The 144,179-nt window shown below is 42.3% G+C and overlaps 2 protein-coding genes and 1 long non-coding RNA gene across 18 annotated transcripts in view; all 3 read right to left on the bottom strand.

Annotated features, from left to right (window-relative positions):
• Positions 1–44,954, bottom strand: part of LOC135981698 (uncharacterized) — a 52,758-nt gene extending 7,804 nt beyond the window's left edge. The window contains exons 1-5 of the long non-coding RNA XR_010598833.1: positions 44,479–44,954; positions 43,500–43,603; positions 29,245–29,357; positions 5,933–6,011; positions 1–1,919 (exon numbers count right to left, since the gene is read on the bottom strand). The exon at positions 1–1,919 is cut by the window's left edge and continues 7,804 nt beyond it. This is a non-coding gene — a long non-coding RNA (uncharacterized LOC135981698). The remainder of the gene's footprint in view (positions 1,920–5,932; positions 6,012–29,244; positions 29,358–43,499; positions 43,604–44,478) is intronic.
• A 23,201-nt stretch (positions 44,955–68,155) lies between these two features.
• On the bottom strand, positions 68,156–80,073 carry HRH4 (histamine receptor H4). The gene is made up of 3 exons (XM_005282789.4): positions 78,485–80,073; positions 71,896–72,062; positions 68,156–69,705 (listed from the first exon to the last, which is right to left on the bottom strand). The coding sequence occupies exons 1-3, from the start codon at positions 78,720–78,722 to the stop codon at positions 68,917–68,919; spliced, it is 1,194 nt and encodes a 397-aa protein (XP_005282846.3). The 5' UTR covers positions 78,723–80,073; the 3' UTR covers positions 68,156–68,916.
• Positions 80,074–90,465: 10,392 nt separating this feature from the next.
• On the bottom strand, positions 90,466–136,179 carry IMPACT (impact RWD domain protein). 16 transcript variants are annotated; one of them, XM_065585371.1, is made up of 13 exons: positions 135,782–136,039; positions 132,671–132,799; positions 131,721–131,773; positions 131,042–131,104; positions 123,987–124,072; positions 121,317–121,448; positions 120,882–120,976; positions 116,460–116,491; positions 108,505–108,565; positions 106,739–106,812; positions 100,472–100,562; positions 96,195–96,329; positions 90,466–91,240 (listed from the first exon to the last, which is right to left on the bottom strand). In XM_065585371.1, exons 1-13 carry the CDS (start codon positions 135,815–135,817, stop codon positions 91,172–91,174), a joined length of 1,056 nt encoding a protein of 351 aa, XP_065441443.1. In that variant the 5' UTR covers positions 135,818–136,039; the 3' UTR covers positions 90,466–91,171. The 16 variants fall into 16 exon arrangements, with proteins under 16 accessions (XP_065441443.1, XP_065441444.1, XP_065441441.1 ...); XM_065585372.1 differs by having other exon boundaries at positions 121,317–121,445; positions 135,782–135,965; XM_065585369.1 differs by lacking the exon at positions 135,782–136,039 and adding an exon at positions 135,382–135,538.
• Positions 136,180–144,179: the final 8,000 nt, after the last annotated feature.

The raw sequence follows: 144,179 nt of genomic DNA, 5'->3' as shown, positions 1-144,179 counted from the left end.
GTGGCATTATGATTTTTTTGTCTTATTATCTATTCCTTTCCTAATTGTTCCTCAGACTGTGTTAGCTTTTTTGACTGCTGCTGCACATTGAGCAGATGTTTGCAGAGAACTATCTACGAAGACTCCAAGATCTCTTTCTTGAGTGGTAACAGTTAATTTAGACTCCATCATTTTGTACGTATAGCTGGGATTATGTTTTCCAATGTGCACTGCTTTGCATTTATTACCATTGAATGTAACCTGCCATTTTGTTACCCAATCACCCAGTTTTGTTACTTTGTAACTCTTTGCAGTCTCCTTTGGACTTAACTAACTTGTGCAAAGTTCGCTAATGATAAAAAATTACTCATCATAGTTTACCCCATTTTCCAGATCATTTATAAATATGTTGAACAGTACTGGTTCCAGTACAGATCCCTGGCAGACACCTCTATTTACCTCTCTCCATTCTGAAAACTGACCATTTATTCCCACTCTTTGTTTTCTGCCTTTTAACCAGTTACTGATTTACGAGAGGACTTTCCCTCTTATCCCATGACTGCTTACTTTGCTTAAGGGACCTCGTCAAAAGCTTTTTGACAGTCCAAGTACACTATGTCCACAGGATTACCCTTGTCCACATTTGTTGACCGCTTCAGAGAATCCTAATAGATTGGGGAGGCATCATTTCCCTTTACGAAAGCCATGTTGGCTCTTCCCCCAACAAATCCTGTTCATCTGTGTGTCTGAATATTCTGGTCTTAACTATAGTTTCAATCAATTTGTCAGGTACTGAAGTTAGACTTACTGGCCAGTAATTGCCAGGATGACCTCTGGAGCTTTTTTAAAAAAAATGGGCATTACCTTAGCTATCCTCCAGTCACCTGGTAGAGAAGCTGATTTAAGCAATGGGTTTAAGTGGTAGGTTTATTCTGAATGTTTTGCCCAGTTCTGCTCAATGTAGGGTCACACAAACTGAAGAGAGAAAAGCATTTTTTAATATAATTTTTCCATTTACAATATTGCAGCCTCAGAAAAAAAGAGTAAGCATGTGACTGCAAACTGGGGCTGAGCAAAAGCCAAACAGTACAGCAACAGGCAAGAATGTCTGTTTAGCATGGGAGAATCTTCATAAATAGATATCAAAACAAGGTAACATAATAAGCAAAAAGAGTAAAAAGCATACTTCTCTGACCTGGGGAATCCACCCTCAGAGCCAGGGTAAGGGAACCTTGCTTTTTCCTGAAAATTCTCCTCTGCCTGTCTCTGCTGAACCCATTCTATATCCCTTCCTCTTCTTTTTCTGAGGATTTATGGTCTGTTATGCCTTAATTATGATGTCTTCCAGGATTCTCCATCTTTCTTCCACACTAGTAAATTTTAACATTCCCACCATCTCATCTCATCTCACTCACTCACTAGATTTCTTAATTCCCCAAACTACGCCTTCCTGAAATCTATTATCCTTGCACTGCTGTCTCCTGTGAACTTATTCTTTACTATGCTAAATTCAAAAGGCTCATGGTCACTGGTACCCTATTACCTTTCTCACATGGGTGCTGTGAAGCTGAATGCATTAATGCTTGCCAAGAGATTGGAGAGGCTCTGATGGAAAGCACTACAGAAGTGCAAATATTACTGTGTTCTTAATCAGTGCCTCCTTATGGGTAAGTAGAAGATCCAGGATGGCTTCCCCACTGGTTGAATTCTTTATTGTCAAGATCACAAAGGGGTTGTCATCTTTATAATTTAGGAACCTTTTCGATGCGTATTTAGTGTTATCTGTTAACCAGTAGATTAGTAGATGCACTAAAATCCCTGAAGAAAATGGTGTCCTGTGGTTTCAAGTACCTCCAGGGGTAGTGCAGGTGAATTAATTTTTGTTCTCTCTCCTCCAGTGCTGTTGCTGCCATGGCAATAGAAGTAAAGGATCAACTGGCCTATAAATGGAAAAGATTGTTAAAAGAAGCTTATGGTCTCATGGTCTCAGCTAACAGCATCACAATTACCCACCTGCCTTTGATCATAATTGAGCTTCCTTTTCCTTTCCCACCTCTTCTGTCTTGTCTGTGTTTGGTCAGGGAAATTTACTTGACAAAACTAACAGCTGCAGGCAAGACTTCACAATTTGCCTTAAGAGGCAACACATAATAGCTGCATTGCCCCAGGAGATGACCAGAGAGGAAATTGTGGGGTATGTCTACTGGAGCAGGAGGTGTAATTCCCAACTTGAGTTGACATACCCATACTAGCTCTGATTGAGCTTGAATACTAAAAATAGGTACATAGTCATGGGCAGTGCAATGGGATGGGCTAACTGCCTGAGTAGGTACATAGTTTTCTGACAGGATTGTACTCAGGTAAGTAGTCCATCCTGCTGCTCATCCTAGGGTGCCTGCACTTCTATTTTCAGCACGCTGGCTCAATCAGAGCTAGCATGGGTATGTCTATCTGAGTGGAAACTACACCTCTAGTTCCAGTGTAGACATCCCCTGAATCACAGTTCTCTCCCTAATTGCCCCCGTGTTCTGGGGATGAAGCCATTGGCTACTGGTCTATATTGGGAGCAATTAACTTTCCCCTCTATGCCAGTTCCACATACTGGGGAGGAGGGTAAAGTCAAGGCTCACCCACTCCCCACCCACCTGCATGGGAGCAGTAGCAGCAGTCCCATGGAGGCTGCTTCCCCCCATTCCATTCTGGAATTTGCCATGCATGTGAGGCAGGGCCAATCTTGCCCTTAGTATGTAGGCTGAAAATACTTAGTTGCAATCAGTTAATATTTCCAATCACTTATAAAATTTCATGTTCCTCACCATCATCCTCATTGTTGAATCCCTGGCAATATTAACTCTTTGGACACAGAAGACCACTCCACTTTCTCTTCCATCTGTCCAGTTACAAGAATTATCCCACCAAGTTTCAACAAGGCTCAGTAGTCATCATTTCCATGAATTACTAACACTTCTTGTGCTTCTCATTTGCTTCCCATAAACCTTGCCCTTGTAAACACACACACACACACACACACACACACACACACACACACGCATCAAAACACTTCTCAGGCCTCATCCTCCCTGAATCACTTTTATCAGTGTAAATCCGGGATTGCTCCACTGAAACCAATGGAGTTTCACCAGTGTGAAACTGGTGTAAGTAAAATCAGAGTTGGACCTCCCACCCTTCTGCTGTGTCATAACAATGCCACCTTCATACATAGAGCCGCTCCTGCACCTTCCACTTTATTTTATACGTTAAACACACATGCCATATAATCTGAATAAAGTAAAAGGTAGCCCCTTCTCTTCCTTCCTATTTTATCTACGTAGTTAGTACCTATCACTGTAGTATCTAATGCAAAGCCTGCCTAACAAGCCATGTAAGTTTTGAAGAAAATCAAATGGCTCCCGTCCACTTCAGTAGATTCTGTCTAACCCAAACAGTTCTCTCTCTTTGCAGAAAGCAACCCAACATTCCTTAAAATCCAAGTTCTCCTTCTGTACCAATGCACTAGGGGTGGGATCCCCAAAGATACTTCAGTGCCTAAGTCTGAGGTTGTGGTGATGCCTGAATCCCAGTGTTGACCTCACTGCGATTCACAAAAAATCCCAGCAAACCTGTAGGCACCTAAACTCACTTGGCCCCTATGTTTTTGCAGTAAAAGGTCCCTAGGCACCTATGTTTCTGACTCCGGGCACGTGCACCGCTGCTCCACACTGTGTCCAGATGCCTATCTCCACCTTTGCACCTGTGTGATTCATGAACCAGTGGAAGACAGGCATTTGGCTGCCTACGTTGCATGTGGGGTCCAATCCAGGAGGCATGCTCGGAGGCTGCCTACCAGATCGGGTCCCATTCAAAATCCAGCAGGAGATGGTGGTGCTACCCCTTATAACTTTTAGACTGGCAGTTAAGAGCACTCACCTGTGGTGTGGGAGACCCAGGTTCAATTCCCCACTCTCTGGCAGATAGAGAAAGAATTTTAACAGGGGTCTCCGACCTCTCAGGTGAATGCTTTAACCACTGGGCTTTCAGATATTCTGATGCTAGGCTCCCTCAGTCTCTTCTGTCCAAGTTGTTGTACAGTGGTTCAGTGGCACCTGTGGCCATATACATTGGTAGTGGCTAGGAGCAGCAGCTCAGGTTTGGCCCTGCTGTCTGTCTGTCATGACAAGTGGGTGGCAGGTCCAAATTTGAGTGATTGACATTGTAATCCCCTTGCATGGGGGTCAAAGTGCAGCTCAGGTCACAACAGGGGGGCTGTGGAGCCAAACCTGAGTGGGCAGGGAGCAGCCAGCATTGCTCCTCCTTGGTGCTGCCATGGGGGCTGGCTTCTGTGCCAGGGCTCCCCAAAGGAGCCTGCTTGGCCTTGCCCCACTTCCAACAGCCTGTGTCCCCTCTCGGGGATGGAGAATGACCAGGGTTTAAATTCAGCCAGAGGTGTCTGGAGCGGAGCTCTGGTAAATATGTTTCAAACCCACAGGGCAGAAGCCCCGAGCCCCAAATGGGAGCCTGGGAATGACACTGCATCTGGGCAGGACGGAAAGGAAGGTGGAGGCTGCGCAGTTGGCAAGGCTCTGGGGCCAGCAGCATGACTCCACAGGGGTTGATGGTGCATAATAACATGTCAAAAATTTCTGGAGGCACCTATGCTCTGCATAAATAGTGAAAGAGTGGTTGAAGCAGGGGAACTGGACCCTCAATCTCCCATGTGGGTGCCCTACCCACTGGGCTACAGTCTTTCTCTCTGTCCTAATCACTGATGCACTGTGGATATATACTTAGTCATTGGGTCAGAGACAGAGAGCAAGAATAATTCTGTAATCCAAAGGTTAGGGCACTCAGTAGGAAGGAGGGAACTGCACTGCACTGCAACGTCCAAGTTCCTTTGTAGATCCCACCTTAGATCTCCAATATTATTGTTCCTTAACTCATGCTTGGCACTAGAAGGATTAGCACTGCTCCCACCTTCAGCTCACTTCCCAAGTCTCTTAAAGGGAAAATGCAGAAGAAAAAAAATGGGGTAATTACTTTTTTTCCTTGTTATTCTTTTTGTACCAAGAAAGCCCAATTGGATTGGGGGGTTTGTTTTTGTTTGGGCAGGGGGCATGTTTTTAACATCAGAAATTTCAGAAATGTGGAGAACTCAAAAATTGAAGAACTAACGAAATGATGTATCACAAAAGCCAAGGAAAGCTGAACAGTTTAGGGAAAGGGATTTCTAAGCACATTGTTTTTAGTTATTGTATTGTATCGTATTTAACTACAATTTCTAATTAACATTTTGGAGAAAGTAGTATTTGTTAAAGAGTCAATTAAGGTGGAAGAGCTAACAACATAAATCCTCTGAGACACCCAACAAGTCCTCCAGCAAAACCAGAAAAATGAGAGAGGTAAGCAAAACTTCAAACTTCTTTTATACCACAAAGGAACAAAAAAGGTCACACACCCACTGTTTAAAAAAGTTCTTTGCAGTATACCTTGAAGTGATTATTATATATCAAAACTGCCTTCATGGCTTTCATTTGTTCTTACATGAACTACAGCCTACAGGAAATCCCTAGCATTCTTCAGGATATCTGTTAGCCTCTTTGGGGCTTCTGAGAAGTACCATATATACCTGATTTGGTTTTTCATTGGGCCCCAGGTGTCTAGGACAATATTTTTCATTATAGTCATTAATCAGGATGACTTCCCTCTTCTTTCTTTCTCTTTGCTTCCTTTCAGTGCTTGCTTCTTTGTCACTGGTTCAACTGCTGTTCTTCCAGCAAACTGCTTCCTGAGTCTCATCCTTCTATTTTATCAAGGATGGAATACCTATCATGCATTCCAAAATTAAATAGCTCTATAGACACTTCCACCTCTGTAATGCTTCCTTGGTGTCACATGCCTCCATCTTCCCTCATATTCCACCTCTCTCTCTGAGGACCCCATTCAGCAAGATACTTACACAAGTGAGTGATTCCACTGAAGTCGGTGGGACTGCTCCTGTTCTTAAACTTCTGCAGGTACTTCCGTACCTTGCTGAACTGGGGGTTAAACCAATAAGTGAGCACTCAACAATCAGAAGCAAAGGGCACTGGTAGAGAAATCGTGTGTGTGATTATCTGAGTGCTGGAGAGGCACAAGGTTAGGAAAGAAGTACGAAGACCTGCATAAAGGTATTCATCCATTATAAATTAAACCTAATCAGTCAACAGGCCCAGACTGATAGGGTGGCAATAGATGACTGAAGGCTATCCAACCCAAAGCATTGCACATATCCCTAACACTTTATTTTTAGCTCCTATATTTACATAGCAATCTGACATCAGGACCCTTCTCTGATTTATAAAAGCAATACAGTTAATGCTGAATTTAGTACTTTAGATGTTAAACACCTTTCAGATATTAATTAATAGCAAACCACCTGTCTCCTGGTACAGAACCCAGAGAGGAAGAAGAGCACCTGACCTATATATTGTGACCTGCTTAGTCTCCATTAGCTTAAGTACTAACTGAGTTGCCTTTAGAAAGCAGAAAGCACAGCAAGTATTTTTAGAAATTATTTTTGAACGCATAAACATTCAGAATGCTTTCAGCTGACACTTCGTCATGTAGTGTCTTAATAGATTTTCTTTGGCTTCCTTTACTATTTATCCACTAGATGGTACCCTATCCTTATGTTTTCCACTTTACTAGTTGCACCAGGGCACTGTCTATTATGATCAATGATCCATTTCAAGAATCCTCTAGCTCACTTTCTTATTGTCGAATTCTACTGTCAGAGATATATTTACACTTAATTTACAACATTCAGTGGATGTCAGCATTTAAGCGGGGAGGTGCAACTTCTAAAAATTCCTCCCTATCTAAAACTTGTATGCCTCCTTCTCAGATCCACCTTTGGAAAAGGTTAATAGATCCTTCAGAAATATACAGCCAGTGTAACCAATATGGATCCCTGCTTCTGGGGCTACATAAAAGCATGTTCTGCTTGTTCATGATTCCTTGTTCTGGAGGCAAAATACAAAACAGCTTCTTCAGTCATATTGGTACTTAAATTAAGATCCTTCTAATTTGGCACAGCATTTTCTGTATCGTGTTTAGCCTTTAACTGAAAGGCCAGATACCCAGTAGAAAATCTAACACAGCCCTGGACAATATTTTCCAAATATATAATCAAAAGTAGGACAAATATTATGTAATTCATTCATTGGGCTCTCCTGTGACTCTTCTAAAAGGGATCAGGATGACCATGAACTTGAGCACCTTTTGAGTAAATCCATTTCCTTGACCTAGCTTTCCTACAAATACACAGAAAAGAAAAAGAAAGAAATATATATTTTATATACACATCATAATCTTGGTAGGCGCTCAAGTACCATAGTGATGGGAACCATATACCAATATAGATAAATACCATCCCCAAGATTTTAGAAAGTAGGAAACATTAATGACTGCAATATTTTGTGGTGTATGGCATGCACTTAGTTGAAGTAAAAGCATGTCACACCTCTGCTTTTTATTTTTCTGTGTGCTCCAATCTCTGCCCTAGCACTGCCACCTGGCAGGAGGGCACAGACAGCAGCAGGTGACTGTCAGACCTTTCACTTTAATGATATGCACTTGATGTACCACAAATGCTGCAGCTCTCTCCAACTAGCTTCATAAGCATTTTCTATTTTTATATCTAACCCTTTCCATAAAATCCACTCCAAGAAGATCCACCAATCCCTGCTAGGGACTGCGGATGTCTCCCCAAAAGCCTCATGATCAAGAGACTTAAAGGCAGCTCACAGATTTCAGATTCTGAAGACGAAGGAACTCAGGCACCACACTGATAGGCATAGTATAAAAACCTAGATAGATAAGATCTCAGAGAGTCAGCATGGACAACTGATTTTCACCCTGCATCAAGAGGAGATCTTCAACAATGCAGCTAGCACAGTTAGCTATACTGAGGCTTGAAACCAGATTGAATGGGGTCAAGGATATTTCCAGAGCTGTCTCACCACAAACTTCTCACCCTATTTTCCTAGAAAAAAGGAGATTGAACAGAAACCTAACTGGAAAGATTCTTTGTGTGGATCTGATAGTACTTGTACACTTTAGATTATTTTTACACAGCAACTGAAAATGCTTTCATAGTGTCTGCATCCCTTTTGTGTGATACACAGTTGTTAAGAGAACACTTAGAGTTATTACAGTGCACATTCCATACTGTCTTTGCCATTTTTATATTATACGACGGGGAATGAAGCTCACTTATGCAACACAAAAGCCCTTCAGAGTTCTAACTAGTGTATTTTTCCTTGGCTCGTGTAATATGATTTCATAGAATGTGCTTTGAGTGAATAATATGTATAATATATGTAAAATAAATTCATAATAGAATTTAAACTTGTGATTGGGTCAATTGCATAGATCTAGGCCAGATAGAAAGGAAATGTATTGGAAGGTTATGTACGTCTTTCTGCATTCACCAGCAGCAAAGCATGGCTAAATATTGCAGACTTATGCTAATAGTGTTTAAGTGCTATCTAGATTTGTATCACACCGAATTAAACTCTAACTATGACTTTTCTGTGCTTAGGGAAACTGATGCTTGTAGTTACATCTGCTAGCCTTTAAAGGATCCCTAGCTGCTTTTCGGCTTATGTTTCCCTGACCCATTCAGTCCTTGTTGCTACCCTGGGCTAAATCACAAGCACTGTCCCGCTGCATTCCTACATGCTGTCATGATGACTAGGATGAGAGGGGGAATTGCAATCAGTTACAAAAAGCCTTCATCAATTGTCAAAATTCAAATACTAACATGTATCAACAGAGAATGCATGATGTTGTGGTGTGGTGTACCTTTTTTATTGAGATGGCTGTATTATTCACAAGTGTCGAAGCAACGAGGAGTCCTTGTGGCACCTTAGAGGTTAACAAATTTATTTGGGCATAAGCTTTTGTGGGCTAGAACCAACTTCATTGGATGCAACTGTAACTACTTAGGAAAAATATCCAGGCATTATTGCTGAACAGTCAGTGCAAACCTCTGCTCAGTGTCTAGTGACAGTCAAACACCTCCCTCCCTCCCACCCCCCCCCCCAAAAAAAAAACCTCTTAGGGTTTTTAAAGAATGGAATAGAAAATACTGATCATGTAATGCCATTATAGAAATCAATGATATGTTACATAAGAACGGCCGTACTGGGTCAGACCAAAGGTCCATCTAGCCCAGTATCCTGTCTACCGACAGTGGCCAATGCCAGGTGCCCCAGAGGGAGTGAAACTAACAGGTAATGATCAAGTGATCTCTCTCCTGCCATCCATCTCCACCCTCTGACAAACAGAGTCTAGGGACACCATTCCTTACCCATCGTGGCTAATAGCCATTAATGGACTTAACCTCCATGAATTTATCCAGTTCTCTTTTAAACACTGTTATAGTCCTAGCCTTCACAACCTCCTCAGGTAAGGAGTTCCACAAGTTGACTGTGTGCTGTGTGAAGAAGAACTTCCTTTTATTTGTTTTAAACCTGCTGTCTATTAATTTCATTTGGTGACCCCTAGTTCTTGTAATATGGGAATAAGTAAATAACTTTTCCTTATCTACTTTCTCTACATCACTCATAATTTTATATACCTTTATCATATCCCCCCTTAGTCTCCTCTTTTCCAAGCTGAAAAATCCTAGCCTCTTTAATCTCTCCTCATATGGGGCCCTCTCCAAACCCCTAATCATTTTAGTTGCCCTTCTCTGAACCTTTTCTAGTGCCAGTATATCTTTTTCGAGATGAGGGGACCACATCTGTACGCAGTATTCACGTGGAGTACTGTGTTCAGTTCAAAAAGGATATAGCAGAGGCTATATGAGAAGCATGAGCGGAGGTATGAGAGGGAATCAAAAGATGGTTTGGAACCAAAAGGAAATGAAGACTGGACGTGATAGGTGTATTAAAATAATATAATAATATAAAATAATGTAATATAATTGGGTGCTCATATTTATCCTTTGTGATAAAACAAGAACAAGAGATCATTCAATCATTTTTAAAGGCAATACATTTAATACTGATATGAGGAAATACTTTTTTTAAAAGATATCATGTAATTAACCTTATGGTAACAAAATATCTTTATTAATATTCTGGATGACGGGATGGATTGCACCCTCAGCAAGTTTGTAGATGACACTAAACTGGGAGGAGTGGTAGATACACTGGAGGGTAGGGATAGGGTCCAGAATGACCTAGACAAATTGGAGGATTGGGCCAAAAGAAATCTGATGAGGTTCAACAAGGACAAGTGCAGAGTCCTGCATTTAGGAAGGAAGAATCCCATGCACCACTAAAGGCTGGGGACCAACTGGCTAAGCAGCAGTTCTGCAGAAAAGGACCTGGGGATTACAGTGGTCGAGAAGCTGGATAAGAGTCAGCAGTGTGCCCTTGTTGCCAAGAAGGCCAACGGCATATTGGGCTGTATTAGTAGGAGCATTGCCAGCAGATCTAGGGAAGTGATTATTCCCCTCTATTTGGCACTGGTGAGGCCACACCTGGAGTATTGCGTCCAGTTTTGGTTCCCCCCACTACAGAAGGGATGTGGACAAATTGGAAAGAGTCCAGCGGAGGTAACGAAAATTATTAGGGGACTGGGGCACATGACAAGGAGAAGCTGAGGGAACTGGGGTTATTTAGTCTGCAGAAGAGAAGAGTGGGGGGGATTTGATAGCAGCCTTCAACTACCTGAAGGGGGGGTCCAAAGAGGATGGATCTAGGCTGTTCTCAGTGGTGGCAGATGACAGAACAAGAAGCAATGGTCTCAAGTTGCAGTGAGGGAGGTCTAGGTTGGATATTAGAGGGTGGTGAAGCACTGGAATGGGTTACCTAAGGAGGTGGTGGAATCTCCATCCTTAGAGGTTTTTAAGGCCCAGCTTGACAAATGATTTAGTTGGTGTTGGTCCTGCTTTGAGCAGGGGATTGGACTAGATGACTTCCTGAGGTCTCTTCCAACCCTAATATTCTATGATTCTATATAATTGAAACTAAATTCTTAGTAAAATTCAAAAGAGGATATTTTAGAGTGTTTAGATTCTAAATCTGGATCTAAATCTTGTAGTTTCAGCTTCATATATCTACCATATCTATATCTGACAATCTAGTAGGCTAGTTGAAAATGGCTTTAACATAGTAAAAAGATTACTATGTTAACATCATTTTCAACTAGTCCATTAAATTGTGAATAACCTGGATTTGATGTAATATCTTTGAAATTATATGTTATGGCAAATTTTTTAAACTCTTGATGGTGAAATTGAGGTCCATCATCACTCGTGACTGTATTGGGAATGCCATGCCTTGCAAACATTAATTTACTTTTATTAATGACTTGTTTGGCACATGTGTTTTCTAGTATGGATATTTCAGGAATGATGCAAAAAATAATCAAGAACTATAACATATCTAATCTACCAAAGTCTTCCATTTTAAAAACAGATATTTATTACATGGAAAATTGCCCTCTCTTTATTATGTGTTAATAATTGTTTCATCCACTTTGTTGTATTGTGCACCAGGCACATGATTAAAAATTACACACCTAATGTGTTGTCACATAATAGCTAAGTCTGAGAAAACAGTGGCTTTTAAAAAAAAAACTGACACACAGGGCAGCAACAGCTGTTAAGGGTCAAGGGCTCATCTATGCATAGAGTTATTCAGGAATAGCTGTTCTAGTTTAAATTCACACCCTACCTTAATCCTAATTAACTTTGCAGTGTAGACAAGCCCTAAGAGCTAGTCCACACTGGGGATTTTACACCAGTGTAGTAGCTACACTGATGTGACTCCACTAGCCCAACCCCTATTATAGATGTGCTGTAGCAGTGTAAAAAGTGACTCACGCTGGCACAATGTATCAACACTAGTAGGTTACATCAGTATAGCTATAGTGGGGCAAAACTCCTTATTTAAGACAAGCCCAACATGAGTTCTGTGAGGCAATTTAAATATTCCAGGATATTTTATTGTCAAGGCAGGTCAATCACATTGTAATTTATTCTAATTAGCACTGTTAAATTCTTCCCATGCAGCCAGCTGCTAGATTCTTCCCCTGCAGCAGTGTTATATTAAAAATAAGTATAAAAATCTTTTCTGCTTTATGAAAATTTAAAATAAAATTATTTCTAAACTGGTCTTTACAGTCAGAAGCTCCAGTCACTGATCATTAGAATGAAGGACAAACAGTCTAGCACAGTGGTAGGCACCCTGCGGCCCATCAGGGTAATCCACTGGCGGGCCACAAGACAGTTTGTTTACATTGACCGTCCGCAAGCATGGCCGCCCGCAGTTCCTAGTGGCCACGGTTCACCGTTCCTGGCCAATGGGAGCTGCAGGAAATGGCGCAGGCCACAGGGACGTGCTGGCCACTGCTTCCCACAGCTCCCATTGACCGGGAATGGCAAACCACAGCCGTTGGGAGCTGCGGACAGTCGTGCCTGCGGATGGTCAACATGAACAAACTGTCTCGTGGCCCATCAGAGGATTACCCTGATGGGCCACGTGTGGCCTGCGGGCTGCAGGTTGTCCACCACTGCTCTAGCATCTACAGCAGCTGGATTTTGGAAAGTAAAATCTGATCCCTGGAACCTAAGATAATTAAATAAAGCCAACTCCCATTGCAGTGAATAATCGCCCTGCAACCAGACTGCAGCAATGTTCACATCACACCATGATGTGACTATTGGATTCTTTGCCGTCTGAGTGCTCTTCCACTCATTTTAGGTACTGTGGCAAACCCAGGACAAACAGCTACAAAGGGGGGGTGTAGTAATTAGTCCCAGGGGGTTAAAAGGCCTCTCCCAATCCACTGAGGAGAGATAACCATGGGGAAATAAGGTGCAGCTGGAAAAGGGGTTACCAGGGAACTAATTAGGTTCAGCTGGCTCCAACTGCTTGAGACCCGCCCCCCTGGGGGGGGGGGGGGGAAGAGAGTGAGAGAAGTAGGGAAGCTGCCAGTAAGCTAGGTGCAGCAAGGAAGGCCGCACTCTGTCCCCAGAAGGGAAGAAAAACAAGCACAAGGGACTGACTGAGGGAAGGAATAGCCAGACCCTGTGCTACCTACAAGGATTTGCTTTGCCCAAGCCTGTCTCTCCAAGGCTAAAAAGGACTGAGCCTGCTGAGGAGAAGAAGGTACTTTGCCACAGTACTTACATGCCACCACCCTCCCACCAGATTATCTGAGCACCTCACAGTATTTCATATATTTTCCCTCACAACACCTCCCAGGTGGTAGGAAGTCTTGTTATCCTCATTTCACAGATGGGTGGAATGAAGCACTGAGGCGCAGATCCTCAATCTCTGGAAGTTAGGAGCTTAAATACCTTTGAGGATCTGACCCAGAGTGACTAAGGGACTTAGGCCAGGTCTACACTAAAAAGTTAGGTTGACCCAGCTATGTAATTAAGTCAACCTAACCCCGGGTGTAGACCTAGCTACCTCCTCTCTAGGAGGGGGATTAACTACAGCGACAGAAGAACTCTTCCCATCACTGTAGCGAGAGTCTACACTGAAACACTACAGCAGCACAGCTAGGCACTTTTAGCCTAGTGATGTGAGCTCTCAGTTGGGATGTGGAAGACCCACTCTGCTTGATATGGAGAAGGGATTTGAACTTGGGTTTCCTCCCAGAGGAGGGCCTGAACCACTGGACTATAGACTCATTCTTGCTCTCTCTTTGGCCCAGTGCATTTTTGATTATTTATATACAATAGAATAGCTTCAACAGGAAAGCTTTAGAGAAATCCACACCAGACTAGCCCCTAGTCCAGTGATAATGGCACCCAGGTCTCCCACGTTTAAGGAGTGCCCTGACCTCTGGGCTAAAGGTTATAAGGGAGACCTCACTCCAGCCATTATGTGCAAGTCCAAAGGTGAGATAGGTGGGGGAACACCTAGTTTGAGCATCCCACTGGGGATTTAAGCCTGAAACAGACACTTAGGCACCTAGACTGAGGTAGCTGTGCACATGCTCACTAGCAGAAACTTGGATGCCTAGGGAACATTAATGGTAAAATCTCAGTGCCTAAAGATGTTAGGCGGCTCCAGCTTGGCAGCAGCTGAGGGGGGATTTTAAGGATCTCAATGGCACCTAAATTGGCAGTCAGGTGCTGACATCCTTTTGCGAATGTAGCCCTAAATGACTTTCCCAAAGTCACATAGGAAGTCTGTGGTACAACAGGAATTTGAACCTGGATCTCCCAAGTCCCAGACTAACACCCTAATCCTTCCTTGCCACTCACTATTGGGGACTCAAGAGGGAATTGATAATATTCCAAATCAAGTACTTAGTACTGGGCCAGCTTCCAAACTTTCATAGATTTGGTTCTGATCCCACTGTTCGCAGGTTAACATGAATCAAATTTCTGAAGCTATTGAGTAGAGCTGGTTGAAATTTTGCCATCAAAACTTTAAAAAAAAAAACCTAAAAATGGCCTTTTTATCAAAATGAAAAATGCACCCTGAAAATGTTTGGGGTTTTTTAATTGAAATTTTCCAATTTTGGGACAAAACCCCCAAAACTGGAAAAGGAGTTTTCATTTTGGGGGAGTTATTTTACATGGGTCAGGTAAAAGGATATAGTCATGCCAAGGATGCCATGTCAATTCTGCACTGTACTGGGTAAAGGAGTTCTAGCTCCAGGGCTTTAAATCTGGATCATTTCACAAGTACTGAATTTAAAATACATAAATAATTTTCCCGTACACCTCCAAACTTTGGTATCATTAACTGAACCTAACCAGCAGATTTCAATCACTATTGCATCTCCTAGGGCTGGAGGAAGAGGAAGAGAGAGGTATTATGAGGAGGAAGAGAGGTGTGGGAATGGTTGGAAAGGTCTCCTTTACACTTGTGATACTAGTTCTTGCTGTGACTGGCCCCAAGAGAGTTTCTATGCGGTACCAGCATGGCATGAAATGTTGGCACTTCAAAGGTGACACACCTGCTACTTCGTGCAGCCCTGGAGAGCTGCATCCGAGAGACATACATAGAGCTCTCCCTCCAGAGCTTCTGCAAGACCATCGCCTGCATCCTGCAAGAGCTCTCTGAGAAGCCCCTGGAGACAAGGAGATCCCTGAGGACCCCTGTGGCTGCAGGTGAGGCCAGGGCTGCTGGACAAGCTGAGGGGGAGCAACAAGATGCCCTATGAGGATATTTTGCCCATTGAGCATGGACCAGCAGGGAAGCAATTAACTGATCAGGTCCTGAAGCTTAAAGGAAGGGGTTCACAATCCAGATCAGTTCAGAAAAAGAGAGGAGGTTCAAACTTACTTTTATGCTATAAGAGCTACTTTGTCCCTTTCACTATTTACTAATCATCAGCTACATAGTGACTTGCTAACTCTCCTTTGGGATAACAGCCATATAGATTTTTCTGACAAAACAACGAAATGAAACAAATATTGATTTGACAGGAACTCCAAGATATCAAATCCAGATACAGATGCAAAATTTTGCTGGCAAAAACCACAGTTTGACAGAAACTCAGACAACTCCATCAATAGTGAGTGACATGATTGTACATCCAGAGGGAGCGTACAAAGTAATAAACAGCTTTTGGGGGGTTTTGAGGGAGTGCCCCATGAGAAACACAGGTGATAAAATTGTACTGGATTTTCAAACTAGACTCTAAACTTGAATGTGCATGGAAATCAATTAATTGTGAATCTGACCGTTTTATTTGCAAGCACAAATATTTGCTTGTCTGTTCAAATGAGTGTGCATGCAAAATTTGCTTGTGGAAATTTGCAAGCCAGGTTGAAAATGTGGCATAATGGCAATAAGGATTTCCATGTAATTTATGAATAAATAGTTGATCTTTCTGGATTGTGATTGGATGAAGTCCTTATCTTGTTGAAAACTTGTAAAACATGTACATGATAGATCCATTATTATTAATAATAGTATTGTTATAGTTTACTGTTTACCCTGTTAGGGGCAATAAAATCCCCCCCTTCATCTCCTGTGTGGGCTATCTGCATCACTAGTCAACACTGGGAAGGGAGAGCAGCCTCCATTGGGTCATGATTCTCCATCCTGAGCAGGAGCTCCATCCCACCAACACTCCAGTCAGTGCAACTGAGCTAGAGCATAGGGACATATGATGTGAGTCAGGTGTAAGGTTTAGATTATTTCCCTCTTGGAACAAGCAGGGAACCAAGGGCCAGTTTTGAGCTCTGTGTCCTAATCTGTTCCAGGCTACTCCTGGGGCAGTGCCATTATGTGCCGTTAGCATAGAACACAGATGGGGAAGGGTGGCAGCCATAGGCACACAAGATTACCTATATCTGGGAAGTATAGGCATTGTATTTTTATTTTATTTTTAAATATCTTAGGTGAACAAGACATTAATGAATCACTGACAGACCACTTGTCTAGCAATTAATATTGCTAGAGGTTAACAGGTCAGAAATCTGCCTTTCAAAAATGGTCCCTAAATATGGATTTAACACAAGCCTCTAACAATTCTAACATAGCTATAACTACTGGGAAAACAAATATATATTTGCAAAATTGCCTGACTGTTTACACAGTTGTCTGTAGTGGCTTGAAAGTGGAGATTCTTCAAATAAGATGATGCTGGTTATGGGTTACTCATGATGAAGATATGACATAGAGTCGACAGAGTAGAAAATCATACTGGAACAATGCTGATTTTGTTGTACCAAATAAATGGTTTTCACAGCTAAAACATTTTTTGTGTACAAAAATGAATATCTATTTTAAAATGTATTATCATTAATAAGCATTTATAAACCCCAGTATATTATTATGTACCTGGCACTTTACTAAAAAGAGAGCAAGTCATGGCCGCCACTCCAGAGAGCTCAAAATCTAGCACTTACAAGAGACAGCATGGAACAACGACTCCATAAGGGAGGGTGTGGAGAGATCACTGGGGAGGAAACCAATATAGTGCCCTGGTTTCTGAGCATCTGAGGTTAGACTTCTGGAATGGGCTAAATCCTCACTGAGAGAGAAATGTGTGGACTTGAACCCAGCATCTTGTATTCTAATTCATTAATAAGCTTTTAGGCCCACATGCTCAAAGAGGTTTAGGTGCTTAACTCCCATTGTTTTCAATGGACGTTGGGCACCCAAATGCCATTGAGGATCTGGGACTTAGAACCCGGTTCTGCAAAGCACTTCAGCATATAGTTACGTGCCATTGACTTCAATGGAACTTCACGTCATTCCTTGATGGTCTGCCTAACATATAATATAGTGCGTAAACAGCTGAATCTCCAGACTTCTTTTGATCTGGTGTTTGTTGCAAACCTGTCTTCTTTGGGTAATGTGTTTGTTCAACAGAAGTTTTGAGCACAGGCAACTATTAATTGTTATTTCAGTTTCTCTCCACAGAAGTTTGGTAGAATTCATGGTAGATGAAGTTTTTTACCTGCTTCAATACCCTAAAATGTAGGGGGATCAAAAGAGTTCTAATAAAATGCTATTTTTTATTTTATGTTTAGGAGGGAGCAGTGGGCTGGTGGATAGGGCCCTAAACTAGGAATCAGGATACCAGAGTTGTGTTCCCAGCTTGGCCACAGACTTACTATGTGATCTTAGGCAAGTTATGCTGCCTATCTTTCCCCTCCCATATTTTGTCTGACTTGTTTATTTAGACGGTAAGTGTTTGGGGCTGGGACTCGTTCTCCCTATGTGTTTGTACTCTGGCTAGCACCTGATTTTTGGTTGGGGCCCCCAGAGGGCTAAAGTAACACAAAGCAACTAGAAAACTAAACAACAGATTATATGCAAATAGATCAGAAATAGAGTATGTAGTAGGTAATTAAAGTAAACTAGAGGTAAAATTGTGTACAAGATCACTCGTAATAGGAATACTCCTGACCTCGGTATTTTCCTAGACTTAGGGTTAAAATGTGTCATTTAGTGTCAGCCTGTGCTGGGGGGTGACCCCATGCGCACTTTCACAATTCCTCCCCAGTGGGAAGGGGAATACCCTGTCTTCCCCGTTCCTTAGCAATGTACAACACGCCCCCCTCCCCAGTGTGGCCAACCCACTGGCTTTTTTTTTTTTTTTTTTTAAGAGAAAAAGGTGAGTAGGATGCTGAAAAATAGTTTAATCTATAGAATTCCCTCCCAACAATTTTCTGAATTAATAGATGTCAATCATGGTCCTTGGGTCTAGCCAGTAACAAATGAATCTGAACGGTGTCATTAGATTGATGGCAACAAGCAAATAAACGCCTTTATATGTTGAACATTTTCCTATTGCTACTGTTGTGCAGTGTAACATTTATATATAGTAAATGAAAGATTAGCAATTGAGTGTTGTTCTCTACCTTGGAGAGTGGGAAAACGACAATTCCTGAAGCATGCAGATGGCTTTTCATCTGTAGGGAAAAATCAAGCAACTCTCTTTGCACCAGCCTCTGATGCTGCTAATGCTCATAATTACTATATGTTTTCATAACAACATATTAAGTTTTTGCCCATTTGAGTGTTTCCATTAGCTTTTGTTTACATCCTAAAAAAAAACCCTTAGTCCTTGGCCACACTTCCTGAAGTTTCCTTTACATTTTTAGTTACAACTGGACTGACTGATTTTAAAGCTAAATGTATTTCTTCTACTGAATAGCATCTAATTGCTGCACAACCAGAGGACTCAACTCTTTAAATTTATACACCAGGTGTAGTGCTTACTGTGATCAGACTGCAATAGGACACCTGACAAAAGAAAGCATGTCTCCGCCCTGGTAGTAAGTGGGCTCAAAGGTTGCAGCAGTGGGCCCAAAGATTGTGTTTGTATGAAAAAGCCTTTGTTCTCCGAACTTCCACTTGTTGGTGTCTAGGCTAGTTTGTTTAGAAAAAGAAATTAAAAATTGAAAATCATTTCTCCTTTTTGGGGACTTCCAAACAGAGGATGAATTCAAGTCCTTTTCCTTAGATTATCAAGAAACAGCCAATAGAAAAACAGACTTACTGTACGCACAAATAAGCAAAGTCTCAAGAGAAATGCAGACCCAGGAGCTTACATATGAAAGTGGCAGGAATGCACAGAAAGACAATGTTTCAACCCATCAGTCTTGATAAAGGCCCAGATGTGTAGAAATGTCAGCTTTATGTGTGTTCCAGCCACTCTCAATCAATCTACTTTCCTATGTAGGTTACTTGAGTGCGTCTTCCCCAAAGCCTTTAAGGCTCTAAATCTTGTGCCCAGAGTGATGCCATTATTTTCATGATAGAATTGATCCAGGCAGCCATCAACATTCATTTTCATGGTACCAGACTGGTGGGATTGTACTTTTCAGCTCAGTGGTTCTGGAAATACTCATTGTAGTTGAGCTGTATTAAATAGTGCAGTGCGCTTGATTCTCTTTTACTTGATATCACCAAATCTATATTACTAGGTTGTCGTAGGGTTTTTACACATTATTCGCTTGATATAATTTATGGCTCAAAAGCAGAAGACAACATATAACTATAAATATAACTAATTATAAGTCTCAAATAGGTTTTTTACGATGATGTGGATTGGGCAGACAGACTATATTGATCATTACATACATTTAGTTATTAAAAGTGATGTAGCTCTTGGGCAAGGTTCACTGCTGTGCTACTTCAATTTTGCATCAGCATAACACTGAAGTTATTCACAGTGGTGAACCAGGTCCCCTTTCTAAAGGCCATGGGATGCCTTAACATCCAGATCCAAACCCAAACTTTCCCAGAGTTCATAGGAGTTCAGATCTGGGCCCATCACTAGTTAAAATGAAATTTCTTTTTCCAGCATTTTCTCAGTCAGCAATATGCTAGATGGCACTTTAACATTATGGTATTATTTGATTGGGAAGCCACCATTTTAGATGGCAGGGAAGTATCATCAGGTGTCTACTTCAAACACCTGTTGGTATTCAAGATGATTTTCAGACCGTACTGTATTTGAGATAAGTGGTATAGAATGGGACAGGAAGATACTAGTAAGAGTAAAAGGGAAAGTCTACAATGCATCCAGATATGCTCAAAGTAACACCCATAAACAAAAAAAATGAGAGTGCAGACTCAGATGGCTTTGGTATGTAAAGTGCAGTCCTGAGACCTATGAGGGTAAGAGAGTCCAACAGATTTAGATTGAAGGGAAAAGACAGAGAAACCGACCAAAGAAGAAATGGAGGGACGTCATAAAGGAAGACATTTTACCATTTGTTGTGATAGAGGATAAGGCATTGAACAGAGTGCTGTGGAGAGAAAGGACCCATCTGATGGGATTACACCAGGGAAAAAGATGGTATTGGAGAGCCCAAAATCTTAAGTACTGTATACAGTAGATTTATTAATAAGGAAACTGCATGTTCCAACTATAGATGAATCTATAAGTTTAGATCAAATTAAAATTTGTTCTAACTTTTCTATGACTCACCCTGAACTTAATCATGGAGGCCTCAATTCAGAAGAGCACTTAAGCACGTACTTAACTCCCATTTAAGTTAGTGGGACTTCAGCATATGCTTAAGTGTTAGGCTCACTCTCGGCATTAGTTACCTAGTGTTCATTTTTCCCACCTCTCTGTTTTGGTTGAGAAGAGAAAAGCTGCCTGAATACTCTGAAGATAACTGGTTCTGGAGGTATTTCTGCCTAACCAGAAACAGGAAATATTAGAGATCTCATGAAAGAACCTGTTCTCGTAAAGGCCTTGATCTCGTAAAGGCCTTGCTTTTTAAACAGCTCACCTCTTACTACTGAATAAAAGGATCCAATTAGAAGATAGTGATTAGAACAGCAAATTCTGACTATCAAAAGAGAGAATTATCTAGCTGGGGGGAGGGATAGCTCAGTGGTTTGAGCATTGGCCTGCTAAACCAAGGGTTGTGAGTTCAATCCTTGAGGGGGCCACTTAGGGATCTGGGGCAAAATCAGTACTTGGTCCTGCTAGTGAAGGCAGGGGGCTGGACTTGATGACCTTTCAAGGTCCCTTCCAGTTCTAGGAGATGGGATATCTCCATTAATTTAATTTAAAAGCCTGCTGAAGTAAGTGGAGGGACTCACATTGACTTGAATGTGCTTTTAGACCAGATCCAAGAAGTACAGTTCAATTTTGCAGACACAGGAGATTCAGATCCAGCAGTTCTCAAACTGTGGGTCGGGACCCCAAAGTGGGGCTTAGACTTTCTGGGGCCTGAAGCCAAAGCCCAAGCCCCACTGCCCAGGGCCAAAGCCTGAGGGTTCAGCCCTGGGTGGTGGGGCTTAGGTTACAGGCCTTCCACCTGGGGCTGAAGGCTTTGGCTTTGCTCTCCCTCTCCCTCCTGGGACAGGGAGTTTGTCTTTGGCCCCACCACACCTGGGGTGGTGGGGCTCAGGTGGGCTCAGGCTTTGCTCCACCTTCCTGGGGGTCATGTAGTAATTTTTGTTGTCAGAAGGGGCTCAAGGTGCAACAAAGTTTGAGGACCCCTGAGGTAATTTAAAGTAAGAATTTGAAGATTTGTGGGGAAGGAAAGTGGGACCTAATGCAAATTGAACAAAACCGTTTGAAGGTGACTATCACTACATCCAGCCCTGTACCAGTGGCATTTACCAGTAGTGTCAGATTTCCCAAAGTACCCTTTTTCTCTGCATAAAAATGTAAAGAAGCAAATACTGAATCAGCTTGTTGTATAATGAAGGGGGGTGGGGGAATGTGCAGCTTTTACCACTGTGACTAGATATTCCTTTATTTCCTTTCAATTTAACATTCAGAGAGGATGGTTTTCAAACAGAAAGCCGTTTTCTTAAGGGATAGCAACACTGCAGGGTCTGGAATTATACAACTGTGTAAGAATATTGAAAAGGCTGCATATGTTTCTCAGTCAAATAGTCTTTCAAGTAACCATAATGGATAAATCAACACAGTCCCCTAACCCAACTTGAAGTGAATGTAGTATTCAGAAAGCACTATTGTCTGCAGCACTGTTGCAATAACAACATTTATTTATAAAGATTTAACATTTTCTCCATAACACTCTCAAATTCTGACTTCACTCTGTGTATCAGTAGGGCATCATTTTAACACAGATGAAGTACAGAAGCATGCTACCCTTTTAAATACTAGCAAAAAATGGTTGGTTGCACCACTTCATCTGTTACCCTTCAAAATGCTATGAAGTATATCTTAGGAATCAAACCACATTTCCTCAATTTTTCCCTTAAAGGTCCAGGGTTTGAATTGGGTCAGTATGTGCTGACATTTCCCCTCAACCAGAGCCACTGCCCGGCAGTGTGAGAGTACTGTTTAAGATGCTCCTAGGTCTGCTAAGGAAGTGATCTGATTGGTGCTTTGTTCAGTTTACCAAGGTCTATCTGAAACAGGATTTACAGTACGGTTCTCTGCTAGATCAGGCACTGAGGAAACAGGCATGGTGGCAGGGGAGAGCATGAGATAAAGATTCCAGGAACATACATGCCAAGACATCCTTCAGCATGCACGCCAACACCTGAAACCACAAACGCAGGCTAGAGAGAGCCACAAGGAAGATGTGAGGAGGGGGAAAAAACAGCAAGAGAGGAGGTGTTCCTCCCCCTTGAAAACGTAAACTCACTCTTTCAACCCAGCACCTGAGAGGGAATGAAGTATCCTAGTTGTGCTGGTTACAAGGTGAGCACCATCTTCCTTCTTGTCTCCAGGTATTGCGGGGACAAATCTCAAGGTGTTGAATAATGTTAAGAAACTTGGGGTCACTTGCCATTCCAAATAAAAACGTATGTTGGAGGAAAGGTTTTGCTCCATTTACACAGTCTGTGCTCTTTATTCTGCGCTGACTTTGCACAAGCAACATGCACGGGGCTCAGTTATTGTAATTCCCTTTTCTCAGGCCTCAAAGCGTGACTTCTCCATTGCTCACTGTTTATTCAAAATGCAACAGTGCACGTACTCACTGGCTTGAGCTTCCACAATCATATTAAGCCCACTCTGTGTTCTCTGCATTGCCTGCGTATAGAGTGGCAGACTGCTTTTGTTATTAAACTATTATTTCTTATATTGTGCTAGCACATAAGGTCTAGTGGAAATCAGGGCCCCACTGTGATAGGCACTGTTATTGTTCAAAGCCCTGCATGGTAAAACAGGTCAAGAAACAATAACTTTTTCTAACAAAACATTCCACCTGCTTTTCCGAAGAAGTGGGCTGTAGTCCACGAAAGCTTATGCTCTAATAAATTTGTTAGTCTCTAAGGTGCCACAAGTACTCTTGTTCTTCTTTTTGTTAGTGGAGTTGGTCCTGGATGCATTCAAACTCTCCTCCTGAAGTTCATGCTAAGGACTACTTGAGTTCTGACACTGCCCAGCATTTACAGGTTTCACCCTGAGCCTCAGGTTATCTGGCAATCATGCCCTTGTTCTAGTGGGACCTAAAGTGTGGAACTTACTCTCCCCTTAATATCTATCACAGCCCATTCTTCCCCACCTTCGAAGAATACTACAGGTGGGATTTTCCAAAGCCCACAGCACTGCCCTATCTCTGCTCCCCACTGAAGTCAGTAGCAGTTTTGGTGACAGCAGAGATAGGTTCAGTGTCAGCCTATCATTTTGCTTACTCATGCTCTGTTGCAAATCTTTTCTTCTCCTGCTATATCGCCACTGTGGTCTCCATATTTATTAACTTCCCTTATTTCTTTTTTCTCTTCATTTTCATGAGAGATTTTTATTATAGTCATATTTTATGTTGTTCAGCACCTTGACTGCCTCAGCAGGAGAGTGGGGGATACTGTGCACTTTATAAATTCATTATTATTAAATGTGGTTCTTAGATGGCTTTATTAATACAAATATAGTTAAAGTCCACATAGTCTCTGGGGTATGTCTGCGGTATGATTACAGACCTCATGCTTATACAAAGCTATTGATTTTTCTTATGTCCTCTACTCTCAAGTAGCTTAATCTGTTGCACATAGGTGCTATCTTAACATGTTCCTCTTCATTATGCTCAAGTTTTGAATAACATTTTATCGAGGGGGAGAAGAATCCTGCATATTTTCTCAATCATCAATAGAAACTTATTTCCTGGAAAATCCTCATCCTTTTGGAAATCAGTAAAATGACACTTACACTTGGTTTTTGTTACGTGCTCTCCATTGCCATTTCACTTCCACCCAAGCTGATGATGACAAAAATGAATCTTGCAAGCAAGGAAGAGATTTTCATCCCTAGATGAATTCATAAGAACGCATTTGAGGATCGGAGTATTTCTCCTAGAATAATGGGTTCAAGCAACTATGAACAAATCACTTCCCTTTTTCTGCTGCACGGGGCTTGAACCTCAAAAGGTTCTACTGCATCAAGATAATTCACACCCACAGTCTTCAAAGAGGTTTTGGAATTCCTCAAATCCATGTTCATAGTGAGTAACACTATTAAAGGAAGGGTTAACTAAGGCTTGGTCTACACTACCCCCCTAATTCGAACTAAGGTACGCAACTTCAGCTACGTGAATAACGTAGCTGAAGTCGAAGTACCTTAGTTCGAACTTACCTTGGTCCACACTCGGCAGGCAGGCTCCCCCGTCGACTCCGCGGTACTCCTCTCGCCGAGCTGGAGTACCGCAGTCGACGGCGAGCACTTCCGGGTTCGACTTATCGCATCCAGACTAGATAAGTCGAACCCAGAAATTCGATTGCCAGCCGCTGAACTAGCGGGTAAGTGTAGCCAAGGCCTAAGACCCAAAAGGGGCCTGGTGTAGCGAACTACCCTGCAAAATACAGGCGGAATAGTGGCCAGCCCACCCCTTGTGAACTTTTACACTGGATTATGTGAAGCTGGCATGGAAACACTTTCCACAGTTCATAAGGGGCATAGGGTCCCTGTGCAGCTGCTCTGCTTGCAGAGTCTCAGCACAACTCACATACTGTGGAGAAACTACTGTAGTGGTTCTCTGCACTATGGGTTGATTTCACCATATCACCAATTTTGGTTTCAAATGTTTTCCCACTCAGATGGTTTGCTGCGTCTCAGATGGTGGTGGAAGAACCACTTGTGGTTCAGCGGATTAATTTGGTGGAGCAATTCACACAAACAAGTTTATCCAAACCTTATTGCTCCACTTATAATTTAAACTTGGTTTTACAATCCAAAACTACATTAGACTGTATAGACACTGAAGAGAGGGATGTTTTGATTTGTAGATTCACAACTGTAGAAATACATTAGAAAAGCCAAAGATTGGCACTGATTCCTTTGAAAAATAATCCAACATGATAAGATTCTGTCCTTGGATGTTCTCCTTATACAAGGGCATGAGTGCCATTAACCTCACTGACAATTATGTGTGCACTTTGAAAGGAGAATTCATCAGATCATCTCTATTTCCTCGGAAAGCCTGGAGAGCTCTAAGGTTGGCTAAACAAAATAGTGACCCCATTTACCATTTGTAACACATCTTGTGATTCTCAGTGTATTTTAGGACTTATCTTACGTGAGCTGATCTTTCTCTCAATTTGCTGCTGGCTGGCAATTATCACTGACTGAATATGACCTGCCAATTGTGGGGAATGTGTCAGCCCTGTTAGTGTCAGACAAAGAAATTATAATAAATATTTGCTCAGTGATTTTATCTTTTCTAGGTAGTCCGTTTTGATTGTTTAGCTCACTACCTCTGACCCAATGTTGTGGCTGTACAGTAAAGCAAATGCCATTGATTCAAATGGGTTTTGATCATTATTTCAAAAGAAATCTTGCAGCTTATCACACTCCGTTATCTTTGTGTTTGGACTGAGGATTATATTATGAAGCATGGTCTAGCAAGGCTAATATTGTACACTATGCTCTCACCTTCACATATGCTCCGAATACCTTCAAACTCCAATGCAAATTCATGTCTGAATTGTCCTAATCACCAGCGCGCAGGCCGTATAGCTGAACATACTTTTACTTTGAACCGTACAAAATCTAATATTGTCACTTGAGGCTATATCTGCTTTCCTTGTCATACTGCAGTACATAGTTTTCTTTGTCTGCTCTACAACCACACTGAGACAAAAATAACACGCTACTGTTTGGTGTCTCACTGGGCCAGAAAGGCTAAATGTTGCTGAGCATCAGCCAGTGTTGAAATGTGAGTGTAGTAGATCTTCACTTCTCTTTAAAAAAGGAGTCACCTGGTACCAGGAGCCTTCATATCTTAGAGATCCTGCTTTTTGGTGGGGAGAGGGGAGTGGTAAATGGGGGGAAGCCTGATAATTCACAGTTTAGGCACCACAGACAAAGAAAACAAAGCCATAGATAGGTGATAATGTCTTCTGAGTAAGTGTTCCAGAGTCCAGGCCTGGACCACAGGGCCACAGTCAAACCCCCCAAATTCCTTACAAGCAGTGGAAGATCAAGCATAGATCCATTCCTGACACCTGCTGGCAGGAAACCTAGGGCCGAAGAGAATTTAGATCGACAGATCAATCTGAGGAGGGGGTCGATTGCTGGCGAAGAGTCGACCCAGGAGAAGCAGAAATTGGAGAGTTGGGGGTTGGCTGGCTGCTCTCTGTTGTCTCTTGTGTTTGAATTTAGTACACCACCATGTTATGCATTACGAGGTACGATCTGAGAAACCCCATAATGCAGTATGTAGGAACAGGCTAAAGCCAATCACAAGGGGCAGCCAATGGGAAGAGGGTACTGAAATAGCTGGGTCCACCAGAGAATCATCACAAGAAGTGACCGCAGCAGTGTTTCTAGTGCCCTTATCTGAGGGAGGAAAGACCATCCCCATCCCACTGAATTCAGCTCTCTGAGTAGTGAGTAAGCACAGCATGAGCCACCGCAGCACAGACCATTCTGTCCTAGCATACCTTTTCTTCCCCGTCCAACTCTGCTGCAGTGCCTATTTATCAGCCAAGCAGCAGAATGGATCATGAGGAATTGCAGCTGAACTCCCTTGCAGCGCAGGAGCAGGGGAAACTCCTGACTTGCAATGACCACCTCTGCTACATTTTCATGAACTGCTGCAGTAAATGATAAGTAGCTGGTTGTAAAGTGGGGATGTTCGGAGGCTCAAACTTTAAGTTCAGTCCCTAAAATGAATTGGAAGCATCTGGCTGTTTTGCTGTCAGTGGGTAATGATGCAGCCGTGTCACAAACCCAGATGTGATTCTACATTTCTGCAGCTGTTCTGATGGGAGTTCCAACACCCGAAACATCTGCTATTGGGAATCAGAGACACAATATTCACACAGTGGTTTAGGGCTGTTGTTATTGTTTTCTTTGGGTTTTTTCCCTTACATTATAGAGACAAAACACATTTTCTATCTTCCTATTTTTTACTAGAAGTGTTAATATCCTTAACAAGAGGTTCTCTCTCTTGCACTCACACACACACACACACAAAACTCCTATGTTTCGGTAGCAGACGACACAAAGGTCAGGAAATTCAGAGTGAAGGCTGCATGTGTGTCACAAATGAGGTTTATGGGGATTGACATGATAGAACATTATGGTCTGTCATGTAAATATATATATCGGGAGCTGTTAAAATGAAGCCATTATTGTCTGTTGCATAAATATGTATTTACACCATTTTAATAATGCAGAGATTGCAGATTTAGAACATGGGTGGAAAAAGCTTTTTGAGTCATTGCATAAGGGCCTTTTGTGGGAAAAAAAATTCAGATGATCTAATTTATCAAAACAAAAGTGATTTGACAATCATACCACAAACTCACCAACCAAATCTGAGGATAGTTCAGGTGGGATGAAAGTGTCTTGAAAATCAGCAAGCCTCGGGAAGTGGGGGCGGATGGTATATGATCTTATAATGCTCACATTGATTTATTAAAATATGGGGTGGGGATTGCACTCTGGCTGAGACTTTTGAATGCCAAATTTAATCCTGAAGTGAAGTTTATGATTGCATTGTATCAACTCATTAAACCCAGAATTTCTTATGGAAATGCTGATTTAGCACAGTAGCATGAGCAGAAAATGTTATAATTCTTTGATTTCCTGTCACTGTGGACAGTTAATAAACTCAAAGTAAATAGGACATGGAAAAGCAATATGAGGGACTGTATTATTCCAGCTGCTACCATGCTGTTAATTACACTTTATATTTTATTGAGCAATTCAGCACAGACTTTCTGGTGTCCTGGAGGCCATCTCCTGCTTTGGAAAGTTAATCTCATATTTTAGCAGCAGCAAAGGACATGCTATCCCACTAAGGTTTCTGCATGCTGATCGACTCCCAGACATGCACCACATTGATACTAATTGTGTCTCAGCTGTGACTTTTATCTCCCGTTATCATAGACACAGAAGGTGCTGTGAGATAGTGGTGGCTGGCATGGCTGGGAAGGGAGGGTCAGTCAATATGAAGGGTGTGAATCGTAGGAACATGAAAGCGTGCTCTCTGCTGTTGCCTCTCAGGCTGAGAGGGTTACTGAAATGAGTGAGCGGTATCAAGGAGAAGGGAGAGAAGAAAGACAATGAGAATGAAGAGATACAAGGTGGTAGCAGGGATTGAACAGAGAAAGTTCGGAAGATGTGAGAGAAACAGCAGGAAGAGGAGGATAAACAAGACAATATGGAGAGGGAAGAGAGAAAAGTTTGAAGGAAGGAAAAGGAAATGGAAGACAGGAAACTGAGATGAGAGAAGGGGGGCAGGAAAAGAAAGAGGAGAAAGGCAGAAGAATTTCTTCCCCTGGGAACAGTACCTCGACTCATCTACTAAGAGCTTATGCTGCCTTGAGAAGAGTCATTTCAAGCTCTGGTGAGACTCACAGGAGGAATTGGGGAGCCCTGAGTTAACCATAAAAAAGCAAAGGAGGAAATGGAATTCAAGGGCAAATATAAGCGAGGGGGGAAAAAAGGGAAAATGGAGAGAAATGGGAGATATCGTTCTCTTTATGAGAAGACAGGATGTCCCAGTTTAACTTTACAATGTATTTTGGACTGTTTTCAGGACAGGAGCCCCACTTCCATGCTAGATTTCAGGTGAAGCTCTAGCAAAGCAAACTCAGCTCCTTGCTTTGGCATCTCAGTCAGCAGTAATTTATATTGCTGTTCCTCCTTAATAAAATCCATCGTGCACTCCAAAAGAGTAACTAGGACACTTAGTTTTTATTCCACATGCATCTCATTTGTCTTCAGCAGGTTCTTCCATAATCTCATCATTATTGCTATCACCCTCTGAGGACAGCTGACTTGCATTAATCAGCTAGGCCTCTCTCATCCCTCACTAGATTCTTTACAGTTTTACTGTGCCCTTGGGCATCCTAACTTTACTTGAAAAATTAATAAACCTCCCCTCTCTTATCTTACCTTATTAATGTCTGTCTTTGTAACCCATTATCCGTGCATCTCATCAGTGACCATTTGAGGATGTGGTGAGCACCAAAGGATTGCACCCTGGTGATGTAGCACACAAGAGTGCCCTACATAAATACAAAAAAAAAAAAAAGTTCAAAGACCAGCATAGTTGTTTACTAGTTTGGATGGCTGATGGAATGAAGACATGGGAATTGTTAGGAACCAAATAAAGGCCATTAAGGCCCATCAAATAGTTCCCTCTTGCCTTATCCCTCTTCCCATTTAGTCCCCCTGCCCCTCCAATCCTCTTCCTGCACCCCTTTCTCTCTTGTACACTGTTAAATCTGACTCGTTAGTTTTAAATGTTTTGAAATACTGGTACATTAATCACTTGTGTTTGCACACTGTTTATGTGGGTTGTTGGTCATGGTCTGTAGTTATACTGGCTGTCTCCCTTGCTTACTTAAAAGTACAATCCAATTGAAAATAAAGATTTTGCAGGTTTGCTCATTTCACACAGTGATAGCAGCTGGTAAGTGTCTTTTGCAATTCATCAGAGGCCTCCCAGACCACCTGCTCTTGGCATCCTGCAAACAGCTGGCTCTGTGTAAGTACCATAAGCTATTATCTTACTCAATAAATAATGAAATAAAGAAAGCAGGACAAAGCCATTTCTTTGTAAATAAAATAAGTCCATTGCCATCCATCCCTCCTCTTCCAGCAAAGAAGCCTTCAAGTTAAGATAATTTGCTGTCTAAGCAACACCGCACATCAAAATATTGAGATAAATCAACACCAAAATCTAATGCACTTTATTTTCTTTATAAAAAATCTGCTGCATTTCTGAAAAGGCCATAGGGAGCTTTTGTGGAATTTCAGCTAATGTCACCAGATGTCCCACTTTTCAGAGGTGACTCTGTTTTCTAAGGACTGCCCCTCTTAACTTTTTAACTATGAACTTTTGTCCTCTATTTGTAGTCCCAGCAGTAGACTCCAGGTCACTTCCCCCTCCTGGTGCTGTGCTATACTGCAGCAGTATCTTCTAGCAGCATGGGGGTGTGCTGCTGATCCACCAGAGAGGAGATGGGCCACAGACTGCCACTGGGAGCAGAAGAGTCAGGGGCAGCTTGAGCTCAGAACTGGTAATGGATTGCTATGATTGGATAGAAATCCCAGAGCTATGAAGGAGAACTAGACAGCAATGTCCCAAAATCTTCCCAAGGATGTGTCTAGAATTTAACAAGAAAATACTGCATTTTGGAACAAAACCCATGTCTAAGAGAGGCTTTTTTAAATCTGGGAATTCCACAAGGTGCATCTAACACTTTTATTCATAGTACAAAAATCTAACAAATAAATGCAATCTGTTGCATGAATGATTTATACCACCCCATTTTAAGTTTAGGGACTATTTTGTTAATGGCCTCCTGTTTTGTGCTTGCTATAGCTTGAGGTTGCAAGTGACGGCGGTTAGCTATCTAACGACCTGAATTGGGAGGACAACTAGGAAGTTCAGTGTCTTGCCATGGTTTGCAAACACAGGGCCACCCTTCCTCATACACAGGGAGACCTGATGCTGCAAGCAGTCCCTTTTTCTTTAATAAAAACAACGAGGAGTACTTGTGGCACCTTAGAGACTAACAAATTTATTTGGGCATAAGATTTCGTGGGCTATAACCCACTTCATCAGATTTTAGCCCACGAAAGCTTATGCCCAAATAAATTTGTTAGTCTCTAAGGTGCCACACGTACTCATTGCTTTTGCTGATACAGACTAACACGGCTACCACTCTGAAACTTTTGCTTTAATGGCAGTGTTCATGGAGTATGATACTACTCAGTGTCAGCAAGACTGACAGAATTTGACTCAAATTCAAAAATTTCAAAAAATACTCCAGTTCTGATTTCCGTAACATTTTGTTTACACCATGACAGCATCCATGGGGTGAGTTGTTAATAATATTTAACACAGACCGGCTCAGGGGTGCTGGAACAATTTGTACAGTGGGGGTGCTGAGAGCCATTGAACCAAACTGTAAACCCCGTGTATGATGGAATCCACTTCAAACCAGGGGGTGCTGCAGCACCTCTAGTTCCAGCACCTGTGTACTGGCTTGACTGACTAGAACTACCCCCTGCACAGGCTACCTGGACACGGAGCCATACACCAGCCCCATTAGTAGGTAGCTGTGGGCTGAGATGGATGGGATGGGGGATGGGTGGAGCCTGGGCTTTGACCAGTGCACCAGCCTGCACAGCTGGACTGAGGTAGAGTGCTGTATTTGCTTCTGGTATAGGTCACACCCTCCCCACTACCCAAGCAAGGGGGAGGCAGGAGCATATTGTGCCTGCTGGGGCTATTTTTGGGGTGGTGCTGCTGCTTATGCACTGTCCCTTACTCAGAGCAGGGTCAAAAAGCACAAGCTACCCCATATCGTTTTATAGACAAAAAATTAGTTTTTCTCACAACCCTTACTGAAGATGGGGAAACAGAGGTTAGAGAGGCTGAGTGACTTGTCAAGATCACAGAGAAAGTCAATGGCAAAAAGCTGGGATCACAATTCAAGAGTTGCTCCCAGTTCCCCACCCTGTGCTCTGAATTCTAGCGCATTCCTAGAATGGGTCTGTTTGCTGTAAGAGCAAGGACCATTCATAAGAGGAACTAGAGAGGGAATGGGGGAAGAGAATGACCATTGAGGTAATCCACTTAGATGCTCCCATTCTTCCGCCCCTCCCCCAATGTATTGCCCCTTGCTCTCTAGGCTTCCTCAGGCAAAGTCTGGCTGGATGCATTTTCCTTTAGCGTTTTTAATTGCCATGTAAATGTAAGCTCAGTGCACTTCACTCTATGCCTCTCCTGTTCTGCTGTCTTGGACAGGAGGTGCTCAATGTGATGGAGGAGCTGGATGTGGAGCACTGAGCTGCAGGTCAGGAACAGCAGCTCTCCATCAGCCTGGGTCATGAAAGAGCACTATGGTGGCATCCCATCCCCTTACGTATTAGGGGAGCTTGAAGAGAGACAGAAGGGGAAGGAGAGGAATGAGTGAGGGGCAGAGACACCTCTCTGAGGAGAGGAAGAGAGATAAGGGGATAGCAAAGGGAAGAGAGGAGAATCAGAGGGACAGGCAGAAGAAATTCAGAGAGATCAGGGAGACATGGGCAAGCTCAGGAGAGGAGAAATGACGCCCTCCCCCCCCATAAGACACCAGAGCGGGATGGTCCTGTCATTGCCTCCCCCAAAGTATCTTCTGATGATATGGTAGCAAAGAGGTAAGTGTATGGATAAGCATCGAACAGCTCAGGTGCCTCTGTGAACCCACATAGGCCCCACAACCACCCCAGAGAGACCCTGCCTCCCCAGGAAACAAAAAAGCAGAGGAGAGCCAGGGTCTCTTTGGGGTTGCTGTGGGGCCTCTTTAGGTTCATAGAAGCAGATGAGCTGTTTGATCCTTACGCAAGCCAATCACAAATACCAAACACTTTGAGGTTCCCCAGTCATGGTATTTTATGGGTAATTTTGCCATTAGGGCGATGAGCATTGCGAATTGGTTACTATGTATTTTGGCAGTGTCACTGGGCCTGAACCAGAACCCCAGTCCCAAGTGTCCCTCTGCTTTGGGTATCAGCTTCCCCCACCTCTCTTTAATTTTCACCTTTTTCTCTTTTTGCCACTTAGCATTTTCTGAAGCGCATGGCTGGAAGCTATGGTTTTATGATATTTTTAATATGCTGCATGCTTATTAAAAGAGCACCTTATAAACCTTCAATCTTCAGTGAGCCCCCTATAAACTGGTTCTGTTTTACATCAACAGGCTTCACATTTTTCCTGGCCATCATCCCCACCCCTTTTAATAAAACAAGGCAATCTCCCGTAAGGATTTCTCTTGTGTATGCTGGTGCAGCCTACTCAAAATTCAAGACAGAATGCCTTTATTTTATTATTTCACCGAGACTAAAATCCTCAAGATACTATTTTCAGTTTTAAGAGCAGCCCGGGTAAACAGTGAAGTTGGAATTAAGAATGTCACTCTTGACTCAAAGAAACTTGAATAAAATGAACTTGGGACGTAGTATAACCTAGCCAGGAGCACAGAAAATAAGCTAATAAAAGCAAGGATTTCATTACCAGCAGGCCTCAACTAAAACTCTGGCTCCATACACTCAAAAACTGTGACAAAGTTCAAATCTGAATTTTGTTCTGCCCTTATCCATATAATGGGTTGAACCAAAGCTTTGGATCTAAATATTGAGGAGTATGGATTTACATCAAACCTTTGACTCACTCTCATAAGTAGTGAAGGATGACCCTCAAAGGATTGGAACGTTTGGTTTAAACCATCCTCCAACAGTCTGGATGCCTCTCTGAAACATAACTGAACTGCCCAAAGCTCTTTGGTCTGCAAAACTGGGCTGGAATTATTATAACTGGCTTTTTGTGAGATTTCCAGTCCTTCCTACTTCCAGTCAGGCCAGAAATACTATAGGAGCACCCTTTCTTGCATTATTTCAGCCCTTCTGTTTCTGGCTGGATACTATAATATCACATATGTACATTATGGTAGTGCCCAAAAACGCTAACCAAGATTGGAACCCCATTGTGCCAGGCACTACACACACACAGTAAGAGAGTCTTTGCCTTGAAGAACTTACCTTCAATGTCCCCTAATCAGCAAGGTTTGTAGGCATGTGACCATTCCCATTGACTCAATGGGACTACTCACCTGCTTAGAGTTAAGCAGGTGCTTGCTAAACCAGGGCCCAAATAGACAAGGCAGACAAAGGATATAAGAAAGGAAGTATTATCTCCTACAATTATTGTTGATGTTATTTTTATTTTTATTATTATTATAATTACTAAGATGTTAAGTATCATTCTCACTTGTGTAGGCCTTTTAAAGTATCTCCTGAGCTCTATATTCCATGTGAGGGGCTACAGTACTTATCTCCCTTTTCTCGAGTGTTATCATTAACAAGGAAATGTGGCATAGCTGTCTGCAAAAGCAGTTGAAGCCCACATACTTTAGTTAAAAACTGAAAGTAAATGGAAGCTCTGGAATATCAATGGGAGGTAGCACTCCAGCTGCTGGTGCAGCACTGTTAATTACACAATACTTTTTATTGAGCAATTCAGTGGTAATTCTTACTGCTACTCCTCCTTAATAAGATCCATTGTGCACCATAAAATAGTAACTAGGACACAGTTTGTATTCCACATGCATCTCATATCTCTTTAGCAGGTTCTTCCATATCCATAATCTCATCATTATTACTATTACCCTCAGAAGACAGCTGACTTGCATTAATCAGACAGGCTGCCATTCCCTTGCCAGATTTTCTGCAGTTTTATTGTGCTTTTGGACATTTTAATTAACTTGGAAAATTAATTAAAAATCTTACCTTATTAATACCCCCTTCTTGCCACCCCCGTTTTGTAACCTATTATCCCTGTTTATCACTGACCATTTATTCTAGGGTCACCAAAAATGGTGCTGAAATGGGTGACCACACAGGAATGCCTAAGTTAATGGTAAAATGACAAGCTGGTTTGCGAAATGCTAAAAAGGGTTTCTTAGTATTGATTTAAATTATATCAGACCAGGAGAGAAGTTGAAGACACGACTATAGATCATTAAAGTTTATTCTAGTTCTCGCTCACTAACTCTACTGCTATATCCTCGGGTCTTTACTGGAGTTTGCCTGAGTAAGGACTGAGCAAACTGAAGGCCAATTTACTCAGCATGAGTAAGAGAGGAGAGGACTAGGCTACATCCACACTTGGAGCTGGGGGTGTGATTCCCAGCTCACATAGACACACTTGCCCTAGCTCTCCTTGAGCTAGCATGCTAAAAATGGTAGTGTAGCAGGCATAGCATGGGCAGTAGCACAGACTAGGCATGCCAAGTACGTACCCAGGAGGTTGAGGCGGTTAGCCCGTGCCCTGGCTACCCCAATTACACTGCTATTTTTAGTGCGCTAGCTCAATGCGAGCGAGCGCTAGTACATTTAGACTCACAGCCCCAGCTCCAAGTCTCGACATACTCAAAAGCAGGCCCTGAGACTTGGCTATCAGTAACATAAATTAGAGTTTTATGACTTTCCTTATGGAAAAGAAAAATGAAAGAGGGAGTCTATAGAAATGACTCTATAAAACCCTACAGTTAAGTTTAATATAGTGCGATCCTTCCTATGGAATTTTTAAATCTGCAGAATTTAATCAAGAATGCTACACAATTCAATAGGGTCGTTTAAAAATGCTAAAGAAGCGATAGTCTCTATAATATGTACAGCACTATTCCATAACTGAGTTTTTCATGCCTGTCTGCATTGCCTGCCACATTTTTATTAGAAACTCACACTATTCTTATGAGATAGTCAGATTATACTACCCTTACATGGGTTGAACAGTATCACTCTCCAAGAGCAGTTCCATTGAAAGCAATAGGATTGCTTTCAGAGTAAGGTACTACTCACCATGAGTAAGGGTGGATCAATCTTGTCCTTATGATTTACATTATGATAGCGGTCAGATGCACCAATCAGGATCTGGGCTACTGTACATAGACATATGAAGACATAGTGCTTGGTTTGCAATCAAAGGGCCAGATTTAGTGTTAAAACATGGTTGTATTGAGTCATTTTTTAAACATCCTGCAGATTCTATGGCACAGTGGCACCCAGTTCAATGATAAACCTTCCTAGCTGAAATACTTACTAACGGCTAAATGTCGGCCTGTTAAGCACGAGTAGGGGACACATAAACCAGCTCCTCCACTTGTAACAGGTCCACCACTGCTCATTAAAAGGGCAGAAAGGCATAAAGCTGCTCAAAGGGGTGAGGAGCTTATTCGCTCTCCTTGCAGCCTGCAGAGAGAGCACTAGGGACTGTAGTAACCTCTATGGGGTTTTCCATAAGGAAAGTGAGAGGGGCAAGAGGAGAGCAGATCCCTTAACAGCCCCCTTCAATCATACTTAGTATCTTCTGGGAGGCGGAGGAGGCAGATGGAGTTAGGAGGGTCAGGGAATTCTTTATCCTCCCCATTCTTGACTGCCTAGGGCAGTAGTTCTCAATCAGGGATATGTGTACCCCTGAGGGGGTGCGCAGAGGTCTTACAGGGGATACATCAACTCATCTGGAAATTTGCCTAGTTTTACAACAGGCTACATAAAAAGCACTAGTGAAGTCAGTACAAACTAACATTTCATAAAGAAAATGACTTGTTTATACTGCTCTATATACTATACACTGAAAGGTAAGTACAATATTTATATTCCAATTGATTTATTTTATAATTATAAAATGAAGAAAGTCAGCAATGTTTCAGTAATAGTGTGGCTGTGACACTTTTGTATTTTTATGTCTGATTTTGTAAGCAAGTAGTTTTTAAAGTGAGGTGAAACTTGGGGTACTAAGGCAAATCAGATTCCTGAAAGAGGTACAGTAGTTCTGGAAAGCTTGAGAGCCACTGGCTTATGCATAGGGTATGTCTACACAGCAAAGAAAAACCCGCAGCTGGCCCGTACCAACTGACTTGGGCTCATGGGGATCAGGCTGTGGGGCTATTTCATTGCTGTATAGGCTTCCGGGTTCAGGAACTCTAGGACCCTGCGTTCCCAAAGCTCGGGCTCCAGCCCAAGTCCAGAAGTCTAGATAGCAATGAAACAGCCCCACAGCCCAAGCACCACAAGCCCGTGTCAGCGGACATGGGCCAGCTGCAGGTGTTTAATTACAGGGTGGACATATCCTCTGCCTCAGTTTCCCATCAGTAAAACGAAGACACTAGCACATTCTGACCTCACCAGGGTGAAGAGAGGAAAAAGATATTAGACTGTGAGGTGCTCAGATATTATGCTAAAGGAGGTCTTATAACTACCTTAGATAGAACTGTCAGGGCTGCACAGGGAAGAGGGCCAGGAGTCAGTGCAAAGTGATTTAATATTAAACCTAAAAGACGAAGACAAAGGCTACCCAGAAAACAAAACATATTTACTAAAGTAGCCACAAAATAATTCTAACTCCAGTCACACAATGGAAGATTCACAGAACTCCCAGTAAATGGAAGAACATGGGTGAGAGACATCAAAATAGCCTGTATTTTTAAATCATTTTAATAGGAGAGACTTGCATTTTTATAGACGTTGGCATTTCATGCATCAGAGTCCCCGCCCACCTTTAGATAATGTTAAACAGCCAGATTTCCAGAAGACAGAGTCACAAGAGTGACCATCTTAGCTTCATAAGGAACAAAAAGCTCTTTGAGGTAGTTAAAAGCTATACATCCTATCACAGCCAAGAGAGAAGGTACTGAATTATTTAGTAATCTCAGACCACTCCAAAGGAGAAGAAACTCATTGCAGGGCTCCATGGGACTTGGATGAAGTTATGTGGGTAGGAGTATTATATATTTATTCACCATGGACTTTGATAAATTATTTACCTGTTCAACTGCCACTGACAAGATCTCTGAATGGTGAGGTCTCTGCAGTAACCAAATATAAACATTCCTTTCATTATTTACGCAGGTGAGATCCTAACCTTTTAATATAGAAATCTAGTGCTATGTTCCCTAAAGTCACCTGAATAATGAGATAGCCTCATGTTATATGGACATAACTTAATCTGTTTTCTAGCCACCTTTCTGGGCCTAATCCTACTTGCCTTACATTAAAATAATGGGATTAATCATGTAGCATGGGCTGCAGGATCTGACCCGCTCTTTGTGTAATTCAGCTAGACCTTTCACAGGGCTATGAGAGATGTGGGGCAAATGTATAGTTTCTGTAGTGCTGTGTTTTTGAATTATTTCACTTTCAACTGTGAGTACAAAAAGCAACAGTGCTACCCACTAGCCAGCGGCGTTAACTGCATGGAAGCAGAAGTTGTGTGCATCCCTAAACAGTGTATTCTTCTCATTCTGTTTAAATGAGAGGGCCAGATGCCATCTCTAAACCTTTTATAAGATTCTTCTTTTGTAAAACTCCCTCCCTGCTATAGTCTTCCCGTTGTATTGTACATTATCAAGCAATAGTGACCTCAAGTGGCCTATGTAGTTGCTCACTGGTATCTTTTCCACTGTGTATTCCCAGAGGAAGTTCTCCATTGTCACCAATCCATTTTGTAAACAGAAAGCTGAAATAAATCCAATATTGATTATTTGTCCAGTTAGGTCATATCTAATCAGTGTCTCCATGTCATGATTTAGATTATGTTTATAGATTATAATCGGATTGCCAGTAGATCCTCTAATTTTTCACTGTATGGTAGTTTTAAAGTTCTCTAGCAAAAATGTGCCTGCATAATCCTATTGTCTGGAACACTTGAGGGCCCTATACTCCCATCCAATCTGTAACACAGGGAAGAGCAAAAGAGTCAAGTATTATTTATTATTTGTATTGTGGTAGTGCCGAGCAGCTCCAACTAGGGATCAGGGCCCCATTGTGCCAGACACAGCAAACACATCACAAAGAGATTGTTCATGCCTCAAAGAGCTTGCAGTCTAAATATAAAATGAAAACCAACAGGTAGATATAACAAACACATGGAATAGCAGCAGGTAACAATGGGATGATAACAGCATGATAAGTAGTGATCATAGCCCACCAGCTGCCCAAATGGTAAGTGGGTATAAGCCCCTAAATAATAAAGGCACATAACCCCTAAATCTGTGGAATGCAGTCACACTGACAGTACAAAACATTCTTGGTCAAGGGCATTTGGCTGCACAGTGGATTTCCTGAAGACGGATTTGATGTATCCAGATTCTGACCATCATTAGGAAATTCTGAAAAACCTTCTTCTTTGCCTTTCCACCATAAAAAATATGCTCCCGACACTGACACTTCTTTTACCGCTAAACCCTACCAGCTAAATAAATCTTCAAAAAAAAATGTCAAAACAAAAAATCCTACTTCAAGCAAAGTTTTGACTCCAAGAAGGGAGGGGTATTAGTAGGGTTACCATATTTTGTGCCTCCCAAAGGAGGACACTCCACGGGCCCCCGCCCCAACTCCGCCCCCTCCCCAAAGTCTCCGCCCCCTCCCCTGCTTCCCGCGAACATTTGAGTCGCGGGAAGCCTGAAGCAGGTAAGGGGGAGTGTGGGGGGAGGAGGCGCGGCCTAGGCTGGCCCCGGCCGGCCCCGGCCCTGGGGTGCCGGCCCCAGGCCCGGCCCCCGGCCGACCACCCCCGGCCCGCCCAGCACTGCGGTGCCCGGCCCGGCCCCCAGGCCCCCGGCACCGCACCGCCGGTCCCCAGCCCGGCCCCCGGTCCCCAGCCCGGCCTGGCACTGCCGGAGCCCCCGAGCCCCCGCCGGAGCCCCCGAGCCCAGCCCCGCCGGAGCCCCCGAGCCCCCCGGCCCGGCCCTGGAGCCCCCGGCCAGGCACCGCACCGCCGGCCGGCCCCGGAGCCCCCGGCCCAGCCCCGGAGCCCCAGGCCCGGTCCGGCCCTGCTCCGCCGGCCCGGCCCGGCCTGGCCCCCGGCCCGGCCCCCCGATTTTCCCGGACATGTCTGGCTTTTTGGGCTTTCCCCCCGGACGGGGATTTGGAGCCCAAAAAGCCGGACATGTCCGGGAAAATCCGGATGTATGGTAACCCTAGATTAGAGACTCCATGAAACTTACTAAGGACTTTACTGTTGCGATTGATGGTATGTGGAAGGCACTCAGATACTATGGTAATGGGCAGCGGTATAAGGCCCAGGAGAAAATACAGCAAGTTTCCTTTTTCTGAGCATGCTAATTCCACAAAGGAAGGGCCTAGAAAGATTTCAGGGAAGTTTATGGTAGAGCTAGTTGAGAAATACAAAATTTGGCTTGTGGATATTTTCACAAATCAACATGGTGTGTTCGTTCCCCTGTTACATGTCATGTGATTTGTTGCCCACAAGTACTTGCACAACTGGTATGTTCATTTATGCAAATGTTTGTGAACCCTAAAAGTTTGAGATTTTAGCATGAGCCAGCCACGGGTTTTTAATTGTAGTATACACATACCCTCAGCATATGTTATTTCAATACTACCATCTTCTGGAAAGTTAGAAAAAAGCAGAAAAAAAGCTGGAGCAGTTTGTCTAATGGAAGACACTCAGATACTACGGGAATGGGCAGTAATATAACACCCTAGGCAGAAACAATGGGGACGAAAACCTATTTGTTGGAATGTTAGCAAACAGGAATAAAAAAGGGACACAAACATAGCTGACCTGGACAGTTATTTGGCATTCACATAAATGTCCATGAACCCTATTTTTACTGTATTTAACTAGCTCCAGTGCAGAGGATCTAATTGACACATTGTTGTTGAAACCTGACTGCATTCATGAAAGAGCTGCAAAGTCCTCCAGTTTGTGTACTGTAAACATTAGTGATTGATGAACAAGTCAGACCTGAAGCAGTTTTCACTAAAAAACATCTATACACATTGGGCAGTGCTGACAGATGCCAAAAAAAAAAAAAAATTCTGGTAGCACTGGAATGGGTTACCCAGGGAGGTGGTGGAATCTCCATCCTTAGAGGTTTTTAAGGCCTGGCTTGACAAATCCCTGGCTGGGATGATTTAGTTGGTGTTGGTCCTGCTTTGAGCAGGGGATTGGACTAAATGACCTCCTGAGGTCTCTTCCAATCCTAATATTCTATGCCCTAAATTGTGCTCCTCACACACCTGTACAAAACCCCTATCTCCAAGGGATGGAGCATATGTTAATATGGCAAAGAGATCAGGTATTCTGTGATTATTTTTTTGACATAAGCATGCATATAGAGAGGCTGCTCACTGCCCCCTTTGATCCCCATCATTTAAAACTGGTCAAATTACTCATGGAGAACAAGTAATCTCACTAATGTAGCCCTTTTTTGTCTATTTGTGAATTGTTAGTCAACTCGTTCTGATTCCTACCAATGTACTGGTTATTCATAAGGATTTGCCAAATAGCTCATGTGCAAAAATACCAGTGTATGTGCTGCTCAACTGTTCACTTGGACTACTAGGTATTTGTTATTCATGTTGTGTGACTGGTCACCTAAGTCACATGGTATTATTTCTGCTTCCTGATTGGATGACTGAAACTTTTTAAATGGAAAAATAAGAAGCTGGATTGACTTCTGACAAACAATGATTAACACTTCCAGAATTAATTTTTTTATGAATAGTCATTTGTGCTGACAGCATATATTAGCAGGAAGCAAAGTGAAAAAGTAGAACCAAGACCCAGATATAAAGGGATTCATAATATCAGGCTTCAGAGGGAACAGTGTTCTTTCCAGCAGTGTGTATCTTAAGAAGAATGGGTGGGCCATGCAAGATGAATGGCGATGCCCATGCAGATACCATCTGTGATGTTGGTTTATCAGGTTCTGACATATATTCTGGCTCTCCCATGTTAGGTTGTCATGTTTTGTTGAATTCAGTCTTCTAACTAAACTCAGAGATGGCATGATCTGAATGGTGATGTAGCTAACAACAAAGATCCCATAGGCCAAACATGACCATTTGTAAAGTTTTGGATATTGATATAGCACCTCCTCCCCTCTAGCACACACCCCCATGCCTGGACTGGCATTGCAGGGAGCTTTACCTCTTGCACCCCCTACTGACTATGTCCTTGCCCCTGCAATGGCCTGTCTCTGTCTGAGCCTTTGCTAGCCTGGCCCTCCAGACAGGTCACCTCTTCAGTTTAGCCCCCTTCCAGGTCTAACTAGAAGTCAAAAATAAACACTCCGATTAATTATTCTTCTGCCCCCTCAGGCTCCACTCAAGTTATCACTCCCTTCTCCTGACCCCTGCAAAGCTGCTCTTACACTGCTTCCAACCAACAGTGTCTCCCCTCCTCAGGGACTCTGGCAGCTTCCATGCTCTTTGGATGGCCTATCTCTGCCCCCGCTCCTCTTCATCTTCCAGGCCCTTCCTATGAAATACCTCCAACCCCCCCGTGTCTTTTCCATTAAGTCCACCACTCTGTTTATATGGTCTTTCCCTGACCCTTTCACAGCTGGGGTCAGTAATTATTATGGTTGCCATCAGATAGGGACTAGCTAGTAGGTTACAGACAAAGCTGAGCCCACCTTGCCTTAAAGGTCCAGCCAGCCTGTGACAGATATATTTTCAGTTCTTTTGATATTATAACAACAATTAGGCCAGCCATGTGTATGAGGAATATGCATGAGTAGACATGATGGAAGTTAAGAAAATGTCTCCAAAAGGTATAGGGACCTGCTTAGAAACCTCATGGGTGAGACCTCCAGAATGATCAGAATCTAAAACTGTTGGGTTGTATCACAGGGCACTGGGAGCCTTCAGTTAATATGCAGAAACTCCAGTTTAAGGTAAAGAACTATAGCTGCAGTTTTATTAATAGCAATAATAATGCAAAGCTCACATCAACTTTACCATACGGATCCCAAAGTGCTTTACAAACAATTTTTTAGACAGGGGTCATGTGATCCATACCTGTAACATTTTGAGGGGAGAATTATATGGTCCATTTAATTTCTCAACAGAAGTAGTAGTAGGTGGACCTGGGATGTTGAAAACTTTTCTGCCTCCCAATCATTTGTGTTTAATACCAGTTCAATCAAGCTCAACACTTGGCTCATTTTATTTTATTTTATTTTGCTTTTGCACAGGAGCCACAATTAGCGCTGCAGATAAAGAGAAAATCCCAGGCTTGTGTTTAAAAAATTCCAGATTTAAAGCAAAAATGATGAATATACTTTTCTACAAAGTAGTAAAATAAAAACCCATCTGATGTTCTTCCTTGCAATTTGCCCCAGGCAAAGAGCATTCCACTTTAAAAAAAATACTTTTGGTCAGAAAAAATTTAATGTTCCCATGGAGGAATAGCTAGAGATCAAAGGTCAATTCACTTTGCTGGCACATGTGTTTCCAATCTGTTTGACCCCTGTGATCAGCAAGATGTGGACATGCAAAAGGAAAGAGGATAAAAAGGGATTGGGAAGAATAAAAAAATCAAAAGAAATACTTAAGAGATCTGCAAAATACAGGTATACATTTCCTTTATGGGGGCAGGGAGGTGGAAAGTATTGAAGAAGTTTTCTGTTTTTCCTTTTTTGGAAGAAAAAGGAGGAGGATGTGGGCTGTGACAGAGAACAGGGGTTTTCTCAACAGAAGAGAGTGGGAAGAATTAGCCTAGAGCTGCTGTGACAGGGATTTGTTTTTGATGTAATGCCTGATGATGTGTATACCTAAAAAGAATCAGTGAGGAGGGGATCAGCACAATGACAAATAAAAATAATGAGAAAAAACCTTTTTCCACTAACCTGCTGAGTCTGCATGCTCCTTGTCCTACTTTGCTCGGTGAGCATATTCCAGCTAGCTGCCTTTAAACCAGGCTCTTCAGACGTGTCCTCTCTTCAGGGAAGTCCTAGGGGTGGAGTCTACAATTAGAAGCTGCCTCGTGCCATAAATGAGGATGTATTGCCTCCTTCCACAGTAAGTATCTATGGCAGGAGTTTTCAACCTTTTTCTTTCTGAGCTTCCACCCCCCATGCTATAAAAACTCCACGGCCCACCTGTGCCACAATAATGGCTTTTCTTCACATAAAAGCCAAGGCCGGTATTAGGTAGGGTTACCATATTTCAGCGAGCAAAAAAGAGGACGGGAGGAGCCCCGCCCTAGCCCCGCCCCTGCCCCTCCCACTTCCCGCCCCCCCCTGACCTCCCAACCCTCCCCCCGTTCCTTGTCCCCTGACTACCCCCTCCTGGGACCCCTGCCCCTAACTGCCCCCCAGGACTATCTAAGCCTCCCTGCCTCTTGTCCCCTGACTGCCCCAACCTTTATCCACACCCCCACCCCCAGACAGACCCCTGGGACTCCCACGCCCCATCCAACCACTCCCCACCCACTGACAGCCCCCCCCCAGAACTCCCAACCCATCTAAACCCCTCTGCTCCCTGTCCCCTGACTGCTCCGATCCCTCTCCGCACTCCTGCCCCCTGACAGCCCCCCCCAGAACTCCCAACCCATCTAAACCCCTCTGCTCCCTGTCCCCTGACTGCTCCGATCCCTCTCTCCACTCCTGCCCCCTGACAGCTCCCCCCCAGAACTCCCAGCCCCCTACCCCCCCCCGCTCCTTGTCCCCTAACTGCCCCCTCCTAAGACCCCCCCCCAACTGCCCCCCAGGACCCTACCCCCTACCTGTACCCTGACTGCCCAAAACTTTCTCCACTCCCCCCAAAAAGCCCCCCCCGTTTCTTGACCTCCACCTCCAGAACCTTCCTGCCCCCTGACCTCCTTACCCTGCTGCTCAGAACAGGGTGTTGGGCTCTGTGCAGCCGAGCCGGACACATGGCTGAGCTCCCCTGCACAACAAAACCCGGTCTGGCCCTGCACAACAAAACCCGGTCTGGCCCTGCACAGTGTTGCTGGACTGGACTGCAAGGGAGCTGCTGGCTCAGAATGCAGGGCGGATCCGGCTCCTCTACAGCTGCTCCTGAGTCCAGCCCGGGACTTCCCTGCAGCCCTCCCAGCCACTCTCTGCTAATCCCGGACATTGTGAGTGATTTACAAATTCCCCCCGGACGCTATTTTTAGCACACAAAAGGAGGACATGTCCGGGGAAATCCGGACGTATGGTAACCCTAGTATTAGGGGGCAGAAGGCAGGGTAGTTACCTGGGGCCCCATGTCACAGAGGCCTCTACAAAGCTACTTTGCTCAGGGCCCCGGGCTTCAGCCACATGCAGTGGGGCTTCAACTTTCTACCCTGGGCCTCAGCAAGTCTAATGCTGGCCCTGCCTGGCAGCCCCCCTGAAACCTGCTCATGGTCCCCCCAGGGGGCCCCGGGCCCCTGGTTGAGAACCACTGATCTATGGGACTACAGAGCCTTCTATTGCAAGACTCCATTAGTCTTTTGTAGTTCCTGCTACCGTTCCCAATTTCTGTGCTCTGAAAGTCCAGGACAGACTTACTAAAGAGTCATTCCTTCTCCTATTACCTCTACACTGTGTATTCTCTCAGCAGTCAATTGCCCTTTGCAGTCCAGTTTTCCTTCTGAGCTAACCAGGTTAACATTAATGGATTCCAGTTTAAACGAGTTATAACGATTGTTGCATGAATACGGTATAAATGCCTGGATGTCATGGACAAATGGATATGTTTTGTTTCTGTTTCAAAGCTGATCAGTTTACCATGAGATAACAAAGTCATCCCCTAGCCTCATACTTCAGCCATATTATTGTCATGAATGATTGAACCGGCTGAGGGGAAAATATGAATGCTGCTGTAATCCTTTTTGTTCCAGGTTGTTGCAGAATGACCCATCTGATGACTCTTTCTGCATTTTGTGTTCCTGGCTGCACACTCCTCCTCCCTGTGAAGTCATAACTGTTGTTTGTGAATAACCTGCTCTTCTAGGCACTCCTTGGGTTTGGCTATATGTGTTTGATTTGTCTGTGTTTTATGGGCTGGGGATACTTGAGTGGAACTTTCCTGACTGCTTTGCAGCCCTGACTGCTTATACGACCTCTAATAATGTCTGAGTGGTGTGCAATTGTGCCTGAATGCTTCAGGGTCAGATCTGATTTTGCAGGCAGTGTCTCTGCTAAAACCTTACCAGAAATAACAATTATAAATGTGTCTCGAATGTTCACTCCTACTACTCCTGAAGTCACCGAGAGTCATATCCTCAGCTGGTCTAAATTAGAATAGCTCTATGGATTTCAATGGCACTATATGGATTTACACAAGCTGAGAATCCAGGCCCCAGTGTTCTGCCAATACAGGCTTCCAACAAGTGTTTCAATTACAACTGGACCCAAACAAAAACCCTTGCCCCTAACACACCCACGCTGCGAGACAGTTTAGAAATTGGCTCCTCTTGCTAATAGGATTGACTCAACCCTTAGATCTGAACAGCCTTGAATTTTTGGGGAAGTTTGCATCAGGAGGGAAGTCAGACTAAAGTCATTCATGAGGGGTAATGAGATTTACCCTACAAACATATCCAATTAGAGAGTAGCTCTTCCCTTTCCAAAGAGTAATTCAAAGTGGAGGGGTGGGTAGAGGTTGTACTAAAAGCAATGGAAGTTACACTTCCTTGTTTGTAGCTTGCCATTCTTAAACCAAATGTATGTTCCAGAAGCTCTGTGGCTTCATCGATTATAACAGGGTCTCAGTAATAAACCTGGGAAGAGATTTCAGAAAACAGGAGCAAATACAGCAAAAGTGTGTGGAGGGGATACACAAACAGGAGTGTCTACATGGAATCCAGAAACCTATTTTGCTAGTATCTGCTTCATTTACTTGGGATTTACACCACTGTTACTTGCCTGAAGTGACTGGATTTACACCAGTATCTCTGAGGGAGAGGGAGCCTTTGTCACACCCTTAAAAGATACAGTCCTCTCTGTAATTAGATGTTGTGATCAGAATCCGTTTTACATGCCTCTAGAGTTCTCCTTTCAGCGCAATGTCGAGAGTTTGCTCGTTATATTTTTGCATGCGAGATTGAGGATTGATGAGCCCATTCATTTCTCTTTTATCTGTCTGTAAGCTATATCACTAAAGTCTCTGCTTTGCTTGTCTCCTATTCAGTGTGCAGTGCAACTCATCTGCAAGCACAAATTACCTTGCTCAAGTATTCTTCAGAGAAATAATTAGCCACAAGCACCTCCTCTGCAGGCTCTTGCATGTGCCTCAGGGGACTAGGGCGCTTGACATAAATCATTTAGTCCTGAGCCCTAGCGCGTACCTTTCCCAATGGACTCCATAATTGGCAAAGCAGTTGCCAACTGGGTTTAAAGTGATTTGAAATTGTTTTCCATACAGCCTTGCTGACAGCAAAAGGTTTTCCCTTTACCTCAAGCTTGAGTTACAGTAACATGATTGAATGTAACCAGTTATTCAGTTCAAGCTGTGATTCTGATACAGTATAGACAATATAAATTCCCCGGAGCTCTGTGAGGCCACCTCAATGGTCCATTTAAGTCCAATTCAATTAGGCTCACTATAGTTCTTAGGATTTCTTAGGTATGTTTGCAGCAGCCTTGGGGTTTGAATGTGAGAACAGTATTCATCCAGGACTTTTAAATTAGGTCTCAGGTGTCATCATTCTAAATGAATTATTACAGTGGTGTGTTCATGCACTACAGTTAAGGTTATGTTAGCATCTGCACTCAGCCATTTTAATGCACTGAGGGCTGAGGTTTGGCATGGAAGGTCCTTGCCTAACAGTGACTATTTTAACCCAATTTTTAAGTAATTGGGCTGTCAGGTAAATACGAGATGTATATTTTTACATGTAAATAAGTTTTTTGTACTTTTGGATTTGCAGTGGTATGAATTAAGGAAAGCATATTGTGCACCTGGCACTAACATTGTGCTACTGTGAACATCTACACAGACAGGAAGAAGACAAGGTCCCTGTCCCAAATAACGTGCAATCAAAATACACCATGAATAGAGGAGGGTGGGGGGACATGACCAACAGGATACAAGAAAATGCAAAGTTACTGAGCCTGTGGCTTGCAGGGGCCGTGATTTTTTTGTTCAGACATATTGACTTTTAAAAAAGGGGAGGGCAGAGCTGAGGGGATAAGATCAGCCTTTATTTTGCATTTCTTCACACTTGCTAATTAGTGTCTCAATTTAATCTTGACAGTATTTAGGGTTAAATTTTCAAAGTACTCTCAATTGGGGCTCTTAACCATGCCTGCCCAATTCTGCAGGTCCAAGATTTTTGGTGAAAAAAAAATCATAGGTTCTGCACTCGAATGTCACTTGCACAATCCAGTTAGGTATTACAAATGTCACATGTGTGGTTAAATCTGAGTTTTTGTGGATTTAAAAAGGTGCACAATTTTGAGCATGTAAATTTGGAGACTGTTTTGAACATATGGCCCTTAGACTTGTATTTAAAGAGAGAGTAAATTTTTCTAGCCTTTCATTGTTTGTTTTTATTATTACAGTCCCATCTAGAGGCTCCAACCAAGAATAGGGACCCCAGTGGACTAATCACTGTAAAGCAGAGTAAGACACATTCCCAAAGAGTTTACATTCTAAATAGACAAGGGAGAGGAAAACTTTATATGTGGGGAAATGAGACCCAGAGCCACAAAGATATTTAGGCACCTGAATCTCAAGTTTAAGCACCTAAGTCCCAGTTTTGGCTCCACTGCCATCCACAAAACTTCCACTAGACCCCATAGTCACCTAATCTCACTCACTCCCTAAGTTTTCAGAGTTAAAGTTCCCTTGGTGCCTACGTTTCAGCCTCAGTGGTGGGTGCCCTAACCACTGGGCTACAGAGTCATTTTCTCTCTCTCTGTCTCTCTTCCAGTGACTATTTAAGTATTTATCCACAGTGGAAAAGTCATTGGCTCAGAGACAGTGGTACACTGGGAAGGGAGTGGATTCATAGACTATAAGGTCAGAAAGAACTATTAGATTATCAGTCTGACCTCCTGTATATTGCAGGGAGTAGCTGGTGTCATTTGAGCAGCAGTGCCTGGAGACATCAAGCTTGTGAAAATCATGGTACCTTCAGGGGTACTAGGGGGAGCACTCGGAGGAGTGGCACTTGCTGTACCTTTTTATAAGATGCTGCCTATGCAGCTCCAGAGCTGTCTTGCCAATGTGCAATCAGCCTACTTTAACCCAGACTTGCTTCTTGTGCAGATGGCACCATGAGCCATCCAGACAAGATCCACTCCCCCTAGCACCCCTGAAGGTACCAGCCAGCATTCTAAATATTGATATTGTAAAAATTAATTTCTGATATCACAAATTAATTTTATTTTAGCCAGTTTCATCCATTTAGTCCTATTTTTGACTTCTCACACTACCACGGCCCTCTCTTCTCCCTCCTTAATATAGCTACCATACAAGTACAATCAAGGTCACTTCAGTGTTACTGACATTCAGGGGAAGTCTCTTCTCTTTTGCAAGAACTCAGAGGAATTTAATTCAGTTTGCTTAAAATTAACCATGTTTTTAAGTACCTTGCTGAATCAGAGCCATAGTGCAGGAGAAAAGGGGAGTGGAGGACTATATACAAAAGGTAGAATGACTATCTCCTGAGACGAGGATAACTTTTAGCCACTTTCCTAGACAAGCTGACATTATTTTGATCAATGTTTGTTTGTTTTTTCAGATGTGGAATAATTCTGTGATTTTTACTGAAGAGTCATGTTTTAGTTCTGCTTTTATAAAAATGTTTGTCAGTATTTTAACTATCCTCTTTTTGCTAGGCAACACTTTTGGAAGTTTCTGCATCAACTGGATAATTAAGGTTAGTGGGTATACAACAGACACCCCTTTCATGCATTGTGAAGGGCATGAAAATCCACGTGAGGCCAAATCTTGCAGTCCCTATAGTGTTAGCATAAAAACATATTGGTAACTAGAAGTGAAAAATCTTTCACTAACGCTACAGTCCTAAAGCCTGAAAACATTGTATGGGATTCTCAGAGTTAGAAATTGATCCTCCTCTGCACAAAACTCACGTGAAGCACAGGTGATTGGGGGGGGGGTAAAAGAGACCAAGATGGGTCTAAGCCATCTTTCTGCTTCCTCCATCCTGGGGCTGGTTGGGGCCCAGAGTAAGTTCGAGTAGCCACTGGGCTGCTTGAACTTTCATCAGCTGATGACCCTCTCCACTGGTCCAGCATTACTGGAGCTCATTGTGCTATGGGCAGAGTCCCTTTTCACCCCCAGCACCCTGCAGGGAGGGATTAAGTGATGCGAAGTTGGCTATATAGTAAGATTACCCAGCTGTCCCTTTAGTGAAGCATTACATGCCCTTAGAGTGCCACAGCTGGGACTCAGTCTGGGCCAAAGGTCTGGTCCCTAGATCCTGAGCTATTTTTGTCTGTTTAAAATGCACAGGTTGGATGCCAAATACCTGCCTGGCTCAGCTGAACCAATTCCCAGCACAAACTTACCTTCCCATACCCGGGCATAACTTTGTCTTCCTTTCCCTACTGTAACCCACCTGAAGTTTTTGTTTGTTTCCCGTGTTGTTAATGAGTTAAACTCTGGAATAGGCTTCCAAGGGAGGTTGTGGAATCCTCGTCACTGGACGTTTTTAAGAACAGGTTGGATAAACACTTGTCAGGGATGGTCTAGGCTAGGTAGAGTGGCGCAGGGCGCTGGACTTGATGATCTCTCAAGATCCCTTCCAACCCTACATATCTATGATTCTGTGTTTTTAAAAAAAAGTTCTCAGAAAAGAGAGAAACCGCTGTGTCCTCAATATTGCAGCATTGTGGGCACAATATCAAAAGATGTCTGTCACTTGTAAAATATGCAGTGTAGTTGTCATGTTGGTCCCAGGATATTAGAGAGACAAAGGTGGGTGAGGTAAGATCTTTTATTGGACCAACTTCTGTTGGTGAGAGAGACAAGCTTTCAAGCCACACAGAGCTCTTCTTCAGAAACCCACAGATTACCACTCCTACCTTCATAGATCCAGTATCTATCCCAAGAAATGTGTTATCTACAGCCAGGCACTCAGATACCACAGAATATGCTCTGAGAAGAAAGTCTGGGATATACACCTTAACACACTCAGAACGGCCTTCACCAAACAAGGACACTCCACCAGAGAAGTAGATTGTATCATGGAATGGACCACCCAAATACCTTGAGAGATCCTGCTTCAATACAGAAATAAAACACCTTCTGACCGCACACCCCTATTGTTACCTATCTCTCCACACTGAAACCCATATGGGGTATCATCTAACTACAACCCATACTCAACGGAGACCCCATCATGAAAGAAATCTTTCCTGAACACCCCCCCCCTTCTGGCCTTCAACCAATCCCCCAACCTCTCCAAGCTCATCACCAGAAGTAAGTTTCCCACAGACTAGAACATACAACCCAGACCCTGCCAGAGCAACTGATGCAAAACCTGCAGACATATACCCACTGCTACAATGATCAACACAACACACCTTTCAAGATCCATGGATCCTACACATGCCTATCACAACATGTGGTGTAACTTACCCAGTGTGCTATGTGCGTGAAACCAGACAATCACTATGCTCTCAAATGAACTCACAGGAAAATGATAAAAGACAAAAACATCCTGTCACCGGTGGGTGAACACTTTTCACAAAGCGATTACTGTCTGACCTATCAGTCCTCATCCTCAAAAGAAACGTGCACAACACTTTCAAAAGACGAGCCTGGGAGCTTAAATTCATAACTCTGCTAGATGCCAAAAATCATGGACTGAACAGAGACACTGGATTTATGACTTATTACAACAATCTGTTACCCACTAACCCCTCTTTTTGTCCTGTGACTGCAAAGGATGTTAGGCCGTCTACCTTGAATGGTCCCTTACAATATGTGCTAACTGCTTATGCTAAACAATCTGTTCCACCTTGCATTTTGCTGTAATACTGGGAGAGCCTTTCCCAAACCTGAAGAAGAGCTCGGTGTGGCTTAAAAGCTTGTCTCTCTCACCAACAGAAATTGGTCCAATAAAAGATATTACCTCATCCACTCTTGTAAAATATGACACAACATCTACATGAAGCTTTTTCATGTGCATGACTTGTCAGGCCTACTTAATGCAACAGCATCCTGTAAAGGATGCTAATGCTATACTGCACAAAGGCCATGGGTTGCTATAATAAAACTCTGCGTGGCTAATGTAATTTACAGCTATAGTTCTGTGGAACAACAGTGACACCCAGTGGTCAGTTAGGACAAGTCAAAATGTGCATTTCATGTAACAGGAGTTTCCCAGGGGAAAGTGCATCTCCTACTTTACCTTTCTTGTGTAAAGACAACAGTTAAAATACTAATAAGTATGTGACACACCAAAATCACTAGTCACTTCTGAAAAGTTGGGCCTCTCTTTTTAACTGGAAAACCTCGATATAATACGGTAAACTAAATCTATATATGAGAAATTCAGTAATCGAGTAAGGCCAAGAATGAGAAGCTTTCGAAGTAGTACCAATTGAAAATATTTCAAGGGGATGGATCAACCACATCTTTTGGGGAGGTATGGTCTCATTGTAAGCCCCAAACCTCAGTCTTTCCAACCCCAAGTGCTCCAAAATCATGTCAGCCCTTCCCCGCTGCCCCATCAGGTGAGCTTTAAAAAAAAAAAAAAGTTCTTTTTCTTTTTCTTTGCCTTGTGTTTTCTAAGCCTTAAGATTACAGTCAGGTCACATTTTCAAGCTTTTCTCCACAATCACAAGGGCTATAAAATTACTTTAAAAAAAAAATGAAAGCCAAGATTCTCATATTATCAGGTAATTCCAGGCGCTGGGTTTTAAGGAAAACACTAAATAGTGTGAGACTCACAAAAAAATTATGAGAGTCAGCAACACAGAAACCTCTTTTTCTTTTCTTTTTTTCCCCGAAGACCCAGTCTTTCCCTGTGCATGGATTAAAAGACATTGACGACTGTAAAAAGGAGGAGTTCCTGGATAAACAGACCTGAGGCCTAGTGTACAAGAGACGTTGTTGCCAGTATAACAATGTCAGTTAGAAGGGTGGGGGAGTTTTTAAATACATGTTTTACCAGCAAAAGCCTTAGTGTGGATGCAGTTACACCAGCATAAAAAATGCTTATTTTATTCAGGGAACTGGTATAAGCTATACTGGCAAAAACATTCTTTTACCACTGTAAACTGTATCTATCTATACTAAGAGGGGTTGCCAGTATTTCTATGCCAGCAAAGCTTTTCTAGTGTAGAATAGGCCTAAATCAGCCCTAACTTACCATTTCCACACTTTCAAACTACCAAAAATTGCTAGGATTCCCCAGAAAAGGGAATATTTTGCCAATGGAAGGTTATGGTCCTTGGCCTCTGCTTTGACCTTTTCCTAAAATCTGAGAGTAAAAAGGCTTATCTACTTAAAGGACAATTTCACTGCTGCAGAGTCAGAAGGGCACCCAAGGCTACATATCTGAGCCACAGTACACTTGTTAAAGCTCTTGAGGATTGTGGTAAATACATAATAATCCAGTTTCTCAGTTTAAACTTTCTGGGCTTTCCTCTGGATGTCATAGCTCTAACATTAACAAAAAAATTTAATGGGCACAAAGAGAATCCATAATAAACAAGTGTCAAGAGGTGATGTCTTAACTCCTGACAGGAAAGGAAATTAGCAAGTTTATTGGGGTCACTAGTATCTTTACTCCTTGCTTTTCCAGTGGCCAAAGGGACATCCAGAGTTATCCACTGGCTGAAAAAAAATAAATAACTAATTGAGAAGCAAGCATTACAAGTGCCACAAGCCACTTGGCTAGACCTCCTACAGTAGAGGTTAAAACCTAATACTCTGAGAATCCTATTCCTTCCTAGACTTATCCCTTTCAGAAAGCCTGGAAAGAGATTTCTCATAGTCAGTCTTCTTCCATGGCTAACAGTAAGTGGGATATAGGACCCTACTAAAGCATAAGCAATCAGGGTTGCATTGAGTATGGAAAACTCTTAGTGGGCTACTGATAACTCAGGAGATTCTGCACACGTGGCATTTTTTTAAACATTTCAAGTGGAAACTTTTAAAGATGAATGTGTAAAAAAAAAAAAAAAAAAAAAAAAAAAAAAAAAAAATTCAATGCAATACATTCCATTGATCTCATGAAGAGAGAACTAAAATTGCTTTTTGCTGCTGCTTTTGGAGTTACAGTTGCTATCTCCCCCAGCTGATCTATGGAGAAATATACATCCGGTGTCTTAATCAGCAACATCCTGCTGCTGCAATGTGTTTGTGAGTGGCCTGTGCCTGGAAGGAGAGGAGGAGGAAGATGTCAGCTATTCCATGAGTCATTCAGAAGCAGGGTAGAATATGGCTCACAACAGTACCAGTTTTGCCTGTATAGCAATAGACTTCTAATAAGTTTGACTTAGTAGGTACCGACTTCTTTTCTGCCCATGCTTGACTGAACAAAAGCCATGAAGAAGCAGCTACTGATAGGTGCACAACAGCTACAATTACAATAAGGTCCCTCAGTCAGTGTCAACACTGTGATTCCAATCTAGCAATGTTCCTGCAACAGTTCTGTAGCTGTCAGCATGACAGGTGTATGCCAAAGTTATGCCAATGCATCATCAGCCCAGAAGGACAGCTGTAGACAGAAGAAGAGCCAAAGATTGCAGAGCAGGGGGAAACCATTGTGGTACCAACATTGAAGTACATGCTATAAGTGACAGAGTCATGTCACATAGGCACTGAGGAGAAATGTCCTCCCACCAGGAGAAAGGAACTGCAGTTTTCTAACAACCTCTCTCCAGCTTTGCCTGCCTTTTCATGTGCACCATCAGAAGCAGCATCTCCTGTCAATTGCTGACAATAAATCCTACCGGGACAGTGCAGATGCTGTGGAACAGCACAACAGGCTAGCAGTAGAGTAATGTGGAGTGTGTCAGCTTTAAAGGAAATAAGTTCTTTTGCTGAAAGAAAAAAAGTGGGTGGTGAGAACAAAGAAGATGAGAGGTGGGAAAAGGCAGGAAGAAGAGGGGAAATCTGATCTGAGGAAATAAGGGAGAGGAAGAAACAGCAAAGGAGGGGAGAGGGGCTAGCGATATTGGTGTGGTAAATAGTAGTTCCTTTATTCATTACTGCCCCCTTCCCTGGTTTTGGCTCTGCACTGATGCTGCTGATTATTGTCAGGGATCAAAGTGGGGAGGGAGGGAAATGTGATGGAATTCTACTGAAGCTTCATCGCCAAATCCCTCGTCATGTCCACCATCCCATAATTCCCCCCACTCATCACGCTGACAGTCCTGTAATTCCTCATAGACCCGCGGTGCCCCCCATCAACTTTGGAGATTTGTGCAAGGAACTTAGATTATTGTGCTAACAGGATTGCTTGTGATTTTTTGAAGCACAGGTTATCCAGATTCATACTAGTCTGAGCAAGTCTATATATGGCCCATGATCAAAATATAGAGATGCTGTCTTTTTTCTTACAGGCTCAAAAATCTGCTCATAGTCATCCTCTTTCATCTCTTTTCAGCCAGCTCAGGATCTTCTGTCATGACCACCGCTCTTCTAGTTCTAAATTCCCATAGCTGTTTCTCATAACCCTTTCTATCTCCCACAGCCTGTCAAACTTCCAAGCACCTCTTACTTCCCTATATACCACCCTTTCTCTCATCAGTTTACTCTACAAGTGCAAACTTTGATCTCCTCCATCAGCTTCTATCTCCAGCTTACTTCCTCTACTCTGTAACCTTGGGCACAAATATCTGCTACACCTCAGATTTTCGCCAGCTTTGTTTCATATAGGCATGGCTCCTGTTGTTCACCTGGAAAATTGAGCCTTTTGACATTGAATTTCCACTTTCCCAGAAGCCAGCAGTTCTCCAGCTAGTGAACAATCATCATTTGGGCTCCTTCTGTAGAGATAATGTGCTAATTTATACCCAAAACCAAACATCTCCATTACCATGTGTGCTGCAGATAGTGGGGGGGATTTGAGAGACATTCAGATTTTGCATTAACTGGGGGAAATCTGATTTATTCCCCTCTCACTGCAGTAGTTATTAAAGTGAGTGTGATTGGATTCCCCTTTTCACTGGGTCTTGGAGTCTAGGTGTACGTCTATACTTACCTCTGGGTCCGGCGGTAAGCAATTGAACTTCTGGGTTCGATTTATCGCGTCTTGTCTAGACACAATAAATCGATCCCGGAAGTGCTCGCCGTCGACGCCGGTACTCCTGCTCCGCGAGAGGAGTACGCAGAGTCGACAGGGGAGCCTGCCTGCCGCGTCTGGACCCGCGGTAAGTTCGAACTAAGGTACTTCAACTTCAGCTAGGTTATTAACGTAGCTGAAGTTGTGTATCTTAGTTCGAAGTGGGGGGTTAGTGTGGACCAGGCCTAGGAGGCACATTTGGTGGAGAAAATTTTCTCACTGAGTTAGCAGCAAAGAGTCCTGTGGCACCTTATAGACTAACGGACATATTGGAGTATGAGCTTTTGTGGGTGAATACCCACTTCGTCGGATGCATGTAGTGGAAATTTACTGAGTTATTATCTTATTCAGCCTACTACCCCAGTGTTCTTTTTCCCACTACCCAGAACGCACAGGTGCATAGACAGACTCTTGAGCTGAAGAAGTATGTCATTTATTTGCTGCTTCAGTGAGTGATCAGTCCATCGAAACAGAGCATGGCATAGGGTTAAATGCAAGTGCATCCCCACATTCAGAGAAGTGCCAGAGATTCCCTGAGTCCCTTAGGGACTTACTATTGCAGTTGATTTTACATGGAAAACATTTAGGTACTATGGTGAAGGGTGGCACTATAAAAGTCTAAGACAGATATATAAGATAGATCTGAGCCACTATCCGGTCCTCTTTCTAATCTTGCCACAAAACACAGCTCTTCCATGATACCTACAAGATGAGATAGTTTGAAGGAGAGTCAGGAACAACTGAGGTGTTTTCTTTTATTCATTATTTTCACAAAGTATGCCATGTCAGTATTTAAAACATCAGTGTTGTAAACTTTTTTGCTCTGTGTTTGTACAGCACCTAGCACCATGGGGGCCTGGTCCAAGACTGGGACTCCTAGGCTTACTGCAATATGAATAATAGTAATATTTGATTTCCCCTCTCCTCACCCTCCATTTGTTCCTTAGCTTCTTAGATTGTCAGTGCCTTCAGGCAGGGACCATGTCTTCCTATGTGTTAGTACATTGCCTAGCATAATGGCCCCAGATCCTGATTGCGATGTCTGAGCACTACTGCAGTACTGATCAAACATAATAATATATTACAAATGTAGCCCTAAGGATTAATCTGCTTGTCTGTATAAATATATCTTTCTTATAAAATGAGTATTTGATGTATTAGATTTATAGATTTATATTAAAAGTAAGTTTAGCTGTAATGCAAGAGACCTACCTACAGGTTAAACACTGTATGTTAAAGCTAATGCGTAGTTAACACCTTTTTGAGACCCTTCCCAGGAAAAAGTAAAATTAGGCAAAACACTCACGCAGATGTCTAAAGACCTTTACCTAAACCAATAGTAAAATGGGGTGGAAAATTAGGGGTTTTGCCCACATTCTAACATATTTACCACAAGTGCGTACATATGTCATCCATACGCACATGCATACTAGCCTATGGGTAAGTGTACCCTAACATTTCCGTGGGGGAAGAATGAAATATGGGCATAAGAGGGAGGATTTCCGATTAAATACCTTATAAAAAAGCAAGCAGCTTGCCATTAGACAGGCAATCTACCCATCTACCTCCTCCTGTCTACTCTTCATTGCCTCCACCTTTCAACTACGTATCGATACTACTCATCTTCCACACGACTCTTAACTATTGATAGGTCGTTCTTCATTCTTTTCAAGACTGTAAGTTAAAAAAGGATTTAATCTCATTTACATTTTATTTAGGTAAGGCATATAGAGTTAATTTAGAAAGCAAGTCACTTTGCAGTAGCTTCCTTTACTAGAAGTGTGAAAAACGCCCAACGTGTTGCCAACACCAGATTATTATCAAGAACAGGGTGTGAGTATTAATCCATTTTGCAGTGTATAGCTTTATATTCTCTTAAAGAACTGTGATACAAGTGTAACTCTGTAATTCTAACTGTTTTACCATTTACTTACTATCTTCATTGATTTTAATAAAAAGTCTTTATGACTACATCTGTTTCTTTGTAAACTTCCTGTCACAACCCCGAATTTCCTTTTATAAACTCTGTGAAGCCTGATTCAGGACGAACTCTATCTTCTGATTAAACAAATTGGCGCACAAAATACCCATACTAATTAATATTCCTAATAATTATTAAAATTATTACAAATAATAAAATTATTAATGAAAAATAAAATTAAGTGGATAAATTAAATCAACACTACTAACCTACCCCAAATCAGGCTATACAAAGCATGACTCAGACCACTTTTTTCTACTCATTCTTGCCACAGGAAGTGTTAGAAAGAGCAGAGGTAATGATGATGATGCTAGACTTAATGCTGTACATATATGAGGGCAGTTAGTGAACACAATAAGGTGAAAGAGCCCTTGTTCCTGCTGTGGCCTATTTGCTCTGAGTCATTATTTACCCCGACACTTCACAATCCCCGCTGTGCTAATACTGTTTCAACAGAGAGTTTTAACATTTGATGAAGCCCATGTTAGCATTTACCCAACTGATTGTTACGTTCCATGTAGCTAAATCTAATTTTTCCCCCTCCAATTTCTTCTTGAAGCTAAACATCACATTTTATTTCAACCAAATCACTCCCTTAATAGGCCAAATTTTAAGCCTGATGGAGCTTTTTGATGACTTCTCCACCAGTGGAACATAAAACAGTGTCTAGAAATTGAAAAGAGGGTTGAATCAGATCAGGGTCTCTGTCTTAGGAAGTATTACATCCTTTAAAAAAGGTTGAGAACAATTAATCTACTCTACAGGATGGGCCAGACTGTGAATGGCCCATGCACAGGACTCAAGGAGACTTCCCCATCTTCCACAGCCCATGTATATGGTTAGCTACAATTACAGACCTTGTGATCAGGGGAACAGGTGGGCCACGCCCTGCATAAATCCTAATGTGGGTGGAGGGATGGCGAAGAGGCATGTCTAGTGTACCCCTGTGTGAGCACCAGTAAGCTCAGGGAGGGATTATGCATCTATGTTTGTTTACCTTGGGTGCTGCAGCATTGCATTGCTGCACATAGGTACAACCTAGCCTAATGTGATTGTCAGTTCTTTCTACTATGTGGATAAGCAAGATACAATGCTAATTTTTCTGGCATATATTTCAACTGCTTCTCCATTTTGCAACTTTAATTATCCCCAGGTAGTGTCCAAGTGCAGTTGTCTGGACTACCTTGATCTGGCACATTTGCTTATAAAATAGTCCGGTTGGTGGGTTCTTTCTGTTAAGAAAGTTGTGCTTTTCTGGCTACTCCTTAGGAAATCATTTCTCTCCAAAGATCTCCCCATGCCCCTAAACTTTGTGATGGCTAATCAAAGTAATAAACAAAGCCAGCACTGAGTACTGAAAATGTTGTCTTAGACTCTCATACAATATGTTCAGTTTCACTAATCCTTCTAAACCATACAGGGAGCCGATAAGATCTCTTCTTGTGCTGAACGTACTTATCCTCTTTATTTTTCTCAGACAACTGATTTTCCCCTTGAAGTTTAGAAGGATCAACTGAACTTTGCAGGTAGTTCTACCACTAACTACACCAACCAGGGCTTCTCTCAGAAGATGGTTGCTATGGTTTTACACAAAGTACATGCCCTGAATTCACTTTCCACTCAAACTATTCAAATAGGCAAATTTAAAAAAGAAAACCAAAAACCCTGATATAACACAAAACTAGCATCACTGTTTAACGTTATGAAATAACAAGAACAATCAAGGTTCCCCACAACCCGTGTAATTCTGCTATGTCATGAGTAGTTTCAGTTATTACATCATTCATATTCAAAAAGTCCTAGATTTTCATATCAACAAATATTATCATGAAAATAATAGTAATGTGACTAAATGAACAATATTGTGAAAGGAAAAGTAGCCTAGTGGCAAAGACACAGGAGTGGGATGCAGGAGGCTTGGCTGGCATTCCTGGATTTGCCACAGACTTCCTATGTGACTGGGACAAGTTACATAGGGTCTGATTCAGTTCTCATCTAAAGCAATGGGAGTAGGAGTCAGCCTTAAATCCCTCCTTGCCTCGGTTTTTCCCAGCTGTCAACTGAGGATAACAATATTTACCAACATCATAGGGTGTTGTTTGACTATATTAGTGAATGTTCTTTGGATTCCTGGGATGGAAGGTACAAAGAACTATTATAATTACATACATGTATAATTATTATACCTAAAGAGGCTCAATAATAAAAGAATGTTGGAGCAATAATGTAAATTCCTGGGATTGTTTTCTGTGTGGAGGGACAGCATATCCATAGAGATGGGATTTTAGGCAAAGGGATAATTGAATGTTTATTAATTTAATTGAGGGGAATTGTACGCTTTTTTTTTCTTTGTAATTACAGGATCTATAGGACTAATCCATTGTTATTATTGTTTATTAAACACTGACATGCTTAGATGCTATAGGGATGCATGCTACTGAAAACTCCTCAGAATACATAGATGTTCTTGGCACTGTGTGAGACTCTAAATGAAGGAAATCTCAGCCCTGAAGTGCTTACAATCTGTTCGATGGAAATGGAGAGAACAGGACACACAGGGAAACCCAGAGATAGTGATATTATTTTTGTGTGGATTTTGTTTTGTAATACAAATAAATCCTCTTTTTAATGTCTAGTTACCAGGTAACGACCATTATGTCAGTACTTCTCAGGAGCTGCTCAGCTTCTTGCAGGATCAATCCCCCAGTGCGTAGCTGTGAGTATCCCTTCACAATGGCAAATCACGCACACAAGTCCAGATCCTCATCTGGTGTTAGCTGGTGTAACTCTATTGATTTCTCTCCCTAAGGAGCTGCCCTGCAAAATCTACTCTGGGAGAAATACACTTGTCATAAGAGGAAAAGAATATATTTTTTCCAAGCTCAAATTCCAAACTTCTGTATTCAGCCGCATATGGCTCAAAACCCAGTGCTCAGAGGTGGCCTTGGGGTTCAAATGCAGAATTCGAGGCAGCTTCCACACTGGAGAACACATGAAGAAGTTCCATATCAGGATATGATTACCTGTATGATTAAATGCTTCCTTTCTTTACCAGGATAATGTGTCCCCCACTAATTTTTTTCTTCACCAGACTAAATATAAAACAAAATGTAAAGGATTTGGTGGTTTTTTTGGCATAATTATATCAGTCCTCCTGTTCTTCTTTTTGCGGATACAGACTAACACGGCTGCTACTCTGAAACTTTTCATTATATTACATGGCATTGTGCAGGTGTTGTCTGTTGAAAGACCAGTGGATCTGCAAGGTTTAAAAATACCATGTAGCGCTAGTGACATCTACTGGGGGTAGCCTGCTGAAACAATGATAGGAAAACACTAGTCAGACTCAAGTCTCTTGCAAAAGCCTCACTCGTCTACACAGCCCTGCAGTTTGGACTAGGGGGATGTGAATGGCTGTGCTGTAACTCCCCCATGTGGGTGCTGCTGGTTTAAACTAAAAGGGACCTAGTTCGCATTAATGTAGTCCTGTTTGAAGAGGACTTTATGAATACAAACAAGGGACCTTTCAGTTTGCACTACCAGCATCGACGTGGGGGAGTTATGGCACTTCACTTTGGTGCATGCTGCAGTTCACACACCCCATAGCCTGCACTGGGGCACAGTATTAGACAGGGCCGGCTCCAGGCACCAGCCTGGCAAGCAGGTGCTTGGGGACGCCGCTCCGGAGAGGGGCGGCACGTCCAGGTATTCGGTGGCAATTCGGCGGACGGTCCCTCACTCCGCTTCAGAGCGAAGGACCTCCCGCCGAATTGCCATCACGATCGCTGCTTTCGTTTTTTGTTTTTTTGGCTGCTTGGGGAGGCCAAAACCCTGGAGCCGGCCCTGGTATTAGACGTAGCCTAAAATCCAACTTTGAACCAGATTTTGTGAGCACGAGTCTATTAATACATGCCATTGTTCAGGCAGTCAGTGGAAGCAGTCTTGCATGAATGATCTCTGATTTATTCTAGAAGATCTATTTGTGAGCAGTAATAGAATCATCTTCAGCAGGTGTTTGTGTTGCTTCCTCCGTCAGTCCCAGAGAGAGAGAATCACAATAGACTAATGTGACAAATACATGAATCAACCTGGCCAGATCCTTGTCCAAGAAGAAAGGGCAAAAAAATTTATCCTAAATTTATGTTTTCCCAAGGCTCAAGGGAAAAGAGGCCAGTAGAATATCAACCAGCTAAAATATATTATTTCCATATTAAGGAGGAGGATGGATAGCAGTGCAGTGTTATGCGGTGTGATGGGGTGTTCACCCCACACTGGTCCGGGAAGAGTTAAGACAGACTGAGAAGGGGGCTAACTAAACAGCAACTAATTTTAAAAAGTACGGAAAAAATGGAAAAGGTTAAAGGAAAACATGTAACCCCTCCCTGTGGGCCCGGGGGAACCACAAACAGCCGTTTCTGGAATATAAAGTTTACAGTCTGTTCCTCACATGTCCCAGGCCTCCTGCCGAGGCCCGGGCTGTGCTGCAGGGATGCTGCAGGTTGGATACTTGCTCTGGGGGTGGTCACACGCCCTCAGGTTCTAGGTGGCAGGACCCTTCTTCCCAGCGTCGCCTCCCCACCAACCGCATTGGGGTCACGAGCCCCCTCCCGGTCCAGCCTGCAGTAGCTCTTGGCTGGTGACATCTCCCTGCATGGGGCTCTGCCCCGGGCCCCCTCACTCTTCCCAGCTGCTCACCGCACCTGGCTCCAGACTGCTCCAGCTCCAGTCCAGCCTCACTCTATCTCCAGCACAGCTCCCTGGGCTGCTCCTCTGGCTCTGGCTGGCATGGCTCTCTGCTCCTCCGCTCGGGCTGATGCTCTCTCCTTAGCTCGCCCTGCCTGCTCTGGCCCAGGCAGTTCCAGCTCACATGGAGGATGGGACCCTGGGCCTCCTGACTCCCTCATTGCCTACCCTGTCAGTCAGACTGACCTGGAGCGTTGGCGTCTCCCCATTGCCCCTCGGGATGGTCAGTCTCAGGGTCCTGATTTCTCAGCAGCCCTTCCTCTGCCTTTTCGTACTGGGAGAGGGCCAACCAAAAAAACCCCACTAAGTTTCAGTAAGGGGCCAACCGTCCAACAAAGGTGGATGATGGATAGCCGTGCAGCGTTGTGTGGTGTGATGGGATGTTCACCTCACACTGGCCCTGAAAGGGTTAAGGCAGACTGAGAAGGGGATTAATTAACCCAACAGGCCACAGCTGAGGGAAGTCAGGTGACTAAGCAATCCCCTGATTGAATGAGGAAACCCAGCTGAGGAGGAAGGAGCTGGGCTGGGACTATAAAGACAGGGAATTGGAAGCAGAAAGGGCTGCTGGGAGAGTCTACAGTCATGCTCTGGGAGAAGGGAGGCATGTTTGGTGGCTGCAGTGACAGGTTGCCTGCAGTTGCTCCCTGGGAAGAGGGAGTAGTGAAGCTGGCAGACCCAGAGAAGGAAGGGAGAGCCAGAAAGTTAGGAAAGATCAGGGAAATGCAGCATGGTCTGGGGTGGCACAAACCTTGACTGCTGACTAGACAGTCCCTGAACTGCAACCTGAGGTAAATTGTGGGCCTAGGTTCCCTAACCAGCCACTGGGGTTAGGGAAGTGGTACTGGTGGGACAGTGAATGGGAAAACTGTGTAGTACTGCTGGTGAGGAAAGACTTTCCAACCCTGGAAGGAGAAAAGACATATAGTTACCTGGCTGGAGGGCTAACTCACGAAGAGGCAGCAGCAGCAGCTCATGCAGTCAGAGGGGCTCCAGACCCAGAGAGAGAGGCAGAGGATGGCGTGCAACTGCAGGAAGGGTTGACCTTGTGGGCTATTCCCCAGAACAATTAGGAGAAGATGTCATCCTAGCAGTGAGTGGAGCACCCCATCACATGTGGGTAGAAAAACTGTGATATAATCAATGTAATTACACATGACTGGTGGGGCATACTGCAGTGAGCATTGTGAGTGCTGAACAGTGCACTGGACAACTGAAATCTGTAAATTGTTCCTCTATCTGGTTGCTAAACTACTGAACTCCACCTTCCCCCACCATACTGTACTGCTCTAGTATTGCAAGGTGCATATCCAGTCACTCAACCCAATCAATCATCACATGCACCATTTTACAATGAAAGAACTGGACAAGCTTTATTCTAACATTACCAACAATCCAATTAGACCAGAACTTTTAAAGGTATAGTTCCAGAAAATTAGAAAGATCTCAGAGTAACTGAGTGCTTTCTCAGTTTGGACACATTTATTGTGTTTCTTTGCTTAAAATGCCAGCTTTCTGCTCTTTTTGAAGAAAGGACAGATTTTTGTTTAATAAACAATACTTTTGCACATGTATAGTGCTTTTCATCCAAGGCTTTCTTAGAACTTTACAGATATTATCCTTAGTGAGTGTAAATTGGCATAGTTGCATTTGAAATAAATAGTGCTAGGACAATTTACACCAGCTAAGAATCTGGCTCACTAAGTCAAAACACACCTCCCCTTGAGGCAGGGAGGTATTATCACCATTTTATAGCTATTTTAAAGCACAGAGAGAATGATTTGTTAAAGATCACACAGCAAGTCGGTATGAAAACTGGGAATAGACCGCAGAAAATCTGAGTCCTCCTGTTTGCCCCCTTCCCTCATGAGCCCTGGGGAGAACAGGATTGCTTACATTGTCTTCAGCATGCTCACGACACTTGCTGCTCTGAATTAAGATAATGACAATTGACTAGATGTATTTCAGGGTAAGGGTTCACCTTCCTCTGCAACTTCAGAGATTGTCTGCGACTGGAGCTGGCACACCAGATTGGGTTGACCCGGTGCTCTGAGGTGGGACAAAGGATCTTCTTTCTCGATCCCTAGCTGATGTGCCCAGCCCACATGCTCAGATTTCCATACAGATAACCAGATTTGAAATCAGAAAGGAATTTTCCCCCCAGGTAGATTGGCAGGGACTTCAGGGTTTTTCACATCCCTCTGCAGTATGGGGTGTGGTTCGCCTGCTGGGATCATGTGGGCATAACTCACCTAATTAATTCTCTGCAATTGCAGGGGCATCAAGCATTGGTGCCACCTCAGTCTCTCCTGTTCTCTCCCTGTGGTACATAGTTTACAGCATTTCAGTCCTCAGAAAACTAATCTATCATTATTTTTACACAATTCAACATGATAAGCACTTTACAGAAAAAATTGAAAGATGTGGTCCCTGCCCTGTAAAGATTAGTCTACTTTTAGACAAGACAAGAGGGGGGTGACAAACAGGGAGAGTGAGGAAGGATGACTGTTACAACAATATGATCACACAGTTACTAAGCCTAGGCATGTGAAAATCATTATTTCAAAGATTAATAGATTTTTAAGGCCAGACGGGACCATTTGATCATCTGTCTGACTTACTGTATAACACAGGCCATAGAATTTCACCCAGTTATCCCTTTGAGCTCAGTAAGTTGTTTGACTAAAGCATGTCCTCCAGAAAGGCATCCAGTCTTGATCTGAAGACATTAAGAGACGGAGACTCCACCATTTCCCTTGGTAGTTTGTTCCAATAACTAATCATCCTCACAGTTAAAAAAATGTGTGCTTGGTTTCTAATTTGAATTTGTCTAGCTTTAACTTCTAGCCATTGTGTTTTGTTATGCCTTTCTCCACTAAATCAAAGAGCCCTTTAATAACTGGTATTTCTCCCTGTGAAGGTACTTATACCAGGTTCAAGTCACCTCTTGATTTTCTTTTTGCCAAGCTGAACCGATTGAGCTCATTAAGTCCCCCAATGTAACTTCCCAAAAACATTGCTTACTGAGTGAACAGCACTTGTTCATGCTTGAGGCCAAAGCAAAAAGACTTCTTTGTGCAAGCAAGGCATCCTTTTGCACCCTTCCTGAATTTAAGAAATTGTCTTAAAATTAATAAGAGCCAATCTCTGTGAAGAACAGAACTCATGAAGATGGCACTTTAAAGAAGACAGCTGGTTACTTTGGGCACTTGATTCAGTTTCTGCCTTGCTTAAGATATTTTCTGCAACTATTAGTGAATATCTTTTTTAAATCTGGTATTTATTATTGTGTAGGTATGATTCTTTAGATCATAATACGGTAGAATCCTCTTGATTGGGACAAATCAATGGATGGCCAATAACCATGATTAAATGAAAATTCTAGTCAAAATGAGGCCCTTAAACTAAGGAATTTGCAATGATGTCAAATGACAGAATACTCTTCTAAATAACAATAAAAGAATAAAATGGATATTCACTATAATTTACATTTCATATTTCTTTTTTTCCTCTTTTAATATTTATTTGGCAACTTCTGCCTTAATACCAGTGTACCGAGATGCAGCTACCGTACACTGAATTCTAGACAGCTAGGTCTGCTTATGCCTGTGCTGAATTTGGCCTTAGATCTCAGAATTTACTCCATTAATACTTTGGAAACTGGTCCATTATGAGGAATTTAGGCTCATATTGTCCTAGTTAAACAGCAGTCATTACAATCCTATATCATTAGGCTAAATTGGTTCTCTGGGAGTGGTGCTAATTAGGCACATCCCAATGATGAATTGTATCCTTCATTCCTTATACAATCAAAACTTATTAGTTATATTGTACCCAAAACGTGTAGGTGCTGAAGTGGATAGGGAGGTGGAGGGGAGGTTTCCTCTCCGGGATGAACGGTCTGATCAGCCGATATGTGTGGTGGTGATGATGGTGCTACCACTTCAGAAGGCATAGCCTGTGCGTGCGGCCCAGAGGTACTGGGGGAGGGCTGGCGGTAGCTGCTGCCCGCGTCCTGCCGGAGGCACAGCCCGCTGAGAAGCACTGTTGAAAAAATCCACAATGTCCTCGGCTGTCTCCTCCTCCCTCCCAGTCTTTACTAATTGGGGATACAAAGGAGCTGAGGGGGTCGATGAGGTAGAGGGATTTGATGAGGTAGTTTGGGTAAAGGGACATCCGGTTGTCTTGCATTTAGTTTTTAAATCCTGCACTTGGATTTTTAACTTTTCTTGGGAGTCCTTTAGACTCCACACTTGAGACTCATGGAGTCTCTTTGTGGCTTCCTCCCACCAATAGACAAATTGTTCCCACTGTATGTCAGGGATTTTTTGTGGTGACGACGCAGGAAACAGAACGCCAGGTTTGTTGGTAGCCAGAGAGCTTCAAAAGCCTCAAGCAAAAAGCCTCTCAGGAAAACTTTTCCTGGGGTTTTTATTTCTCTCCTTGCTTTGTTTACAACACTTCTTAGTGGTTACATTTCATGCGCATAAAAAGGCCAGGCAGTGTACATGCACATAAGATAACAAACCCATCTCTTGAGCGCGTGAATACCAGCTGCGAGGAAACAATCAAATCAGCCAAATAAGTTTCCCAAACATAGGCGCTAGAACAAGGTCACTCCTGCCTCATTGCCAAGGGAACAGTTTGCCGTTCTTCAAGGCTTGTGATTAGGGAGCAACACATTCCTACAATTTTTGGTGATTCAAGAGCTCCTCTAAGATGTATGATCTTATCTAAATCGAAGGTACCTTCTAGTGGAAACTGTTTAGATGGATTATCATGCGTGTAAAAATTCCAGTTATCTAGATGCTTACAAGTCCTAGGACATAATGCACGTACATGTAGTAGGCAGGGGTGCCTTTCGGCGGTGTGGGAATATTCTTAGACTCACCACTACCCATTTTTCAGGCACTCAGGGAAAGTTCACTGGGTCACGGGGTTCCGCTGACTCCCCTTGCTTTCAGATCTCCCACATGGGGTAGCCCTGGGGCAGCTGGAGTCAGTTTAAGTCCCAGACCTGGTCAGCAAATAAGTAAGGGAAGACTTTTGCTCTCTCACACTCTGGGGAAAGTCCCAGACCTGGTCAGCAGACTTGGCAAGGAAAAACTTCTGCTGGGTCACAAGGTTCGGCTGACCACCCTTGCTTTCAGAACTCCAGCATGGGGTAGCCCTGGGGCGGCTGGAGTCAGCTTAAGTCTTAGACCTGGTCAACGGCATTCACTTGTCACTCATTCACTCAGTCTTATTAATTTCCCCCATACCTGGATACATCTCATTTAACCATAACCTTAATTCCTTACGTCCAGACTTATCATAACCTTTTCCTTATGTGAGGTGGCAATCTCCTCAACACCGCTTTGCATCTGTCCTTGTTGCAAAAACAATACGTTCGCATGGTGTGAACCCGAGAGGGACAGACGCCCCACGGGCAGTCCTCCTCCGAACCCCACTAGAGATTTCAAAAGGTCTCTTACCTCTTGTCTGGTGCCTGGGGTTCAAAGAGGAACGGTCCGTAGTGATTGCCGCTGTATCCAAGTCATGGCACCAAATAGTGGAAGAAAGCCAGTCCTCACTCTGCATTTGTTAGCAACAAGTCAGAAACAGTTTATTGCGAGCAATTGCAATGGAAGCCTGAGGTCGGAGAGGGGGCCCCCCTGACCTTAGGCAGATCTTCACTCTACAAGCAGCATAAGACAAGCATTTATACCTTCCCCTTGCATACATCAATCGGCTAATGGTTATCCTTTGTTTATACAAACTCCCTCCAGACACTACCTTGTCTCAAGGTTTCTCCTTAAATCAGCATTCCATTCTTATCAACTAAAGCCAGGCGACAAGTGAGGCGTGAAGCAGCATCTCTTACAACTCTTGCGTTATTAGGGTTAGGGTTATACTTCACTCTATCCTTAAACCTGACTAAAACATTTGCCCTGCTTTAATTTTGCTTCCACAGTCTCTTTCCCAGGGACACTTCTGTAGCGGCCTTTGAAAATATATGCCTTGTGTTGTCTCAATTTTAAATAAACGGTATTAATAAAAGAAAGGGATCCTGCTCTGTGAATAAAATTCATAAATTAAAGGAATAGTGCACAATGAGGCAAAAGTTGCTGTTGAATTTAACATGATACTATCAAGAGAAAAGGAAACTAATGCACTGAAAATTATCAAACTATTGGCAAATTTACATATTGCATCCTTGACTAATGCCATCTATGAAACAAACATATCTACTATATTATTGAAAATGAGATCAGAACAAGCTAAACTAAAATAAGGTGGAGGAGCTTCTGTTGTAAGTCTTTTAGTTGGCTGTCTAAGAAGAGACTGACAGGGCTGGTGGCTATATCACAAACCTTTTTGGGCACAATATTTTCATGAAAGCCTTCCGAAACCTAACATGGCAGAGAGGGTAGAGGAAAGGATTTACAGAGGAATTAAGCCACAAAAGCCAAAATGTTATATTATACAAGATTTCGTTGACACACTCTCCACAGCAGGCTCCGCGAATTATCATAAGTAATGAATATGGTGCCCAGCAAATGGCAAAGACACAGACAATTATGGCAAGTGACTTAGCAATTTTTTTGTCCCTGTTCAATTTTGACCTGGTATTCACTCTGAGGGCTACTGACTGATCATTGTCAGGGGTTATGGAATAGCCTCTGGACCGATGTGAACTGTCAGTCACCTGTGACTGCACCTGTGTCTTGGAAGTAGTAGAAAGACTGTCCTCTGTTTCTGAATCAGGAAAAGAAGCTTCTTCCTTCAAAGAGCAATGGTCAGCCATCAAGACATTCTTTCCTGTTGGAGGTACAGACACCTGTTTGCTGATGCTGACTGTGCTCAGGAGCCTGTTTCTCTTGCGTTTTTGTATATCCCAGTAGATGCGCATGTTGAAATAGGCCACAGAGATACAAGGTGTGAAGAACTCAAAGGTTGAGGCACACAGGAGAAAGTACCAGTTGTAGTAGAATTCAACGTCGCATTCTCCATCGGGTATGATGCTGTTGCCGACCACATGTTCCCAAATGAGGATTGCAGGGCCATAGATTAAGAATGCAAAGACCCAGACTGCCACCATCTTAACAATAGTCTTTGACATCATTCCCTGTTGAATCCTATATGTCACCTAGAAGTAAAATTAAAAGACCCCATGTCAGTCACACATTGTGTTCTTTTTATAACTAGTATAAGTACTTTGTAAAAACTTCTGGGAAATTAAGAATAATATTTGTACTGTAGGTCTCCAGATGTCCGGAACATCTGTGTTTATATAAAGCCCTGAAAAACTTTATTAATCTTGGGCTCAAGCACTATAGCCTACTGTATGCTTGAGATTTGGTGGGAAATTTGAGATGGATACACCATCCACTGGAATGAATGAATGAGTAATAGAAATGGTTTGATGGCATCACCACTACAATAAGGAAATAACCAGGAGTCAGCTTCTGATTCATGAAAACATTGAATCTCAGAGGTGAACTAAGAGTTGGGGGTGGAGGGTTACTCCCACTGTAATAGAAAAGTAACCATGACTGCTTCCAAGCACTAGATAGTATCTAAATGTGAATATTTGTTTTTCTTTGCCATAGAATAAAATGTATCCCCCCGCCCCCAGATCTCCTTATATTTCTTAAAGGAAGGAAATTCAATCATTTAGATGTTGTGTTATGGTACTTTCTTTATCATTTAAATGGCCGCTCAGATTCCTTTAGTTGTTTAGATTTTTATGCCTTACCACATTTTATTTTTTTTAAGTATCCAGCAGCAAAAAAAGTTGCCAGTGCAACCTCAATTCAGATCCCTTGTGTGTAAGCATTATGACATAGTCTTTAATAACATTATCTCACACTATTTTTTCCACAGGACCCCAACTCACTCAGTGCACAGGATGTATGATATTTCCTGAATGAGCAGCTTTCAATATTTTGGGGGGGGGGCTTTTCCTCATTTTTCAGTGACTGGCCCCAGGCCGTATTTACTGCACACTATTCAAACCCTGCTCTGAAGACAGAATTAGTAATTTCCTTATGGGCTTGTCTGTGGTGCTAATCACTATATCTGAGTGCTTCACCTGGGAAGTGAGACAGTATTATTATTATTCCGATTTTACAGATGGGGAGCTGAGGCACAGAGACAATGGCAAAAGTATCCAATTTTGGGTGCACAGTCCAAAGTGCCTATGGACTGATTTTTTTTTTCAGAGAACCGTCCATTTTATAATACTTTGTTTGTTCAAAGTACAGCTCCCATTGACTTCAGCTATAGCTGTGAGTGCTCAGGACTCTGCAAATCAGATCCCAGGTGTCTCAGTTTGGGACACAGACAGTGAAGAATACACAGTTAAGTGACCACCTGTGAAAAGTCTGGTGTAAGTGACTTGCCTAGTATCACATATGAGCTCTGTGGCAGAGGCAGGGATAGAATCCACGTTCCCAGGACAGCATTCAACTGCCTTAACTGGGAGACCCTCCTTTCTATTCCTGCCATCACCTGCCCCATTCACTACACACCTTCCAATCCTCCCTCTTAGCAGAGGGTGTGGGCCTTTGGTTTTGGGCAGGCCTACTCCCAGCGTCCATATGCAGCAATTGCAGTAAAAGACCTGCTCCACCCCTGCAAGATGTTCACTGTAGATGGAATTGTCAGAGAATTTAGTTGCCAAACTAACAATTCTCTACCGAGCCTGTGCAAACAGATTTTCAGAGGCTCTTAAGTTGGACCAATTTTCACAGGAATAGCAAAAAACACGCTCCTGAAAGTCGGGCAACCGTCATACCAAATTTCAAGTTTCTGCTCCAATGAACGGAGGAGCTAGAGCTTCTGAACGAAACACTCAAAAAAAATTTTATCATTGTCAAAACAAAGTATTATCCCTATCCTTATTCTGAGAAATGACTGAACTGTTAGCTGAAACTTTCAACATCAGCAAAAAAATTCACCCTGAGGAAGACAGCCAACACAGAAAACTTCAGCCTGGATGGCAAAAGTTTGGCAAAGTTATAAGTTACATGAAAATAGGATCTTATAATGTCAGGCAACCTTAACTATAGGCATTATTACATGTGCCACCTATAATTTAGATTAGCCAAAGTCACTGGCCTGGGAGTCTGGAAATCTATTTCCAATTCTGCCATTGACTAATTGACTTTAGACAAGTCACTTAAATTCTTTGTTGGATAATGCTTATCCACCTTTGTAAAGTACCTTCCAATCTATGGATGAAAAGTGTTATATAAGTGTTAAGTATTATCATAAATACACAATTACATCTAAACATCATGAGACATGCAAAGCTAACTATGAATGTTCTACTCACAGCTTTAGTAACTGACAGGAACCGATCATAGCTGATAAGGACGATGCTAAAGGCTGAAGCTGTGCACATAAGATAGTCTACAACTAGCCAGAGTTTGCAGAGAGGTCTTCCAAACATCCACTTGTCTTTCAGGATGTAAGGGATATACAGGGGGATACAGAATGCACCTATAGAGAAAAATCATAAATAAACAATCAAGTTGTTATAGTCAGGACTGCAGATGGTACACCTCTACCTCGATATAACGCTGTCCTCGGAAGCCAAAAAATCTTTCCGTGTTATAGGTGAAACCGCGTTATATCGAACTTGCTTTGATCCACTGGAGTGCGCAGCCCCGCCCCCCTGGAGCTCTGCTTTACCGCATTATATCCAAATTCGTGTTATATCAGGTCGCGTTATATCGGGGTAGAGGTGTACTAACAAGAACACAGAACAATTTTTGTGGTACCCAATTAAAAAAACGTCAGATTGGAATTTACAGATTGAAGTTCTTGTGTTCTCATGAAATTAGTTAATGGGTTCCTTACACTTGATCTCCACAATGTTTTTATGCACTGTTAATGCTCTGGCAGGCATAATATAGCACTTATTATTAGTATTTTCCAGACTTTGATCACAACTTAAAGGAAAGAGTAGCTAGCCAGTGGTGGGCAACCTGCGGCCCACAGGCCACATACAGCCCATCAGGGTAATCTGATCGCGGGCCGCGAGACATTGTGCTGACATTGACTATCCACAGGCACGGCCCCCCGCAGCTCCCAGTGGCCGTGGTTCACCGATCCCGTTTAATGGGAGCTCCGGGAAGCGGCAGCCAGCACATCCCTGTGGCCCATCACTTCCCGCAGCTCTCATTGGCTGGGAACAGTGAACGGAGCCAACAACAAAAGATAAAAAGATTTTATAGTTTCCTATACATACTCAGCCTAGCATTTTCCACTGATCATAATCCCCTTTTTGGCACTGAGCTGATAAGGTATTAGACTGGAACACACATGAAGCAATCTCAACATCCATGCTAAACCTAAATTTAGGTTCCTAAAACCACATGTAGGCACTTAAGTCTGCTTTTCAAAGATGATGAACACCTGTACTTCTCATCATCTTCAATGGGATTAGATGATGCTTAGGACCTCTGAAAAATCAGGTTACTTTTATTTAGATGTCTCGATATGGAGTTAAGAACCTATCTTTACACATATAAGTTTGAAAATGGTGTCCTCACTTGCAATTTCGCATCCTTAGTTAGCAAACAGGATGGACAAGATGTGAGTTGTCTGTTTCTAACACTTCTTACTGACTCAGAAGATTTCAGGCCCACAGGAAATTTGAAAGGAAAGTAGGAAACATTAAGGCAGCCTGAGGGGACTTGGAGCTCTCTGCTTAAACCTAGAAACAAAAGTCTCTGAAAAAACTGTCAACCACTGAGAAGAACAGGTCTGTGCAGAAGGCCTGAGCTATGGAACAGCAAATACAGATGGGAGGGTGGTCAATGTGGAGTCCAATGCCCTGGATCTCAACATGGACACTCTTGGTTTCACCTCTATGCCAGTCCCAGAATTAGATGGAATGCCATCGGTAAAGGAAGCAGGACTGGTACCTAAGGTTTTAAAGGCTAAAGTGGAATGACTTAAATACTCTGATGAAAAGAGGTGCTACATATTCGGAACATGCATTGGACACTGCTTGGAGTGGTATAGATGGCTCAGTAGGAGGTTCTCCTTCTCCTGGTTCAGTGAACTAATGACTCTGCATTGCACTGGAAAATGGAAAGCACTGGTCTGCAGAAAGGGCTATCTTGGGAACGGGCTGAAAATCAAGGTGCCCCATCAGGACATTTATGACAACTCAAAATATGGTACCCTCTCTAATCTCCTAAACCAAAAGTTTCAAAAATAGGAGCTACAGTAACTCCTCACTTAAAGTCATCCCGGTTAATGTTGTTTCATTGCTGATCAATTAGGGAACATGCTCGTTTAAAGTTGCGCAATGCTCCTTATAACATTGTTTGGCAGCCGCCTGCTTTGTCCACTGCTTGCAGAAAGAGCAGCCCATTGGAGCTAGCTGGTGGGGGCTTGGAACCAGGGTGGACAGGCAGCCCCCCTATCAGCTTCCCACTCCCCTAAGTTCCCTGTGCAGCAGCTGCCCAGCAGGCTATCAATTGCCGGCAGTTCAGCTGTCCCTCCCCTCACTGCAATGTGCTGCTCCTACCCTCTGCCTTGGAGCTGCTCCCGGGAGCCTTCTGCAGTGCAGGGGTGGGGAAAGAGGGGTGCTAATGTCAGGGTGTCCCTCACCCCCCTGCTCCTGCACCCCACTTACCCCATCTCCATAGAGAAAGGGGGGACATAACAGGGCTCAGGATGGAGGGAGCTTGCTAGCAGCAGCTGCTGTCTCAACTTGCTGATTTACTTAAAAAGTGGTGTCAGCGTACTTAAAGGGTTAATGCGCATCTCTCTCTCTCTCTCTCTCTCTCTCTCTCTCTCTTCTCACCCACATTGTGTGTGTCTCTGTCTGCCATGCTGTCTCCAGTCCCTCCATTTGTGCTGCCTGGTAGAGTGTGAGGCTACATTAACAACAATGTGTTAACCCTTGGGCTCAGCCGAGTGCTAGTTCATCATTTAGCAGCAAGGCATTCCCTGGGAAATATCCCATCCTCTGACTCCACCACCTCACCAAGCTTCACAATCATCATTGCTGTGTACAGTATTAAATTGTTTGTTTAAAACTTATACTGTGTGTGTGTGTGTGTGTGTGTGTATATATATATATAGTCTTTTGTCTGGTGAAAAAATTTCCCTGGAACCTAACCCCTCCTATTTACATTAATTCTTATGGGGAAATTGGATTTGCTCAACATCATTTCGCTTAAAGTTGCATTTTTAAGGAACATAACTACAACGTTAAGCGAGGAGTTACTGTACAGCTAAGCTGCTACATCATATTTAGGCATGATCATAAGTGGTCTGAGTTTCAAAAGAGCTGAATGGCCACATGAATCCCATTGAGATCACCCTACACATATATACACCTATTCACGTAAAATAGCATTCACCTCAGTAGGAGCTGCTGGGTGCTCAGCACTTTTGAAAAATAGGCCAATTGTTTAGGTGGCTGTATGGATTTAGGAACCTAACATTAGGTTTCTACTTTTTTAAAAATTAGGGGGCTTTCTAATTAATTGAAAAAGAAATATTTTGACTCTGCCTCCTGCCCTATAACTATATTTCAGTGCGTGTGGTGATCCCACTGGACAATGCTTGCAAAGTCTTTTATTAATATGGTTCCTCTACAACTCATATAAATTTGCTGCAATACCTGTCAGTGTGTCACATTCCTGAAGGATAATATTTCGGTAGGATGCTACCACCACATAGTAAATTAAATAAGTTGTCTTGAAATAACACATGCTACTATACAAGACCATGATAATACTGTTGGAAACAGTGAGTTGCACACAACTCACAATAAGGTCCTTACAGTCTCTCTTAATAAATATCCAGCTGGTACATGTCAACTTCTATAATTTGCATGCAGAACCATTTGATTAATTTACATTAATAATGACTGTCTGTTAGCATCAATCTCTATTCTGTGCATGGATAATGTTGGCAACACATTTTGACATATATAGTTCATATAATTTGTATACTGTTTGTAATACGTAGTTCAAATATTAGCACTGCCAAATTGTACAGCATGAACTGCTCCTATATTATTCTTTGGGGGATGAAATTCACTCCTGGCAGAGGCTCAGCATAAAGCCTCATTAAATCCCTCTGAAATACTTATGAGCAACTTATGCTCCCATTCTTGTCTCTGAAACCTGCCATCTCAGCCACCATTCCTTTGGAGTCCATAAACACTGCTTCTTATATGGCCAGTGGGGTTACTGTTGAAAGCTGAGAAGTGTTCCCTGCTCTTCAGTGGATTGAGTACACAATATCTACAGCATTCCCAGCCTGATAGCTCCAGGTCCTGAAGTCTGGGTGGGACCAGAACCAGAACCCCATTAATGGGAGCTCTTCAGCTAATTCCCAGCACTGAAAATGCACCCCTTCCCAAACAGTGCATATTATAGGAGTATATATTGTGTATGTCATAAATCTAACATTTAAATTATCCCCATTAATGCTGTTATGTTCTGAGGAGCAAAGACTAGTTCCTTTTAAAATGTATTACAGCAATATGACACTGTGCATTCCTAGGGCTCCTTTACTTATCAGTACAGTACACTAGAGCACTAGGGTCTAGATCAGGGGTGTGCAAACTATGGCCCGGGGGCCACATCCAACCCTCCAGCCAGTTTAATCCTGCCCTCTATCTCCTGCTGGGGAACAGGGTCTGGGGCTTGCCCTGCTCCCACGCTCCAGCCGGGGACCGGGGTTGGAGGCCGCTCCACACACGCGTGCCAAGGCTCCTGGAAGCAGCAGCATGTCCCCCCTCCGGGTCCCATGTTTAGGGGGAGCCAGGGGGCTCCGCACACTGCCACCGCCCCAAGCACCACCCCCGCAGCTCCCATTGGCCAGAGGGGGGACATGCTGCTGCTTCCAGGAGCTGCTTGAGGTAAGCCCAGAGCCTCCACCCCTTCCCCAACCCTGATCTCGCTCCCACACCCCAGCCCCCTACACCAGCCCAGAGCCCCCTCCCGTACCCTGAACTCCTCATTTCTGGCCCCACCACAGAGCCCGCACCCACAGCTAGAGCCCTCACCCCCTCCTGCACCCCAACCCCAATTTCATGAGCATTCATGGCCTGCAATACAATTTTCATACCCAGATGTGACCCTCGGCCAAAAAGTTTGCCAAACCCTGGTCTAGATCCACAAAGGGATTTAAGGTGCCTAAATTCCTGAGGTGCCTAAGTTTCCATGAGCAAAGTCCCCATGGCACCTACATTTCTTGGTACGCATGTGCAAAGCTACCTAAGTTCTGATGCCCAGCTCACACCTAAGCCACGTTGGGATCCTGAAACTGCATTCCCCTGCCTACCTCACCTATGGGGCCTGATCCAGTAGGCATTTTGAGAGGCTGCCTACAAGCAAGCCTACTGCATCAGGCCCTGTCCAAAACAGAGGAGGAACTATCACCCTCAATTATACACAATAGACCAGTGGTTAGAGCACTCATGGGATACGGGAGACTGCAACTCAGATCCTTACTCTGCCTGATTCAGAGCAAGGACTTGAACCTCAGTTTCATAACTCTGTGCCCTAATCACTGGGCTATAGAGCATTCTGAGATAGGTTTCTCTCAATCTCTGACCTGGTTTAGGTGCCTAACTCCAGGAGGGGTTCACAGCTGTGAATCGCAAGTGGAGTTAGGTGCCTGCCTCTGATCCAGACTTAGGTGCCTAATTCCCTTTGAGGGATGGAATTTAAAGCATACACCTCTCTTCAGCATTTCACTCCTCATTAGCTTAAGTGGTTTCTTGCTCAGCATGCTGGCTTCTGAGAATCCCATTCCTAGGCACCCATCTCACCCCGTGCATTGTATAGGGAGCCTAGACACCTAACTCGGGGCTGAGGATCCAGTGGGCAGCAGGACACCTAAAGACAGGCATTGCAGCGAGGAGCTTATATCCTTTTTGTGGCTGTAGCCCTAGGTCTTCAGCCTCATGCCTCTGAATACCACCTGAGGCATACAACAATCACCCAGAACTTCATTGCTGATCTTGTGTTATTGCTTAAGTAAAATAAGCAGGATGTAAATATGTTAATTACAGAAAATTCAGTTGTGCCTTCAAAAAATATTTAACATTCTTGAAATATTAACTCTTGTTAAAAACTATTGTTCTGCGTTTACAATGATTTAATTATCTTCTACCAATGATAACTCTTCTACATATTTGTTTAAATGCTATAGTGGAATAATTTTGGATTCCAACAATCAATTTTAATTTATTTCAAGCATAGTTTTTTAAAAGGTGCATGTGTGTGTGTGTGTGTGTGGCATCAACCCGCTGAAATGATTAATAATTGATTATTTATTCTTTTCATATGTCCTTAAGCCTGCAGCCAGATACAGAGATGAACAGTAGAATACTTGCAAAAACTGCCTAGCGCTAGTCAGTTGGCTGACTCAGTAAATGGAATGATGTAGCGTATGTACTCCTGGAAAAAATAATTTGTAATTCTTAAACTTTTGGCTACTAGTTAATTTCAACCAAATACAGAAAAACTGAATGGAATTTGCAATATATACAAGATCTACTGGTTAACATATACTGTGCTCCATCTGACAATCTATGATGAAAAGCAAAAATTCCAAGTTTTAAAGATGAGTGGAGGTTAATTAAAACCAGTTACAAACAATAACCCCTAGGCAGCAATGGTTTCACATCCATTCTACATAGAATAGTTGCTCTCTTTTCTGGACCAAACATCTTTCACATTGCTAAAAGATCGGTTTCTCTTTCTAATACATTTCTGAGAACTAATAGCCTGCTAAAGTACTTTATGCAGCTTCCACCCCATTATCTGATCTTAGGTATATGTTCAGAAAATTTGCTTAAGAGAAACAGCATAATGAAATAAATCTTTCTTTGCCGTAAACTATAAAATGAATATTACATTTGCTTCATTATCGTAACTTACCCACTAAAAAGTCTGAAATGGCAAGATTAAGAAATAAATAATTACTCCGATGCCGAAGATCTTTGTTCACCAAAAAAGCCAGGATGACCAAGCCATTTCCAAGCACTGTAATAAGAGCTATCAAACCCATAAGAATTCCCAGAAATACCATTGTAACCAATGAAAATTTTGAACCCAAGTCCGATGTGGATGAAGTCATGTTTCGATCTGCAGCACATTTGTTATACATATTGTCCATCTACTTCAGGCTCTTTTCTGAAGAAACAATACAGTAACTGTTTCTGTTAATGAAGATTAAAAATTAAGATACTGTATACTGAAAAGCAAATAATGATCCAAAATGATTTCATAAAGTAAAAAAAAAAATGATTGCAAGATTCTGATGCTTGGTAAATCTAGATTTTGCACAGCTTCCTTGTTTTCAAAAGCATAGTCCATATAGCTGAAATAGCCTGAAAAATGAATCTGCAGAAGTATCACCAGTAAACAGGAAGTAGAGTTTTCAAATGCTAGTTTTAAAAATGCAGTGACTGTGTGACGTTCCCCTCTGGTGTTGTGTGGACTGGTGATCTGGTAGGTCACTCCAGTCCTTGACTCTGGGAGCCAACCTTACCCTGCTCTGCTGTGAGCACCCCCACTCCTGCGCTGTTCACAGACAGCCTTTGGCATGTAAGCTGCTCCCAGCTACTTGCAACCGAATGACACTAGTCAATATCTCTGGTCCCAGACACAACCCTAGGGACCTCCGTCTTGCAGTGCCCAGTTATGCCCGCTGGATGCTGCAAGCTTATATGAGTTCATCAATTGAACAAAGAAATTTATATGTACCAGGCTTGTTCTCTCAAGGGGAGTCTCTGACACGCTTCAAACCAAACGCACTCCTTCAGGTAGAATAAACAGATTTATTAACTATAAAGATAGATTTTAAGTTATTATAAATCAAAGCATAAGTCAGATTTGGTCAAATGAAATAAAAGCAAAACGCATTGTAAGCTGATCTTAACACTTTCAATGCCCTTACAAACTTAGATGCTTCTCACCACAGGCTGTCTGGTTGCCCTTCAGCCAGGCTCTCCCCTTTGATCAGCGCTTCAGTCGCTTGGTGGTGGTGTCTGTGGATGGAGGTGGAAGAGAGAGGAAGAGCATGGCAAGTATCTCTCCCTTTTATCATGTTCTCTCTTCCCTCTTGCCTTTGCACCCCCCTTCAGGGTCAGGTGAGCATTACCTCATCGTAGTCCCAAACTGACCAAAGGAAAGGGGGTGACTCACTTGAGAGTTCAAGAGATCCTTTGTTGCTGCCTAGGCCAGTGTCCTTTGTTCCTGTGAGGTGGGCTGAGTTTGTCCTATACATGCCCTGATGAGGTGTGAACTGCCGCTCTGCTCTTGGAGAGTTTTTGCCTGGTCTTGTTTTAAAACATGAGGACACATTTTCAGCCTCATAACCATATACATGAAATTACAACCTATCATAGGTGCTGACTCTGTGGGTGCTCCGGGGCTGGAGCACCAAAAGGGAAAAATTAGCGGGTGCACTGCACCCACCGGCAACCAAGCTCCCCACTCCTATCCTCCTTTTCCTCCCCTCCCAGTGTGCCGCATCCCTGCTCCGCCCTCTCCCTCCCAGCACTTCCCGCCCCCTGCTGCCTAACAGCTGTTTGGTGGTGCTTAGGACTTTCTGGGAGGGAAGGGGAGGAGCGGGGACGTGGTTCGCTCGGGGGAGGAGGCGGAGTAGAGGCAGGGCAGGGACGGGGACTTGGAGGAAGGGGGTGGAATGGGGGTGGGGTGAGGGCAATGCAGGGACGGGAAGAGGCAGGGCCAGGGGTGTGGGGGGTATCGAGCACCCACCAGGCAGAGGGGAAGTTGATGCTTATGCAACCTATAACATTATTATAACAACAATCACTAGAACATCACTATAACAACAATGCTCAGTGCATTATGAGCCTTCCGAAGACACCCAACATGACAGACTTTGCATTGGATACCACGCAATCATATTACAAGGATGAACATGCGGGTGCTGGGTGTTCCCTCGAGATACAGAGTGTCACACTGTGTTTCCTTCAGGCTGATCCTTATCAATGGAGGTCAGAAAAGCTGTCTTGAAAAATTGCTTTCTTGCTCACTCTTATTATACACAAGAATTTTTGATGTTTAGCATAGTGTGTGCACCAGATTTTCTCTGGAATTTGTTTCCCATTTACATGTATTTGGAGGGACTTAATTCTAGGGAAGAAAAATAGGTTTAATTTCGAATTTCTTCAGTATTTATTTAGCAACAACAAATTATTATTTCTATTGCTGTAGGACTGAGGTCCCATTTGCTTGATGATGTACAACCATATAAAATGATGTTGTCCATGTCGTGGAGATCAGAATTTTTTTTTTTTTTATAATTTTCCTGTTTATGCAGTCCCTATTGTTCAAAGCTCATATACAGCAAAATTATATCTGAGATCTCTTGGACTGATGTTAACCAATACGGGTCTAATCCTGCACCCACTGACAGGCATTGACTTCCATGAACTAGGATCAGAAGCTAACTTCCTAAAAACAGGGGAGAAGTCCTGGCCCTGTTGAAGTCAGTGGGAGCTTTGCTTTTGGCTTCAATGGGGCCATGACTTCGTAGGGCTGGTGATAGAAATGGAGTGCCAATTGTGTGCACAGATTCGATTTTTATTTGTACATAAGCCACTCATTAGAAGCTGTGAAACAACTCTGAAAAATCAAGCCACTTTTATTCAGAAGCTTAAAAATGGTTTATAGGGTCTAACTTTAAGTACCCAAGTTTGCAAATGCTGGTCTCAAGCTTTGACTCTAGTGACCCATCTTCAAAATGGGAATACAAAGATTTACTCTATAGGGTGTTGGAGTAAATTCATTATTGCTTGCAAAATGCTTTCAGATAATCATTGTATAGGAGGCACTATAGCAGGGTTGGCAAACTATGGCCTGCGGGCCAGATCTGGCCCATCAGGAGTTTGGATCTGGCCCGCAGGTCTGCCAGCCCCGTGGTGCCACAGGCCCTGCGCCACTCCCTGAAGTGGCCAGCACTGCATCCTGCAGGCTGCAGGCCCTGCAGGCCCTGGGGGAGGGGGGACAGAGGGCTCCGGGAACGGGGAACCATGGCCAATGGGAGCTTCAGGGGAGGTACCTGCAAGCAAGGGCAGCGCATGGAGCCCTCTGCCTCCTCCCCCCCATCCACAGGGACGTGGTACCGGCCACTTCCGGGAGTGGTGCGGGGGCTAGGGGCAGGCTAGAAGCCTGCCCTAGCCCCGCTGCACACCGCTGCCACCCAGGAGCCACTCCAGGTAAGTGGTGCCAGGCTGGAGCCTGCACCCCGAACCCCTCCTGCACCCCGCACCCCAATCCCCTGCCACACCCCTCCTGCACCGAGCCCCCTGCCGCACCCCAACCCCCTGCCTTGATCCCCCTGCTGTGCCTCGCACCCCTGCTGCACCCTGACCCCTGCCCTGAGCCCCTGCCACACCCCACACCCCTCCTGCGACCCAACCCCCTGCCCTGAGCCCCCTGCTGTGCCTCGCACCCCAGCTGCACCCCAACTCCCTGCCCTGAGCCCCCTCCCACACTCCTCCCTGCATCCCTGCCCTGAGCCCCCCCCTGCACCCCAACCCCTTCCCTGAGCCCACTCATACACCCCGCACCCCTCCTCTGCACCTACCCCTTCCTCTGAGTCCCTTCCTGCACACTGCACCCCCTCCCACACCTCCTCCCGCACCCCAACCCCCTGCCCCAGCCCTACATTCATGGCCCTGCATGCAATTTCCCCACCCAGATGTGACCCTCAGGCCAAAAAGTTTGCCCACCCCTGCACTATAGACATGCAAAACATTATTATTCATACAAAATCTGCACACTATGTAAGTAATATCAGAATGTAAACTATATACGATACTCACTTCTGCTTTGAGCATTATCTCATTTCCAAGCATCATTGTGCAAACCACAGATCTTAACAACTGCTAAGCAGTGCTGCAAACTGTTTTCTTCACCTTGCTACCATATACTGAAGTTTGATCTAAACTAAGCTAACTGGATCTAATTCAACATGGGATTATCTGGTTGAAAATGAAAAGGAATAGCATCCCACTATTTCCATATATAGTAATAGAAATGACAGCTTTCATTTAGACATGTGAAAATGTAAGAGACCCGCTTACCACTAGAATTTTTCTTCCTTTTATGCGTACATTAGCAAAGAAATCCATTAACTTAGACACCCAGGTTAACTTTGTCAGGAGTTTGGAAACATCTTTTTGTTGGATGTTTGCCGATTAAAAGACTCAAGCAATGCTTAATAGGACAGAAAAGTACCAAATACAGAGCTAGTTCTGCCTTCTAACTGCTCCCTTTTTAGATCAGTCTTTAAAGGCAAAAACATTACAATAACTCCTCACTTACTGTTGTAGTTATGTTCCTGAAAAATGCGACTTTAAGTGAAACGATGTTAAGCAAATCCAATTTCCCCATAAGAATTAATGTAAATGGGGAAGTGGGGTTAGGTTCCAGGGAAATTTTTTTGGCCAGACAAAAGACTATAAATAGATAGATACGCACACACGCACACATATACACAGTATGAGTTTTAAACAAACAATTTAATATTGTACACATCAGGGCCAGCTTTAGGCCGATTCAACCAATTCCCCTGAATTGGGCCCCGCGCCTAAGAGGGCCCCGCGCTGGAGCCCCCGGCCCTTTAAATTGCCACCAGAGCCCCACTGCTGGAGCCCTGGGGTAGGGCTGCGGGGCTCTGTGGGCTATTTAAAAAGTCTGGGGCTCCCGTTGCTTCTGCCGCTCCGGTCCTTTAAATAGCCGCTGGAGCCCCACCGCTTCCCCAGGGCTCCCAAGGCTATTTAAAGGGCCGGGGCAGTAGAAGCAGGAGAGCCCCGGGCCCTTTAAATAGCCCCCAGAGCCCTGGGGTAGCGGGGGCTCTGGGGGCTATTTAAGGGGCCGGGGCTCCAGCTGCCTCTACTGCACCCCCGACCCCCTGCCCGCACCTGCCCTGCACCCCCTGCCCTGCCCGCAGCCAGCCCGTCTCCAGACAGCCCTGCACTCCCTACCCGCAGCCAGCCCCTGCTGCACCCCCTGCCCTGCACCCCCTGCCCTGCCTGCACCAGCCCCGTCTCCAGCCAGCCCCGCACCCCCTGCCCTGCCTGCAGCCAGCCCCGCACCCCCTGCCCTACCTGCAGCCAGCCCGTCTGCAGCCAGCCCGGCACCACCTGCCCACAGCCATCCCTGCTGGGGCCCCGCCGAAAATGTTCGAATTGGGCCCCGCATTTCCTAAATCCGGCCCTGGTACATGATTGTGAAGCTTGGTTGAGGTGGTGAAGTCAGAGGGTGGAAGAGGGTGGGATATGATGAACTAGCACTTGGCTGAGCCCTCAAGGGTTAACACACTGTTATTAATATAGCCTCACACTCTACAAGGCAGCTCGAATGGAGGGAGGGGAGACAGCATGGCAGATAGAGACTGAGACACACACCGTGTGTGTGTGTGAGAGAGAGAGAACGAGACAGACACACACACACTGCGTGTGTGAGATGCGCATTGCCCCTTTAAGCACGCTGACACCACTCTATGTACATTGCCCTTTTAAGTAGATCAACAAGTTGAGACAGCAGCTGCTGCTAGCAAGCTCCCTCTCTCCAGAACACCTCTCTTCTTCGCCCTCCTCCCGCACAGCAAGCAGGAGGCTCCTGGGAGCTGCTCCAAGGCAGAGGGCAGGAGCAGCACACAGCAGTGTGGGGAGGGACAGCTGAACTGCTGGCAATTGATAGCCTGCTGGGTGGCTGCCGCACAGGGAACTTAGGGGAATGGGGAGCTGATGGGGGGCTGCTGGTCCACCCTGGTTCCAAGCCCCCACCAGCTAGCTCCAACCGGCTGCTCTTTCTGCACACAGTGGACAAAGCAGGTGGCTGCCAAACCATGTTATAAGGGAGCATTGCACAACTTTAAACGAGCATGTTCTCTAATTGATCAGCAACGGAACAACGTTAACCAGGACAATGTTAAGTGAGGAGTTACTGTATTAGCTTCATAGCTATTATTTATATTATCACGGAGCCTCGCAGTCATGGCCCAACAACCCATTGTGCTAGGGGCTATACAAACACGGATGCTTTCTGCCCCAAAAGAGTTTACAATCTAAAAGTAGGAGACAATAACTTCTTCATTTCTAGTAATGCCCTTATGGAAGAGTCTGCTGCAGGTTGAAAGGAAATTGTATAAAGACCCCAATCTTGCAACAAGACCTATCAATGGAACACTATGCTAAGCAGTTTACACAATATGAGAATCTGGACCTATTAATTTGAATATCTCTAGTATTATTAGAAATGAAGCAGGGTCTTGGGTCCTGAATACCAATTTTAGGAGGGAGAATGTAGTTCAGTGTGTATGGTACCTCAAATCCATGGCTATAAGGAAGCTAGTTAGTGCCAATTATCATACAGGTTTTAGTGGTACGATAAATAGACCAAGCTCACAAACTTATTTTACATAGGCCAATAAGCAGCCATCAGATGGATCAGCAGAGTGCTGGAAAAGGTATTGGGAGCAACAGGCTGTCTATACTAGGGCTCCCAATACTGTTAGCAACACTGAGAAATGTTTCAAAAATGTTCCTAATGTAGTCACAATTTAACCAGGGATCCATCCCATTAGTTATTAGAAGAGTTCTGCTGCAGCATTGTAACTATGATGAAACTGGGAGAGAAAATTAGTAGCTAGACAATTACTAACTATACTTGAAAGCTTAGAATTAAATAAAATTGTAAATAACTAGGAGAATTTCTAAGGGAGCTAACTGGTACCTAATAGATTGCTGAACATGTGCCTCCAGCAGGATATTGTGTGAAAATTCTATAAAAGTAACAATTCTATTTAGTGACAATTCTATAAAAAGAGTAACTTTCATTCAATTCAACATGCTAGATAGTAGGTGTGAAAATCTAATATGCTCAAGGGAGCACAGTCAGTTATGTATATTTTTTCCTTATAGGCATTCTTAGTTAAATTATTCCTGGGGGAATTCTGCACCACTGCGCACGCACAGAATTCATATCCCCTGCAGAATTTTTTCACCCACCAGGGCTACTGTGGTGCCAGAAAAGAGGGAAGTGGGAGGAGAAGAGGCTGAGTTCCTCAAAGTGCCTTGCTGATGGGGCCAGGTGAGGAGGCATGGGATAAGGTGGGGACAGACAGCGTGGGGCACATTGGGCTGCTGCGGCGGGTCACAGACTGGGGCTCAGAATGGCTATACCAGTGACAGACAGGGGTGCGGGCTGAATATCGGTGCAGGGCCACATGGGGACAGGGCAGATGTGTCTGACTGAATGACAGGCTAGGGTTAGCCAGGGTCTGCATGGGGGAGGCTCCGCAACTCCCTAATAATCCCTTCCTCCTCCCCCAAAAAAATGTTCCATACTTCTCCCACCCACATCCAACGACCCTGCAGGTTCACTCCAAGGCTTCTTCGCAGCAATTACTTCCCTCTTCCTCAGCTCCTCCATCAACCCTGATTCCCCCAAGCCTTTGCACTGCAGGAAATACATTTCTATATTGTAGTTTAAATGAATTATTACTCAAAGTTCTGTATTAATATGCCTACGAATGAATCTATTTGTCAAAAAATATTTCCTGAATCTTTTTGTGTTGTCTGTATAATTACAGACATACTTGCTGACAGGTATTCTGAAATGAATTACCAAAATAATTGAAACTGGTGTTATTATATTGTGGTGTTTTGACAAATAAAATATGCAGAATTTTACAGAATTTTAAAATAGTATGCAGAATTTTTAATTTTTTGGTGTAGAATTCCCCCAGAAGTATGAACTGCAAACATAAAACTGTACAGTAATAGGTAACAGAACTGCACTGAACGCCTTTTCAAAGTATTAAGACACTACAAGACCAAACTATTACTACAATTCAAAATTTAAAATTGCTATGTTGGGATAATAAAATGATTTTATCTCTTGTAAAAAATAAAAACGGTTTAAGAACAAACTAATCCTTTTTAGATTTACGTACTGAAAAATTCTGAGTACATGGTAGGAGTGTTGAATTAAATGTTTTATGCTTTTTTTTTTTTCCTTCAACCTAAATAACTTTGCACTGAGGGTAATCAAAGCGCATCCTGCAAACCATCTGGTCGTTTATAAGACTAGCAGGAACTAGCTCTCAGTATTCTGTCATTCCTTTTGAATTCACCTTGGCTCATGGAGAACCCAGCACTTTGATAGAAAAGTCTTTTCTAACAACGTTGGGTTTGTTTGTTTGTTTAAAAATCCTTATCAGAGGGGCTGTTGGCAGAATGACAGCATTTAAATTTTCAATTTAAACACCTAGAAAAAGGAATGCAGATACTGTTTCTAGGCACTTCGGGGTCCTAGAGTGGTCAATTGGATTTCAGGTGCAGTCTGATTTGCTTCCAATACAGCAAAGTCATTGCAATCAAAACAATAAAAACATATTAAAGCATCCTTCTCCCCCTCTGTTCTCCAACTGCTGTTTGCACCCTTTTATGGGCATATTGATATGGAGAAGGCGGCTGTATTTAATGACTTAAGTAGGGATTAATGCCATATTAATTTCTCTCTCTGAATTTTCTTCTGATAAACAGATCACTCAATTTTTCCAGCCTGCTGGAAAATCCTTTCACATTTATTGAATGAAATATGTATTTACTCCATAATTTGGTATCTGAATTACAGTGGTAGGGGACATTTAGCAGCATTTAGTTTCTTTGCTTATTTAAAAGCACCATTATATTTTATTAGAAAGTATAAAATATATTTGGATAATGGGTTTTAATGTAAAGGAATTAGAATGACTTTTGCACATTTCTTCTTGTTTGATCCTATTTTCCAGTTAAAGTCCTACAAGATTTGTTTAAATCTAGGTGATCCCATAGTAAATGAAGCATCGTTGTGTTCAGACGGGGAGCACTGTGCTGCATTTAAATTTTGTTTTGTTAATTTTTAAATGCATCCATCCAAACCCTTACGAAAATACTGTAATATTTTGCATGCAAGTTCCAAAGCACTACAGCTTGCAATAGTAAGTAATACTACTGCAATGTTTTGGGCTATTACTTTAGGATACTGAAATTCACCTAATTAACATAATAAAATGTTTCACTATTAAGGTGAAATATAGGAACGTCCATTTATTTTGGACTAGATTGTGTCTTTGCCAAAAGCCCTGATGACTTAAGGGGCAGACCAGGGACCAAATTTTGACTCAGTCTCAACATACTGCCTTTTTCATCCCATGCTCCATGGTGGGAGATTACACTGTGCCAACCCTATCCCTGACCCAGATTGTTTCCCCACATGCTGGCTGGCACAGCTAAACTAGCATGGAAAGAGTAGGGTGAAATCTTCATCCATTCCCTGCCAATCTGCATGGGATGGGGGGAAATCAGCCTTGCAGAGGTTGCTGTTCCCTGAGATATCCTTATCTCACACAGAAGAGACACAGGGTGTGTCTTACTCCCCTGTACATCTCTGAACGGGCGCATACTGCAGACCACAACTTTGCCTTTTATTGCCCATAGCCATATCTCAAAATCACAAGAAGTTGGATTGCATCAGAGCTGTAAAAACTAACAGATTATCACGGCTAGAGAGATTAAAGCTAGAAAGGTTCCCTATAATTTATTGATCAGAACAAAACTGACATCCATCTAGAATTTACTAGCACATTAAACAGCACGTTCTCAGAGTTACATAACTTGTACTCCAGCAGAGTATCATTGAACACCATGCACATCTTCACTGTCAGATTTCAATAAACATCTCACTTGTCTTGATAGCTACATCAATCCTAAACCTTTTGACATCTGACCTAGGCTGCCCTTCTATGCTTTAAAGGACAATGAAGAGACAGTTGTATGCAATCAAATAATTGAGCCCAATCCCCTTGAAGGTCTGTCAGCAGTCCAAAGTATCACAGGGAACACAAGTTCTTTGTCTGTAAGATACATTGGAGCATTTCTCACAATGTTTGGAACAAAAATCTACTCTCATGCTATGTTGCAAAACTTTGTTCTCAATCAAGGCAGCTTTAAATTAGAAAAATACTTTTTAAAAAAGAGGATATAACTTCTCTTATCTTATCAGTCCAGAAGAGATAGTTCGCCAGCAGATAACATTCTTGCAGAAGAAACAAATGCAAGCATGATGGCCACCCTCCCGGAGGTGACACAAAGGGGACCGAACTGGGAACGTCCAGAGCTAAAAGCAGGAGCTGCTTGAGCTAAAGAGACAAGGCTCAGTAGCTGGCTGCTGTAACAAGTCGTCTATTCTCTGGACTGGCACAGAAGGGGATTTACACACCAGTGGTTACACAAACACATACATACTGTCGTTTTGACTATTTGCTCTCAGAGATGTTATTTACTACCTCAACTAAATGGGATTGTTTTTGCTCACTGATTCGTTGACAAACTTTTGTAATGGGAAAATAAACGACAACCAACACTTATCTGAATTTTCAGCTGAATAATTATTTGGGCAAAAATTCATGGAGCTTTTGGGATTCTCTAACATCTTCATAAATAAATTGGTCAAGGTATTCAAACAACAAACCATATGACACCATGAATAAGAGCGTAGCAAAATTGCCACATTTATTCACTAAAATATCTGCAAATCATTTTTAGTATTATTTGAACAGCTCTAACGTAGAGACTTCCATGTCAACCTTTCCTAAGGATTCTCAAGTCTCTTAGCTTTGCTAGTCTGCTTTCCAATCTCCTTCAACTTGAGGGTTGATTTGTTATAGTTTATTTTAGGAGGAATATAGACCTAATTTTTAGAAGTGACCAAGGATTATGAGTTCCTCAATTCTGGAGTGCCTGACTTGACACTCCAGAAAGGAACTTGCTTTTTAGGGGGTACGGGCTCAGCATTTTCTGAAAATCAGACCCCTTTAAGGTATCTTAACTTGGGCATCTAAAAACTTAGACGCTTAAAATCACTAGTCACTTTTGAAAACATAAGCTAAAGTGTGCATTTTGGAAGGAATGAATGAAACATACATATCATCATGGGACTGGAATCGATAGTGTTTGTAAAATATCTGAAGTCCAACCTATTTTTACATAAAATAATTGGAGCGATTTCTACCTCTGAGGAAAACACTGGAATATTGGGAATATTTGTCAACAGTTTACCAGAAGTAAAGGACAGTATTTTTGGCTTTAAATGAATCCATCTGCAAGATAACAAAACAGCTGCAAAGGGATCTGTGGGTGGTTTGTTCTTTCGGAAATTGGGCCACTAAATGACTTATGCATAACTTTAGTATGACTAAACAGGTTATGAAATTTCTCCATTGCTGTGTGACACTCTGGTGTAGCTAGTTTAATCAGCCCAGGCCTATGGTAGAAAATGTTTGTGGGTATAACTGTACCAGCAACTTAAGGGCAGATTCAAGTTATACTAGCAAAAAAGTGCTTTTGCTGGTATATTTTATATCAGTTTGGTGAGCAAAATAAACTATACTGTCAAAGCACTTTTTTTCCCCTGATACAACTACATGTACACTAAGGCTTTTGCTGATATATAAATGCTATTAAAAAAAAAGCATACCTCTCACTGACAGTGCTATACCACTAAAATTTTCTAGTGTGGACCAAGCCTATGAAAGTGGCTTTATTGTTAGCACTCAAATAGAAATTATCAACCCTAGCAATTAAAGATCATAAAAGTTAGAGATGAAAAAGACCTTCAGCTAATTGAGTACATCCAGACAAGTGAGAGATACAGGAAAAAACCTCAGGATCCACATGGTAGGTCCTTAATGCATAAGAGGAATCCCATTGACTCCCTTTGCAGGATCAAGACCTAAATTTGCAGTATAGTAGAGAGAAATCTGGAAGTTCTATGAGAGAGGAAAAATTATTGGCATGAAAGATTCTACACAATTAACAAAACAGAACCACTTGTACAGATACTTGATATTTAATATTCATTATTAGGTACAATACATGATGATTTCAAAATTGCTGTTTCCTGTTTCAAAAACATTGGTTCTTCCAATTTTAGGGCACCTCACCTACACAGGTTTCAGCCTGACACACATGCAACAAAATTCTCAATGGATTGACCAAGTGACTTTTATAGTCTGTGGATTGTCACCTTTTCTTTTGTTTTCTTCGTGATAGCTCTTGAGACTTCATCAAGCAGACTCCAAATTGTATGCTCAAGGACTAGATACACAAGAGAGCCTATCTGCTTTTTTTCTTAGGTACAGAAAGCTTTAAAAGACAATATTCTTTACCAAAGTTTTCATGTCTTCATCCCAATGTTGAAGAACCCTGCTGACTGAGTCCCAGTACAAGACAGGCACTTGACTAGTGACCTGATGGTATGGAGGCCAGTTAATCCATGTTCTGCCTGAATCAACTGTAAATGACAAAAAAAAATGGCTCTGGGTATGCACAGGACCCAGTTTAAAAGTATGAGAGTATGGAAAACTCATTTGTTTAAGCTCTCCATTCCAGAGCAGCTGAGGCAACCATAGAACAGAAAGAAAATGTTTCTAAGTCCTTGTTGAATTTTCTTCTGAATAAAAATATATATTTCTGAGGATCATGTTTAATTTTATATAAATATGTGTAAACTAAACGTTCTATGTTATTTTTAAATGAATTAATGTTCAGTTCTCTTCTTGTCCTTTCTTACTCTTTTGTTCTTTCCCAATTGCTTAGATGATTCTTCCTGAAAGAAAAAAAATCACACAAGTATGATTTCAGTAATCTCTTGCCTTCTAGTAAAGTCCATCTTGCTTTTCTGTGCATTGCTAACATTCTTTTGAGGTGACTCACTACACTACACTTAATAGTGTAATCAGTTTAAAATATTCATAATTCAGAGATTTTGTGATCATTCAGACTTGGATATTTAACAAGCTAACTTGCTTATTTAGTAAATGTTTGTCTTGAGCAACTCTAAAACCTATATTCATAGTTACAAAAGGAATTATCGCCCTGGCTCTGACCTCGCTTACAACAGCTAAGCTCTTCAGGGCAAGGATCTTATCCTCCTCTGTTTGTACATCAACTAACAGAATGGACCACTGAACCTAACTCGGGGCTCTGGGCACCACCCCAATAAGCACTCAGATACTAAGGAAGAGAGCTGAATGAACAGATAAGATAGATATAATAAATAACTTCACACTGGTTGACTTCATTGAAGTTACACTGTGTTAATCGGGAGTGGATCAACATGTGTGCTTCACTCACTATCTTGCACTTTGGGACCAAAAAAGAAAGGAAGTGTTCACCCCAATGGTCAACTGGGGTTTTGGTAGAGGCAGGAGCAGTGGAGACAGTTCTCAACCAGAAGCAGCTAATGCAGTATTCTACATGCCCCTTTGCTTCCCACACACCCCCTCATCTCTGGTGGGTGAGGGATGATGCTTCACTCTTCTCCTTTTTTCCCTTTCCCCAAGCTGCCTCTCCCAAGGGTGGAGGACTTACATGTTGCATCTGTGTCCAAGCTGTGGGGCATGACAGGTTCACTCCTGCTGCCACTGGGTAGGTGGATGGAGGAAGGATGCAGGGTTGGATGATTGGCTCCCACCTGGTGCAGTGGGGGAAAGGGAGTGACAAGATTTGCTTCCCAGGTGGGGAAGCCTTGCAGGCTCTCTGTTTCAGCCCCACTTTTAAGCTAATAATGCTGGATCTCCTCTGATGCCAGGGGCTAACCTGACTGCCCGTTCTGGAGGTGATATTTTTTCCCACCTGGTGAAATTAGCAAGTTGCTGTGTGAGTTTTTTCACCTTCCACATGGCATCCAGGAAGTTTGGCTGTGGCAGATTTAATTACAATTGTTATAACTTTGGTGTGGCTGGTGGATTAGGAAGGGTTAAAGGCCCTAAGCCCAGCAGGCTGCCTGGGCATTGGTCCTGAGCACTTTCATGCAATAGCCAGGGGGTATGCCTATCTGTCTCATGGAGCTTGTGACTTCCCTCATCTCGTGTCTCCTACCTCCAGCCTGGAGCAAAGGAGGGGGTCAGGACTCTAGCTTCCAGTTTGGGGTGCCTGGCAGACCTAAGGGTGGCCTTCACTCTCATGTTCAGGTTTATAATACATTGGGGTGTGGGGTGGCTTACCCTAGTATGGTGTGAGTTGTTAATAAAAATACAGCCTCCACATTTAATCACATTGTGTCTCACTGTTTCTGTGTTCAAATCAACACACACTGTTTACAAGCTGACCACTATGCAGGGCCTCCTGTTTCTCATGTCTGGCATAAGTATCAAACACATCTGAACCTGTTGTAAAAACCTGTTGCCTTCCTACTGGCATGCAATTCTCACATTGTATGCATAATTTACAAAATGCTTTTGATCCTTTACTGGAAACTAGCTTTTAAAATGCAACAGAATAGTTCAATTTGTGGAACACATTAAAGAGTACTTTTGCATCCTGATTACTACGCTGAAGACAATTAGAACACTTTTCCAAGAACCACAATTGCTATCTACAGTACTAGTATCTTTAGCATTCATTTGATAAACATTTCACTGAATGATGTTAACCTCTACAAAGCAGATCAAATTACACACGCCTTAAAAGGAACCGAGTCAATCTGAAATGAAGTCATTAAAAAAAATGCACCAAAAGTAAATCCTGACTCCCTGAGGACAATTTTTTGTTTTACAATCACATTTTCCTATTTAAAAAAAAAAATTTCTCTCCCCTGCTGCTGTGTGAACAATCCACAACCCACGCAAAAGAGAGGAAATGGATTGACTATACGTATAAGGAAATAGTGAAATTCAAGATACACAAAGTGCTGTGAAATGCACAAACAAACAGAAAAGGGGGAAAGAAAATTCTTCTCTCTTTCAGTTATAACCATCTTAGATGTACTTTGTATCAGAAATAAGAGAAAAGTTTCATGCAAAAAGTGTGATTTTTGAAGTATCCTTTAAACAATTGGTTCCAAGTGACGGGTTCTTTTAGAGTTGGCAAATACATATCATATACATACATGCATATATACAAACATGATTTATATCTTCTAGAGTGAAGAGGAAGAAGGGAACAGAAACATTAAAAGACAGGAGAAGCTGGCATGGATGGTAAGGTGCCGGAGGTAGGGAATTTGAAGTTTCAATATTTGAACTGTTTGGGAAAATTAGAGAAGGATATAATTTTGATACTTAGTACTTATACACATAGGTGCCGACTCCGCCGTTGCTCAAAAATGGTGGGTGCAGCCAGATTCCCCCCCCCCAGCTCCTCCCACCTGCTGGTGGCCCTGCCAATCAACTCCTCCCCCTCCCTCGCCACACATCCTGCTCACGTGATCAGCTGTTCCACGGTGTGCAGGAGGCACTGGGAGGGAGGGGGAGGAGTAAGGGCGGTACACGCTCAGGGGAGAGGGCGGAACCGGGCAGGAAGAGGCAGGGTGGGGTGGAGGCTTGAGGGAAGGGGTGAAGTGGGGGCTGGGGGTGGGGCAGAGCCAGGCAGTCGAGCACCTCCCCTCCCTGCCCAGGCACATTAGAAAGTCGGCGCCTCTGTTTATACATAACTTCTATTTCAGTACTTTGCAAATATTAATTCATCCTGTATGAGCAAATACTATTGCTTACCACAATGTATTACATAAGTAAGAATTATTATCTGAACTTCACAGATCAGGAAACAAAACCCAGAAAAGTTTAAGAGACTTTCCTATGGTCACACAGGGAGTCTGCGCAGAGGTAGGACCAGAACTCAGATCACCAGACTTCAAATTAGTAGAGCCCTGCAAATCCAGAAGTATCTGCTTTATATCCGTGGACCATTTTTGCGGATAGCAGCACGGATGAGGATACAAATTTTGTATCTGTGCAGGGCTCTGACGGTAAGAGACGGGCAGGCAGCTGTGAGGAACCACGGCACAGATCCTCCACCTGCTCTGGGCGGGGGGCTGGGACACGGGTCGGAGGCTGCTTGGGGCTCCCCACCCAGGGCAGGTGGAGGGTCCGCAGCAGCTTCCCACAGCTGCCAGTGCAACTCTACCCAACCCAACTCCAGCTGGGGAGGGGAGTGGCTTGGCTCGAAGCCGCTGCCTGGCCACAGTAAGAGCCTCCCCTGGGCAGGAGACCCGAGCAGCTCTGGGCAGCTCCACAGATCTTCCCCATTCCCCTGGCCAGGCCAGCATGGAGCCCAACCAGTGAGCCGTGGGGAGTCGCAGTGGACCCCCACCTGCCCACGGTGCAGGGGTGGGGGACTGAAAGCAGCCCACAGCCATGTCCCCGCCCCCCTAGCTCTCTGCCCGGCCGAGGGTAGGTGGAAGGTCCGGGACTCCACGCGGGCTCCCCACAGCTGCCCACACGGCTCTCCCCAACCAGGCTCTGGCGAGGGGGATGCCTTGGAGCCTTAGCCTGGCCCCCGGTGTAGAGCCCTGCTAATCCGTGGATATGTGCAGATATCCGCATGCGCGGATGCGGATATCCACAGATAATTTTTGCGGATCGGATGCGGATACACATTTGTGTATCCTAGCAGGGCTCTACAAATTAGACTTTAACCATAAGCCCAACCTTACTCTTTTTCATGGCCCTGTTAAGAGTAATGCCCAAATTGGAATGTTACTCTGGAAGACTACTTAAAATCATATGCATTTTAGTGCTGGGATTCTGTGCTAAGCAGGAGTGTGGGCAGTTAAGGGAAGATATAGGAGAGGGAATATAGTTTCACCCTGGACTTGAGAGCAACACCACCAGGTGGTTTGTTATCAAGCTGTAAAATGTTTATATCAGTATTGTATAGTGCGATAAGGTAAACATTTTCAAAAGCAACTAAGTGATGTAGGAGGCTAAGTCCCATTCAAAGTCAATCCACTTAGGTGCTTGTGAAAAATTTTACCCTTAGTCTTTTCTTTGTTCTTGATTTCCATTCTTCTAATCTAGTTTTAAAAAGGGAAAAGTTTGGTGTTTTATTGTTTATGAATTGTTTACATGTTTTTCTGTCCATATAAATTTCTTCTGAGAGCTGCTTTCTCTTTGATAAAGCATCAAAAATGTTGAATTGTACAATCATCGTACAGTGAATGGTATCATTTCTGAAAAACAGCTCATTGTAGTTAAATAACCTGAGATTCATACAGTGTATCAGAACAAATGAGGTGTTTAAAAAAAACAGATATAAATATCAGACCAATCCTGACCTCTTAAAAATGAATGTGAAAGCTTCCATTGATTTCAATGGGACTAGAACTTGGCCTCACTCAATCTCAGGGTCATCTGAGATTGGTGCCTATCATGAATTTGGTTATCAGGCATGTACTCTAACTTGGGGATCTTTAACGCCATAGTCTTTACCCATGTAAGTCAGTCAGGTATTTACAAATTAACGTTTTTTCTTTTTTTACTTTTACATTTAACAAGCAATAAAACCAAAATTACACAACACAAGGGAAAATTCCAAAGAGGTAGGAAAACACAGGGAAGTCTATGGAATCTTAATAGGGAGAAAAGTAGTGATGGAATCTTTTTAACTGAGCTCTTAAGTTTAGCATAAGCACTCAAAAATTACCATGGGGCAGATCCTCAGCTGGTGTAAACTGTCATAGCTCCATTGACTTCAGCTGAACTATGAAAATTTACACAAATTGAGTACATGGCCCTATATGTTCAGATATCGACATTGTCAATCTACCAGTAATAACTTACAGCTGAATTTGTATAGCTGCATTCCACTAGTATATTTCTGGCACAATTGTTGATGTGTTTAAAGCGATCTGGTCCTAGCAGGATACCTCCATACCAGCGGGATACCACAACCAAAACATTACGGACATTCAAAATCTGTTTAAAAAAAAAACCCAGAACATTATTTTAAATAGATAAACACATAAGTCAACAGTGAAACTAGTTTCTTTTGTATAATGAAAGCTTTTTCTTTCCCAAAGGAACTTGCAAGGGATATTATTAAAGGGATACTTGTTGATTCACATTTATTATTTTTAAATATTATGCATTTTTAGTTACTATTTGTATTGAGGTCTGAATCCCTGGCCCATGAGCAGAGCTTCTATCTGCGTTTTTAACTTTATCCTGAAACACTGTGGGGGTTAGGGTAGGTAATTGTCTTGGGCTGGTTCTCTGAAGACCTTTGTAAGCTGCAGCTTCAGAACATGCATGTGGGGCATAGTCCAGGTGAATGCTTTTCAGAAATGCTCCAGGCCTGGGCTGCTGCCACTTGCAGGGCAGCAACAATAGCACGTGGAGAAGACATGAAAGGTAAGGAGGACTTCACGTCTGAGTTAGGTTCTCTTCGCACCCTGAAAAAATAATTCGGGTGAGGAGGACTTGACTCTCATCTCTCCACTCAAACAGAAAGACAAGGCAAATATTGGCCATTTGCCTCTTTTGTCCCTCAAAAATACCCTCTCCCAGTTCCTGTGTTTTTAAGTAAAGTTAAATGTATCTTTCCGCTTCACTCCCCCACCCCCCAATTCCCTTTTTATAAGTGCACTGGAGCCAGAGAATTTTGCCTAGCAGTACTTGTAGGAGGCAGTCCCTGTGCCTCCGGCTCATAGCCCCTCCCCTGGCTTTATGGGGCTGTGCCGCCTCGATCCCCCTCAGTTCCTTAGCACTGAAAGCCCAGACACTAGACTCGGATGAAGAGGGGATGGAGGGTGGGTTGTGGAATACACGTCTGCATCACATCTTGAAGAACTAGTGACAGTAAGTAACCACTTCTTTTTTAAGTAGATGCAGCCATTTATTCCACTTAGGTGACTCACAAGCAGTACCCATAGGAGGCGGAGTCTATCTAAATAAGGATTCCAGGATTGCCCTTCCAAAGTTTGCATCAGCTCTGGAAGATGCGGTAATGGCATAATGGTTCATAAATGTATGGATGGATGACTATATGGCAGCCCTGCAAATGTCCAATATTGAAACATCATCAAGGACCACTATTGACATTGCTTGCGCTCTCGTAGAATTAGCTCACACCCACTCAGCGGGTGTAGTTGAAGCTATTTCGTATGAAGACTTGATACAGGATGTTATCCATCTAAAGATCGTTTGTGAAGAGACTGCTCGATCCTTCATACGATCCCCGTACAACACAAACAGGTGAGGCAAAGCACGAAATGGTTTAGTCCTGTCAAGATAGAAGGCTAGACATCACCTGACATCTAATGTATGGAGATGCTGCTCCTCTAGAGATGAATGCGGCTTAGGAAAGAACACAGGTAAATATACTGCCTGGTTCAAATGAAACCAAGAGGCCACTTTCAATAAAAATTTTGGGTGCGGCTGTAAAGTCAATTTGTCCTTGGAGAACTGTGTATAAGATGCTACTGCAATCAGAGCCTGCAACTTGCAGACTCTACTTGCAGATTTTCTCACAACCAGTAACACAGTTTTCTCGCACAAAAGCGGAAAGGAACAAGATGCCAGAGGCTCACAGAGGTCCCACTACGGCTGCCAGAACTGTGTGAAGGTCCTATAGAGGAACCAGCTCTCAGACTGGAGGATGGAGACGAAGAAACCCTTTTAAGAATCTTGCTACCATTGCATTAGAAAAGACTGATCTTCCAGGAATGGGGGGATGAAATGCTGAAATTGCCTCCAGGTGCATTCTCAATGAGCTAAGCACAAGGCCCAACGACCAATGATGCAGGAAGTACTGGATAGAAGCCAGCATCAGTTGAACTCTGCAGGCCGACAACCACATAGAAAATCATTTCCATTTCACCAAATAGGCAATTCTGGTAGAGGACTTTCCACTGTTGAATAGAACCTGCTGAAAGCCACTGAACAATGCTCTTTCTCCTAATTCAACCATGAAGCAGCCACGCAGTGAAATGGAAGAGAGCTGACTACGGGGTGCAAGCTGTGACCGTGATTCTGCATGAGGAGGTCAGGAGGGAGAGGAAGGGATATGGGAGGCTGAATCAGGAAGGTCATACAACCAAACACTGCTTGGCCATGCCAGGGCAATGAGGATGAGCTTGACCTGATCCACTTTCAGATGACCTATAGAATGATCGGGATCAGAGGAAACGTGTACAGAAGAGCCAATTGCCAGCTGAGATGGAAAGTGTCAGTCAGGGAGCCTGGACCAAATTGCATGTAATGATCAATATAATGAACACAATTCACCCCTGGTGTAACTCCATGAACTTCAGTAGTTACAGTATTGCAACTCAGGCATAAAATTGGAAGTTGTCCAATGGAAAACATATATGGATACACGCAATCCAACACAAATTCACCTGCAATGGCTCAACTATCACTACCTAGCCCAGATAGATATGTTTAATATGGCAATTTATACAGAGAAACCTTATTTATGTAATTGTAAAAATATTGTCAAATTGTTCTGCCTTTGTATGTGGAAACAAGAATTCAATAAAAATTCCAGAATAAAAATGAATAAAGGGGCTATCTAGAAAAGAAGTGTTGAGACAATTTCAATACAGTTCATGTTTCACAATATACTTATACAACACTTGTGAGCTCAGTGAATTAACTCTAGCAAAGCAACTCCGGATATCAATTGTTCATAGTAAGCAGGATGCCAAATGGCATTAGGAAATTTTTGAGCTCTCTACCATTTTAAATCTAAAAGGTGTGTCTAAAATATTGTTTCTTCTAACCGGAAAGTACTATCTTGATTTAAGTGGTTTTAGTTTATCTTAGACAAGATAAGAGTCCTACAGAAGAGAAGACCACATCTTCACCGATCATATCACTAGAACACAGTGATATGATCATAGCACTAGAACCTCAGTGATAAAGAACTATGCCCAAGTTTGTGCAAGAGCTGGGGTTGCTGTTTTTAAAAAAATGGTGCAATACAAACACCACCCTTTCCTCAAAACTATTTTTATTCATTCTTCATGAGAATGGGGAAGGATGAGCCATAGTATAGTTACTGCATAGAATCCAATCTTCCTCCCGAGGCATGAAGTATAATACTTTGTTCAGTTCTATTAGTGGTAGAGGTTAATTTAGTCTACTTTGTCATTTTGGGTGGAGTATCCTATAGAGCAGCTATAAGAATATGGAAGAGTTAAAAAAAAGATAGATAGAATTTATGAAAAAAGACCAGGAGTACTTGTGGCACCTTAGAGACTAACAAATTTATTTGGGCATAAGCTTTCGTGGGCTAAAACCCACTTCATCCAATGGGTTTTAGCTCACAGAAGCTTATGCCCAGATCATCCGATGAAGTGGATTTTAGCCCATGAAAGCTTATGCCCAAATAAATTTGTTAGTCTCTAAGGTGCCACAAGTACTCCTCGTTCTTTTTGCTGATACAGACTAACACGGCTACCACTCTGAAACCTGTCACCATGCAAAGTAGAATTTATGATTTAACTTCTTGCCTCAAGTTTCAGTAGAATAGAGACTGCTTAGACTGCAAATGATATACTAACCTGCAAAAACTGCAAACCTCCAAATGAAGATTAAAACAACAGAAAGAGCAGAAGTGGGTGAATTTCCCAATTTACATTATCAGTCATAAGTGTGTTTAAGCAGGAAGTCAAGAGATCTCACTGAAGAGCTACAAATAAACTTATGAACTGCTACTACTCAAGTGCTCATACACTTTTCTTTCCTCTGGGAACTATGCTTTCCTGATCTACACAGAATAACTCTCTCAAATATCTAATTGATGTGGTGTTAAGCAAAGTGATGGTCCTAAGTAGAATCTTACAAGCTGGTTTGTACTGTTCCTTTGGGAACAGCAGGCCTGATAATTCAATGAGTATTCAGTGGATAAGGGGCTGGACACTGCAGGGAATGCTCTGAGAACCTGGGAGTTGGTGTGTGTCTATCATTACCTAATAGAACTACTTTTTTAAAAGCCAGATAATATACAGAATACTAAATCAGCTTAAGTGCGTAAAGCTGTGAGCCTTATTTATGATCTATGATTTTTAAAACACATTTAAAACTATCTAAAGACAAAGTTTGTTTCCTTTAACCTGCATAAGATGGAGGAGGCGTCCACCTGCTGCTGTCTCCCCATCATCTTCACAATCCTGTAAGTACGTCTGTTTGTCCTCACAGTATATTCTGAAAACAAGCAACAGTATTAGAACCTAATCCAAAAATATCAATCACTTAATATTTTTACAGTATGACACCCTGGCACACCCCAATATTCACCACTGTCATGTAATTAGGATATGTTTTGTACAAAGTATGCCTTGTGAGGTATCAGTCTAAAAGTCTTGATCTGCTAGACAATAATATCTCGTTGGATTGTATATGCTATCATCGTATGTGCAGTTATGAAGTTTGGCTATGTATGTGTTACTGAAACATGTTGTGAAGTTGAAAACACCCACAAGCAGCCTTTCAGGTTCAACAGTAAAAAGGCCAATGTTAATGGCTTGTTGAGGAAATGCACACAAACACAAGTATTACCCCAGAAACCTCTCAGAAATAGCACTACACAATGGGAAATATTTAGCCAGGTCATAGCAAAAGAGCTTTCAAGCAAGTGGGAAGAAGATATAAAAGGGGGACAATGACATCATGATGGTACCTCACTCTCCCTGGAAACACCTGAGGGGCAAGGACTGAGTTGTGGAAAGTGATGGTCCCAGGCTCGAGGGATTTTTAGCCTGTGTATAAAAACCTGGGAAAGCCAAGGCAGCTTGTGCCTTAAGAATCTACCAGCCTGTTTATCATCAGGGTGAGAATTTGCTAATTCATATCCTACCTATCTAGTGTGTTAAGCTCAGTTTGCAGTTTTGTTTATTTACTAAGGTAATATGCTTTGATCTGTTTGCTATCACTTATAATCACTTAAAAGCTATCCTTGTGTAGTTAATACATTTGTTTTTGTTTTGTCTAAAACCAGCGTGTGGAAATTATAACTTGGGGCAGAAAACTGTTGCATTTCTCTCTCGCCACACTGAGAGAGGGGGCGAATTTTATGAGCTTACGCTCTACAGTTCCCTGTGCAGCACAAGACAGTATAATTTTGGGTTTACACTCCAAAGGGGAGTGCGTGCCTTAGCAACGGGAAGGTGCCTTAGCTAAGCCTTCTCATGCAGAGCTAATCTCGGCATGTGTGTGTGAAGCTGCAGCTGGGTGTGTCCCTATCTGTGTGTATGCTGATGAAAGAGCAAGCTTGAAGAGCTTGGCAACTTATCACAGCACCACAGTGAAAAAGGAAGCCCAGGCTGGTTGGTCAGGCAGGCTCAGTAGTACCCTAGTTCCAAGTGGCACTCCAGGGGGAACCTATCACATACAGAATTACTGATATCTTCGAAAACTTTCATAAACACTGTGTAATCAACAACTTTGTTTACCAAGGACATCTGCATGAAAACAGGATTGCTGTTTCTTAAGACCCCATCTGTAGGGACTGAATGTCTCAGGAGGTTGGTAATGGAAAGCATAGTTTTTCACTTCTTGGACACTGGCTCACGTCATCCAGGTCAGTAGAGAGTTATTAGCATTTGATGACTGTTCTGTCTGATAGGACTAGGACTCACATGGACAGAAACTCATCTGAAGTCCCAAGCTAAGCAAAGAAAACCCTCACCAGAGTTCTGAATTTATTTACAACTTTTTTAATGTGACCAAAATAAAACAAACTAATAGAATCTGTGGCCACATTCTCTATATGCAGCTCAACAGATTTTAAACACTAAATCAAATAATACAAACAAACCAGCTCTTATCTCTCCCGTGATCCCTGCCTTGGCTCTCAGATGCCCACCCCTAGCACCTGGAAGGAGCCTAAGACTTACATCTTGTCTTTACTGTGAAAACGGTGGGGTTTCTACCATGTGTTAGCTAACAAATAGCAACTAATGTGATACAATTCTAGTGTGGACAAGGCCGTTGTAATTTTCACACATTAGCCGGTTGAGGTAAACCCTAGGCCCCCCACCATAATGTTTACCTCAACCTGCAAACACATGTGAGAACTACGAACTGCCTTGTCCATGCTAAGAGTTTTCCATGTGTTAATTACCCAGTGTTAGCTAATACAGAATAAAAACACACCTTTTTTCCTATGGGTCCCCTGCAGAATGTCAAAATGTTATTTTGAGAATACAAACGTTTGTGGTTTACCTTAGTCTAGCATTAGAGTACATCACAAACATTTATCTGTACCACAGAACAAACATTTGGGGAGTGTCTACCCTTGTTTCTATAAAAGCATTAACCACATCAGGTTAACAGGCAACCAATTAGCCTGAGATAAAAACTCTAGTTTAAACAAATCCTTAGGTTCTGAGCCTAACTAGGTTTAGCTGAACCGAGTTACATGACAGTGCAGGTAGAAGTTATAGATCAGAAAGGGAGTCTCAAGTCTGGTCTACACGGAAAACATACATTGGCATAGCTACATCTCTCAGCAGTGTGAAAAATCCACGTACAGATGTAGCTATGCCAACCTAATCCCTGGTGTAGACAGCACTAGGTCGACAGAAGAATTCTTCTGTCAACCTACCTACCAGCTCTCAGGGAGGTGGATTAACTACAGTGATGGGCAAACCCCTCCCGTCGCAGTAGTGAGTATCTACACTGAAGCACTACAGTGGTGCAGATGCAGTGCTGCTGCTGCGTTGTAAGTGTAGACATAGCCTCCAGAGCTCTAGTAAAACTATTTTTGACATCAGTGGAGTCATGATTTAACTGTCAACGTGAAAGTACGACTGAGTTTTAACTCAGATTCCCCAGGCCACTCTTTGGCTCTGTGGGGCTTCCCCTGCATCCAGGAACAGCTCTGGAGCAGGTTGTGTCATGAGTAATGCTCAGATTTTGTCACAGATACAAAATGGGGAGGGAGGATGGTCCAAATGGGCCACTGTGGGGAGGCAGGGGGGCCCTCGCTGCACACCATGGATGAGTAGATGCAGGGGGACCTCTCGCCACCCACTGCGGCTGAGCAGCTGAAGGGGGGCTCCCACCACCCGCCATGGCTGGACAGCTCTGGGGTCACTCACTGCCCACCAGAGCTGGGCAGCTGTGGGGAGCTCCACTGCTTGCAGCAAGTGGGAGCTCTGGCTTCCCTGTGCCGCCCTTGGCGGATGGAAACTCCAGGGGACCCTCACCACCCACAGGGGCTTGGAACTCCGGGATCCCCCTGCTGCCCAGCGTCTAGGAGCTGCTGAGGGGCCAGCCGTCAGCAGCAGCTGAGAGCTGCAAGGCTGTCACAGATTCCGTGACTTCCATGACATAATCGCTGCCTTAGTCATGCGTGAGAGGCTTGCACATCAGGCACTGTAGGAGCTGTACACCCTGGAACAGGTGATTTATATTGATAGGACTATGGCCTCAGTCTAGTTCCAAACAATTATCCACACAATTGGCATCATGCCACTTGTTACCCAAACTGATTTCATAACCTTTCATAACCTTTGTTTGTAACATCACACTCAGTTATTTGGTTTTGTTTAAAGTGTATGTAGCTAGTGACGGAGAGAGGTGTCATATTGGCAATAGTAAAAACTGAAATCTTCTGTTCACAGACAGATATAGCATGGGTGGTATTCAAACCTCCTCTTCCTACCATTTTGCTCTTTGGTAGTACCACCAATAGATATAACTGTCTAGGTCAGTTTTCTTGCATGGTGTTTCAGATCATTGGCTTCTTTGCTAAGACTGCCAACAAGGGATAACTGTTAGTATCAGTTGTAGTGATGGTGGTTTTTGTGATGTGGATCTGGACTGAGATCAAGTCATATATGAAGCCTATGTGAAATGAGTTTATGATAGGTAGGGCTGCTGGTAGCTCTCATTATTAAGGTTGCCCAAAACTTCCCATATTAAGACCCCATTTTCAGTTACTTATAACTTTGCCAAATTTTTACCATTTGGGTGAAAGTTTCCATGGCAGGTGTCTGCCTCTGGCTGAATTTTTGGGGAAAATTTCAGCCAAAATGCTTCATCTGCTTCCAAGAACAAGGCTAAGGAATAATACCTTTTGCCCATATTCAAAAATTCTGGCGACCTTTTTTTTTGAGAAGCTCTAGTGTCCTCATGTTTTGGAGAATGGATTTGAAATTTGGCAGAGGACTGACTTTTACATCAAGGACGTACTTTTTGTCATCCTCATTAAAATATGCCCAAATGTGGTCAAGATATAAGCCTATTAGAAAATCACAATTTGCACATGTTCAGTCTTAGACCTTCTCAGCAAAACCTCTGAAGATTCCATTCACACTGGGCATACTCCAGCCCAGGGATGAGCAGAAATTTAATGTGCAACCTTAATTCATCCCTCTGGTGCATATGAATTATGATATAGTTCTTAATAAAAAGATGACATCATTTCCACAGGACCCGTTTTATTCAGTGCACAGGATGGACTGTACTCAATGACTAGCTGATCAATATTTTGTTTCATCCTCATTGTTCAGTGTGTGATGCTAGGCCTTATTTACTGCACACTATTCAGACCCTGCTATGAAGACAGGCAACCTAAATTCTGGTATTTCCTAATTTTTCAGTGCTTGACTTTGCAACCTTAAAAATGGTTCTTTTAATGTCATTTTTTTGCAAGTAGTATACATAAAATGTATGTTTGTGTGTGTGTGAGAAAAACACATATACACAAACACACAGTTTAACAAACACACACAAATCCACTGGAGTGTCTTTTTGGAAAACTGGAAATAACCTTCCTCAGCCAAAACCCTGCATGCAAATATTCAGCCTAGAATATTTTATCATCAAAATAAAATAAATGGAAGTGAAGAGATTTAAATGTAGGCCAGGAAAACAGTTTATGGGATGTTTTACTTTATATTTTATTTATATGTACAATACAGTAATTGCACATTATCTTCAAAGCAGTGTGTCTCTAATGGATTTTGACCATGGAAATGTGGCTGAGATAAAACATTGTTGTCTGAGTACCATCCACACAAACTGATTTTAGACATTTCCTGAGTAGCTTTTAAATATACTGTCCTCTATGTCCCTCTTCGCCATGCTTTGTCCACATGTGTAGTAAGTGAAGGCCCTAATGAAGGCCCAGTATGAGGCCTGAGGCTTGAACCAAACTAAAGTAATGGTCAAGACTTTGCTAACATAAAGCAAAGTTAAGCTGTGAGCAAGAGGCAGGCCCTGCTCACAGAAGCTGGCAAGAAAAGGGCTGATGTTGCATAAATATATATTCACCTCGCATAGTTAAACATGGTACCAAGATACACTATACCGGAACATTCCACAGATAACATGGAACAGGCCGACCCATCCCAATGACAGGGGCAAAAGGGTAAAATGATGGATAGAGTTGTTTTGATCGAACCAACATGTACAAGGTGAGAGGTGGCACCTTGCTATGTAGAGGGGTTGCACCTCAATACGTCAGGAGTGATGTGTAACTTGTTTGTACCTGTGTATAAAAATGTATCCCTGGGGTGGTGTCTTTGTCCGGCCACGGGGGCAGTGGAAAGTCCCGCCACTGAGTCGGGTCCTTGCCAAGAGGCATCTATTAGTAGTATGCCCGGTAGACTAAGTAATCTACGGGGAACTGCAATTGTGTCCGAGATCGCAATAAACCTGGCCAAGGTGCCTTTGTACCTTACTAGACTCTGTGGTCATTGGGGGTTCTCGTCGGGTCTGCTGTGTCAGCTATCTGCGCAGAGCTGGGGCAGCACACAGAGGGAACACACGCACGCAGCCGAGTGATATCAACAGGAGAAAGCAGAAGCACCACACCGGTAGCCTCCGACATATGTGGTATGTGCGAGTGTGCATGTGTGTGTATGTATATTTATTTCTCTTCCCACTCTATTTCCCCGGTGCCATACTTATTTATTATTTGTATTGCAATAGTGCCTTGGGACTTCAGTCAGGGATGTGGGTCTCATACAGATACATAAAACAAAAAAGAGGTTTCTGTCCCAAAATGTTTACTATCTATTTTTCTTTCTATTTTCATGATGAATTAGTGGATTCTGCTAGAAGGACTGTTTTCATCCAATAGCATTCCAAAGGTGTATGAGTAGATTCAGAATGATCAGTAATTTTCAGACCATATGGAATCAATGTGTACACTTTTGACTTGTAGTTGTAGATCACTTTTAGGCATTGTTTGAATCCAAATGCAGTGTAAGAAGATTATACGACCCTATAACACAATTTCTGATTTTTATTTTATATCTGTGATCTTCATGGGTTCTATGAGTATGTTTATCCATAACAAAACTTAATACTCTTAATGTATAGTTAGGGTCAAAGTTACTGAGGCTGAAAATTCTCTACTCTTCACTCACCTGTATGCATATATGTTGTGGGTAGCACTCGCTATTTTCTTATTCTCATACAATTTGGCAAGAACCATTTTCACCTTGAAAAACAACAACAGGGTTTGTAGGCATCATTTGTAAAGGATCTGTACACAGATGTTAAAATAAACAATTATCTAACATTAATCTTGAATTGTTTTATTGTATCAAAAGAAATTGGTGTTTAAAAAAAGTAAGTAAACTATCCAACATAGAAGAACAGATACTTCTATCCCTATATCCTATCGATTGCCCTGATTCAGCAAGGTACTTAAGTATATGCTTAACTTTAAGCACAAGATGGGACTATTCAGATGTTTATGTAACTTGCAAAATCCGGGCCTATAAGCATTTCTAGAGCCCTCATCATCCTAGAATTTAAGCGCTATACAGTCTACTGCATACTCCCTTGACATGCAGGTGTAACTACCTAAAGCAAGCAGTGGTGATTATACAGAGCATGATGTAAAGAAGATACAATAATTTCTATAACATTAAAGGTGTTTACTTCTGGAAGTTAAGAATGAATTTGCTGATATGTCTCTCCTATATCAATATGCAATGCATCTGTTGTTCACCCTGTTCGTGCGAAACACTCACATAACATATGGGATGGTCTTTAGAGTTGCACATTACACAAGTTGCACAAGCATAAATTTTGCAAAGTCAGCAGATTACTTGAATTCTATGATGAATTCTGGGGACAACGTGAGGAACAGTACTAATGTTTTTTTAAAAGGTGATGACCAGTTCATTCAGCAGATCTTTATTTATTCATAGAGCTTCACTCTATGAGTCGAAAGCATTTAAAATTGCTTTTGTAAATGTGGAGGAAGCAGATTTCTCTCTTTTAACACATATAACACAGTATGTGAATAGCGGAGCCAGGCTATCCCATTGACTATTGTTCCAATTGAGCATACTGTTCACATTGTAAGAAATTGATAGACTGAAAAGGATAGACCTATTTAAATATATAGCATTGATGACTTCGTAATGTTCTTGTTTTACTATGCAGAAAAATAATCTCTTAACAAGTTGCTATCTCTGTTTTTAACAAATAGCACTTTTTAAAACATCATTTAGTAAATCAATATTAATTCCTCTTCTGTGTCTAATTAAACAAACTTCCAATTGTTCTGCCCTTATCAATTGGGTCTAGCAAAGAAAAGAGCTTTGCTAAAGACACTGTTTTAATAAACAATGCATAATTAATACTACTTTAAGCAAAATATTATTAAAGTTGTGAGAGCTTAAGAAAGCATCCCTGGCAAGCAAATTGTTTTTAATTCCCCACTGATCCTACTTGTTGCATTTTTTATATATTTAAAACTGTAAGCTACAAGAAGCAGAGAACTTAACTCTGTATATGTCCATCAGGCACCTAGCAGAGTTTTAGAGAACTTGATAAATAGTAAACAATAACAAGGTGAGGGTAAAAAGAGGGAAAATAGGAGCACTCAGTTATCACAAAGTCAAGATGTTGAAAACAAAATTAATCAAAGAACCAAAGGACATGAAGAGAAGAAATTCGTTTGAATTGCTCACACTCCAATGCTAGGAGCCCGGGTAATAAATCAGAGGAATTGAAATTGCTAATTTATGAACATAAATTCAATCCCATTGATATTACTGAAACCTGGTGGGATGATCTGCACAACTGGAATGTTAAAATCAATGGTTATAAGCTATTTAGGAAGGATCGAGTGAGCAAAAGGGAAGGGAGAGTGGCACTCTGTCAAAAATAGCATTACCTGTTTCCGAGTCACTGATAACTCTGAAGAAAATGATCTTAAATGCATTTGGATCAATGTCCTAACAGATAAAGCACAAGACAGGGTACTAGTTAGTGTCTGCTACAGATCACCAAATCACACTAGAGACAGAATGATTGACTCCTTATGTGTCTATCTACACTGTGTAGGAAAAAAAGCAGCATGATCATGAAGGACTTTGATGTGAATGACATATGTTGGAGGTCTTATGCTGCCAATATTAAAACATCCTTGGAATTTCTAAACATTATAGATGAGAATTTCCTAACTCAAAAAGTGTTGCAACCAACACAGGGGAATTCTACATTAGACCTTGCCCTAACAGATAAATAGGAACTGATCACAGAAGAGAAGGTTACTCATCTTGCAGTAACTGAGGTTCTTCGAGATGTGTCCCCCTGTGGATGCTCCACTCCAGCTGTCACTGTGGGTGCTCCACTCCAGGTGTCAGTGCATCCTGGAGCCGTTGATCGGGATCTTCAGTAGCAGTGCCTGGTTGGGACGCACGCGCCCAGCTGTTGTCTCGTGGCATCGTTAGGTTGCATGCACGTCCCGCACCCCTTCAATTCCTTCTCTACCGTAGAGTCATCTGATTCATACTCCAAAGTAGAGGGGAGAAGGGTGCGTAGTGGAGCACCCACAGGGGGACACATCTTAAAGAACCTCAGTTACTGCAAGGTGAGTAACCTTCTCTTCTTCTTTGAGTGCTGTCCCTGTGGGTGTTCCACTCCAGGTGAATGTGAAGCAGTACCCACTACGGTTGGTGGGACTTTGGAGTTGCGTCGTTGATAACGGTGGACAGTACTGTGTGGCCTACTATGGCGTCTGCCATATTGTCCTGTGTGATAGCATAATGTTTGATGAATGTGTGGTCTGATGCCCATGTGGCCACCTTGCATATGTCGGTAATAGGTACGTTTTGCAGGAATGCAACCGATGTTGACATCGCTCTAGTAGAGTGTGTTCTAATGCCCTCTGGGGGTTGAGCATTCTGGGTCTGGTAGCAGGACCTAATGCATTCAGAAATCCACTTGGAGAGTCATTGCTTGGAAATAGCAGCACCCTTCGATCATTCGGTAATGGACACAAATAGTCTTGGAGATTTTACGGAATGCCTTAGTTCTGTCTAAATAAAAGGCAATTACACGTCTGACATCAAGAATATGTAATGCCGCTTCCTGTGGGTTCTTATGAGGTTTAGGGTAGAATGCAGGTAGGTGTATTGGGTGATGGAGATGGAAGGTGGACGCCACCTCGAGAAGAAATTTGGGGTGGGGTCGCATTGTAATCTTGTCTTTGAAGAAAATCGTGTACAGAGGGTAGGCCATTAGTGCACTTATTTCCCACACCCTTCTTGCCAACGTTATGGCGACCAAGAATGCTACTTTCATGGACATGTGTAGTTTGGAGGAGTAGCCAGTGGTTCAAAGGGAGGTTTCATAAGACCCTGGAGAACTAGGTTCAGATTCCAGGTAGCTGCAGGTAGATGAATCTCAGGGTAAAGGTCTTGAAGGCCCGTGAGGAAGCGTTTTTATGGTGGGGTGGGTGAAAACTGAAAATCCATCCAGCGTGTCATGGAAGGTATTAACTGCTGCAAGGTGTACTCTGATAGAGCTGAGTGATAGTCTGTCTTTTTTTAGTTGTAAGAGGTAGTTCAAGATATCAGGGAGAAGCGTGGTATGGTGTGGCAAGTTTCTGTGGAAGCACCATATGGAGAACCGTTTTCACTTTTGAAGGTAAGTCTTACGAGTGGAGTCTCGTCGACTATGCAGGACGACATGTTGGACCTGCTCCGAACAAGCTAGGTTGTGTGTTTGGAACCATGAAGGATGACTCTGCGGCATGTCAGATGGAGCTTCTGCAGTTGCGGATGAAGAATCCAACCGTTGCCCTGGGAGAGCAGATCCAGTCTGTTGGGAAGAGTTCTTGGAGGGTGGATGGACATTTACAGCAGGTAAGGATACTATGTTTGTCTTGGCCAGGCTGGGGCAATACGTATGACACTGGCCTTGTCCTCTTTGATCTTGCGTAAGATTCTGCATATCAGTGGGATGGCCGGAAAAGCGTACGTGTGTCTTGTTCCACGGAATGAGGAATGCGTCTCCGGGGGACGCGGTTCCAAGTCCCACTCTGGAGCAGAATACATGACATTTGCGGTTTTGTGATGTGGCAAACAGGTCTACCGACGGGGTGCCCCAGTGGGAGAAGAGCTGTCACAGTATCATGGTGTGCAATTCCCATTCGTGTTCTTGTGAGAAGTGTGTGCTGAGTGTGTTGGCGGTAGTGTTCTGACACCCAGGCAGATAGGAAAGCAGTGATCTCTATGCGATGTTGTATGCACCAATTCCATAGTTGGATGGCTTCTGTGCATAGGAAGTGCTATCGCACTCCTCCTTCCCCCCACCCCCATCTGTTGACGTAGAACATGCATGCTATATTGTCTGTCAAGACCCAAATAGATTTGTTCCTTATGATAGGGAGAAAGTGAAGGCAGGCATATCTGACTGCTCTAAGCTCTAGAAGATTTATGTGCAGATGCATCTATGACAGGGACCATCAGCCCTGTGTTGTGTGAGCTCCCAGGTGCGCTCCCCAGCCTATCAGGGAAGTGTCTGTCGTGAGCATGAGCACAGGGGAATTTTGATGGAAGGGGATGCCCATGCATACATTTCCCAGTTTTGTCCACCACTGCAGGGAGACTAATACCTTTGCTGGAGCAATCAGCATCATGCAGAGGCTGTGCCTGCTGGGTTTGTATATGGAGCTGAGCCAACCCTGAAGGCACCTCATATGTAGTCTGGCATATCTGACCATGAAGGTGGTGGCTGCCATATGACCAAGAAGCTGCAGGCATGTTCTTGCCTCTACTCTGGGGCAAACAAATAACGTGTGTATGAGGTGTATGATGGCAAGGAATCTGGTGTGTGGGAGCGAGGCTCTGGTCAAAATTGAGTCCAGATGAGCCCCAATGAACTCGATTTGCTGTGTGGGTATCAGGGTGGATTTTTGGAAGTTTATTTGCAGGCCTAGACTGTGGAAGAGGGAGATGGTAAAACCAGTGGCCTCTAATGTCTCGTTGTATGAATGGCCTTTGATAAGGCAGTCGTCTAGGTAGGGGAAAAGTATAATTCCGTGTTTGCGTAAGTGGGCCACCACTACTGCGAGAGTCTTGAAGAACACTATCGGTGCCGTGGAGAGTCCGAATGGTAGCACTCTGTATTGGAAGTGTTTGTGCCCTACTGTGAATCGCAGAAAGCATCTGTGCTGGGTGAATAGATATATGAAAATAGGCATCCTGTAGGTTGAGGGCTGAGAACCAGTCCCCTTGTTCCAGCGCAGGTATTATTGTGCCCAATGTGACCATCTTGAATTTCTGTACACGTACAAATTTGTTCAGTCTGCGTAGGTCTAGTATAGGCCTCCATCCCCCACCTTTCTTCTGGGTCAGAAAATAGAGAGAGTAAAACCCTTTTCCCCGATGTTATGGCAGTACAGGTAACACTGCACCAAGCTGTAGAAAATGAGTCACCTCAGTACGTGCTTTTTGAGAGGGGTCCCTGAAGAGGGACAGGGAAGGGGGAAGGGTGGGTGGGCATGAAGTGAAAGGGATGGAGTAGCCCAATTGTACTATTTCCAGGCCCAGCGGTCCTGTCTGACCTGTTGCCAGACATGGTGGAAAAACTGGAGGCGGTGGCCAAAAGGGCAAGTAAGCGGTGGTGCCAAGGGATGGTCACTCTGATCCCCGACCAAGGCTTCAAAATTGTTGTTTGTTTCCTGATGTGTGGGATGTAGTCAGTTGCGCTTGGCTGTGTCTGCGCCTGGGAGGTCTGTTGCGGTTCCTCCCATTATCATATGGTCTCGACTGGGGCCTGCACTTCCTCTAAGGCAGCAGTTCTTAACCTTTACTGCAGCCTGCACCCCTTTGGTTCTCAAAAATATGTTCTCGCACTTCTTATCAAAAATCGTTGAAGTAGGTCAGTTCTTTAAACCTAGATATATCATAACTATAGAAAGAAAGAGATATAATTATATATTTATTTTAATTTTGCAGTTAAAATTTAACGCAGTAATCGTTAAAAAATGTATAATGTTAATAAATACATAGGTTTGATGAAACAAAGTAGTTGTACTTACGTGACTGTGCTTAATTTGAGTTTTTGATGATTTGCCTTCTAAAAAAATTTGGCATGTTTCGCACCCCCGGAAAGGGCATCTTGTACCCCCAGAGGGTGCGTGCGTGCACCCCAGGTTAAGAACCACTGCTCTAAAGGAATGTTCTGACTGATTGCCATTCTCTTAAAAAGTTCCTGTAACTGCTTAAAATCATCCACGTTCTGTGGTGGTGGTGGCGTGAGAGCTTCATCTGCAGCTGATGGAGAATTATGATCAGATGATTCAGGGAAAGGTTCGTAGCCCACTTCTTTGAGGGGAGGGGGCTCAGGAGCTCTAAATGTAGATGGAGCTGGAGATAGAGATGCAGAGCGAGTCTGAGGTCTGGTAGAGGGTCCACAAGAAGGACTGGCATCATGGGCAGACCAAGGGTACCACTGTGGCCACTGCATAGGGTATGAAAAGTGGGGCCCTGCCCATGGGGGGACAAAGCAGGGAAATTGAGGCTCATTCTTGTGGGGTGCCGTGCCTTGAAATAGGTATGGCTCCGGAGGGGGAGGAGAGACAGGTGGGGAAAACTCTGCCTGCTGCGGCATGTCATTCTCTCTGTCAATGAGTGCAGCTGATCAAAGAGTGAGCGCTCGGTGCCTAGTAGAGGAGAGTCAGGCTCTGGGGCCACGGGTCTCAGAGCATGAGCCGACGTCCACAGCGATTTCTGTTTAGCCGTCAGCCACCTATAGGTGCCCTCTGGCGGTAGTGCATCTGCAGCGGGGGTTATTGTCAGTCTCGGTGCCGATGGTCTTGTCAGCGCCAGGGTGGACCGCGCAGCCAGTCCCGAGTCCGTTCATGGTGCCGGCAGGGTTGGTGCCAAGGAAAGCTGACCGCTGTGGAGGGTCAAATCCTTGTTTCTGTGCCCTGTGTGAGCCATGTTTGAGGTGCTGGGGCAGTCGGCTGTGCCGGTTTTTGGTGCTGTCAACACTGGGGGAAGCGACTTCACCGGAGACCTTTTTCGTTTCTGTAGGTCTCTGTGTGGAGAGGTTGGGGCTTCCTGCCTCTTTGCATGAGAGGGTGAAGCCGCACTCCTGGTCGGTTCCGACCTGGCAGGGGAGCATGCGAAAGAGAGTTTACTTGTTCCTGTCTCTGCTGATGTCTGCAGGGATTTCTCCATAAGGAGCATTTTCAGCCATAGGTCTCTGTCGCGGTGAGCCCTGGTTTCCAGGCTATTACAATGCACACACTTTGTGGGGACACGTGTCTTGCCTAGACACTTCACACACAGTGAGTGTCCATCAGACCATGGCATAGACTCATTGCAGGAGCCGCATTTTTTTAATCCAGGGGACTCCGTCATCACGAAGCGATGATTGCCTTGGGAGGAAGGTCTCAGTGGGAGATGAATGTGAGAGAAAAAACAAGTTTTTTGAGGGTTTTTTTGGGGGGGGGGTTAAATTTTAAACTAACGAACAATGAATAACTATTCTAAAGGAAGGGAAAGAACTGGGATATTTCTAGCTAACTATTTCTACTTGTTTCCTTCAGTGACCGGGGAAGAGGTTCAGCACTGCCCTGAGTCCTAACTTCAGCCGAGGACGGTTGAGAAGGAACTGAGGGGGTGCAAGACGCACGCGCACAGACAGACCCTAACGCCACCGCGAGACAACAGCTAGGCACGTGTGTCCCAACCAGGCACTGCTATCGAAGATCTCCAATCAACGGCACCAGGGTGCACCGACAGCTGGAGTGGAGCACCCACAGGGACAGAACTCGAAGAAGAACTAAAAATTAATGGTATCTTAGATATAAATGATCATGACTTCATCACATTTACAATGTGCAAGCAGAATAAATACCAGAACAATAATATATCTACTAGGTACTTCAAAAGGGCCAATTTCACAAAGATCAAAACAATTGTGTGGCACATCAGCTGGGAGGAAAAATTTAATCAGAAAAATGTGAATGATAATTGGGAATCATTTAAGAACACCTTTTTAGTTCTCCCAAAAAAACAGAATCCCACAATCAAAGAAGAAGGCTGTGCCGGTTAAAAAAACCAGCCTCAGTTAGCAGGAAGATGATGGCAGCTGTAAAAAACAAAAAAATACTATATAACAAATGGAAGAAAGTTGACGCAAGGAATGTAAATCAGAAGTTAGAAATTGTAGAACACTGATAAGGAAAGCCAAGGGACACAAGAAATATATGACCAGCAGAGTTAAGGACAATAAGAAGGAGTTTTAAAAATATATTGGGAACAAAAAGAATCCTGACACTGGTATTAGTCCATTACTAAATGGAAATGGTACAACTATCAATAATAATGCAGAAAAGGCAGAAGTGTTCAGTAAACATTTCTGTTCTATATCTGAGGGAAAAAAAGATGTTATAGTCTTATCATATAGTGATAACACTCTTTCCATTCCACTAGTATCTTGGAAGGATATTGAACAAATTAGACATTTTTTAAATCAGCAAATCTAAATAACTTGCATCCAAGAGTTTTAAAAGAGCTGCCTGAGGAGCTTGCTGGAATGTTAATGTTGATTCTCAATATGTCTCAGATTACTGGGGATGTTCCAGGAGACTGAAAGAAAGCTAATGTTGTGACAATTTTTTAAAAGGGTAAACAGGATGACCCAGATAATTATAGGCCTGTCAGCCTGACATCAATCCTAGGCAAGATCAATCCTTGTGAGCAAGACACGAGAAGTCATTCTTCCACTCTACTCTGCTCTGGTTAGGCCTCAGCTGGAGTATTGTGTCCAGTTCTGGGCGCCGCATTTTAAAAAAGATGTGGAGAAATTGGAAAAGGTCCAAAGAAGAGCAACAAGAATGATTAAAGGTCTTGAGAACATGACCTATGAAGGAAGGCTGAAAGAATTGGGTTTGTTTAGTTTGGAAAAGAGAAAACTGAGAGGGGACATGATAGCAGTTTTCAGGTATCTAAAAGGGTGTCATAAGGAGGAGGGAAAAAACTTGTTCACCTTAGCCTCTAAGGATAGAACCAGAAACAATGGGTTTAAACTGCAGCAAGGGAGGTCTAGGTTGGACATTAGGAAAAAGTTCCTAACTGTCAGGGTGGTTAAACACTGGAACAAATTGCCTAGGGAGGTTGTGGAATCTCCATCTCTGGAGATATTTAAGAGTAGGTTAGATAAATGTCTATCAGGGATGGTCTAGACAGTATTTGGTCCTGCCATGCGGGCAGGGGACTGGACTCGATGACCTCTCGAGGTCCCTTCCAGTCCTAGAATCTATGAATCTATAAGATAATGGAGAAGCTGATACAGGACTTGATTAATAAAGGAGGGTAATGTAACTAACGTAAATTGACATGGGTTTATGGAAAATAGGTTAAACTAACTTAATATCTTTTTTTCTTATGAGGTTACAAGTTTGGTTAATAAAGGCAACAGTGTTGATGTAATATACTTAGATTTCTGTAGGGCTTTTGACTTGATATCATACAACATTTTTATTAAAAACTGTAACAATATAAAATTCACATGGCACACTGTAAATGGCTTAAAAACTGGCTAATTGTAAATTGGGAATTGTCATCAAGAGGGTCCATTTCCAGTGGGATTGGTTCTTGGTTCTACACCACTTAACAATTTTATTAATACCCAGGAACAAAATTATTACTGATAAAGTTTGCAGATGACACAAAACCTGGGGGAATGGTAAACAACAAAAAAGATAGGTCACTGATTCAGAACAATCTGGATTGCTTGGTAAACAGGTCACAAGCAAACAATATACATTTTAATAGGATTAAATGTAAATGTATACATCTACGAAAAAAGAATGGAGGCTATACTTACAGGATGGGAGATTCTATCCTGGGAAGCAGCGATTGAAAAAGATTTGAGGGTCATGGTGGATAGTCTGCTGAACATAATCTCCCAATGTGATGCTCTGGCCAAAAGAGCTAATGAGATATTGGGATGCATAAACAGGGGAATCTCAAGAAGCAGAGAGGTTATTTTACCTCTGTATTTGGCACTGGTGCGACTGGGCTGGAACAGTGTGTCCAGTTCAGATGCTCACAATTCAAGACGAATGTTGATAAATTGGAGAGGGTTCAGAGAAGAGCCATGAGAATGATTAAAGAATTAGAAAGCATGCCTTATAGCAATAGCCTCAAGGAGCTCGATTTCTTTAGCTTTATAAAGAGAAGGTTAAGGGTGACTTGATTACAGTCTAAATGTATTTACACGGGGAACAAATATTTAATAATGGGCTCTTCAATCTCACAGAGAAAGGTATAACACGATCGAATGGCTGGAAGTTGAAGCTAGACAAATTCAGACTGGACATGAGGCATACATTTTTGGAAAGGGAGTAATGGAAAGAGTAGTTAACCATTGGAACAATTTACCAAAGGTTGTGGTGGATTCTCCATCTCTGACAATTTTTAAACCAAAATTGGATGCTTTTCTAAAAAGTATGTTCTAGGAATTATTTTAGGGAAGTTCTATGGCCTGTGTTATACAGAAGGTCAGACTAGATGATCATAATGGTCCCTTCTCCCCTTAGAATCTATGATGTACTATTTTAGGTGATATTACACATAACAGAGTTTCATTCCGTCCATTCAGATGAATCTCTGCAAACGTGTTATGGCACAGTTTTAAACTGTGATCCAACATATACAAACTGAGAGTGAGTGCAGTTATTTCTGGTACAAGTTTTCCAGGATGCTCCATGAATTTTATTTACAGCAGATTGTGAATAAAAGCGTGGGGGATTTTTTATTTTTAATCTCTAGACCATTATTTGGGTAGATCTCATCTGTTATTTCAAACAGATGTATCTGGAATGTTTTATATTTCTAAATTATTTTCTATACTCGTTACTAGGATACAAAATTAGAGGCCTGAAGTTCTGTTTATTTCAAATTTTGTATGCTCCTCTCATAATGAATTCTAAAGAATTTCCATTAAAAATGTTGGGTTTTTTTCACACATATTTCCCTCCTCTGCTTTCTCAACTTTTTAACTCTGCAATAGAGTTAAATACATACACATCTTTTTCATAACAGATTTAAATCAATTTCTCTCTTATAAAGGCATATTCAGTAGCATACAATAGATCTGAAGATTTTTCAGTGTGATTTTACTAAATCAGCTTAATCTGATTTCACACTAGTGGCTAGATTGTTCCCCACACTTCTGTGGGCAAAGGAATGGAACCCAGTAGCTCTCTCAGTTGGGACATACAGAGAGATAAGTAGCCACTGCTTGGCATTTTTTTACCTGGCGTCACCCTAGGATCCCACAAAAGTGCTAGTGGAGCTCTGAAGGGTCCACCTTCCACATTATTTTGGAGGTGGGGCCAAAGGAGGTGGAACAGCACCAGTCTTCTGGTGAGATGAAAAATGCATCATCCCTAGCTGACCATGCAGATATCTAAGTGGATATCCAATTGAGAGTTAATACAGCATTAACTCCTTAAGAGCTTGGCTTCTCTGTAACTGCTACTGAACAACTCCAGAGGGACTCAACCAATGGATGCATGTGACCTGAAGGAAACATACTGCCAGGGCTGGGATGGAAGCCAATGGAGAACCATGGGGAGAAGCCAGCCCTCCAAGTGGACACCTCTGAAACCACAGCAAGAGGGTTCTCTTTCACTGTGAACCACTGGAATCTGCGAGATTAGCAGCCCAAACACTCAGCCCAATCCTTACTTCCTAAACTCCTTCCAGTAGAAGGGACAATCATCTGACAATCTGGAGGGGTAAGCACATATTTTCCTGGCCTTTTGCCCTCCTCCTGTAGGTAAGCACAAACTGGCTTAGGGAATTCATTATTGCTTTTTCATCTCACCAGTAAGAATTTATGAATAATTTTTTCAGTGTATCTTATATGAATTAATTTGTTTGGTGGAGGAAACGAGGATACTCAAAGGGAGATAATATAAAATACTAATCCAGTTTGAAAGTGTTTTCAGGTATATTTGTGGAAAAGATGCCAAGTAAAGATACCTTCCAGAATGATCGAACAATCCAGTTGCATAGACTATATATGCAATGTGCATGTTTAGGTTTTTTAAATTTCAAAAGAATAAGTTAACACAAAATATTAAGTCAGAATAATAAATAACGCGCAATGAATGTAGACCCCAGGGAGGGTAAGGAAGCCCCTTTGCAAACTCAAAACATAAAAGACCAAAAGTTATCTTCCAAACACCAGGTCAACTCTTTTTAGCATCTTTCAAAAATTTAAATACCAACCATAGAAGCTTTGTGGATTTTAAACACCTAATCCCTTCAGCAAAAGAAGAGTAGAAAAAGTAATGCTACAAAACATGTTAAATTGCAGCCATTACCTTTGTTTTCAGTTTTAAAATAATAATTACTATACCAATTAAAAGTACCGGTAATATTATTTAAAACCATATTAAAGGTTAATTGAAACTGTTAAAAAAATGTTAAATACTGAACAATAATTAGAAGTTACATAGCACTTTACATTTTCATAGTGCATTACAAATATTAATTAATATTATGAAGTAGGCAAAGTGTTGTGAATAGATGCTACTCCCTCCATAGTTACTGATTAAGCTAGTTTTTGTTATGATCCCAGTTTTAACCACACATACCATCACTTTAACTTTGCCCAATCAAAACCCTGTCTGTCTGAAATTTCCTAAGTATTTCGAGAGGAGGAATGAAGGGAGGAAAGGAGAAGAATTATTTAATTTTCTGCACAGGTAGCTTTAAAAACCTGTTCAGATGAGTACATCTCTGTGGCGATACTCCAATGCACATCACAAATATATGCTTTAGGAAGCACACACCCACTGGTTATGGGCTTCCTGTAATCAGTATCTGTGCTATGCATAGCTTAAGAACTGTGACCAATAGATGCAAGTATCCTAAAGCAAGAAGAGGAAATAACATTGGTGGTACTGATTCCCTCCTTTCCTGAAGCCATATTATCCAGAGGGATTGAATTTTAATGCCCCTCTAGCCACCATAGTCAAAATAATATGTATATGTCAAGTGATAAAGATTCTGTAGCTCACATTATGCCCGCCATGACAACCATGCAACTCTATTACCTCCAACAGGTTTGTTCTATATATCTTAAGTACTCATATGGCCCCCATTGCCACAGAATCTGAGCCCTTCACAATCTTTAATGCATTTTATGCTCAACATGCCTGAGAGGTAGGGAAGTACTATTAGCCCCATTTTACAGGTGGGAAACAGAAACATTGACTAAGTGATTTGCCCAAGATCACACAAACTTATTGTGGTGGAGCAGGGATTTGAACTCCCAAGTCCTTGGCTAATGCCCTAACAATCATTCCCCTCTTTGTAGCAGCTGTTAAAAACGTAAATGCCAACCACAAAAGTGTTGTGCATTTTAAACAACTAATCCCCTTATGAACAGCCAAAGAAGAGCAGAAAAGGTAATGCTACAGAACAGGCTAAATTGCACCCATTACTCTTGTTTTCTGTTTTTGTTCAGCTATAATAGACACAAACAATTTTGTTAATGATGCACAAGACTCCAGATCACTTTGCCATAGTTGTATTGGCTACATAGTACCAAAGAGACTGAAAAATAATTATTATTTGCATCACTAAAACGAGAAAATGTGACTAAGAATACAAAAAGATTACAGACGAGCTAGGAATTTAATGTGTATACAGTCCCTTTTCAGAGTAGAAACACACTTTAACTGATTTGCCCAAGGTTACACTATGTCACAACTAGGACTAGAACAGGGGTTCTCAAACTGGGGGTCAGGATTCCTTGGGGTCATGAGGTTATTACATGGGGGGTCACGAGCTGTCAATCTCCACCCCAAACCCTGCTTTGCCTCCAACATTTATAATGGTGTTAAATATATAAAAAAGTATTTTTAATTTATAAGAGGGGGGTCGCACTCAGAGCCTTGCTATGTGAAAGGGGTCACCAGTAAAAAAGTTTGAGAGCCACTGGACTAGAAACCAAATCTCCTCACTCCCAATCCCATGCCTAGTCCACTTGAAAGCAAGTGATAAGAATACTTACCTTCTTCAACAGTGAGATGGGACTACTGCATTAATGGGAAGTATCACAGGGAATAGATTCAGCAAATAGTGAATGATAATGACTGGTTCTTATCAGAACAGTATTAGCATACATTTCACAAAATAGAGATGCATTCAGATAGTTCCAAGTACATCAGTGGTATTTAATCAGGCACAAAACTGTAGGATACAAATCTGTCTTACAAGCTTTACTAACCTGTTTGGGGCTCACTACAGGAGCCAGATGTGCCTGAAAAGTACTCCTTCGGTCCGAGATTGGGTTCCCATGATTAATTGGTGGCAGTTCTTCATCTACCGATTTAAAATTAAGACCTCTTTATTTATATTTTAATTTTGGAGAGAAATATGTCTACAACTTCCTAACAGTATATTTAGCTAGCTAGGAAATATGGCATACCTCCAAATTCTAAAGAACAACTCAGAAAAAGCTGAAATGACAATATCTCACACACCACAAAAAAGGATGTTTTATAGTTACTATACAGTCTATAGGCTAGGGAAACAAAATACTTTTTAAAAACCAAATATTGCATAATTATTTGATAAAATACAAAGGATGGTAATAAAAAGTAGAAATATAAAGGTTTTCTCTTCTAAATTTTTACATCAAAATTAGCAGAGATTCTTTTACCTTCTTGGCTTTCAGATATAACAAAATTCAGTGTTTTAATTGTATCTTCTTGAACTGGTTGATACTCGAGGGAATAATCATCTTCATTATCTTCATCAATCTCTTCAGTAATTTTCTCAATGTTTGGTCCTGCTGGTGTAGACAAATAGAATTTGTAACAAATTTTATCAGGGTTGTCTGGCGCAAAGTATAAACTCCAATCACTTTGCTCAAAAGTCTCTAAAACCAACAGTATGAATCAGTTTTATGACTGTGATTAAACTATTAAATGTATTTGACAATAACATTAATTAAATTACAACTGGTATTTTTAGCGCAATATTTGTGATTGCAATCTTGCTAAAAAGTATTATTGTAATACTGGCAGTATGGTAGACATATGCAATAGATTATAAAACATGGTCTGTTTTAATATTGGTTTTAAAAAACTGAAGAAAATCATTGTCTACTATTTAGATCAAAAGATTAAAATGTTATTGTTGTTAAATGAATAGTAAGATCAGAATGAAAACTGAAGTTTAGTCATCCAAGTGTGATCCACATTAAACAGGGTTCCATACCACAAAAACAGTCCACATAATTTGGCAAAAATTATATGCTTTGGTCAAGAAAGTGTGAAGACTGACTTACTCACAGAATCAGAAATGAGATGAAAATGTCCTGGTAGGTTATTAAACCTATCCCCCCTGCTAAAGTAGGATTGTTCCCTACAGTGCACTTTTAGTATTTTGTCTACTCTATTTTTAAGTATAAAGATTAAGCTTTTTAGACCTAGTGACTGTTAGTGTTAGTGACTGTTCCCTCCAGCTCAGGTGATTTGTCGAGCATTGTAGGAAAGATCTGAACCTGATGCCCAACTCTAACTAGTATGGGGTAATAAAATCCTTCAGTTTTTACTATTCCCAATTCCTTTCTGGTCACATTTAAGTTCCATGTTGGTGAAACATGCTACACTGACAGTGTTGGAGATTGAAGTCTTTTATTCACTGGAAAGATAGAGTCTCTTATGGTTGGTGGCAGTGCCAGTTTCCTCAGTAGCATAGCTACAATGGTGTGAGAGGTGCTGTCATAGCAAGGCTCATAAGGTTATGGGGGCCCAACCAGCAGAAGCTGCTCTACCTTAGGGATCGTTGTACTTACACCATAGTCTACCTACAGGCCGACTTGGCAGCTGCCAACCAGCTGGGGCTCCAAGGAGCAGGAAGCAGCTCCTAGCTGGGCTTCCGAGAAAAATGCTCCCAGGGGCTCTGAGGACCAGGAAGCGGCACCCAGGCAGGCTGTCAGAGAAGCACTCCTGCCCTCTCCACAGCCACTTCCTGCTCCCAGCATGGTACGATCATGGCTGTGATTCAGGCACCGAGCAGCTTGGAGCTGCTAATGGAGGCACCACGAATGCTGCTGGGCCTTCACGTTAGCGTCCTAATGCACATGCCACTCCGAAGCCAGCCCCCATGGGCCCTGCTGCTTGGCAGTCTGCAGCCCCTGCCCCGGTTGCTGCCTTGGGTTTGCACTATGGTCACCAGTGAGAAGCTCATCTGGAAAGTTGTGTAGGGAGGACTGGTGGTGCAGGGAACCAGACAGGGAGTATGATCTGGAAGAGGCAGAGGGTATTTGGGGGTGTGGGCTGGTGGTGTGAAGTGCAGGAGGCCAGGCAGAAGATGCATGCTGGGATAACCTGTGGGAGTGGAGTGTGGGGAGGCGAGTTGAGGGTACATGGTGCAAGTATGAAGAGCCAGGGAGAGGCTGGGATGGGCTTGGGATGCAGGGGGCCAGGCTGGGGGCTCTGGGGCTCAGAAAGGGGATATAGAATAGGAGCCAGGCTGGTGGTGTCCAGGTCCCACTGTGGTTGAACTGAGTGGCTCCAGGGGCACGGATTGGAAGCAGCCCGATTAGAATTAATCTCTTAACTCTGTTAGAATGTGTTTCTCCTAACTAAGCTATTTTCACTGGTGTTAGGTTTTATAACATGGTAACCCGTTGAGAAGAAAATTGACTTAGCCAACTAACGTTTTTTAAAAAGCCAAAAAAATGTTGTCATATGAGAGTAAGTAATGACCAGAGGCTGTTGCCAACACTCTTGGAGTCATTAAAGCCTTAATATCTCATTATTTATTCCTACATTATTTGGAGTCATTAAAGCCTTAATATCTCATTATTTATTCCTACATTATTTGGAGTCATTAAAGCCTTAATATCTCATTATTTATTCTTACAGACATCCAGTTGCCTTTTTAGTTCTTACACCCAAATATTCAAAAATTTCACTTTTCAGTTTATTGTGGGCTACTGAAAATTAATACTAGATTTTTAATGAAAAAAGAGTGGAACTATATACAATTAGGAACAATGAAGCACAGAAGAGAACTGCTATTGCAGTTGCAGACATAAGACGCAGATGCAAGAGGACAGGCGCTCCAACCAATCGTCACGGGCAGTAAGAAGGAATGGAGGGCACAGGGCCGGTAGCGCCTCATGTACCGGCATGACGTGGGCCTCGAGAGCATCAGACCCAGCCCTATGGATATCACTACGGCAAAAATTCCAACAATGGGTGCACGTGGACGCGCACACATCTAGAATGGAATCGACATGAGCAAGCGCTCGAAGAAGAATCTTACTTTAAAATTAAAACAAGAGTAAACCGAAAACACCACATATTTTCTACATTACCTGCATCAGATGACTGAGATTTTTCTATCAGAACTTCTCGTATCTTCTCCACCCAGAGGTAAAGGATGCTTTCACCAAGATTCTTCCTGGAAGTTATACAAAATTCACAGTAAGTGAAAGGGCCTTTTCAGAGGCTTCACTTGGGAAATTATTTACAGTCAATAAATAATATGAACAAATTTTAGAAGTACATTGTAGAAACATTATAGATTGAAATGCTGAAGGATTTAGACATGCATGTGGAAGCAGAGTTCTTTTCTGAGTGGTGGTTTACAGTTTGAAATTCTTGATCACTTCCATTACAAGGTGCTGCAACTTAGGCTTTCTTCAGCTCCAAGGGTACCACTCAGATTTCCCTTAGCATCCTAGGGATTTATGTACGTTCATGACTCCCATTACCACATTGTACATGAAGCCTCTTTAAATGTCTCAAAATATTGTACAATTCTATAATATAAAACCTCAGTAGAATATTGTCCCTATTCAGAAGGTGATGGTCCTATTTTTGACTCCCATGTTTTTTCCTAAGCCTCATGATCTTCAAGGTAAAGCAAGATTGCACAGATTGCAATCTATAAGAACACTCAGACCCTGATCCTGCAAACGCTCTGAACATGCTTAACTTTAAATCAGTAGTTCATATCGACTCCAATGGAATTATTCATGTGCTTACAGTTAAGTCTGTGCATAAGTGTCTGCAGGATTGGACAGTTAATAGTTACTACACCTCTACCTCGATATAACGCTGTCCTCGGGAGCCAAAAAATCTTACCGTATTATAAGTGAAACCGTGTTATATTGAACTTGCTTTGATCCACCGGCGTGCGCAGCCCCGCCCCCCTCCCCCCCCCCCCCGAGCGCTGCTTTACCACGTTGTATCCGAATTTGTGTTATATCGGGTTGCGTTATATCAAGGTAGCGGTGTATTTGGAAAGAACAAAACTTTTCCCAACTCTTTACAGAATAAGGGGAGAAATCCCAGGGAAAAGCCCTTCAACATAAACTTTTATTAAAATGGATCATTGATGGTGTACCTGTACTGGATGGGTTGAAATTAAATTCTAGGAGATTTATTATTATAATCAGCTACTACTTCTATGAAAAATCTCTACATTCTTGAAATAAGGCTGCCCTGTACTTGAGACTTGGAGTTCAATTCCTACTTTAATGAAATATTACTCTCAATTCTAGAGCTAGATCAGATTCTTGGTTTCTGAAGCTAATCCTTTAATATCTGTTTTAATTAAGCACTCCTCAACCCACCTCCTGGACTGTGATACTTCTAGATAATCTCCTATAGTGTGGATCTGCAGAGGCAATTCAGGATGAAGAAAGAAAGATTACCCATCAGGAAATGGAGTTCCGGCTGTACTGTTTCTGCAGATCCACAGTGATGATTCTTCCTTACTCTATTTTTGAAGGCCTTCGGTGAATATTTGAGGGTAGAGAAGAACTGAGAACTGCTATAAAGACTGCATTTAGCGTTTCCTGGTTCTTGCACTTTCAGATCTTAGACAAATAGCTTCTAACAACTTTATAACTATCAATGGTTCCATTGCTCACAAGACATGGCACAAAACTTCTATGATGTGGATCTGCAAAGGCAATAAATTTGGAAAATTCCAATTATTGGTTCTGAATCATGTTACTTATTTTAATTACAGGTGAACAGACTTGCTGACAGTACAGTTATTCTTTCATAAGCAATAAAGGAGACCATGACATATGTACAAAAAAGCAGATTGAATGCTGCAGCAAATATAAATACTATTATAAAAAGTTAAATCAATTATTTGTTTTTAAGTATTTTGTAATAGTTGATCCATCTTTCCTCCAAACAATTCAGGAGATCCAACACAGGGAATAAGTCCTTCAATTTCTCTCAGTTTTTTCTTGTGAGTCACAATTCTATAGTGTAAATTTATTTTTATAATCATTTTGATTAAATATGGAGTTATTTCAAGGATTCATACCTTAAATGCTTTTTATTATGTATGAAAATATCCTAATTTATTAAGATTATACAAAGTCAGACACAGAAATCAAGAAAGTGTACTTTCTTCCAGGGTGAAACTTACTTCCAATAATGAAAGTTAAATAATTAATTAGAAATAAGTTTATAAATATACCTCAGTGTCTCTGGGTGTTACAGACATGGTACTGCGTGTTTACCCTTACCTGTATATATTCTTCCTTTTCCTTCACGTAATCATATTTTTCCTTGAAGTAGTTAAACTAATAACATGTAAAATTGTACTTGTAATTTACACAGAATGGAAAATACTTATTAGGAACACTTTTGTATTTTGCACAGAATTCGAAATCTATTACAAGCTGAAACTGCATGTAGTAGAAAATGAAAATTTAGAACACTGTCAAAAAATTTTCCAATTATGATTTTTTTAAAAGATGCTTAAAATTCATGTTTGCCAGGGTCACAAGACCAAAATGCATTAAATGTGCAAGCTCAGGCTTCACTTTCAATAACTTTTTTCAAGCTACTGCCACCTTCTGGAATAATAATGCATAAGTAGAATTCTGTGGCAGAAAAATAGGTTTAAAAATGTAAACTTTTAGTAAATCTGTATATTACTACTGAACATAATCAAAATATTTAGGCACTAATATTATTAAGAAAAGACACAAACAAAGAATCAGGAAAGTATAGACTTGTAGCTGTGACCTCAGAATCCAGACATACTCTAGAATGAGTTCAGTACCCTATTTCATGCTCCTTTCTGACTAGTATGTATACCAGTACCATTTTTTAATAGTTGCAATTTATTACATTCTGTATAATGAAGAGCAAAAATTTTAACTATAGAGTCATGAATAATTTTGTTCAGCAGTTCTATTCATTATATTTAATGTTTCCCACTTAATAGCAGATTTCATATTACTGAACACTCATTAGGAAATGTTTTGGAATGGATGAGATCAGACAAATCTCATGCAGTGTCGCCGATGAGTCCAGGGAACTCCCTGAGGACTTCTGGAATATTAGACACACCTTAAACCCTGCCTATATCTATGCTACTCCCATTCTGGTTGTTCCTGTTCCAAGCCTGCTATGATTTTCTTAGCATTTGTACCAAAGATGTTAAATTAAACTGTTCATTTAACACAGTAGTTCCCAAACTTTAACAACCTGCAAACCCCTTTCACTAAAATGTTAAATCTCACAAACCCCCTCCTAAAAATAAATATTTCCAGGGAATTTCTCCCTTACCCAAGCATAAATTATAACAGCAGTGATCTTGGAAATATAAAATTTGTTTTTTTATGACATGCTTATTACACACTATTTATTATTATTCATAATTACAGTATTAATTTATTACATTATGAAAATGGCAACACTTTTCCAAGATCTCACTTTTGTAGCTTATATCACTTTGATTAAGCCTGTTATAAGACAAGACTCCTACGTTTCACCAAGGAGTATCAGATATGAAACAGCATGAAAGATGTAACCAACTCAAATAAAGTGTTCCTACGCAAGCATTCAGGTCTTGAGTAGTCCAGGCAAACAACGCACATTACAACAAAACTTAAACTTGTTCTTCATAATAATTTAAAAAAAAAAAACACTAGCAGACTATTTAATTTTAAAAACAGAAAAAAATATCCATCTTCCTTTCCATTTCTTATAAGGAGTCTTGAAGTTTAAATTTCCTCAGTGTGATGGGTGCGCTTGCTTTGGTCTGCATAGCTCTTAGAAGTCCCCAGGACTCTGGGCTGCCCTAAGAACGGCTCTGTCCGCCATTAGAGAATGTTTTCCCGAGAACCCCCTGTAACATTTAGTGAACCCCCAGGGGTTCACAAACCCCAGTTTGGGAACTACTGATTTAACTGAAGTCTGATACTGAGAGTCTCTAGGAAAGGAATAAGTATCTACACTTGTTGAATGTGTAACTTTTAATATATTAAGGGACCCAGTTTCTGTTTGTGGTTTGTAATTCTGCAATCTAAAACCAACATTATGCATATCTGTATTGTCAATGACTAAAACTTTTTAATGGGATAGGAAAAAGCACCTAAACTGCAATGTTCATGGGCAGGATAGCATAGGGGCTAGTTTAAGAAAAGGTACATGTACACTTACGGCAGTGTGCAAAGGAGACACTGCACCCCAGCTAGCACAGGTATAAACAAAAGTGTAGATGGCAAGGCATGGCTTAGGTGAGTAGAGTGACTCACGCCCCTGAAATCCCAGGGATGCTCTTACACGCCCAAGCAGCATTTCCGTCTACACAGATATTTTTAGCAGTGTGATCTCCTACTGCCCCATCCCCACCAGAGCCTTTCCCTGGCGCTGCTTCCTGGCTGCCAGAGCCTTTCATTGCCGCACATAGTTACACACCGCAGTGACAAGTGTGGACGCTGCTTGCCTTCCACTGCAGCCTGTACTCTACATATTGCTATACCTGTAGACATAGTCAAATACAGAGCGTTTCACCTCTAGATCTCTGATTGAATCAGACACAGGTTGGCAGTGACCAAAAGTCAGACAGATCACTTAAAATAATTAGTGAAGGATTTGAGAATAATATAAGTTATTTATGTTTAACAGAAGATTATCCAAGGTTTGGATAAGTCAGAGCTCAGAGCCCTCCAGAAATAAGTAAGTGCTGTAGAGCTATGGTAGTCAATCCTCCTGCCACCAACTTAAAACTGAACCAAGGCAGGCCCAGCATGTTAGAGACCACTGCTTTTAATACAGACTGCCGAATAAGCTAGAAGGACAGATTTGTTGCTGCAATCAGGTTCTCCTAAGCAAAACAAAGGGGGGTGTGGAAATGTCAAGTAGCCAGTTACATTTCCCACATTCCCAGCCTGAGGACAGTTCTAACTTGCACCAGCTAACTATCATCCACAAGGGTCCATGCACCAGCTAGGAATAGTCAGAGTATATCACACCCTGGCCACTGCACCCCAAACCCTGATATGGCCCCTGTTCCAAATGCTGTGGGTCAAAAGGTGCAGAAGCCAGCTACTGTGTATCTACACATGCTGGAGACTCCCTCATGCCAAACATCACCCTGGCTGGGGAATCTCTGTTCCATCTGCACTGCTGGGGAATGTATGGCCATTAAAGGTCCCTGTAGCATTTTTCATAGGAATAGAGCTGTTAACCCACATGCTCTGTTCAAATTTTAACTTTGGTAATTACATTCTGCCTGCCTAGATTCTCCAGGGCTTAGTTAGATAAGGTATCTGCTTCCAGTCCCAAACTAACTACTGTGTTGTTTCGTGCCATTTAAAAGCTACCATAGTCCCCACCAAAGGTGTTTGTATTTCAGTACTCAATGACATGACTTCTGTGCTTAATGTGTATTTCACTTTTGTTAGGTTCACATCATGCTTTAGGATCTGATTGGATAAATAAACTCTATAAAACTGTTTCTATTATCCCATGCTAACACCAATAAAACCGCAAAAACACAGTCTAGGCATTTCTAAATATTTAGTTATTTATTCTCACACATTATGAGAAGTTCTGTTATCTGCACATTACGTTAACAAGCCTCTTCTAGCTACTGAGTGGCTTTATAGTTCATATTTTCTAAAGCTACTTTTATTTAAAATTCACTTTTTCTTTAGCTGAAACATTTGCTTTTAATAAAAACTGGTTTTCTGCCTGCGTTCAAAGGTCTGAGTAGGTATTTTCAGATCCTGCAGTTTAATATATGGATATAGATTGGACATAAGAAATTTGACTTCTTGGGACCAAACGCTAAAAGTAACCTAACATATATTATAAGTCAAAATAAAGAATTCTATATCAATGGTACAAAGGGTTTAAAGAATATAATTATAATAGAAATTATCCATCAAGATTAATGCTTGTAACTTTAAATAATACCCTGTTCTCAACATAATTTAAGATACGTACAAAATGTACAGTAAGTATCTATTAGACTGTTTTATTTATGCACAAGTCTTACTTCATTTCAGCTGTTGCAGCAATTACCTCAATTCTTCCGATTCATGCATCTAGTACTCCTGGGGGAATTTTGCGTCACTGCGTGTGTGCAGAATTCATGGCCCCCACAGATTTCTTTGCTTACCCGCAGAAAAATGACTTCTGACGGTAAAGCAAAGGGAGGTCGCAAGAGCGGTCATGCACCCACTCCCTGGCAGTGCAGACAGATCAGTTTGGGCACCCAGAGCAGCCGGTAGAGACATAAATCACTGCCTGGGAGGCGTGAGGGCTGGGTAGTCGTGTGTGTGAGAGAGAGAGACTGTCCCTCTTGCTTGCTATTGCAGCACACTCGCTGTGGAGGGGCAGGACTTTGGGGTATTTCTGAAGAAGTAGGCGTGGTGCAGGCTCTGTTCCTTCAGGCAGAGGAGAATGTAGCAGCCTGCCTGCTTAGTGAATTATTCCCATTGTTCTTAAAGTGAATTCCCCCAGAAGTATAAAACAGGTGTAAAAAATTTAAGGGGTCCTTTACATTGCCAGAGTGGTGTAAAGGAGCCTTATTGTAAAGGACAGTGTGGCCTTATAAATGCTTATGGTGCTTTAGTGATTAGATCTGGTCGAAATTTTTGGACTGAAAAAATTTCCTATCAAAATGTGCTCCCTGAATTGTTTGCTACTGACCTTTTTGGAGATGGTCAGTAGCCAGTATAAATTGTGAGTTTGTGTCCCCAGCTCTCCCTTGCTCTTCAGTTACCTATGATGTAACACTGAGCATATGGCTGCATATATTTGTTGACTAATAATTAGAAGTAAAGGGTCAATACTAGCTATATTACTATTAGACAGAGGGGGGTTGGAGATTTCCTCCAATGTTCCCCACTCCCATTCTCCATCCACTGTATTGTAGTTTAAATAAATTACCAGAATAATTGAAACTAGACAGATTATATTGCATTATTTTGACAAAAAATTACAGAATTTTGAAGAATTTTAAAATACTGTGCGCATAATTTTTAATTTTTTGGCACAGAATTCCCCCAGGAGTAATTCAGTTAACATGATAGGTTTAGCGAGATGTGCAACTAAAAATACAATAAGTAATTTTTAGAATTTTCCATCTTCTGCCACTTACACATAGATTTCTTCCAGGCTATTTGTTAGTTCGATATAATCCTGTCCTCGAAGCCAAGGGGCACTAGAATGACAAAAAATAATAATAATAATAAAACAATGAAGTTAGTGCCTACAAACTGTGAGTTTTGGTGTCTTTGTTTAGCTTGAAAAATGACTGATTTAAAAAAATTAAAACCTTTAAGACAAAATATTGTCAACTGTTCCCACTGATAAAGATTTTGGTTTTCTAACATCTCAGGGTAAGCAGTCTTCCAAGATATTCTACGGCTCCCCTCTAACGCCCTACTTTGGGATTACTCCATCACTCCATTTGAAGAAGGCTCAACACACTTGCCATTAGCATGGTTCCAGAGTTGCTCTGAGCATAACGTAAGCTCTCTCCACTGGCTCCCCAACAGCTGTGCACGCTGCTGCTTTTGTTCTCTCTGTCCCTGCTGCCATCCTGGCCTAACACACTTGCCCAGTGATCCTTTAATCCTGTAGTGCTAACATTTCAATCCCAAATTAAACTGTAAATTTTACAAAAGTTTGTTAACATCTCTAATTCCCAGGATGTATAGTCAATTCAACCAGAAAGCTACCTTAAACTTCTACAAGCAGCTGCAATAATAATAATTTGAAAAAAAATGCAGTAAATGTTTAAAATAAAAATCTGTCAACAAAGAGACATCACTTACTTCAGTTGATAAATAGGTGGGGCTGAAGCTGGATATTCAGAAGGCAGAATCACCTAAAAAGAATGTTAAATATAAATATTCATCAAGTTGGACCTCCAAAACTAGCTAAATTAAAAATGGACCATCACAGAACCAATTAGAGTATTTGGGTGGTAAGCAGTGCTATAAAAAAGAAGAAATAGGTTGCTCCATTATTATGTGATGATACACAGGCTGTATTTCTATCATGAGTGTATAATTCAGACTTTTGCCCACCTGTGATACAAACAAAGTGTCATATGGTCTACTCTCTGTGAACAGATAAAGTGGCATACGATATATCCTTTACTATAAAGAAAAAAGGTTAGAAGAAATGTAACTGTTTAGCTGGCTATTTGATTTATTAAGAAATATACATAGATACTTCAGCCCTGTCTACACTAAACAAAAAAGTATTGCAACAAACTATTGTTTGGAGTTCTCTTGGCTTGTAATACTGTACAAAGCCATATAGGACAGATATCCTAAACATTTTACAAACACTGATTGCAACACCTAGTAGAAAAATCTTTCAGTCAGGTCAGGCTGAACTGTAATGCAGTCTAAAATGGTTTCTTTCTAATTCTGGAATAAAGCAATAAGAGAACCAGCTGCACCAATTCAGCCTGTCCTTCTATGCAAAATACAGTATATAAATAGATAAATGGTGAAAGGACTATCTGGGAAAGACACTTTTAATTAAAATATTTAAGGGTGTGGAATAAGCAAAAAGAATTACTGAAAAAGTTAGCAGATAGTGATATTTTAAAGAGACAATAACTGAACAGATTGTGAAAAGCCTTTATCCTACGACTGGATCCATAGGAGCAGACCCTTGAGCCTATATGGAGCCCCATTAAAAAAGGCACAAAGATCCACCCTGCATGATTCTGATAGCAGAAACTGGGCCAAACTCTGTACCAACACCATACCTGCAAACAGAGAGTCCATTTTGGCTGCTCCAAACAATCACTAATCTTAATGCAAAATATCCTTTCATCTTCATCAACAACACACCAGTCATCACCATATATAGATGAGAGAGCGTCAATTTCATCAATCTACAAAAAAAGAATGTTAAAAGACAAAAACACCAACCCTCTAAGGTGCTGAGCACTCTTGATTCCCAAATCACCAGAATTGTGCCCCTATTTGTACATGAAATGAAAGTTGTCAAACACATAACTTTCTGCACTGATATGATTTTTGCATCTTTGCAGTGTTACACATCAAACATTTTAAATCGATACCATCAACTTGAAAAACCACATCTGAAAATGTCATACATAGGTTTCCATCTGCATGGAGCCCAGTTAAAGTCAATGGAGCTGGCTCTATGCAGTCACTGGAGTCTGCAAAGAACTCATTGCAGGATTGGGGCCCATGTGAACACATTACTCTGAATTTACCAATTATATTGACAGGACAAATGGTTCTTTAAAAATGATACAGTGGACAAAACATTTAGATTAGATCAGGGGTCTCAAACACGCAGCCCGTGGGCCGCATGTTATTTCTTGCAGCCCTGATAGGAAGAAAGTTTTTGAAGATATAACCTTTTCTGCCAATACAGTGCCTGCAGGATAACGGATTTAGCAGACAATGTGCAAAAACAATTGATTCAAATGGCAAAAGACTTTGAAGCATTTTCAAGTGCAGTTGATGAGAGTACAGATGTATCAGATACCACACAATGTGCAGTGTTCATTAGAGGTGTGGATTGCAATTTGAATATAACTGAAGAATTGCTAGACTTAATGCCACTGGAAGGTACCACAACGGGACGTGACATATTTCAAGGACTGGAAGAGTGTATTGAAAAAGCTGCGCTGCCACGGAACAAACTCGTATCTTTGGCTACGGATGGTGCACCATCAATGTGCTCTGAAAACGTTGATGTGGCTGGATTATTGAAGACCAAACTGAATAGCCTCAATATATCAGGAATTAGCTTCACCAGTATACACTGCATTTTGCACCAAGAAGCCCTGTGTAGTAAAAGTCTACAAATGAAGCAAGTTATGGATGTAGTCGTTAAAACTGTTAATGTTATACATGCACGAGGGCTGAATCAGCGACAGTTCACTTCTTTTCTAGCAAGTATGGACAGCGAATATGGGGAACTTCTGTATCACACACAGGTTAGATGTCTGAGTCATGGAAATGTTTTGAAGCTTTTTTTTTTTTTTTTTTTTTGGCCTTAGAGAGGAGATTGATTCCTTCATGAAAATGAAAAACAAGGAGATTCCACAGCTTGCTGATTCCACGGTTATCTGCAACCTTGCTTTTCTAACAGATATAACTGATCACCTGAATGCACTGAACTTGAAGCTTCAGGGTAGAAAACATGTGATAACACAGATGTATGACAGTGTTAAGTCATTCAAAGTCAAGCTTACTTTGTGGGGGGAAAACAGCTTACTGCTGGCAATTTGATCAATTTCTCTACTCTGAATTCCTTAGGAAAAGTTGAATCCAAATCCTTGAAAGAATATGCAGATATCATTTCTAACTTACACAAACAGTTTGATGTGCAGTTTAAAGATTTCAAGGCACTTGAACACCATTTGCTATGGAAATTGACAATGTTGCAGAGGAAAGGCAGATGGAGTTAGAGGAGCTTCAGTGTGATACCATTTTGAAGCAGAAGTATACAGATGTTGGAATTCCAGAATTCTACCGTTTTCTTTCACAAGAAAGATTTCCCATGTTATTCTCTGCTTCCGCAAGAGTAATGGCAATGTTTGGAAGTACATATATATGTGAACAGTTTTTCTCTTCCATGAAGATTAACAAATCTGTGTTAAGGTCAAGGCTCACTGATGAACATTTGAAAGCAACACTGAGATTGGTTTCATCTCAGGATATCAAACCTAATATTGATGCTCTGGTTGATGCAAAACACTGCCAGCTAAGTGGCCAAAAATGAAATGACTGTCAAAATTAGAACTGACTTTTTGCATTAGTTTTAAAAAAGTTAATACATTGACTTTTAATAGCATACTATAGAAGTCTTCATTTTTTTCATTTTTGACTATACTTTTGTATCATTGTATGAAAAGGTTTCAGTGATGTGGCCCTCGGGCCAACATACTAGTCCTCATGTGACCCTCGTATTGATTTGAGATCCCTGGATTAGATGCTGGTGTCTTGGGAAATAGTAACAGTTCGACGGCTTTAATTTAATGACTTTTCTGCTTTTAAACTCTCAACAACAAAACTTCCTTTATGCTTTGTAGCTTTATGCTTTTGATTTCCCTTATTGTACATATTTTTAACGGACAAAAACAAAGGTGGTGCCTACTACAGCAGTGTGTTTGGTAAATTTCCCACTGCCCCGTGGTAACAAATCGTGCCATTCCTAGCATAGATGAGGCTCCTGCAGCCACTGGCATTGTTAATACACAGTGGCTCTACATAGCATAGGATTGAACACACAGACATGCAAAGGTGAAACTGCACCAGTGGTAACAGCCATGCTGGGAAACGTTCCAGTGGTTCTCAAGCTTTCTGAATTGGGAACCCCTTTCACACAGCAAGACTCTGAGTACAACCCCCCACCCATACAGCTCATGACCCCCCAGGTAATAACCTTGTGACCCCCCTGAGGGGTTGCAACCCCCAGTTTGAGAACCCTGCTTACGACAAAGCTTAGTGGAGCCAAGGACCTGGACCCAGCACCCCTGGAGCAGCCTGCCAGCCTTACTACAATACACATGATAACAATGTGAATAGGGACTGGCCAGGCCCCCGGTCCCATATACCTGCGCAGGGGGAAGAGGCTGGCGATGGAGGGGCAGGGCCAGGCCTCTCAGGTCACGGGGCGGGGGGGGGTGGTTTGAGGCTGGATGAGGGGCAGAGCTCGCAGGGGGCTACAGCCCGGCAGAGCTCGCAGGGGGCTGGGGAGCTGGACGAAGTGAGGCTCGCAGGAGGCGCCGAGCCCCGGGCGCCCCCCCAGCGGCGGGGTCACAGCGCCCAGCCCGGCCGGGGCAGGCTGCGGAGCCGAGCCCTGTGGGTTTAACCCCCGCGCCCCCGTCACTCACTTGTCTCTGGGCCGTTTCCGGGTCACTCGCCGCCATTGGGCCCCGGGGCGGGGCACGGGTCACACCCCCCGAGGCCGATCTCCCCACCCCCCACGGAGGCGTGCACGGTGCGAAGGCGCATGCGCGACTGGACTGACAGGTGGCGGCGGAGGCCTTGGTCCTGGTGTTCTGCTCCGCTCCTGGGCCGCGCAGCGTCCCGCGGGCAGCGGCGGGAGGGTGGCCCCGGGCCGGGGGAGGGGATCAGTGACCCGAACAGATGGAGCCGCCCTAGAACAGCTGCAATCGGATCTGCCAATTAGTAACCCGGCCGCGTGCGTGACGGGGCAGGCTGCGCTGTTCCTTTGAAACGTACCTAACCCCGCTTAACCCCATCTAGCGCCTTCGGGGCCAGCCTGTGTGCACGCGGTCTTGTAGCTATTTCCCTGCCTGCCCGCCCGCCCAGTGTTTGCAACACCAGCTTCTCGTAATTTAGTTGTAAACTCTTCAAGGCATGAACTCTTTTAAGGTGATCTACCAACACGCAGCACGATGGGCCCCGATCCTGATTTTAGTCTCTAGACTTAATATATGGTGAAAAACTCAAAATGTTTTAATTTCATTAAAGCTGCCACATAATTCTGAGTCTGCCATAGCAGAAGGCAGGGAATTGGTGTCACAGTTACAGGGCCAGCTGCACCTCTGTCCCCTTCCTGGTCTCTCCCAGAGCACACAGTTGTCTGGCCTTGTGCCCTTACCTTTTCTGGGATGGAATTGTGCAATTCTCCCACTCCTAGACCAGGCTCGGGGCTTCAGTACCCGTTATCAACCATGCTTACGCAGTGATGAGGGTTTGGGACATGTAGTTCTTCTTTTCAGGCGTTTGTGACCAGTAAAATGCAGTGATCAGGCAACCTTTTAAAACAAAAGTACTGTTTATTTTAACGGTAGGAAAAAGCATCTATTCTTATATTACTGTAGCACTTAGCAGAGCTAGTCATTGACTAGGATCCGGTGCCCAGAAGTGCACAAGCACAACGAAAAGACAATCTCTGCCCCCAAAGAGCTTACAAACTAAGTAGAACACAAGAGACAACAGACAGAGACAAACAAATGAGGGAGTACAAGGAGTCAGCATTATAGGCAATGATCTCAATCCATCAGCAGCCTAACTTGTCAAGTTTCTTGTAGGTATCACAGCAGAGGAGAGTTCTGAGAAGGGGTTTGGAGGAGGATAATTAGGCAGCTTTGAGAATGTTTATGGGGAACATCTCCAAAGCATGAGGGGCAGCATGGGAGAAACCATGAAGGTGCTTATTTGAAAATGTAACAAGTGATGGAGGCTGACGTGGGCTGATTGGAGGTAAGCATCAACTTCTTGATAGTGAATGAGAGATGATAGATAAGGTGGGGATTACTCATGAAGGACCTTGAAAATGAAGACAAGCAGCTTATGTTTAATGTGATAGAGAAGGGGAAGACAGTGGAGGGATGCAAAGAGAGGAGTGACATGCTTAAAGCTACAGCCTAGGAAAACGATCTTTGCCAAAGTATTCTGATTGGATATGAGAAAAGCAAGATGGTATTTGTTATGTCCAGAAGGATGTTGCAGTAATTGAGATGCAAGTTTATGAGAACTTGGATGAGAGTTTTAGCTGTGTGAATGGATAAGAAAGGCTGTTTTATAGACATTATGCAGAAAGAATTAGCAAGATTTAGATATAGTCTGGATATGGGGACCTAGAGAGAGAAAAGGGACTTTAAAGTAACAAACAGTCTACACACATTTCTATTTTACCATCCTATGATAGTGACCAAGGCAGACCTAGCTTCTTCAGACACCATAGGTCAGGGGTGGGCAAACTACAGCCTGCTGGCTACATCTGGCCTGCAGGACTGTCCTGCCCGGCCCCCAAGCTCCTGGCCCGGGAGGCTAGCCCCCATCCCCTCCCCCGCTGTTCCCCCTGGCCCGCAGCCTCAGCTCGCTTGCTCCGCCACTGGTGCAATGCTCTGGGCGGCGGGGCTGTGAGCTCCTGGGGCAGCTGCAGGAGGCCCGGCTCCAGCCACCCATGCTCCTGATCTGATCTACCTGATCTGGCTTTTGGCCAATGTGCTTCCTCAGTTTCCCTCAATATCACACCTTATTTTCTCCTCAGATGGTTTTCTGGCTCTCAGTACCATTAGGTTGCAGAGGTAACTTAGCCCTCTGGCTAAGTCATGAAAGTCTACCTCTTCAGAGAGTTAATCCAGCCTCCCAACAGAAACACAATCCTCCATCCCCAAATGTTCTGCCCCAGCCTGTGCCAGGGGTTAATTTCAGAGATGCAGGATCAGGCCATAACTATCTACCTAGCTATCTGGCCTCCATCACCACAGTTGAAAACAAAAATTAATTATTACATAAACACAGAATATAAAAATACTGTTAAAGCTTTTTTAGTTAATAGGACTACTCATGTTCTCTAAATTCCAGCACAAGCTTCATTGCTGAATCATGGTCTAAAGGCACAATTTGGCTGACTTTTTATATTTTAAAACCAACTTATGAAAAATAGTAATAGTATTGTCTTCAGTTTAATCTGAAATATCATTTATCTCTCTATTAGTAGGAATAAACAGCTCACTGCATACACTATACTTACAGCTTTAGTAACTGATAAAGACATATCATAGCTGTTGAGGTTGATGTGAAATGCTGAAGCTGTGCACTTAAGATGGGCTACAACTTGCTGAAGTTTGTAGAGGTCTCTTCCAAATATCCACTTGTCTGTGAGGGCATAAGAGATACACCTCTACCCCGATATAACGCTGTCCTTGGGAGCCAAAAAATCTTACCACGTTATAGGTGAAGCCACGTTATATCGAACTTGCTTTGATCCACTGGAGTGCGCTGCCCCCCTCCCCCCAGAGCGCTGCTTTACCGCGTTCTATCCAAATTCGTGTTATATCGGGTCACGTTATATCGGGGTAGAGGTGTATACACAGGAATACAGAATGCTTCTATGGAAAGAAATCAAATACAAAATGCAGTTATTGTAGTCCAGGTTGCATGTGATGCTAACAGAGAAACAGAACCATTAAAGATACATCAATACAAATTTCAGATTGGAATTTATACTGAAGTTCTTGTGTTCTCATGAAATCAGAGTGTGGTTTCCTACATATTAGGGGTAAATTCTTGGCTCTGTTGAAGTCAGTGGGAGTTTTGCCACTGATTTCAGCGGAGACAGAATTTCACTTTAGGTCTAAAAAACATATTTTGTGCTTTATGAATTTTCTATCAAAAAAATGTCACTGCTTATTGGTTGTACTTTCCTTACTATCACTGTTTAAGAGGAAAAACTGAGCTATAGAAGTTGACATTTTTAACACAGTTTTGAAATGTTAGAACTAAAACAGGGTTTATTAATAATGTACTAGGTATTGGAATTAGATAGTCATTCTGTGGTTTGATTAAAAATTAGTCCTCCAAAATTAGTTTTCTAAAAATTAATTCCTATTACCAACTTTATGTCCGCTAAAAAGCATGATATAATATCTTATGTTATTCCAGAAGAAATAATAATATACATGCACTGCAGTACCTTAAGTATTATTCAGGTATTTTTGGATTGGTACTTAATTTCAAAGTAGAAAAAACAAGGAGGTAAATGATCTACAATATTTGCAAGGTTGACTAGTTAATCTCTACTGTGTGACAATCCACAATGAAAAGTGAAATTCAAAATTTTAAAGATATATGATTCAATTCATGAGCAAAACTAGCTTCAAACAACAACTTCTAAACTGAGGTGATTTTAATATCTATACTACTACAATTGTTGCCTTTTTTTAACAAGGAAAATATTGCATGTTGTGAATGTGATAAAAAATGAGACACACCTAAGAACTTATATCCCTCTTAAGTGCAGTATGCAATTTCCTGCACATTAGTCTGCTAAGTATACCGTATGCTTGGTAAACTTTCTTAAGTTGAGAAACAACTTAGTGACATAAACCTTTTTTATTTGCCTTAAAGATATCTTTAACATTGATATTATAAATAATACATTGCTTCATTATGCTAATATAACTTACCTATTTCAAAATCCAAAATAGCCAAATTAAAAAAGAAATAATTACTTCTTTGTCTAAGATTTTTGTCCACCACAATGGTCCAGATAACCAAGGCATTTCTAAGAACTGCAATAAGGACTAACAAAACCATAGGAACTGCCAATAATATCAAAACACCTAATGAAAAAGTTGTTCCTAGGGCCTTACTGAATGAAGTTAGATTTTTGATACGTGTTATATCCACACATAGAGCACTGGCACTGTTGTTATTAATATTTTGCATCTACTTCAGCTCACTTAACCAAGGAATTCAGCATAGTAAATTAATCCCGTAAATTAATGCTGAAAAATATTTTTTTTCAGTAAGATACATTAAAAAAGCAATTATTGGTACAACCAGAAAAATATGTCTAGTGCAAGAAAATGGATTGCAAGATTGTGATGCTTGACCATTAAAAAAATTGTATAAGTCTTCCAGGTTCTAAAAACATAAGTGTAGGTATAATTTCTTTTAAACTCAAATTGCAGAAGTGTCACTACTATTGTGTAGAGTTTTCACATACCCTTTTAAAATTCAGTGTTTCTTTCTCCATTGTAGACCTATTTTCGGTATCTGTGATAGTAAAGATGTCTTGAAAATACATTTCTATTAGTAAATAATTTGATTATTAATTTCTCCATTTTTTGCAAAGTATGTGAGCCACCTTTTCTCTGCAATTTATAATTTGAATGTTTTCTTTTTATATATTTTCATAGAGATTCAATAGTGAAGAAATAAGATAAGATTAAGATACATTTTCCCTTTCCTCTAAATTTCTTTGGAAAGAAAGCAAATAAATATACTTTGTTAATATGTTTCTGTTTATATTGTTATAGTTGAAAGCTCAGATATAGCAAAATTAGATCTGACTACTTTTTTGTTCTGACACTAACCAATGACTCTTCAAAAGAAGGGGTTGATGATAGAAATAGTTTTGCATTGGCAAATGTGTGATTTATGTATGCAGTTTGGGGGGGGGGAATTTGCTGTGTTGAGAAAGTGAGTATGAACTAATTCAGCAGCTGGTCATCTGCTTGAAAACAAAATAGAGGAGCCCAACTGCTTCTATACACAGTAACAGAAATTAAAGTTAACTGTGTGGCAATATTTTTTTTCAACTAGCCTTCAAAAAATTATTACTTTGTTACATGGCCATGTTGTCCTCAAAATTTTTGCTTCCTCTCTAAGCATTAGTGACAGCAAGAAAACCATCTGGCTTGGGAACCATATCAAGATTTTTAGAATACCTTTTTGACTTTGACGATTAATTATAAGGTTTGAGCCATATTTGACAGAAGAGGTGGGGAACAGTACCAAAGGCAGAGCAAGTTCTGATTTCTGCTCCGATTGCTCTCATTTTAGTTCAATCTTTGTGTAAATAGACATCTTGCCCAACTCTTGACCCTATTTAAGAATGACCTCTTGATTTACACTGGCAAAGTCATATCTGCTTGCTTTAGCACCAGAATAAAGTTGAACTATTTTTTGTTCCTTTTAGCAATGTAGGCAATGGTTTGAGACATAAAACTGGGTTCTGTTCTGGGTCATGCATCATTAGAATGATTGTTAAGTAAGTTCTCATTGCAGGGCCAAATCTTGCCCCAAGTTATCTCCATGAATCCATACTGAAGAGAATGAGATTGCAAGGGTGTATCTCCTCATGACTTGAAGACAATGGGTTGGCACAGATATAATTAAGGAAGAATTTGGATCGGCATTTAGAACTTACTGAACAATTCTGCTGAGGTTTCCTGAGTCAAAAAGAACAAAACTGAATCTCAGGTCCCAGGCTCAGTTTGCAAGGATGGCAGTTTGAAAAAATATGTTTTTATCTGTAAACAATCAAATCTGATTTGAAAGCAACCGAGATACGAAAAATGTAGAACCTTATATGTATGGAGAAGTGGGTTTTTTACCCACGAAAGCTTATGCCCAAATAAATCTGTTAGTCTTTAAGGTGCCACCAGACTCCTCGTTGTTTTTGTGGATATAGACTAACACGGCTACTCCTCTGATACTTCTAAGCAGTCACTTTTTTGAGTAGAAATGCACTGTAATGTACATAAATACTAAACAGTAGAACCTCACAATTACAAACACCTCAGGAATGGAGGTTCATAACTCTGAAATGTTTGTAACTGAACAAAATGTTATGGTTGTTCTTTCAAAAGTTGACAACTGAACACTGATTTAATATAGCTTTGAAACTTTACTATGCAGAACAAAAATGCTACTTTTAACCATCTTAATTTAAATGAAACAAGCACAGAAACAGTTTCTGTATCTTGTCAAATCTTTTTTTAAACTTTCCATTAATTTTTTTAGTAGTTTACATTTAACACAGTACTGTACTGTATTTGCTTTTTTTTTTGGTTTCTGCTGCTGCCTGATTGCATACTGCCAGTTCCAAATGAGGTGTGTGGTTGATGGGTCAGTTTGTAACTCTGAGGTTCTACTGTATTCAGCTTTCTCATCCTAGATTATATATATAAAATATCTTCAATACTTGGTCATTGGGAAGGTAATTTTCCCAAGATGGGCAAGGCTTCAGATTCGAGCTATGACCTCAGTGCCACGATGATTTGGCCACAGTTAATATAACTGTTCTTTGATCTGTTCTTTTCATTTTTGTTATGTTCTGTGTTTGTATACAGTTAAAGGACCAAAACATTCTTTCAGTGGCCTAAATTACCACAAGGAATGCAAGCTCTTTGTTCAGTGTGGTAAGGGTAAGATAATACATTGGGTCAAAGCTGATGCTGTTTGGAACAGGTTTATTCAAATTTTTTAATCCTAAACTTAGAACACACAAAAATCACCCAAACCTTAGATCAGGTACAATTAATATTTCTTCGTTATAAATAAAATATTTACATACAGGTGCTTAATCTATGGATTGACCATTTAAAATGCAAATTGGTGTTATGAAACAACACCCTTTTGTGGAAAACCGCATGTAAAACCTACCAGAATAAAAATTATAATTTAGGGGAGAATAGGAGAAATTTTTTAATTTATTTATTTAGTTTTTAATTTCTATTACCAAACATACACAAAAGAACATGTAATTAGCCATATCCTTATATTCTTGCAAAAGAAAAGGAACACTCAGGGACTAGATAGATAGATATCTTTGCATTACATAATTTTACTCTCCAAATGTCTTTTATCTTTGGTAGACAGTTTCCTAATATGGTATAACTCATGTTGGGAGAACCATATTTCAGTTTGTGAAGTCAACGTTAGTGCAAAATGAATGCAAAGTGGATGTAAAATGCTACAGCTGGTGTGAGCGGAGAATTCTGATTTAGTAGTGTTTATGAACAATTTGCACAGGTATAAAAAAGTTACACAAGGTGAAAGGCAGTAAAAATCAAGTGCAGAATATCCAGTTTTGTCATTGACTTCAATGGGGCCAGGATTTTATGCCTAGTACCGGGGTGGCCAAACTTACCGACCCTTTGAGCTGCGTACAATAATCTTCAGCTGTTTGAGAACTGCAAGACACACACAACCTGCCCCCCATGGCAAGGCCTGCCGGGAAGTGGGGCTCTTCCCCTTTGGGGCGGCACCTGCCAGGGCATGGGGCTTCTGCCCCAACACCCCCATCCCCGACTTAGGGGCCGCCCCAGATCCTAGGGGCTACAGGGACCTGGCGGCCGCTTCCGGGAGCTACGCAGAGCTAGGGCAGACACGGAACCTGCATTAGCCCTGGGCCCCCACCGCGCCACCGACTGGACTTTTAACAGTCCAGTCGACGGTGCCGACTGGAGCAGCCAGGATCCCCTTTTGAAAACCGGACGCCTGGCAACCCTAATAGGGGAGGAGAGTTAAAATGGAAACAAGAGACTAATACATATGTATAAGAAAAGATAACAAAAAGTTATAAATAAGTTTGTGTAACAAAGGGAGATTGAAGCTGTATTGTCCAGTGCTAGAAGCGACTGTGATGGCATTGTCCTAATGAGCTTCCCACTTGTAAGTAATGGATCACTACTTGCTGAGTGTTTTTGCCCTAATACGTATTTGTTAGACCCATCTGTTGATTAACTGAATCTCAGTCCAACTTCAGTACATGGTTAAGTACTTTGGTGGATTAGGGGCTAAATCACTGTGAAACTGATGTAACACCATTGTATGCACACCTTATTCACTATCTTGTATTTAAGACCAAACCAAAACTGCTTCTGTTATTTTAGCAAAAAGACACAATAAACAGGCCCAGATCCTGGGCTGTGGCCAAGGACCATTTGATGCATCTCAGGAGAATTGTGTGTAAAGGTGGCTTTAAGCCACCTTTTTGATCCATGCCTCCCCTCTGATGTT

The sequence above is a fragment of the Chrysemys picta genome, chromosome 2, assembly GCF_011386835.1.
Source record: "Chrysemys picta bellii isolate R12L10 chromosome 2, ASM1138683v2, whole genome shotgun sequence".
Classification (NCBI taxonomy): Eukaryota; Metazoa; Chordata; order Testudines; family Emydidae; genus Chrysemys; species Chrysemys picta.
This window is presented reverse-complemented; position numbering and strand designations above follow the sequence as displayed.

Coding starts and splice junctions, on each gene's coding strand:
- HRH4 (XM_005282789.4), bottom strand. CDS start 78,722: ATGGACAATATGTATAACAAATGTGCTGCAGATCGAAACATGACTTCA. Junction 72,063..78,484: donor CATTTCAGACTTTTTAGTGG/GTAAGTTACGAT, acceptor TTTTCTCTATAG/GTGCATTCTGTATCCCCCTG. Junction 69,706..71,895: donor TCCTGTCAGTTACTAAAGCT/GTGAGTAGAACA, acceptor TTTTACTTCTAG/GTGACATATAGGATTCAACA.
- IMPACT (XM_065585369.1), bottom strand. CDS start 135,498: ATGGGACCGGGGGCCTGGCCAGTCCCTATTCACATTGTTATCATGTGT. Junction 120,977..121,316: donor TATATCTGAAAGCCAAGAAG/GTAAAAGAATCT, acceptor TTAAATCGGTAG/ATGAAGAACTGCCACCAATT. Junction 91,241..96,194: donor GCAGCTATACAAATTCAGCT/GTAAGTTATTAC, acceptor TTTTTCTTTCAG/GAAGAATCATCTAAGCAATT.